Below are 144,179 nucleotides of genomic sequence, written 5' to 3'. Positions count from 1 at the left end.
GTATAATACATTATTGCATAATTAGTACAAAAGTACAATGAGCAATACAATACTCTGCAATACAAGACAATCCAAATCAAAACAGTATAATGCAGTTCGATATGATACAATGCAATACAGTTCAAACAAATAATACAATACAAGGCAATTTAATATGCAATGCAATAATAACATATACACTGTAAAAAACTTACAAAGTACATTGATGCGCTTACATGTATTTATTGTTTTATCAATTACAGATGAAATTATCAAAAAGCTGAAAAATGGAACAGAATTTACTAAAGTCCGTGGAAGGAAAACCTTTGTCCGAACATTTCAATTGGATAATGATATGGTGTATGTTGAATGGAAACCATCCCGGAAATCACCGAATAAAAATAGAGGTATGGAAGTATATGACTTGTTACTTTATCACAATTATGGGAGCTTGCAAACCTACCATGTTGAATGTTGCATCATGGGAAATGTGGTAATAAAATGCTAATCAATTAGTTTTGTAAACAATGTTGATACATTGTGTGTAACCACAAATGATCAATTCATAGTCACCCTGACAATTGTGGGAGGTTTATTTTATCAGTAGTTCCAGATTAGGTATTACGGTAACCACAGATAATCCCATAGTCCTTTGCATCTGAGCATGCTCAGTCTGGATTGCTTGTTGATAGTTTATCTATAATCACACACACACAGTGACCAGCAAGCAATGTAGTTTATTGTATTGTATCATAAATCTCCTGGCATAATCTCTACATGATTTAGACTTCGTCATATTCTTAGTCTTGATTTGACATTGTTAATTTTAATTCACTTTTGATTATATTTTCACAGTTCTGTTGAAGGATATCAAGGAAGTAAGACCAGGAACAGCGACGGACACATTCCGTAAATACAAGAATACAGTACAGGAAAATCGCTGTGTCTCCCTTATCTTTGCTGGTAATAATAAGACACTGGATTTGATTGGTAAACATACAGAAGATGCCATCCTATGGACCAATGGATTGAGAGCTGTCAAGAAGCAGATGGCCCATGTTGATGTCCATTCACTCAGAAATAAATATCCTTTTTATGTTAACATTTCTTCCTTCTCTCTTCAGGACCAACTTGTTTACCGAACAACTATTTTTGTCATCGAAATTTTAATTCCAATCCGATGAATCTTTAAAGTGACCATATGGATGACAAATGGTATTTATTTTGTTTTTTTAATTGAGGAAAGAACGCTACTATGTTTTTTTACTTGAAAAAAATATGAGAAACAACATAGACCAATTCTATGTTTGTGACTGAATAAATTGAAAAAAAGCTACAAAAATGAGTAAAAAGTTTGTTATTGTACGTACACTAACAAACAATTTTACCCTTTTTTTGAATGTTGCAATTTATAAAATTCTGAACACAGACTTTGTATATTTTGTACACATTATTTTTCCAATTATAAAAACATTGTAGAGTTGTTTATCAATTTTGCAAGATCACTATATCTACATCCAAATTTTGATTCCAATCAGACATAAACCTTATAGTTACTACTGACTTAGGATTGACAAGGACAAGATTACAGATCCATGATTCAATCCCAGGTGCTTCCTTTAGTGCTATCTTTTCAGTGGAACCACAATGACTTAATTATTATTCAGGATAACATAATACTCATCATTATAGTAGAAATGCTGCCAATACTACTGCCAACATGTCTGTCTTCTTGATAGTGGTTTGTTATTATAACAATAATTGCACTAATTCATCACAGCTTGTGTAATGTCAACACTTTTGATGTCTTCTCCTTCTGTATGTCTAGCTGTTGAATCTATTCATGTTATGAATGTCTCTATGTCAATCTTTTCCCTCAAGGTCAGTCTTTCCAAGGATGTCTTTGGAGATTTAACAAATTAATAATTAGAAATTGATGTATTTGGCAAGTGATGGATGGTAGTCATGGGGATGTGTCTGGAAAATGGAGATATACTTTCTGGTATATAAGGATGCCAAATGTGGACAATTGTGGGATCAAGACTGTATCTAGCAGTGAAGGCCTAAAACAAACCATTCAATAGTTCAGCTAGCTCCAATGTGTTTTCAAACTGTTTTCTTATAAATAATGACTTACTCATATAAACATCGTACACCCTGAACAGTATTGAGTCACCTATGTATATTGTGTACCTGTATACATAAAATGGTGCAGTAAATCGAAACATATTGATTATTGGGGTTACACCCATAAATTCCCCCCTACCCCATGCCCATGTAATCATGATTTCAACCTGTCACAGTGTACTACTAATGCATACAATCGACCTCTAATTAACTTATACAATGTCCAATTATTTCTATTTTTTAATTTTTTTAGTGAATATATTGTTGGTTCTCTGATCGTAAAAATAATATCTAAGTTACAGTTACAGTTAGTGAAGGTTTAAAGTGCATGAAATGAAGTGTGAGGTTGATACCACTGGCACACGTACCCTTATTGACTATCCATAAATACCTTGTTATAGCTACAAAATTTGTTATTAGTGATAACTCTTAGTCATACAGGATAAGACACTGAAACTTATACTATCGTCACTTTATAGTAACTCAGTTATTCTCAATCTCTGTATCTTCCATTTTCTTGTCGTAAAGTGATATTTCGTCTGATGTCTTGCAGGATGAAAGAAATTAATTAATTATTAAAAATTAATCCTGTTTTGCCCATTAGCAACAAGTAATTTATAGTGTACAGCAATTACACCTTTGGGAGAAATAATTAATGTATATGGGACAAATGACCAATATAGTCCTGGATATGTCTGGAAAATAAAGAGATAAAATGACAATTTGATTAGGATGAGCTCTTAGCTAGGGTAAGAGGAAAGATACCAAAACTTAGCCACACAATCATTCTGTGTTATACGTTGCTTTATCATGTATTTGCTTAGTCCTAAAGTATATGTGATCTCTTAGCTATAAGTCCCTCTTGTTAGCTTCATAATATATAGTACTAAAGTTGTGTAACAGACACTTATATTAAATACGAAGTAATTATAATCTATCCTACTGGACTTGCTGTTGTTTTGACTGGCAACAGTTTCAATCCTGGATGCTTCCTCAGGCTGACTGATGATCTGATGACAGTGAAACTGTTGCCATTCAAACAACAGCAAGTCCAGCAGGATAGATTATAATGATTTCGTTATTAACTTCATATCTGGATGATTGAGAACATTCATAGACTTACATCAATTAAATAAGAACAATAAATGTACGATATGTTGTGAAATTAAGAGATTTCACAATTTTTAAAGCTGATAATATTATAGGTTTATAATTACTTAGATACGTTTATTTCGTAAGTTAATTACGGCGGCTATTCCTAATGTATTCCCATATCTATATCATATTACAAAGTAATTATATTTCCATTGAGATATATTTCATATCCTAGCTGTCATTTAGTTTGATATTAGATAAGGTCTGACTGATTCATTCTATTATTTTCATGTCATGAATATAGTTGGCGTTTACACTATGAACTAAAATTATATTGTTATTATCTCATAGTAATATTTTGATGTAGTGAATATCGTTGGCGTTTACACGGTGATCTAAAATTATATTGTTATTAACTCATAGCAATATTTTGATGTAGTGAATATCGTTGGTGTTTACACTGTGAACTAAAATTATATTGTTATTATCTCATAGTAATATTTTGATGTAGTGAATATCGTTGGCGTTTACACGGTGAACTGAGTTATATTAACTCAATCTAATTTTAGTAAAGTGAACATTTATCAGGGATTTAGATAAGGGCCGACAGTTGGCAAAAACTGACTATTTTCCAATTTTTTGCTGGCTTTTTCTCTTGAATCTTAGTATAGTTTCATGCTGTGGGCAGATTCATGGATCTCATTCATAGATATTAATTACCACTTACCTTACATATTTGACTGGTACACAAGAAACTAAAGTTATATGAACTCATAATGTTATTTTTGTGTAGTTATAAGTATATAATTGACTTTTACGTGATGAACTAAATTTATATTAACTAATGTAATTTTCATAAAGTGAATAATATAGTTTAGTGTTTGTGTTCACTCTGTAAATTCAAGTTATATTTAGTTGATAATGTTATTTTGATGTAGTAAATATAGTTAATGTTTACTCTGTGAATGAAATGTAAATGGACTCACTTAAATATTCATACTGCAAACAAATCGAACTTTTTAATGTCAAAGCAAACCTTACATTTTGTCATTTAATATCCCATTAATCAATTCAACATGTCATTTCAATCAAGTAAATACTACAAAACAGAATTGTCACCATATTGTACATATTATTAGCCTGTCTACTAGTGCAATGAGTGGTTCTGCAACATCATGAAAGCCAAATTGAACATGATCATGCTAAAATATTGAATTTATACGCTGGTCGTTCTGTTGTCATGACAACATGTGTCTATGTCACTTGCTCTATAGTGCTCAAACTATAAGTCAACACGTTCCAAATTGCCATCATTCTTCCCAGTTTTTCACAAATTGTGCTTGCAAAGGTATACTATTAATTATTCCCCAATATTCTTTTTTTATTCCGCCATAAAAAAATTGTGACCTAAGGGTTTTTGTCACCAAGAGTCGATAGAATTTTCTCTGTCAATTTGGAATCCAGGACTCTTGAACGGCCTAGTGAAATCCTGAGGTGATGAGAATTCAAGAATACAGTATGCAAATGTCAAATTTTTGCAATAATGTGTACATCAAACTAAGATAACTTAGTAGTATTTCAAATTCTTGAAAATACTTGACACAAAATTAGTAAAATGAAAATGATATTGTCTGTTGTATAGTGCCTCATAATAATAATCTGTGTTATTTTCTAAAATGAGATGTAATTAGTATGTCAAGGACATCTGAATAAACATATTAATTATCATGATTAGACATAGTCATTAAATATTAACGATATTAACGATTTCTCAATTACCTGTCTACTTTACATGGACACTACATTACCAGGGATACTTAACATGCCAGAAATGAGCAGTTTGATGACTAGTTAGCAGTAAATTTAAAGAAAAATTGATGATTGTAAATAAATACAGTATATTTCAAATGGAAATTTATCTGTGTTGATAAACTATAATGATAGTATTGGAACAAAAGTTTAAATTGAATACTAAATACAGTATACGTGTTCAACCTAATTTGAATTGTAAATAGCTGAGTTTTTAATAATTGCCACAAAATGAGAAACTGTTTTAAACATTCCAGGCACACAGTGTAATGACTATCACTTCAATAAGTAAAAAAAAAAATACTTAAAACAGATGATGGTAATTACATTGTACTTTTTAACCATGCACTAACTTGAATTGCAATCAACATAGGAAAAATAGCTGAGTTTTTAAATTGTCACAAAATGAGAGACTCTTTTACATGTAAATGTGCCAGGTACATCGTGTGATAGCTAGATAGCAGTTAATATGAAAAAACCAGCAATGCTGGATTTGCCATATAAAGTACAGTTACAAAAACTAATGTTATATTTCAACTACTGCCATTTTAATTTTTTTTAATTTTCTGGGACAAGGGAAAATTTTAAAAATCAAAATGTCAGTTAGGATAACTGAACAGTGTTGTAGTTTTAGTCCTTCAAGACTATAGGTATTAAATGCAAAGCATCAGCCCCAGAATAAGTCACAAAATATTGTCTTTCAGAGCTGTATCAAATAAAAGACCATAAAACGACAACATTTTATAGTATAGAAAATTATAAATTTTGAAAGTACAGAATAAGAGAAATTACTATTATGTGTTTAAATCCTTAACTGTTTAGCAAGTATGTTCATGAACACTTCAAGAAAGCTGACAAAGATGGTGATGGTACTGTAGACTTCTTAGAAGCCTGTGATTTATTGAAAGAATTGAATATCAAAGTGGAAAAAGCATGGGTTAAAAGTATGTTTGAGGTAAGTCATCGAAATGTTGAATTAATTATTTTATAAAGAAAGTTGACAAAACAGCAGAGCTGGAAGATCATACTAGATGGATGGATGGATAGATGGAGGGAGGGATGCTGGATGGATGGATAGATGGAGGGAGGGATGCTGGATGGATGGATGGATAGAGGGATGGATGGATGGATAGATGGAGGGAGGGATGCTGGATGGATGGAAGGGGGAGGGAGGGATGGTGGATGGATGGATGGAGGGAGGGAGGGATGCTGGATGGATGGATGGATGGATGGATGGATGGATGGAGGGATGGAGGGAGGGAGGGAGGGAGGGAGAGAAGGAGGGATGCTGGATGGAAGGAGGGAGGGAGGGTCCGAGGAATGCTGGATGGATGGATGGATGGCTGGATGGCTGGGTGGCTGGATGGGTGGCTGGTTCAGTAAATGAGTGGGTAGATGGGTGAAGGGAGGGAGAAAGGGGTGGTTGGATGTTGGATGGATGGATAGATGGCGGCTCAGATATGTATAGGTGTAGGGTGGAGAAATAAAGATATAGATATTTACTTTTAATGAAATAACACAATATGATGTTAAATGTTAACTATGACTAACTATGACTTGCTAAAATTACCATAAAAAGTTTTATATGTATGTCAAACATCTTTTTAAGTTAATCATGATGCCAGGCTTCTCCCCATACCACCCTATCCCTCCCTCCCCCATCCACCCCCATCAACATACCCCGTTATCTGTTTAGCTTAGTGTTGAATGGTATTGTTTGGTTTGTCTACAGCAAGCTATGAAAAAGAAAGGTGAGCAGAAAGAAGATTATGTGATGAATGAGGAAGAATTTGTTACTTTCTATGAAGTATTAACAAGAAGACCAGAGATAAGGGACTTGTTTAAAAGGTATGTTTGTCAGTCTATCTAGTATTTGCTAGTTTATAGTCTAAGTTAAGATAGTTCAATTAAAATCCCAATCCAAAAAGGTTTATCCCAGAGACTGGTCTCTCGGTTTTACAATCTCAAGAAGCTCTCTACATCAAGCCAAAGCATTAGCACTTTAAGCACAGAAATATATTTTGAATTTATAATTACCACCAATATCTCTGCTAAAACCTAAGTGGCTGTTATGTTACCCTGGGCACTTCATTGGTAATATGAGACCACCCTCCTAATTTTAAGACACTGCGACCACAATTACACGATAGGTTCACTTTATTATAAGATCCACTTAGATTTGGCAGAGCTGTTGATGGTAATTCCAAATATAAAAAAGGGGTTAAATGTGTGCTTCAAAGTATAACAGGGAACTTGCAAACCTGCCATGTTGAATGTTGCATCATGGGAAATGTGATAATAAATACTAATGAATTGGTATATTGTAAACAATACTGTTACATTGTCTGCAACCACAAATAATCAATTCATACTCTGACCATTGTGGCAGGTTTTTTTATCGGTAGCTCCAGATTAGGTATTACGATAACCACAGATAATCCCATAGTCCTTTGCATCTGAGCATGCTCAGTCTAGATTGCAAGTTAAATACCTTGGTTTGGTGTAGAGAGCTATAAGTCTATAAACACTGAGACAAGCTAATGTGGCTAAAAGTGTTTAAAAATTTAGCTGACATTTGACAATTAAGCCTTCAAAGAGCCAATAATTTAGAAGTTCCAACTGGGACTGAATCTGTGTGATATACAATAGATAAATCTATGTCTATGTTATGTAAAGCCATATGTCAGACATCACTATGTTAATCCTATACCACAGATGTCAAAGCTGCTGTTGTCACCATTTGTCATTCATCTACCGTCAATACACAGACATCTATGTGTACTCAGTTTCACTTGTGATGTACATCGTAAATAAATGCAGCATAAATTTCCTAAGTATGTACACTGCATGATGGCATGTGTTTGAATGATAAAGTCTTCTGTTTGTTACACCATATGGTACAAATTGACTTGAGAATTTTCTTTCTTTTGAGAATGGCACAATTTTATGACATTAATTTTCCTAATAGTCTGTATTTTACTGTATTTTATTACACCATCCATCATTGTTTAGCATGTGTGTACAATTTTATTGTAATATCATTCTACCATTTGTCATGTCAATGTACTGAATTTGAATAAAAAATGTGACGATCTTAATATTTCTGATACCTATTATTCCTTTATCAGATTTTACTATTATTTTATCATGCCATCCAGTATCAACAGATGAGAATTTAAAAAACAAACAAAAAAACTATGAAAATGTCATTTTGTCACTCTGTTTTGTAATAGTTAGTAATTTTTTCAGGTTGATATTGAGGCAACTTAATTAATTATGATGTACTATTAAGAAATTTATCAATCTGACATTATTGCATTAACTTCATGCAAATTATATGCAAATGAGGATGCAGTCATTTGTTCACCGAAGTGCGTGATCGTACAATATCATTATTATGGAACTTTGCGGTTTCAGACAACATATGTAATAATTACAACCCAATTCTGGATGAGTTCCAGTGTGAATACCCAGGGATATTTGCACTCGTGCTTGCAGTGTTTTCTGCTGCACTTTCACTTGCTACATCGTGAAAGTATGGGTGCAGAGAACACTGCAAACACTCATGCAAATATCCCTAGTATGCCACATATGCACTTGTATGCACTTGTGTATAAAAGTGATAGATTTATTTACTTCCAACAACACTTTGCCCTTTATGTGCCATTCATTGAGTTCACAATGTTGTGACTCATCACCTTTGATCAAAGTGAGGACTTTAAACTTATCAAACTTTCTCTTACCTAGTATTGACAATGGTGCAACTCCATGACAGTTGACATAAGAAAAAACAATACATCTAAGCAGTTAAAAGCAACTTCACGCAGTGCCTCTACACATATGCAAAGTACTTGTGTATGCACTTGCGTATGCACCATGGGGTACTGTCATATAATTTGTATAGTAATATAATGAAATCATGATTAAATTATGGGTGCTGATTTTAGGGTGCGGACCCAAAAATAAATTTGATTGGATTTATATTGCTCCATATTATGCATTACAGCTACGCAATGCATTTACCCACAGGTGATTCAATACTGTACAATATTATGGTTGTCAATTTATATATATCAACAAATTTGTCTAAAAATGTTCCAGTTTAATATCGATAGTGCTGCTTTGGAATTGTTCAAAAGATTTGGTAAACAAAGTAATCTAAATACCATCTTATCTAAAAACACAAATGAGAACTGTATGGTCTCTACAAAACTCAACACAAAGAGTTTCCAAAAGTTCTGACTAGCTTTCATCCTGTTAACAGAACATCAAAAGGTCAGTAAATAACTTAAGAACAAGAGTACTTAACAGTTATTTACCACCTTACATAAACTATTTGTATGTAGATATACATGTTTTAGAGTTGGCCATTCAAAGGTAGCGAACCTAAGGTATTATAATAACGCTATCTCAATTACATCATATTACATAACGTGCACTAAATTATAAATAGCAGGGGAAAAATTTTGGACCCTTTACAAGTTGAAACATATATTTTTTTTAAAGTGAACAATTCAGCAGTTGAGGAATAGAATATAGAATTACAACAAGGTGGGGTGGGGGGGGGGTTGTAAATATGTTATAAGTGGTACTGTTTTGACATTTTTTTCAACTGGTTTTTTTTTTTACATCATTGTTACATTGATTATGAATTATGTAATAATATTCATTTTGTTCCTCAGTGGTCGCCAGTATTTCATATATAACATCAATTTCAGTCTAGCTAAGACATCGTTGTATTTTACGACCTTCTGTAATTAGATATCACATCAGATTGTTTGAATTCAACTTTTTAAAGAGTGTAGTTGTTTATATACAAGGGTCTTTTTTATTGCGTCCACACCCTGAAATCAGTGCCTCTAACATCATCACAATTTCAACCTGTTACTGTACATAATTTATGGATAAAAAACCATCTAAATAACATGAACAATTAATGTCAATCATTGATATTTTAAATACTTTCAGTGAATAAATTTTTGGTTGTCGGATTGAAAAAATAATACTAGTTATAGCTAGTGCACCTTTAAAGCTAGCCTGGCCTTGCAGTAACTGCATACTGCATATACCATATGACAATGCATGTATAATACTTAATTTGCAAGGTTGTATACTCAGTTTAGGTATTGTATGACATACACACCGACAGAATCCTTTCGTTTATTTCATATTATTTCATATTTATTTTAATTTAATGTAATTTAATTTAAATTTATATAACGTAATGTCCAATTTATTCTTTCTGTGTTTGTTATTATGTGTGATGTCTTTGTTGTTTCCAGTTACTCGTAAGTTTTCCTTTCATTTTCATTTATCATTTTGATCAAGATTAGTTTTATTGTAATTGTGTTAACACGGATTTAATATCACACACTGCTGTAATGTCATGCACTATGTAATATGTCACTCACTCCTGTAATGTCATGCATAATTCGATGCACTACCTCTTGTCGGGTACATTTTGGACGGTGCTGTAGAGAGGCCTGTGGTTTATGATGTAGTGTTATATTTATGGAGTCATGCACTTGTGGTGTCACACACTGAAATGTGATGTAGTTTCACATCACATTCTGTTGTGATGTCATACATTGTGGTGTCATTGCACTGTTGTGATCTCATGCACTGTTGTGATGTCATGCACTGTTGTGATGTCATGCACTTGTGTCATGCACTGTTGTGATCTCATGCACTGTTGTGATTTCATGCACTTGTGTCATGCACTGTTGTGATCTCATGCACTGTTGTGATCTCATGCACTAGCTGTTGCAATAAAAAACTATGGTGATGTCACACACTTGTGATGTCACACATGAAAATATGCACAGTGCACTTTTATGATATCACATACTGCCATGATGTCATTCACTGATGTATTAACACAGCAGTGCTGTCACTCTGTTGTGATGTCATACACTTATATTGCTGTGATGTCAGACAGTCCAGTGTTGTGATTCCATACACTTATAATGCTGTGATGTCAGACAGTACTCTGTTGTGATGTCAACACTTATATTGCTGTGATGTCAGACAGTCCAGTGTTGTGATGTTACGCACCTATGTACTGCCATGTGACGTAATCTACATGGCTTTAATATATCAGATTCTATATACCAAACATGATGTTTGATGGTAAGAGATCTTGATCAGTTTAGGGAATCAAGATGGTGGGTGGTACATGTATGCAAACGTTTATTGATTTAATCTTGATGTAAATGGATACTTCGAGTGTCAGCTACTGACCTGGTGGTGATGAAAAATTATGCTGTCAACTATTAACAGGGTGTATTAACAAACCAGATGATGGAAATCATGCCATATTAAGGACGTTTTAACAAGGAGATGGATTCGAGTTGAACTAAACAAACTAACAAAATCGGTGTACATTAACAGAATTTGTTAACACTGGATTTAAAATGGCACAAGTTGAGTTTATAATCTACCACATCGAACGAATAACAAAAATAGTTTTAGTTTGTGTTTACCTTAATTTATTGATAGCGTGATTTCAGAAATCCTGTGGTATTGATTAACAGCTAGGAGAAGATATTAAATTGTAACACACATGAAGATCACTGAAGACCCTTACTACTATGTTACATATGTGATGACAATTTGACTCTTGATATCAAAACCCCTAACAATTATTTTATCAAGTTTAGACTATAAACAACACCAACCCAATTATAAATTGTCAACAACATTTTGTTTTGATCACAAGATAGTGTAAACTGTCAAATATGTTGTAATCACACCACCCTCAACAATCTTGATCTCTCCAATGGAGTTGGCCAATGTGTGAGGGCGCCCTAACATGGTGTACCTTACAGACTAAAAGTGAAGCAGGGTAACCGGTACACAAAATATAAACTGGGACCAGTGATCTTCAGAGTTGCCAAGTTTTACTTTATCTACTACAAAGTGTATTATAGAAATGAAGGGAGAACTATTGAAAAAGTTGGGCCATGTCCCATGTAATCCTCATTATAAAGCAACATTGAATGGATTGAGACATTAATGTGAACTTGAGGATTGGAGTAATATGTGGATATGTACATTAAATGTCTGTGTTTCAATCCCAAGTCATCACATTATCTGATCAATAGCCACAAAGATTGCATGGGACCATTCTTTCTTTCTGGACCAACTTTCTCTATAGTTCTGCCAGACTTCTATTTTTCACATGTGAAGCTTAATCCTAATTCAAAGTTGATCTTTACCACAGTTTTTGGTGAAATTTGACTCTTACCCTTTTTACCACGATGACAAAAACACAGAACTCATAGATTAGTCTAATATCAAATAACAATTTTGTTCAAGACTTTGAATTCATCCATTATTGTTGTACAGGTATGACTTTGGTAATGATGAAGTCTTTTGGACTTTGGATGAATTTAAAAACTTCATGCAGACAGAACAAAAAGTGAGTAAATAACTATTTTGTGTTCACCTTATATACTAAAGAAATGGATGTGTTCTTTGTCTTCAAATAATTTCCCACAATGCACCCTGGCATAGCATCGATGATCATGCAAGTGAGTATCTGTTGTTTGTGGAATCATACACACTTAGTTGAGGGAAAAAGTTTGGTAGATCATGGTATTCGGCTCATCGATCTGTCCTGTTTGATGTTACACAGGTGAAGATTTGCATGTAATTATGTGACAAATATACATAATCTTCCACAATATTAATATTTCATATTTCAGATGACTGACGTTGATGATGAATTTTTGGATAAAATGATTGACAAGTATGAACCTACACCTGCTTTGAAAGAAGCCACTTTACTCAGTTGTGAAGGTAGGAATTGACTAAAAAGTGTTGCCATAGTTACTACATGTAACAGTGATTAACACATATGAACTTTTAACAGTGTCTGTTTTTACAGTCTATCCCTGAAGAAAGATGACAGGTTTGAGAGCAAAACGTGATTTCTGCAAAAAAAAATTGAATAAAAATTCTTGGTTTATTGTAATTTTTGTCACTTTTCAATTTTATTTTAGACTAAAAATGTAGTATTATTCTATATTAATGAATTGATACCAAAATTGTGTTGTTTTCCCACCAAAAGTATTGAACGAAAATTTGTGATTTATTGTAATTTTTATCACTGAGTCTTTTCAATTTTGTTTTACACTGAAAATGTAGTATTATTCTGTATAATGAATTGATACCAAAATTGTGTTGTTTTCCCGCCAAATGTTTTGAACGAAAATTCTTGTCTGTCAGTAAATTTTTGTTCATTTTTTAGGTTCAGTGAAGTTTAAAGAAAGAAATAGTTTTCAGAAACAAGTTCTTGTTTTTTTTTAAACCGTAGGGATTCCTTTAAGATCTGCTTCCATTCATAACAACTGGTAGCATTCTAATACTGTTGTTGGACTGATACTTGTAATATCTTACAAACTCTTCCCATATTTGTAGGGTTCCAGAGACTTGGCTATCTGAATTGAAGATGTTGTTCATGAGTCAGTATATGTTGAGTCAGATAGCCAATTCTCTAGGCAGTATGTCCCAGCGATGTCTACAGAACGGTACCAATCTTACCAATCTATCCATACTTATGGTTTCATGTTGATGTTACTTGGTAAAGAAAGTTAATGAATTCAGAGCAGTTCTATTGTCTACCAGATTCATAACATCTACACCATGTCAATATATTTTGTAGGATTCAAGTTGATGTTACTTGGTACAGAGAGTTCATTAATGAATCCACTGCATACTAGTATCTACCAGGATATGACTAAACCACTGAGTGATTACTTTATTGCATCATCTCATAACACGTAAGTATCAATATAGATCTCCATCATTCTTATCCAAACTTAATTCACCTTTAAAGGCCAACTTCAGATTAGGATTAAAATCTAGATAATGCAAACTGGTTGTCTGGCAGAGCTAGAAAAAGTCAGACCAGAACAGAAGAAAGATCCTAATGTAATCCTTATGGCTCCATTGATAAGATATATAACACTAATCATAATGTGAGAACCGAGGATTGAAACATAGTCCCTTAAAGGCCTGGCAAGCAATCCCAGGTTCTCACTGTAATATTATCTCATCAGTGGAGTGATAAGGATTGCATAGGGTCATTCATTTGTTCTGAACCAACTTTTTCTATATTTCAAGATCTGCCAAAAAACAATAGTTTTAAACACCTAAAGCAAATCTGATCTGAGCCTTGAAAATGGAGAGTCAGAAACCATAGGATGAATTAAGTTCCTAGCAAAGTGGCTCCAGACATTAATGCCTGAGACTAGTATAAAATGTACCTACATAAGACTCACAAAAATTTTATATATAGAAGACAATTGGAATAGAACACAACAAGTGACTTACATACCAGCACTATATTTCTGTCATTGTACTATATTATGATTAAAACTAATGTTGAGTTCATTTTTGTCCATAGATACTTACTACAAGATCAACTTCGTGGTCCTAGTAGCACAGAAGCCTATGTCAGAGCTTTGAGACTTGGATGCAAATGTGTAGAATGTAAGATGTATACCCATCAGTTATTTTGATGCAATGCATAAGCTTTTACAGAATTCTACTGCAAAATTAAATGTCTCCAAGAATCAGGCACACTAAATAATTGTCTGACTATCGGCCTATGTGTATTTGTTCTGTGCATGTTTGTGTCTCTGTGCATGTGTTTGCATATGTATTTCATGTGTGTGTATGTGAGGTTGTAGCATGTGTGGGTGTGTACTCGTGTGTGTGTGTGTGTGTGTGTGTGTGTTTGTCTGTCTGTGTGTGTGTGTGTGTGTGTGTGTGTGTGTGTGTGTGTGTGTGTGTGTGTGGTTATATGTTTCTGTGTCTGATTGAAACATACTTGCTTTCAAAATAATATGATATTAGATACTTTCAATACAATCAGTTCTGTTTCATTTCCCTGAGTATCTTCTCAAGTTAACTTTGATTCCACAAATACCTCACAATCTGTGTAATTCATATGCCATGCAAATTACTAGTAACAGACAATGAGATAACAGATTTGTAATTCATAAACATTATAGAACACACAGTTAACAAACATGACAATAGCAGTGAAGCGATTCCTACCAGCTATATAGTTTATATACGTAAAAACCCCAAATATGAGTAAAGATAACATAACCCTATGGATGTTGATTTTGATTTGTTTACCAACACAGTGGACTGCTGGGATGGTTCTGATGGTGATCCTATTATCTACCATGGACATACTTTGACATCTAAAATCAAGTTTAAAGATGTCATTGAGGTTATCAACCAATACGCATTTATTGTGTCTGAGTAAGTTAACAAGAATTATTTTCACCTCGGTTGTTCTTCTCATCAGTGATATATCTTTATTATTAAGCAAAGGAGAAAATGTGTATTTTTGTAAAACTAAGAAAGTGAACACTTCTATAGAAAAAAATAAGTCAATCAGGCCACAAAGACATCAATAAAACCAAGGACATTTAAGGAATTTACCAGCAGAAACCTTACGGACAAATATTCTACAAACAAATCTTGTTGCTACCAGATACCAAACTGTAATACGAACATTCTTCCCACGAACAAGATACCTTCAAAGCATCCATCCAGCTTGACTATGTTCTCTCTGTGTTGAAATACCAGTTATCTTGTCATTTGACATATTTATACAGATAAGTCCAAAATATTCATGTTTTATTATTTATTCCTTTGCAGTTACCCATTGATATTGTCTATTGAGAATCACTGCAGTGTTGAACAACAGAAAGTCATGGCCAAGTACATGGTAGATATATTTGGAGGTATCCTTTGTTCAGTTATTTCATCTGTTTGTTGCTTTTAAAATCTATCAATCAATCAATCAATCAATCAATAAATCAATCAAAATATAAAATACCAGTAGAACATAAAATTCAGATGGTGAACACTGTACAGTTCACATCAAGGACATGGTGCAGAAAGGGTCAGTAACTAAATACATGAAAGCTATATGATCTGGTTGCTATGGTGTATGTTCTAGTTGCTATGGTCTGTCCCAAATATATATGGTGTACTAGTATGTACTTGTTGCTATGGGTATATCCTTGTTGCTGTGGTCCTTCCTGGTTGCTATGGTGTATGTCCTTGGTGCTATTGTCTATGTCCTAGTTACACATCAGTCTGTGTCCCAGTTGCTATGGTCTATAGCCTGGTTGCTGTGATCTATATTATGGTCTATGGCCTGGTTGCTGTAGTCTATATTCTAGTTGCTATAAGCTATGGCATGGTTGCCACCTGGTCCATATCCTGGTTGCCATGGTACTATTTATCCTTAACAAACCTAATTCAGATCAGTTGTATACAACACCAGTTACACCAGAGATGAAAGCTTTACCATCACCAACAAATCTCAAGAAGAAAATTCTAGTGAAGGTAAATTGTGGAATTTGTTTGTTAGTTTGGTATTTGTAAAAGTGTTTGATGATTTGGTATTTGTTTAATATGTTTGTTAGTTGATTTGTGAAAGTGTTTGATGATTTGGTATTTGTTTAATATGTTTGTTAGTTTGGTATTTGTGAAAGTGTTTCATCATTTTGTTGTTGTTGACTACTTCTAGTTTGGTATATGTGTTTGATTGTTGGTTTCTGCGGACACTTCACAGGGCAAGAAGTTGAAAGACGTGAAGACGGATGGAGATGATGGAGGAGAAGTAAGTGATGAAGATGAGGCCGCAGAGATGCAGGATGACGAAGTGAAAAAAGAAGTTGAAAAGAAACAATCAGTAAGTGTGTGTGTTAGTATTAAGTCTGTCAATTCTTACTTTGAAATGTGTATTAGTCAGTAACGCGGGCCTGTCAGATTATAAATATTTATCCCCAGTTGAGAAGTGCATCAAATTGCATGTGCAAATGCGGATTACTAAATCTGTCAAATCATATATATGTAATCATAAGTCTGTCAAGTCATACTAGATAAATATTCCCCTTTAGTGTTGTCATGGTGACAGATACCCAAACAGCGACTATGATATTGTCATGTATCTTAGCAATTATATAATTCCAAGTCCCATTCAGACACATTTGTATGTTATAGCAGATATACACAACAATTATTTTGTTGCTTGCATGTTTTTTCTTGTAGCTACTTGTGAGAAATTCAGTGTGTACCTCAACTGCAGTTTTTTCACAATTTTTTTTAATTTCTATTCTTTGAATTCATTTTGAACTGGTATACTATTGTATGGCTGCACACATATGGTTTATTAGAGGTTGACGAATTAATGAAATCACTAAGTTTTTGATGTTTTTGTCTGCACAACTTTTTTTCTAGCACTTTACCTTTTTGCATTCAGGCAAGGCAAGTTTATTGAGTTATAGTTTTCTATTTGTTCGTGTAGCATGTGCCACAGAAATAAAAATCACAAACTTTTGCTGTTTCTTTGTTCAAAAATCTCAAATAATAGTAATAAAGTAGACATATAAAATGCCTAATCTCTGCAAACAGAGCACGAAGCAAACACATTATATGTTTAAACCAAGGAAAAGTTTAGGGGTAGCTGTAAACATTTGTTAATAGAAGTCAAAATGATATTAAATTTTGTTGCCATTTTAGAATCCAATATGGCCGCCGAATCCAATATGGCCACCAAAACCTAAAAGTTTGTCAATAACCATGTAAAGAAGAGGGTGAACCCTAAAATTCCATTGTATTATTTCAAAAGAACCAAAACAAATTTTCATCTGGCAAAGTTTAGAAAGATTTGAAGAACTCTCATTTTTAGGGAAAGGGAAATTGTCCCAATTGTAAACAAGCATTGACTTAAAATTTTTGAATCATGAGGAAAAGAATACAGAAATCCCTTTCTCATGCATTCTGAAAGTCCATGGACTGATAAAATCCAATATGGCTGTGCTAATGTCTCCATTTGTGGGATGCAGAACAGAATTGGTACATATATATGGGACCTTCCATGCAAACATGTGAACTTATTAATTCACTTGCGAACAACGTGAAGATGATGAAGAAAATGCATGTTGCACTTTCCTTTGAGAAATCAGGAATAATAGTACCGATAGTTGAAGGAAACTGGCAGATTACGCAAAGTATAAAAAACTTGTTGAGATATAAAATACAGGCCAATAAAGTTAAAACTAGCTGACATTTTGTTACTAAACTCCAAGTTGATTGATATAACTACATTAAGCTGTAGGCAAACCAAGATAGCCACAATTTATCAGGTAATATACTATTATTGCTATATTAAGCTATCAATAAACTCACAGTTGGTGGTGGTTTTCCTCAAGTGTCATCAATTTAACCTCGTTCAATGATAACACTATCTTGATTACAGGATTATTAGATGCACGTAACCAAGGCACCACTATCAAACACTTGAATTTGTAATCTATCACATACAACAAAAATAGCTATGGTGTACAGCCATCTTAGTTTGCCCACAACTTGAATTCCATATTGTAGAATGTTTAAATGCAAAACATTCCAAAGTCACACGTTTGTGATATGGAAATTTGTAACTTGGGTTTGTGTTCAATCCAGTCATGTGATTAATAATAATTGTATGCTGTCATTTGATTGGTTAATGTAGTTGAGAGTGTGTATTAATTAGTATGTGGAGACTTCTCACTGAATGAGTTTAGAGTGTATACTGTATTTTAATCTCATAGAAATGTACATTCTTTATTTTACTACTGTGTGCATTTGTTTTATTTGAAAAAAAATGTCAGCTATTTTTTTATTTATGTTTGTTAGGTAGTTGTGTTCATTTGTTTGTTGAAATATTTTACACTGTTTCTTGGTCCTGTCTGTAAAGTACATTGTATGTGTTGGGGCGCCCTCAAACATCAGCCAACCAGACCATTGAGGGTAGAATAACGTATTACATATCTTACAATCTACCACAATGTCTGATAATTTTGTTTGTTTGGTTTGATTTTACAGAAGAAATTAAAGTTAGCCAAGGAGTTGTCTGACTTGGTTGTGTTGTGCAAGAGTGTGCACTTCTCTAGTTTTGAGCATACCAAGGAGAATTGTAAGTTGGCATAAACAACTCCTACACATTGATACTTGTAACTATAGTAACCACTTTCAGTAGCAGCCATATTTGATTTCTGTACATTGATGAAAACATCAAACTTGTTGTACCTGACCTATGCATTCTACTCATAAAAATATATCGCTGCCATCTGTACTAAGTAGCATATTTGATTTCTGTACATTGACATAAACGTTGAGTTTGTCATACCTGGCCTATGCATTGACACATCAGTAGCAGTCATATCTGATTTCTGATTGGTTGACTCAGAAATGAGGAACCACTTGTACCAGTGTGTGTACAGATGGATTGTAAAAATGAAAAAAAAAAAAGTCTTTGTTGTACATGTACCTGCAATGTGTGCTCATAGCCGCTATAGATATTACCTAAAATCATTTCTGTGAAAAGTTGGCATTTTGTGAAAGTAAAATGAAACTTTGTTCTTCCTTTGTCTGTAAATAACTTTTATGAAATGCCGTATTTTTTTTTTTTTTTTTTTTTTTTTTTTTTTTTTTTTTTTTTTTTTTTTTGTATATGTAGTGCAATTGCGAACAATAGCCACTTCAGGAATAAATGACAAAGAGATCTCCTAATTGGCCAAGCAAATTGGTTCGCTGCTGCTCAGAATAACAAAACAAAAAAATAATAAAAATTTGGTGAAAGGTAAACTAAATTTTGTTCTCCCTTCGTCTCTAGATCAATTCTATGAAATGTCATCATTTGGTGAGGGTAAAGCATTGGGTCTAGCTAAGGACAGTGCTAAAGAATACATTAAACACAACCAGTGGCAACTAAGTCGTACTTATCCAAGTGGCATTAGAACCAATTCCAGTAACTATCACCCTCAGACACTATGGAATGCAGGTTGTCAAATTGGTAAGTACTTATCATCTACACACACATGGAATGTAGGTTGTCAAATTGGTAAGTATTTATCATCTACACACTATGGAATGCAGGTTGTCAAATTGATAAGTACTTATCATCTACACACATGGAACGCAGGTTGTCAAATTGGTAAGTACTTATGATCTACATACACATGAAATGCAGGTCGTCAAATTGGCAAGTACTTATCATCTACACACATGGAATGCACACCCAAATTACTGTTTATCACTGGTATACAATGTTAATGAATGCTTGATCTTTGCTATCATTTAACTCTTAACTTGAATACTGTGAAATAGTGACTTCAGACAAACCAACATCGCAATGAATGAACTTTGAATTGCATATAGTTTCACTATGGATACATCTACAAGTTTCCAGTCATTTTATTGGTAAAACACACTTTTCTCCTAAGTTCCTGTCACGAGAAGACTTGACCTTTACTATTGACCTGTAACCTTTATATGTCTATACATGTGCAAAAGTTTGCCTTGCGCAATTAATTGCTTCGTGTATGCACTCTGTCATAGTTGATAACTTTGTCGCATATGAGGACTTACTTCATGAATCACCCCATGCAACATGGCTTTAACAGTTGATGTTCTATATTATTATAACAACACTCACTGTCATACCATCCAAGTACAATTTTATAGCATTTATGCCTGATCTCTTTCCATTTATAAATAGTTGCACTGAATTATCAAACCCCTGGTGATGAAATGGATATGTATCGTGGTAAATTTCAACAGAATGGCAATTGTGGTTACATCCTAAAACCTGCCTTCCTAACATCTCGTAAGTATATATTCAAGTTTTGACATTTAAAAGATAATAAAATATAAACTTTATTAAATTAACCCAAATTCAAAATTCAACAAAATACTGCTGTCAATGTCGTACAGCGACTCTGTGTTCTAGTTAAACAGGAGGAAACTGCACTGGAGTACCAGGATAAAACCTGAGAGTGTGTTATTTGTGTTTTTTGTGTTATTTGATATCGCCAAACTATGCATCACCCTTCTTACATACAGATCGGGTTTGTTTAACCAATCTAGGGAGTGCTGGGTTGGTTTGAGCACAAACTTCAGTGGCTTAAGGGCCTCAGTGGTCAAAAATCCATACAAGTTGCTTATAAGAATAACTGGAGTTTTGTTTGGTTGTCATTAAGAGGGCAAATGTGTATACCCTTAGCTCACATTCAGTGACAGTTTTCATTGGAATAAGAACATTATAAAGGATATGAAATTAACTGTAAATGTGAAGTCTACATACACATTTACAGATATCTACATTGTTGTTATCATTTGACTTGTGCCTGATTTTTTTTGTTTTCTCTTCCAGCCAAGACAGAATTTGATCCTGAAAATCCTGGCAATGAATCAAGGTGTCTTCTGAAAATCCAGGTATGGTATTCATAAATATGTCAAAATCAAATTAAAGAAATAATAATACTGCAAAGCCAAGTTGTACTTGCGTGAACAGAAAATATGGAGTTTTTGTATGTTTTTCAGGTCACTATTTCTGTCAGAACAACATGTGTCTGCCTGTGCTCAGAATGAATCAAAATGTTGAAAATCAGCATTATTTTCCCAAGATTTCTATAAAATCATTGTTTCAGTATAAATTTAATGCTGTATAAAGTTTTCATTAAGTTGTGTATGATGAGAAATTTACTATAATCATTGTTACGGTGTTATTTTCCTTTACCAGGTGATCAGTGGTCAACAGTTTCCTAAGATTAGCAGTGAAATTATTGACCCCTATGTCAAAGTTTATATCGTTGGTGCTCCTTGTGATTGGAATGAAGCCAAGACAGCAGTTGTTAAAGACAATGGTAGGTTAATCGACCAGTGATTTTAGGGAAAAATTGAAGTTAGGACATTGGGGAATAATATTCCTGAAGCTAAGACATGTCATTTGTTAAAGACAGTGGTGAGTTCATCTACCATGGAGAGTAAGGAAAAGAAGTTCTGTTAATATGTGACTTACTTACAGCTTACAATGGAATTACTGGTATATATCAACTAAAGTTTGAGAGCAGCTAGGATACCCCAGAAAGTGACAAAAAGGTGTTATGGGGGAAAGTTAGGGGTTTATCAAAACCTTTTGTGCATTCATGTCGCTAGTGAAAGTGCAGTGAAAAACACTGCAAAGTCTCCTAGCCAATATACTGAGTACATTGGCACTCACACAGCATTGGGTTTTGTCAATCCATATGTTTGTGATGGCATTTTTTCTTATTGATTAGGTAATAAAAGATATCGTATCGTGTCATATCATATTGTATCATATTGTATCGTATCGTATCATATTGTATTGTATCATAATGTATCGTATCATATCGTATTGTATCGTATCGTATCGTATCATATTGTATCATATATATTTATCCAAAATGCCAGTAGGATAAAAACCCTTTAAATTTTCCAAATATTAAAAGTTGAGACCACAACCAGACACTTTGAGTTGAGAACATTAAACCAATTTAATCAGTGCACTCCGTCGATTGACATACAACAACAGAGCTGTACAGCAAGCAGGAGAAGAGAACAGAGCATGTGCAGAAAGAACTACAAGTAAACACTACTACCTCAGTGTGAGGGCATACTAACTGTGACACAACTAACAACATTAACAGAATGGCATAGTTACTTTTTTCTGTCTTCTTTTCAAAAGGCGAGTGGTGACTAATCAAAAACTCATCTAAAAACTACTATATAATTGTGTTCACAGGAGTTTGAGAACATCAAACAATTATATACTCGTTCACAGGAGTTTGTGAACATGAAATGATTATGTGCTCATTTGCATACATGCTCATTTGCATACATGTATACAGTAATGTTTTCGATATTGCAGTGTGGTGTAATACCAATTTGCATGTCTACTGATGCAAGTTATTTCATTTATTCCTGTGTAAGTTTGATACCACAGTCTAGGATTCACATAATATTGATAAACTTTGCAAGAATGCCATATTTTGATAAATGGATTCATATTTTCTTCTCCTACCAGGATTCAACCCAACTTGGAATGAAACATTAGAGTTTGACATCAAGGTACCAGAATTAGCAATGGTCAGATTCCTGGTACGTGACTATGAGAAGATTGGAACCAATGAATTCATTGGTCAATACAGTATTCCAATGACCAGTATGCAGCAGGGTAAGTCAATAACAATCTTTATAGCCTGATGATTTGTGAATTCATTGGTCAATACAGTATTCCAATGTCCAGTATGCAGCAGGGTAAGTCAATAACAATCTTTATAGCCTGATGATTTGTGAGTTGATTGGTCAATACAGTATTCCAATGACCAGTATGCAGCAGGGTAAGTGAATAACAATCTTTATAGCCTGATGGTTTGGGAATTCATTCGGTCAATACAGTATTCCAACGACCAGTATGCAGCAGGGTAAGTTAATAACAATCTTTATAGCCTGATGGTTTGGGAATTCATTCGGTCATTACAGTATTCCAATGACCAGTATGCAGCAGGGTAAGTCAATAACAATCTTTATAGCCTGATGGTTTGTGAGTTCATTGGTCAATACAGTATTCCAATGACCAGTATGCAGCAGGGTAAGTCAATAACAATCTTTATAGCCTGATGGTTTGTGAAATCATTGGTCAATACAGTATTCCAATGACCAGTATGCAGCAGGGTAAGTTGATAATGAACTTTATTGCTGGTACATCATTGTCACATTATATTTTATGTTCTTTCTCATATTATTATAAATTTTATATTTTACATTATATGTTACATTACTTTTGATGTTATTGTTACACTATTTTATATGATATATTACATTTCATTTGTTATTTTCCCTTTGTTTCATTATGTATTCACTTTATTTTTACAATATTACATTATTTTTCATAATAAGCTTCATTATACTTTACAGTATTTTTACGTTATATTTCTCGTTTTTTTTCATTTTATATTTTTACTTTATACATCAGTATATTTTACATTATTTTGCAGTATATTTTACATTTCTTAATATATATATTACTATTATTTTTTCATTCTACATTATTTTGTACTTTACAGGATACCACCATCTACCTTTGCTTTCTAAAGTTGGAGAGAAGCAAATCCCTGCATGTTTGTTTGTTAATGTCAGCATTACTCCAGTGAAGACAGCTTAGTGTCACCTTCAACTTCAAGTAATGATGGATGGATTAAAACAAAGTTAGTGACTAGGGGATTAAAAAGAAGACTCTATTGATGGTGGATTAAAATGAAGTTTAACAACTAGTGGATTAAGTAAAGTCTATCTACTGATACTTAGCATCCATCAGTAGGTTAAATAGACTTTATACATGCAGGTTCTATTTCAAAATAGACCATATATACATGCAGGTTCTATTCTAAATAGACTATATACATGCAGGTTCTATTCCAAAGAATACCATGCATATATTATGCAATACAATATGATACTGCCAAGCCAATAACTTGAGAGAGTATGTTGGCAAAATCCCTGTCTTACATTACACTACATTCCAAATTTATAGAATCATGTAGTTATGAAATAATATAATTGATTTTAAACTTCGGAGTTTTCAAAATGAAATGAAATTTTAACTTTAGTAGTGTGACACGTTTTATGAGTGCAAGTTAAATAAAATTGAAATCCTGCAATGAAATCCTTTCTGTATAATTAAATGCAAATTTATTCCGAAAATCATGAAAAAAAGCCTTTTTTTCCTCCTGACCCCTGTGCTGTGTTGCCTGAAGCATTTTCCAATGCAAGATATCATACCTCAGACCACTTTTAGTGGTGTCAGATTATACTATAGCTCAGGGGTGGATACAAAAAATCTGTGAGGGTGAGTTTGCTTTTTTGTCACCGGTTATTTGATCTAAAGAGATTGTTGTAATTAAAACACCACAATTATTCATTAATTCAAGTGATCTTAAGTCTAATGAATAAAACATGAAATTCAACTCATTATCATTGTAGGGATTTTTAATGAGGAAAATTAAAATATAATATTTCTAATCTTCCTATTTTTAGAATTGTAAGTATTTTTCTAACTTTCAAATCACATTAATCCAATCTTCCCTTTTTTTAGTATTGTGTGTATTTTTACAGTAGAATATGCAATTGTACTACAGGAATTAGAGAAAGTGAATTTTTTTGTCTTCCTTCTCTCAGTGTGATAAGCAGTTTTAACTTTTTAGAGTAACTTTAGAGGATAATGTACACATGGTTGTAGATGAAATCCATACAAATTATGAATTTATGATTGTACTGCATTAAGAGTATGAATGATTTTAACTGCTTCCTTATTTGCACATAATGTGTATTTCTAACTCTAGGAAATATTTGTCACATAGCTATAATGTATGCATTAGTCTAGCTGCTAGACTCTTTGGGAATTGTTCAGCAACCATAAGTCACATACACCACTGTTCAGGGATTGCCCACGAGGACTGACATCCTTGGCTTTTGCTTGGCAATCTTCCAAGCACAGATCTAAGATCTTGTTACATGGTTACGTACATGAGAAGTATTATGCACATGTTTGCAGATGCAATCCTATAATGTTATATATTTATGATACTACGACAAGAAAGTGAACGATATTTAGCTTCCTACTCTTTCACATTCTCACAAACCAGACACGAAATAACGAGCCTCTGGACGGTGTGTTTTGGACAGTGCCGTAAAAGTGGCCGTGGTTTGTCACAATTCTCTTTCAGTGTGATATGTATTTCATACTTTAGAATCATGTATAAGGACAATTTATCACATACACGTAGCTATGTAAGTAAAGGAAACACAACGAGGTATATTACGGTAGTACCAAGTTATATATCCTACCAATACCACATCTTCCTTTGTGGTGATGACTTGATGATGTTCATTCTACAACTGTATCCCCATCCCTTTATTTTCACATACACATTCAAACCGGGTCATCATGGCTGGTTGTCAGGGGCAACATGGTATTAGTAATGTTCTAAACAGGAGACATCCCGATATAGTAATGTGTATGGTTCTTGGTGTAATATGTTATAAATTTTAATTAGATAAGAAGAAACGATTTTATCCTTTTTAACCTTCCTTCGTTGATAAATTTGTCAATGATATCCAAGAATGATTTTCAAAAAGATTAAAGTACTTAAGTCACAGCGTCATTTACATTAATCACTAATATAGCTAGATAAATGAGTAACGTAGTAATGTACGTAGGTCACACAATTATGACTCTGGTAATCCAGGCTTTGGTTTACTAGATAGAAGTAAGGTAAAACATGTTGTTGAGTGTGGTAGCAAATACACAAGTGAGCAATAGTGGTGCCTCTGTTGTGCAAATCTATCACCCTGAAATCAAGATAGTGCAAACATTAGAAATACTAAAACAGTAAACTGCACGTTTATGGAGCTATATAGCTTTCAGAGTCACCCTACTGAGACTATAATTAAACGAACATCCATTCAATAGCTTTTCACCATAATATCAACATGTTGTAACAATAGTTTTAGTTTGTGTCTATCTTAATTAACCAAATCCTGATTACCAGAGTAATATTAGTTCATCAAAAAGTATTATGAGTCAGTATTACTATAGTAACTTTATATACTAGTGTCACAGTAGTAGTAGGTCATATCAGTATGTTAACCTCACACAGTAATTTTCCTGAGCTATGTAAACGTGCAAACTAAGGCACACAAAGTCATTTGTATCTGGTATTTATATGCAAGAGTCAGTTTATGCACACACATCACACATGCATAGATAAAGGACATAGCAACAGATAAAAGTGACATAGCAATGAATATAAGTGACATAGCAACATATATGAGTTAGGCAAGTATGTTCAAAGATCACAAATTATGGAAATGGGTCACTGGCTAAGTTCAACTGACAAACATGACAATGTGAATGTATTTTATATATACATGGTCTATTATGTGTCTTTTTATGGCAGCATTTTATTTGCAAGTATCATTAACAATTTTGTTTTCCAATCCCCCCCCCCCCCCAAATATGAAAGTTTATTATCTTAGAATATATTGTTATGGCTAATCTCTGTAATCAGGAGGAATTAAAATGAATTTTTTAGTAAAACAACTGAAATATGACAGCAGATACTGCCTAATGAACATGTAAATACATGTAGTGTGTTGGGATTCTAGTACAATGGGGGTAAAATTGATTGATTGATTGATTGATTGATTTATAGATGGTGGATGGATGGATTGATTGATTGATTGATTGATTGATTTATAGATGATGGATTGATTGATTGATTGATTGATTGATTGATTGATTGATTGACACATTGATGACTGATTGCTGATATATTGATTGATTGATTGATTGGTTGATCAATCACTTTAGTTTATAGGGTTACAGATATTTCAAGCAGAAACACTTAAAATTAAAATGACATCAGATTTTTATTAATATATCTGTTAAATTTTGATGAATCAAAAGATATTGAATTTTTGTATTTCCAATAGTTAGTTTAATATCAAAATCTTTGCAAAAAAATATGATGGAGGCACAGTTTTTAAAGTGTTTGAATACATTATCTGTAATATTTCGGATTTATAGTTCAATCTATTTCTATATTTCCATCATTAATATTGAATAATACAAATTTGAATATTAACATATTGAAAATGACAGCATTGCAATGCTATTTCAGATCAATTTGTGAGAGTTTTAATGTCACTAGAAAGTGAGTTAATTTGGTAGTTATAACAGTGTATATGATATTTGATATGACTGTATCAAAACAGTTGATCGTTAGCGTTTGGTTGTCAATACACCATGTAGTATATGTGGCATTTAAATGCTGAAAAGTCTGAGTATCAAACATGTAACACTTGATAGTTATAGAGTTTGGTAGTTACAAGTATCTGTAACACTTAGATACTGAAAAGAGATATCAGAACACTTGGTAGAGTTTGGTTGCATAATACAACACTTGATGGTGAGATATCAAATACACATAACACTTGATAGTTGTACAGTTTGGTAGTTAACATGTCACTGAATGCTACAAAAACATGTAAAACACTTGATAGGTAGAGTTTGATTAACATCAATAATACTAATTTAGTATCAAACATTAAATACTTGATAGTTATCAAGTTTTGAAGTTAACAGTATTATGAAACACTTGAATCCTGATACAATTTTGTACCAAACATGTGTAACTCCAATCTTAATGCTCAGATGATTTGGTATAAAAAGTAATGTAATTCTTAATATTTGCAGATAGATAGTCAATAGTAAAATGTAACACTTGATGTTTGCTGATATAGTCAACAGTAAAATGTAACACTTGATGTTTGCAGAGATATAGTCAACAGTAAAATGTAACACTTGATGTTTGCTGATATAGTCAATAGTAAAATGTAACACTTGATGTTTGCTGATATAGTCAACAGTAAAATGTAACACTTGATGTTTGCAGAGATATAGTCAACAGTAAAATGTAACACTTGATGTTTGCAGATTGATAGTCAACAGTAAAATGTAACACTTGATGTTTGCAGATAGATATAGTTAAGAGTAAAATGTAACACTTGAAGTTTGCAGACCGATAGTCATATCAAATACTGATAGCAACATTTTTTGTAGTACTTCATGTTAGTAAGTTTTATAGTGTTAAGCAACTCTTTATTGATATTGATATAACTCAGCCTGTAGCTAAACTCACAAGTCCAGATATGCAAATGACTGAGATAGCATAGAGCTGACAGTAGAGGCCAGAGATGTCTAAAATCAGAATTTATGAGACATGTCTTGGTGTTACTATCTCGACAGGCTCTTGGTGTACAGAACTTCTTGAGATAGTAATAACACTAAGAAGTCTCTGGGCTAGAGATTCGTACAAGCTAGTAACCGTGTACAAAAAACGAATTGGCAACATGTGTCAGAGCTATTTACATATTGTGTTTTATGTATAGTGTCTTAAGCTTAAAGTGGCCCTATGGATGAGAAATTCATGTAGTGTGGATTTTTGAGATGTCACCATGTATAAGTATATAGGAAATATCAGTTGTATTGCTAACTGGACAGTAATATAACTATTTCATTTACTCAATTTATTCACACAAACCCTTCACACATTTTTTTTTCTAATTTATTGAATTACAAACATGAACGTGATTTAGGTTGTTTCACTGTTTTTTTCAAGTAGAAATCATAGTAAAGTTCTTCAATAAATAAAATTTATGAATTGAAACGTTAAAATAGGCCCCAAAAAAGGAATTGTTTCACTTAAATAGCCCTGCTTCAATTTTTTTATTTTCATATTTGTCCATCCCATGCAGTCTGCAGATATGTGGGGGAAAACACTAACATAACCCTCCCTACATTAATTGCTACTTCAGTGAAGACAACTGCAGACCCAATCATGAACAAGCAAATGACATCTGTCCCACATACACACTTTGCTCTAAAGTAGTAAATAAAAAGAACAGTAACTGCCATAAATAGTAGACTGCGTGACAGGTTTGTTGCGAATTACAACAAAAATTCACATCGTTGCACCACTTTTGACAAAATTTCCTGACCAGAAACAATTCTTTTCTTTCTTTCTTTCTTTTTTTTTTTGGGGGGGGGGCATAAATATGTATTTCTCATCCATATTGCAACTTTAACTTACATTTTAAATTTACATTTTTTAAATTGATGATTTAGTATAGTTCAAGATTTTATTCTAGAAGTCACCACAACCTCCAATATCCAAGTACTATTATAATAAGTTTTTACTGTATAAACTTTGGTTTTATTGATGATTTTAATGTAATTTGTAATTTGTAATGTAATGATTTTTACATTAGTCACATATCCACAATTTGAATTTATGAGTTGATTATCAGTAAATTTTGGAAATTGTAATATTTTCAAATCCATGTTATATATACTATTAGTAGAGTGCAAAATGAAATTGTGATGTAGAATGCTAGCAAAGCCACACATAACACAGTGGCTATTTGTAGTACAGTGCAAAATGAACTGGTAGTGTTGTAGAATGCTAGCAAATGAATGTTTCTGGTACTTTAGATGACTTGTGTACTGAGCACAATCACACACAATGGCTACTAATAGTGGAAAACTATTGGATTTCTTTTTTGTTAGTGTTTAATGCAATAAAGTGTATGCTGCAATCTTAAATCAGGCACCTAGTCATTGTGTATGGAAAATCAATGTTTGTGCTTTGATCTATCACAGGTTACATTTTTCTATGAGTTTGGTAAATAATGTGTCAGTGTGTCACTGTACTTGTATGTATGTATATATGTATGTATGTATGTATGTATGTATGTATGTATGTATGTATGTATGTATATATGTATGTATGTATGCATGTATGTATGTATGTGTGTATGCATGTATGTATGTATGTATGTATGTACATATGTATGTGCGTGTGTTTGTGTGTGTGTACGTGTGTAAGTGGACACAAGTGTGTGAGCTTACATGCATACATGTGTACAGAATGGGTAATTGGTGTCCAGTGGACTGCTCTTAGGCCATGCTATGAAAAGAACTATTTCCAAAATGGAACAGAACCACCTAGGTGACACAGAATGGTAAGGTTTTCCAGTGAGAAACAATAACTCACAAAGTCATTGTAATTACGAAAGACTTTCTTAAAACCATGACTAACACTGCTAATGAGTGAGAATTGCTTAAAATGTATAAAGTCTTGTTTATGATATGATTAAAGAAAAGATTAGCCAAACAGGGTTTGATGAGTGAGGATTGCTTAATATGTATTAATCCCACAGGGTCTTATTTACATAAGGCAAACAGAGTGTGTTGATGAGGATCGCTTAATATGTATTAATCCCACATGGTCTTATTTACATAAGGCAAACGGTCTGCTGTGTTGATGAGCGAGGATTGCTTAATGTGTATTAATCCCACAGGGTCTACTGTGTTGATTCAAGAAATGGACAAGTACAACAATAAACAATAGTTTATGATTCACAGTCTAATATTTTATTGAAATTTATCATGATCGGTATGTGAAAAGATTACAACTGTATATATATACAACAATATCCTGGTCTTATGGAATTAATAAAATCATTCTAACAGAGATGTGAATAAAGTCCTTGTCACAAAGTATACTCTTGACACACTAAAGGAGAGATCGATAGCTCAAAGTAGGATAAAAACTAAATTCTTATAATAGTTAGACCTCAGGACCCCCCCCCCCCAAAAAAAAAAACCAAACAAAAAAAACAAAACAACAACAACAAAACATTAAATTAAAAAAACAATTGGCCAAAATTGAATAGTTTCTGACAGCACAATTTATTTCAAATCAGTATGTTGTAGTATATAGTGCTATGAATACAAAGCCAGTATGTAGTGAGAAAAATACTCTTTTATTGACACTTCAATTTATTTTAGTGCCATGCAATGATTAAACATTCTTCCATTTCTTGTTCTGACATTTTTTTACAAATATTTGCATTACGGGGTGCAAATCGACTCAACTGCAAGTAAAATCGTTTTTGTCAGATAAGAATTAAAATGGTTCAAACCGCCCCCTTCCACTAAAAGAACTATATTTTTTATACTACATTGAATTATTGATCTCATTCCTAACAGACATGAATTTGTTATTACACGTAGAAAACATTAAACTTCGCACTTCGTATAACTATAAGTTATTTCTCAACATGAATTTTCTTAAATTGAGAATTATTTCACTTAATCAACATGAAAGATATAAGTTTTTTAATTTCTTGACACAACAAACCTGATTTAGTTTGTACAAGGGATCTAGCACATATCCAGCTTATTTGACAAATACTATCTAGTCTTTATGATTAGGCTCAGTAGAAATTCTCTCTATATTGTCTAAGAAGTTTTCACATTCACACAGACACATGCATGCATACACACACACATACATACATACACACACACACACACATACATACATACATACATACATACACACAGATAACATCAAATCTAGTTTTACACGATCCTTCTTCCAAAAGATTGCACACAGATAGACACAATATAATAATTAATATAGTCCCCACATCATTAAAGAATATATGTGATCTTGTGAGTTGATACAGTTATCATTTTATCTGAAGTCTTCTGCTGTAAACATTCCCTGTACAAACAAGAAAAGAAAAACATTGTTACTGTTTCAAGTATTCTCATATTACTTTTCCCACAATACACCATTCAAGATGCCTATTAATATCTTATCTTGGCTCTTCTCAATACAGAATCTAAATGGAATTTTAATTTTCCCACAATACACCATTCAATATGGCAGATTTATGCAAATGACCTATTCCTAACTTACCTTGGCTCTCCTAAGAATAGAATCTCTACTGGGGTCATATGGACTATCCTTTGATGGGATCTCTAGCACAGCTGGGATTGGTTCTGTGTGATTATCAATTAGATGACGAATTAATTCAGCTATATTCTGATTGATAAGAACTATAGCAACGTCATTTCTGTTCATGAATGCCTTGAAACACTCTTCTATGTCATTGATGCTGGTATCTGGAGAAACCAAAAAGTAGAAATAAAATAACAAACCACGGCCCATATCAAGTTTGTTGTGAAAACTACAGCCAGTCCAACTACAAGGAAGAGACGTTATACTTACAGCAAATCATTCTTATTAATTACAGTTTGCATTGAACATTGCCAGAAGTGTGTCCAAAATATTGTTAATTGCTTCATACATACCTTTCTCTACAACCATAAAGTTAGGTTGTCTACTTTTGTTGAGTTCACCTATACCACCTAACAGAAAACCAGTACAAGTATCCTGAAATACAAAAACGGGTATTTATTTACACCTGTAGATATTGTAAACATTTTATCTAGACTACCAAATTTATACAGTGCACTGCAGACTGTATGATAAGGGCAGCTCATTTTTAATGTTTCTCATTATAACACCTTAAAAAGGATGGCTTGGTCGATTGGTTAAAAATTGTATTTAAAAAAAGTAAGAGTGTACATGTGTGTACATATTGGTGATACTTCACAACTGTACTTTTTATTTGGTACCTTCGAAATAACAATTACAGTAAAGTCATAAGGGTACTACAATTTGTTTTATTAAGGTCTTGCATTTTAGCAATTAATGATAATTTTCACCCAGATACACACTTGTGGGCTTGCCATTTTACCATCAATGACTATACTTTTTGTCTAATCATGCCGTAGTGGGTGTCGATTTTTTAAAACTATTTTGCAGGATTGAAGTAATACAGACAGTCAGGTCACTGGATAAATGCAGATTAAAGGGCTGCACTACATGTAATATCAAACACAGTGTCACACTGCTTTAGTTATTGCATCTAGGTTCTTTACAAAATACATTTGTAACTGTAAACATGTCTTATTTTGGTGACTAAATTATTTCATTACATCATACAATATAACTTCATTGTTTATAATATTTCAATTATGATGTTTAATTATCACTATTATATTGTCTATGAAAATAAACTATATACTTATCTATGGCACCTTTATAATGGGACGTGCAGCTCATTAATACTATTTATAGTTTATTTTTTCCAATAGCTGCTGGGTGATATGGTTTTTTACGTCACGTTTGTGACCCTTCACTTATTAACTCCCTGTACATAAACTGCACCCATATACTATGTACAGTACATGGTCGATATTTTACACAAATATTACAATATAGATTTTATATCATTCAGAAATATGTGGTTGGTGACTTTTACTATATATCATAAAAAGACTCGTTTGGATCTGAATCAGATTTGCTTTCACCAGGCACATATGTTTCATTAATTTACAATACATAAATACAGTACATGCACTGATCGAATCATATGATCATGACGAACACCGGAACGATTCAACTTGTCTGTACGTCTGGGGTCAATTACGACGCAGTATCGACATAACAACTACGTACAGTAAATAAAACTATATGTGAATCACGAAAAAAACATAGTAGTACACATCCAATGAGTTATTCTACACTTCTACGTACCTCGTCGCCAATAACGGCGATAAGTCGTCCACGGGATGCAGCCTTACCAGAAATGCCAGCCATTTTGGAATTAAATGAGTCAATGTATAACAAACAAACAACCACTTCCCGTACGCGACGCGGGCGCGCCAGCAGCAGGAGCAGCGCACAGCTTCACGCAAATGTCACAAGCTATTTAAATACTCCGCTGAAACCATATCTCTCTCGCAAGATGCAAAAATATTGGGGGGGAGGGTATCAAGTGACAATAATTATTGAGACAGTAATGTGCAAAAATCTCTATCAAAAAGAGAGAGATAGAGCAAAAAAAAGAAAGACAGAAAACAAGTACATTTAATAGTTTTCCTTAGCGACTTTCATACGCTTTTAAAGAAAGATGGTTATTTAAAAGTTACAGACGTCAAAAATCAAGTTCATTTCGATAATTATTAATATTTGTCGCCCTCTAGTGGTAGTATTTTTTTTAACCTACACTCATTTGTTTTGATTGCGTTTTTCCCACCGACCTTCGAGCATTGTCAAGACATTCATGAACAAATAAATCACACCAAGGACTTTTTATTTTTCGTGTTGTACCTCATTTACCATCGCCTTAAACATAAACGCGTGTAGCTTACAGTTTTTATAGAGTTGGGATCTGGAAAAGGTGACGACATAATTTCACATCCGTGGACTTGAACCGTGTAACTTGTCATATCTACACAGTACCGGTACGCGGTACAACTAATTGTGAGAATTTGTTGCAAAGTTCTTTTTGAAAATCAGGCTTGTGGGGTTTCACACTAGGGGTGTCTAGCAAAAGAAAGGGGTTTTGCATGATTGGCATGTTGTTTTATCATTTTATTTTTTAAAAATTGTTTGTCAGGTCTTTTTCGAGTTCAAGTTGATATCTAGATTATCTGGTCTGTACATATTCGGCTCTTTAGACTATCTCTTCGCTTTCATGGTCTTTCACTGATACTGGTATGAACTTTGTGCGAGCAATTCTTGGGCCCTTCAATTTGATAGGTCGGGAGTTCGGACATATTAAACTGAATCAGATGAAGAATTTTACAAACAAATCAAACTAAATCGGTATAAAATAGAACAGAACATCTTCGAGGTAAAATTAAGAACAGGATTATCATAGTACATGTAGTAAGTAAATGTGATGAATTTATTTCTGGTACTTCTTTTGTCTGTTTTTTCCCCTGTCTTCGTAGTCACGGTCATTTTCAAGTTCAAAATTTAAATACAATACCACATAAAATAATTTTGGAAGGTATTTAAAAATTATTTAGAAACATTTTTTCGGTTGAGGATGTCTTAAAGAATTCCCCGGTCCGAATAATGACAGAACTGGCCCCTTCCTCTATATAGCACGGTGGTATAAAACTTTATCTTCGGAAGCACTGTTATCTGTCATTGGGGAATTTGAACTATGAGTCATTCCACTCCTTGAGGTCAGGTCATACAACAAAATTCAGAAATAGGGCCACATTTACATTGACATTCTGATAAATTATTTATAATAACCATAAAAAACGGGAGAGTGTAATATTTTCGAAAAAGAAATTGTGAACATTGAGCGTCTTGGCTAAGGTTAGGCGGAGTACGAGGTTGAATAAATCACGTGACCTAGGTGGGGACTAAATATTCAATATGGCGAATGCGTAAAACTTCCTCTCCGTTTCCCTCAGTTGTTAATAGATTTTTGGGAGTCACACCCAAATTTGACTATAATGACCGATCGATCAGTAAGTGTTGCATCTTTGCCACCAGAGATTAAGGTGAAGTTGGTGGAGCTTGATCAGGAACTAGCAGAAGGTAGGTTTTTTTTGAGACGGGAAGCTAAAGATGAATGCATATTGTCAATATTTATAACGTGTGATAACGGTTTGTTTATTGTATGTAGCCTTGTAGGGCTAGATAAGGCTCAACAGATACACTTGGAGTATAGATATACTCTCAAATTTAACGAATAGTTTTCGTGTGATATCATACCTTTGAAAATAGTAAAACGATCGCGCTGCAGATCAGTTTCGAAGGATCACAGTGAAATCAATCTGGTATACTACTGAGTCATAATCATAATAATATGTCCCGTTATATGTAGACCTATCTATGATCGTTGGCACATAAGATGTATATCACTAACCCTGCTATAAATAGACGTGAACTTGTATACAGGTACACTTCATCACGTTAAACGTAAAATGAGCATGTATGTGTATGTATGTGTGAATGAATGTATGCATATATGTACATGTGTGTATGTGTGTACAGTACATGTGTCTATAAAGCAGAGACTGTATGAATTCATAGCAGCAGAATATTATGTATGTATATTTATATCTGTTTATATGTATGTATGTATGTATGTATGTATGTATGTATGTATGTATGTATGTATGTATGTATGTATATATGTATAATGTATGTATGTATGTAGGCACGCACACACATGTGTGTGTATGTATGTATGTATGTATGTATGTATGTATGTCTGTAGGTGGGTAGGTAGGCAGGCATGCTTGTCTGTCTGTCTGTCTGTCTGTCTGTCTGTCTGTCTGTCTGTCTGTCTGTCTGTCTGTGTTAATGTTCTGATACACAATCACTTGGTCTAGTACATGTATTCTTTAAGATTGAAGGGGAACAAAGGCGAGGTCATCCTGACTGCTTTAGTTGTTGATGTCAAATAATGACAAATAAAGTGACCTCTGTATTGCTTGACTTCTCCAAAAATTAAGAGAGCAATATTCAAACTTGATTCAAATTAGCCATGAACCAACTACTGTACACAGGGGTAAGGAATTCTGGGTATGCAAACAATGGAGGTGCCAAATTACCTATTTTTATCTATCTTATCTTCATGTCTTACTGCCAAGCATAGACCCTATGGAGGGTCTATGTGCCAAGTAATCTTTTAATTCTCATTTCCAGACAGATTAGGTAGAAACCATAGACAGTGTGATAGATACTGAAGCAGCTAGGATAAAGTCAGCCTCGCCTTTGTTTAAAGTCAACCACAATAATTCTTCTTGGTTGAATAATAATAATAATATTATTAGTCTTTAACTTTAGTTAACATTAACTTTAGTTTATGTTTTCATGGAGAGACACTGGAAGTAGTGATTTTTTCAACCACGAATTCAGTACTTTGATAAACTTTAAGACCTGCTATTCTGCATGATTTTCACCACAACTGAACTACATGTAATTACTAGGTTCAGTGTGTGTGTGTGTGTGTGTGTGTGTGTGTGTGTGTGTGTGTGTGTGTGTGTGTGTGTGCATGCTTGTGCATGTGTGTGTGTGTGTGTGTGTGTGTGTGTGTTTGTTTTACACATGATTGGGTACTGTACGTGTGTGTGAGGGGTGGCTTGGTTGGTGTAACAAGTGTGTGTATGTGTGTGTGTGTGTGTGTGTGTGTGTGTGTGTGCATGCATGTATGTGCACGTGTGTGTGTGTTTGTTTCACACTACATGATTGGGTACTGTACATGTACGTGTGTGTGAGGGGTGGCTTGGTTGGTGTGTATGTCTAGTGTGTGTGTGTGTGTGTGTATGTATGTATGTATGTATGTGTGTGTGCAACTCATCATATGGTAAAGTTAAACACCTATGGTAATGTTGGATGTTAATTTTGGTGTCAAGTTATTAGATTGTTAACTCATACAAGGTGTAGTCAGTCACATCTATTGTCATTAGTTGACCACATACATGTATGACACACTGACTCATACATGTACAATGGTAGTCACTATGGGTATGGACTATGTTTGTACTTGTTTCAAATCTCAACACAGTATATAATAGAAATAATTTTTCACAATATGTTATTTGGATATAGCAACATATTGACCTCTATATGGTGTAATGAGATGTTGTTGAAACTGAATTAATAATATTAATATTCCAAAATTACTTTGATAATTGTCAAATTAAAATATGATTACATATAGGTTTTGTGAAATTATTATAATTTTGAAGATTTAGACGTAATTAGTGGAGCTGGTAATGGTATTCAATCTCATGTTATCTGAAGGCTTGTCTGTTGAATATTGATAAACTACATAATATGCATCATGAATGTCATTTACCGTGAATGTCATTTACTGTGAATGTCATTTACCAGCACAAAATACAATAATATCAATATGTATTGGTGTTTGGTTCCATTTTTACACAAAAAAGGTAGCCAAATACAAATTTTTTGCTAAAGTGTAGTCGGTATAGAGCCGATCTGATTAAAATCCAATGTAGAGATATTTCCAGATCTCTTGTAGTTAGGTTTATTTCCTTTGTATATTGTCGTCTGTTTTACATTTTGTTGTGCTGAGTATTGATCACCTCTTCCTGTGACGTAGGAAGTGGCAGTCAACTCTCAGAACAATGACAATTGATAGTGTATGAAGGAACTAAAGGTAAATACAGGAGATCTAGTCATATTGGTACATCTGATCTTAATCAGACAGGTGTAGAGTGTCAATTAGGTCTCACAGTGTATTTGCATATTCCATGATATGCGCATCAATGTCTGCAGTGACATGACATATAAATAATCTATAGACACTGATAGCATACAGATATGTCAAATGATACATTGTAACTGAATATGAACATATATCAACATCAGTGTCACTTATCAAAATCAGATCAGACTGGACAAGTTCAAATTATTCACAGGAAGATACAGCCCATTTTATGTGAGTGTTCACTAGTCTGTTTATACATTCATGCAGAAACCAATTCAGAACTGCAATTAGACAGTGTAAGATACATTGTGCCGCTTCGCCCTAGCCAGCCTCCTCTCACCCGATGTGTGAGGGCGCCCGTCACGGCATACCTTACAGACTAGAACTGCACTCTACTGTTTTGAGATAATAAGATAACAAATGAAGTAGACTATTTAAACATACTGCCACTGAAAATGGGCACAATGTCTGCATTTGATGTGTACATGATGGTAAGTTATTTCATTTCATTCAGACAAGATGTAGCAAGAAACTGTATTCATTCAATCTTGCTATCTTAAAGTGTGGTTTCTTACTGGTTTGTGTGTGGATGTACCAAACAGATTTCAAATTTTCAATGGGCTGTTCATCATTTCTCTGTATCAATGCTACCAGTGTTCATAGTTTATCATAGGCTAGTTCCATAACAGACAGTATACGCACTTTTACCGTCTAGTCAATTGCACATGCAATGTAATTCTGTGCTCCCTCCCACAGGGTTCATATAAACATGATGACATCCTCACGTTCCCACACATCTTAGTTTAAACATACTGGAGGACGAGTTGGACATTTGCATATCATTATTACATGCTAAATTCCCACGAGTCAAAACATGGTCAAAACAGCTGTATCAAATGTATTAATGAGCGATGACAACAGCCTGTCAATTTGTGATGGATTACTACTGACATGCACCATTCTTCTTCACTCACTATGACGTTCAAACACACTTGACACCTTCCATTGGGACCTTGACTAGACGGTAAAAGTGTGTATACTGTCCGTCAGACCTTGACTAGCCGGTAAAAGTGTGTATACTGTCCGTCAGACCTTGACTAGACGGTATAAGTGTGTATACTGTCTGTCATGGAACTAGACTAAGTTTATTACTGACAGTCAATGAAAACAATGCAGTAAAAGACACATTAAGATTTTATTATGATATGATAATAGCCTTCCTAATAACTAGACTTTTGTTGTAGTTTCACTTTATCTGTTCTTAGTTCTTCTTTGATATTAGATCATCCTAAAAAAAAAATAAAAAAATTCAGAGTTGACGTATAGAGTATCAGTTTACAGAGATGACACCAGAACAACACCCTAGACAGCATCAGTTGATTTACAGTTAGGAATGAACTCATAAAGAATAATCAATAGAAATGTCATCACACACTGAGATTAAATGTCTATAGTGCTATTTATATCATATATAAGTCATTTTGATGTAGGTGGTAAAAGTTTTATTACAAGTGTCATGTTATCACATGTTTCAGGATAAACAATGAAATGTGCTACATCAGTCCTGTAAACTAATCTAAATTTATATTTATTACAAATCAATGCCAGTAATTTGAAACAGAAAATTTAGTTAAGGGAAGTATTTGTTGAAATAGTATATATAGTGATAATGGGAAGTCAGTCCTTGAATATATGGAGCTGAATTAAAAGATTTTCACTTGCTGTGTCCCTCCCTCCCCCTAATCTCTCCACCTCCCCCCCCCCCCAAAAAAAAATAATGGAGTCCTATGGACATTTACATAACAAAAGAATATTGTTTAATTTATTAATGTTTTCAGAAATCATAGGTTGGAACATATAGTCTATAATAGTGCAGGGGAGAATCCCGACTTCTCATGATGGCTGTCTCATCTTACTTATTTGTAAACCAAATTCCACAATTTCTTTAGGCATGTACATTGTATGTGCTCCCCAGAGAGTTAAGGGAGTATAAAGAGCTGTTGTGTCACCATTAATTTAGATCTATAATGATTGTTAATGTCTGGAGCTCTCTGGAGGACAGGCGTATTATACACTTCTGTTTACAACATATGTTATGTAAGCCCAGAGGTGGAAACAAGGGGGGGGGAGGGGGGGGGGTTATAAATAGATGCTATACATGTACATCAGCAAAAACAACTAGTAAAAATATACCTATATTACAAATTAGATTTGGTGGCTTATAAACAAGGAGGAGATTATACATACACAGGTGATATCAGCAGGGGTGAACAAATCATTTTGCGAAATGGTGGTCCCTGGACCAGTGCCTTAAAAAATTCAGTGGTCCTGCTGAAAGAATTAGTGGTCCAAGATCCCACTGATGTAAAACATTAAATCTTACCTATGAATCTGTGTATTCAGACGACTTTTTAGCATAGTTATTAACAGTAAGGTACTGGTCCAAAAAAATAGCTAGTCCCGGACCCAGGACCAGTGGATTTGTTCACCCCTGATCAGTATACGAGTAGAACCTTCTAGTTATTTAGTCCCTGGTGGAATGATTTTGGTGGGAAAGATTACTACAATACTAGTACAAGAGGTACATGTATCAAATGAAAACTTCTTCTCACAGTCAAATCATTTCTGGAATAGAAATTTTTATTTGATACTATGAACCTAGAGACCATGAATATTCATTCTTGTAAGATACATGTACATGTAATTATATGGTTTGTTAGAAACAGTGGTCAATTAATTCATATAATATGATAAGTAATTTTATTTTAATTCTATGTATTCTTCCATTCTAGGTGATATCACTCGCAAAGGATATGAAAAGAAAAAAGCCAAATTGTTGGCACCATATATAGTGCAGCAGCAACAACAGCAGAAACAACAGCAGCAGCAACAACAACAGCAACAACAACAACAACAACAACAACAACAACAAAAACATGAAAAACAACAACAGCCGCAGCCACAAAAACAAACACAACAATCTTCTAGTTGTAAGTATAGCTTGTTTGTATGTCATATTTATTAGCTGTACAATATTTCTTTCTTTCTTTATTATTTATTAAATCATGTAAAGAGGGTAGTCTTTTCAAAAGTGAGGCTGGAACCCTCTACAGAAACTTGGAGATTCTGTGTCTGTTAAACCCGTCTGTGACAATAAAAATTTTGCCCCATGCAATATAGGATCCTCCCCAGTCTCAAAGAAGTACTGGTCAGTCATGAATGTTATTTCAGTGTTTGTTGATAAAGCCAGTAAGTAGTTAAAATCTACCCTGGGTTCCACAGGTATTTTATAAGGGTTCCTCACAAAACGGTAGTTGTGTAAATGTTAAATTAAAAAGTTAAAGAATCTCCAAATTTATCATACCCAATGACATCAAATATAAAAAATATTGCTAAATTTAAATAATATTAATAAAAATTAGTCTAAATTATCAGTCCAGAAGGTCCAAATTTAAAATTGTATGTTCCATTTATATTTTTCTAAAAACTGATGTTAATGAGATAATATTATGATGTGGGGTTTTGTTCCTTGGAATAACCTTGAATATTATCACAAAAAATATGTTTAAATTTGTGTGAAAAATTCAAATTTGAAACATAAGTACAAACATTAAATTAATGAACTTTGACCTGAATTGATGAACTTTGACCCAAATTGGAAAAAAATGTATAATATATAAATTATTATAAAAAAGTATTTGACCTATGTTATGAAAGGTGAACTTTGTGGTAAGAATTCTCAGCTTGAAGATCTAGTTACAAAATCAAGCCATTTCTTGCATATCACAGCTGAAGTATCAGTGATCAATGAGTAATAGATACTATTTGTAACAGGGTTAAATGTGATGGCGTTGAGTTTGACCTAGGACAGATTATCAATTATCAATGCAATCTAGTGGAGTTTGATAAAGGTTTGTCATCTGATGATCTGATGATCGCAACAGCGTGAAACACTGTCTAATGACTCCCTAGTAGTACTAATATCTTGTTTGTTATTGTGTTATATAGCATTATAGACTAAATCCAAAGAATAAGGATTTTATAAGTTGTTACTCAGAGTTTCACGCTTCCTCAGCAATCATCAGGTGACTGATAATATTGAAATTGTTAAGGTCGATACGTACAAATCAATGTTTTGTTGGTATGTTTAGAACCACAGTTGGCATACAAACTATATAGACCCACAGAATTTGTCTTTTACTAGATGGCACATTATTTATAAATGTGTGTATGTGTGTGTGTGTATGTGTGCAGTGTGTGTGTAGTGTGTAGTGTGTAGTGTGTGGTGGGGGACTTTCACATACTAAGTTCATTGTTCACCCAAGCCTATGTGCTTTAGTGTTACTGAACAGAACATTGCCCTAGAGATTGGTGCTGGAGAAGTTTGGGTATTAATTAAAAGTTTTGTTGATATTTATAGCTGGTCCAGGTGGAAGAATAACAACTAGTGGCATCCAGGTACCATATCATCGTGATCGTGAACATAATCGTGGACAACATAGACGTAGACGAGATAGACCATCACATCGTGACAATGCCGATAGATATAGATCAGGTAAGACTACTGGTAGATAGACCATCACATCGTGACAATGCCGATAGATATAGATCAGGTAAGACTACTGGTAGATAGACCATCACATTGTGACAATGCCGATAGATATAGATCAGGTAAGACGAGATAGACCATCACATCGTGACAATGCCGATAGATATAGATCAGGTAAGACTACCGGTAGATAGACCATCACATCGTGACAATGCCGATAGATATAGATCAGGTAAGACTAGATAGACCATCACATCGTCAAATGTACGGCTATTGCCACCACCCATGATACCCCGGGCCATAATATATCTCATCGCTGAATAGAACTCTTCAAATACTTCCATTTTCCAAAATGGAAACCTGTTATTTCAGTTTTCCATTGAGGAACGGCTAGTGCCACTGCAGTGGTACTAGACACTCTGATAATGAATACACTGTCAGTTACTCCCCATTTCAAGAATCCATATTCATACAGAGAGAATTCATTGTGACAAATGAAAACTCTACTCAGAGTCCATACTGTTTACACATTGCGCAGTATTGTTTACCTTTGTGAAAGTATTATAATCTGCGAAATTCATTTCTCTAAGGGCTAAAAGTGTCTAGCTTTGCAATGCAAAGTTTAGGGGTGATGTTCACACTTTGGTGTCAACATATTTTGGTGTTCAACAATGAGAGAATTTTGACATAAAGCATTTATTACCTTTGTTAGTTGTGTGTCAATGGGGCTAGTTCAAGTTCACACCCAATTAGATGACATTGTCTTTGTAATTCAGTCTGTATGATAAACTGTTGTTACTCAGACTTGACTGGTCAAAGTGATCCAACTTTGATGTTCATACATTTGGTGCTAAAAGTATTTCAGTTAAAAAAGCTAGAATAACTAGAACCATAAATTCAAAAGTTAACTGTATTTATAAAGTTGTCATTTCCATGCATAAATAAAAGGAAATTACATATTTTTTTGACTTCTGTGGCGATGTTATGGTGTCCTGCTAACATATTCATTCATAATAGAAAGTGTAATACTTACACTGTTAAAGTATTTGCATACATCTTTGTTGTTTTTCAATAGATGTGCGAGAAGAAGCTGTCAGGGAGGCATTGGCCAGACAGAAACAGATCCAGCCATCAGTCCCAATGCCATCCAAGAGGACATCACTGATGGCAAATAAAACAGCTATAGAAACACCACCAGGTAAGTGTAAAAATAGCTTTAGTTGGCAGATAAAATAGTCATTCAAGAATACCTTGAGTGATAGTATTTTATACAGATGTTAGATTACTACAGCTAAAGTGGACCAAGCATCCAAGTTAGCCTGTCTTAGCAATGCTAAACAGTGCTAAACTACCTATAAGCAAGGAGTTTCTCTATTTATTATAGAGTTATCTATCCTTCACTCCCTGGTGTTTTATTTGCAAACAAATTGTTGATAGACCAAGACTGTCTAGTCTATTGTACATACTCCACTACACATACACCATACAGTAAACTAACAACTTTACTGAAAACTATGAACTCAGTGAATGTATGGTGTTGAGAGTTATATAACAAACCATGTGTGTGTGTGTGTGTGTGTATGTGTGTGTGTGTGTGTGTGTGTGTGTGTGTGTGTGTGTGTGTGTGTGTGTGTGTGTGTGAGAGAGAGAGTGTACATGTATAGTGGTAGCCTGATTTGTTTTATTAACAGGCTGTGTTTGTAAACTTTATTGGTATAAAATGAGGAACTTGTCACAAGTGGGCAGTTTTAGCCTGTAAAAGGCAAACTGAGATGGTTGAAAGAATTATGGTGTAGTATTTCCTTGTTGTTGACACATTTATTACGACAGTGACAGCTCACTGAGACAATGTTGAAGTTACAAAAACCAGAGAGATGATATCAGTTACACACAACATTTAGGGTGTACACAATAAATAGCTGTTATGTATGTGGTAATATCTGCTAGAATAACATGCACAATTAAACCAGGGTGTCCCAGTCATTTTACCAGGGACCAGTGTATTGATAAGACGGGAAGTAGGTAAAATCTATATGTGTACTGTAGTCATTTCACTATGGTTCCCTACCAGTATTTTTGTCCAGGACTATAAAGTTAATGAAATGTGCCTGGATTCATTTATCATATTAACAGGGTTCTCAAACAAAGCTAAGGTAAACTCCATGCGATAATACTGTACATTGATTGTTAGTACACACGGTACAAACATGTCATTTGATATTGTCTAGTGTTGATATACTTCTTTTCAACGACACTCTACAGTTCATTGGTATCTTGGAATTTGCCCTTTTCTTGAACCAAGACACAACCTTTTTGGTTCAGATAGAAATTAACAGTACATTATATTGTATGATATGTGTCATGGTTTTCATCTGATAGACTGAATTGACAATTAGATATATTATTCTCAGATATTTGTCTTTGTTCAGCCAAGAAAAATATGAGTGGCCTAGGGGGCCTTGTCACTACGAGTCAAAAGACAAGTATTTTTGCAGCTGAATGAAGGAAAATATTAGGGAATGATATAATTATACCTCTACAAGCGTAATTTATGAAAACATGGAGAAGGAATGGTGATTTGAACATTTTGACTTCAAGTTGTATTTTGAGCACCACAGATTCTGAACCAGTGACTTGCCTTGTCATGAGATAGAATGACCAGGTAATAGATTCCTTTTTTTAGTTCAAACATGTTCAACTTGGCTTGCCTTAGGTATAATTCATTACACCACATGATACATGTTTTGGTGATTTTTTCTTCAGATTCATCATCAGATGAGGATAGCCAATCTAGTGGTCATCCAGCTGGTGGATCCCAAGCCTTCCAAGAGTACTCACCTTCCCTGGCTAGCAATCATAGCACCTCATCAAGTTCTGCTAGTCTAGGTGGAGCAGCATCAGCTGGTCCCTCACCAAGTCATGCTCCACGACATCAATCACCAAAAGATGGCCGTAGACATCCCAATGGTACTCCTGGTGTTTACGTCTTACCACCACGAATGACAACAAATAGTTTAGCAGAGAATACCTCTCCCATGTCAAGTCCAAGCAGTAAGTATATATCAGATAAGATAAAATAAAATCAGATTCACATTCACATTCAGATTCACATTCACATTCACATTCAGATACTTTATTGTCATGTGTATAAAATATTGGAATGTGATTTCATGAGTGCTCCTTAGCAAAGTTATAGATAAAAAGACAATAAAATGAGGACAAAAAGACACATAAAGACAACTAATATAAAAGTGAAAATCAGAACTCATTTAAATCATATTGCAGAAGGGTAAAGCTTTTCCTAAAACATTCAGAGGATGTCTTTATACTATGTTAGCACCAACCAGAGCATAAAAGATTAAAAAGACCATGAACGGATGAATTCAGTCTTGTGTAATTGATGTTGCCTGCGCCAGACAGTCCTCGAGTGATACATGGAGTCAATCTCCCATATCTGAGATGTCAAGTCTGACTTTCCATTTCATACTGATTTCAAAAGTGTGAGGACTCTAGCTTTGGTAAAAGGGTCATTGCTGAAAAATCCGCTTTACATTTAATTTCTGTTGTTGACCAAGGACATTTTACCAAGTGTCAATAGTAGTGTGACTATGCTATGACTTGTGTCTCTAGTGGTGTTTACTGAGCCATGTTTGTTAAATTTGTACCTTGTAGGGCAAGTTCAACCAGAACCTCAACACCCACCACCTGATGTGACTACAAACACAGGTGGACATAGTGGTGACAGAACACATGCACCTAGTGTTAGAAACCGTGTACCAATGAGTCAGCAACATTCATCAGATACACGTAAGTCATGGAATTTGTTGATGTAGTTGTCTTGTAAACAGCGCCCTCGTGGTACATAAGAAGGGTCTTGCAACCAAGATTGCAACACCCTTCTTACAACTGACCTTGCTAATTACCAAGCCAACACTTGGCAAGTTTGAAACAAGGCTTCAGTGATAAGGGCATACCAGCTAACTGCTCTGCCACCAGTGCCCCCCCCCAAAAAAAACAAAACAAAACAACAACAACAAAACAACAACAACAACAACAAGCAAACAAACAAACAAACAAAAACAACAACAACACGCAAACAAAAATAAAAAATAAAATAGAATAACAAAAACAAACTAATAAAAATGCATTATCTGTGTAACCAGATTAATCAATGATATATTTGTCCACAGCAAGTTACCTACATTTATAGGTCACGGATGACACTTACCTTAACTATCACTGACCACACAGGTTTTATCTTACAAAGTTAGCCGTACACCAGATTGAAAGTGAAGGGTTGGCTGAAACATCTCAACAACATACTAACACACTAAGATACACCAACACAGTGAAGTCATTATGATAGGTTTGCAATGAAAAATGTCATCATCTTTCTTAATAAAATGATTAATTAATGATTGGTATGTGTTTGTATTACAGCGGTAACCAATAGTAAAGTGTCAGCCAAAATACAACAATTACTAAATACGCTGAAGAGACCCAAGAGAAAACCACTCAAAGAATTCTTTGTTGATGAAGATGAAGAGTTAGAAAGTAAGATATTTATAGAGTTTAAATAATGTAAAATTGATTTAAAAGAATTTCAAATAATACAAACTAGAAAAATTTAATCAATTATTATTTTGTCTTGGATGTGGAATTATGAATAATTATTGTGTGCGTGTTATTTGTACATGTTTGTATGCTATATTTCAATTGACAACATTTTAAAGACAACTGAACAAAAAGAGCATTTGCTAGCTGTGAAGAGTCCTTTATAATAAAAAATATTTCCTATTAAGGAAGTCAATTACATAAATTGTATTATTTTTGTTTCAGTTAAAGCAAACCAAGTGGATCCCAATGCACCCAAACCAGAAGGCAATCTCATTACACCAGCCATTGGTGAACAGTTAGCAGTAAGTAGAGAGATTTAATTCTCAAATTAAGAATCCAAACAACAATTAATAATAATGAAAATATTTACACTAATTATGAAGTGTTATCGTAAATTATGCATTTATTCACAGTGCCAAAACTATTTACAATAAGTTTGCAAATGTTGATACTTATTATGCAAGAAGAATCACTAATTATGCAAGACTTTCCTCTAGTCATGTGATACTTTGTATTATATATGTATATGTCAACATTAACACATGTATACTTAGGGATGATCCCACAATGTCGTACAAGCTCAATAAATGAACTTCATTGGTTTAGGACAAGACCCCCTAACCTCCCCCATAATGAATGTTCATTGACACGTTTATATACAACGTAAACCATGATGAAAAATGTATCGGCCATATGATTATGATTGATCAATGTAAAAACTTGATAGTAAACACATGAAATACTACCAGAAACCCAGCACTGTATCTCATGCTAGAAGTAATTTTTTATCAACTCATCATCAACATCTCAGTAGTAAATACAGAACCCGTTATCATTGAAGGCATGAAAGTTTTTGAAATTTGGTCAGAAGTGTGAAAATGAAGTTCAGCAATCACATTGATGTCAGACCCCCTCCCCCTAAAAGAATGAAGTTCATTTTGTGTGACATCATGTGATCATCCCTTAATCACCCAGTTTGGATTAGAATTAAAAACTTGGTATGAAAAACAGTTGTCTGGTAGAGCTATAGAAAAAGATGGTCTACAACAATTAATTAGCTATAATCCTATAGGTTTCATCGATAAGACATTAATGTGAGAATCTGGGATTGAATTATTGGTCTTTAAGCCCAAAATAATATGTAATGAGATTCCTGAGTGTCAAGAATGATTAATCTTGCATGTCTTGTTTTCAGATACCATCTGGTTTACCTAGAAACCTGGAAGCATCTGTACAAAGGTATGGATCAGCTACATACAAAGCACCTGCTGTCACCTCACTTGATGCCAATGGAAAACCCACATTTACATTAACCTATGGTAAGTTATTCTTGATGTTGTCCAGAGAGAATACAGAAATTTCAAGACAGCTCAGTGTCCCTGTTAACTTGTACAGAGAAAACACAGAAATTACAAGAGGGCTCAGTACCCCTGTTACCTTGTTCAGAGAGAACACAGAAATTACAAGAGGACTCAGTGTCCCTGTTAACTTGTACAGAGAAAACACAGAAATTACAAGAGGGCTCAGTACCCCTGTTAACTTGTACAGAGAAAACACAGAAATTACAAGAGGGCTCAGTACCCCTGTTACCTTGTTCAGAGAGAATACAGAAATTACAAGAGGGTTCTGTGTCCCTGTTACCTTGTTCAGAGAGAACACAGAAATTACAAGAGGGCTCAGTACATTCCTCTTACCTAGTGGAAAAGACTTAAATTCCATGAGAGCTCAGTCCATATGTTCATCTTATCTTGTTTATAGAAAGCATTGCTTTGAATTGATTGTAATTTTTTATTTATTTCAGGTAAACTACTCAGTAGAACCCAGAAAATAGCATATTCATTATTGAATAAAATAGGTAACAAAGGAGAAGCCAGTGTTAAACCAGGAGATAGGGTAAGTACTGAGTCAGTATCTTGACATAGACAAACCAGATATGTATTGTGACTATAACATTGTTATCAATGAAATAATGCTCAAATAAAAGCTATTCGCAGTGTTTTTGCCAAGATATAAGGACCCTGGTGACAGACAGGGTAACCCTGTTAACACACAGTAACCCTTGGAACAGACAGTAACCCTGGGAACAGACAGTAACCCTGGGAACAGACAGGGGTAACCTTTGTAACAGACAGGGATTTTCTGGTTAAAGACAGAGTAACCTTGGTAATAGATAGGGTAGCTGTAGGAACAGAGTAACCCTGGTATGAGACAGTAACACTGGTGTTAAACAGAGTACCTAAATCAGGTAAACCTTGTATAGGATTTTGTACATTTTACTTTCTACTATAATTTTGTTATTTAGAACAGAAAAAATAAAGGAGCAACGATAGCTTTTACCAACTTCAATAACAAAACCACTGTATTCCATATATTTGTTTCTCTATTTAGGTTGCATTGGTGTTCCCCAATTCAGATCCTGTTGGATTTATTTGTGCATTTTATGGTTGTCTGACAGCAGGCATTGTACCTGTACCTATAGAAGTACCAGTTACTAGAAAGGTGGGTTAAAATTACATCATTTACTTTGAGTTCTGCATTTAGTGTTGGATAGTGTAATCTGAAAGGTAATGTTTGGTGGTTATTGTCACACATAGTGTTTATTATAAAATGCCACAAACTGGAAAAAATGGGTGACATTTGCAAATAATCAGAGACATGAGTCAAAAAGTAAAATTTAAAATTCATACTAATTGATATATCATAGTAGTCACCCAGTATATATGATTACGATATACTTCCCTATTCAACATCTTCTGTATAACTGGGGACCTGGTAGGATAGAAGTTGTAGTGTGAATGCTGTAATCCTATGGTGCTCACATAGACTGCAATGGATTGTATGCTTTCCAGGGAATTCAAGTGTAAATGGCCATTATGTCATTATGGGTCCTTGCCAAGGTAATACATGTAACTGTACAGTGCTTTGAGAACAGTGTGATAAACACCAAATGAAAATTATTTTTATTATTATTATTACGTGTAGGATGCTGGTAGTCAACAGATTGGTTTTCTACTTGGTAGCTGTGGTGTAACAGTAGCATTGACCAGTGAATCCTGCTTGAAAATACTGGCCAAGACACAGACTGGTGAAGTTGTTACGTACAAAGGTGAAGATTTTATATTAACTCTGGGTTTTCACTACAATGTAGTTATGGTGAGAAAATAGGACCATACAAGGAGAGCATAGATGGGTTCTCTCAGCCTCATGGAAATAGTTACTACAAAACAGTCAGTAGGATGGTAGTGGATGTTTTATACAACAGCCGACATCAGACCATGGATGAACGGAACATGTTACAACTAGGGAAAGTAAAAAAAAATTGGATTAATAACATTTGGCTCAGCATGTTGGAACAGCAGAGACTTGTATTACACACCATGGTTTGATAACAGTTTGTGGCTTCTTTATGTGTACATGAAATGCCAGGGGAACTGGAAATATGTGAATGTCAACTGTATCCATAAAATTGTTCGTATCAAATGATGGAATGTAATACAAGTCTCTGTACTTTTACTTATTTGGGAATCTCACAATTAGACTATTGAATGTACATGTGTAGTAACTTTCTTTGTAGGCCATTCTTCAGAAAGACAAAAGATTACATTGTTTGGCCACTAGGGGTGCTGTTCAGTTTTTAACAGATACCAGTTCAGTACTTTAACCCTTGGAAAGTTTATATTGTTGTGTTGCAATAGTCAATAGCATTGTCATGTAAGATAATTTCATCTTCAGAAGTCTTGTGATTTTTTTTGACACATGTTCTTGACAGCTTTATGTACTGTCAGATGACTAATATCCATAAACAGATTTTATAGTCATCATTTCATTACTGTGGGGCATTCCATGCAAACTAACTTTGAAGATGGCTGCAAAATAGGTAACTCAAATATTGCAGTTACCACGATCATCCTACACTCAAATATGCCCTGATAATAGCAAAAACCAATATCATACTTAGTTCAATAGACAATATCACCATAATTTACACTGTCTTACATGGTGATTTACACTGTATTACACCATAATTTAAACTGTGTATTACACCATGATTGACAGGCTGGCCAAGACTGACATGGTTCATAACAGAGCATCTAACTAAGCCACCTAGGGATTGGTTACCACCACCACGCCTATCAGAAGAAACACCAGCATACATTGAAGTAAGTTTAGACAATATTAATTTTTATGTTTATTTGGCATAACTTGACTACAACACCAATATCTTTAATTTCAGAATTGTGTACAGAAGGGTATTAGTTTTTGACTTTGTGGAAGATGATTGCAAATTGAAGCAAGTATGAGACTAGGCAATGGAGAAATTCAAAGTAGTCAGTGACCAGTGACTAGTCTAGAAGTGGGTGGTTATTTGTTTCAGCTGCTTACTCTATCTACATTGCTGATATCAAATATACAGGTAGTCGGTATGGCTTGAAAGTTTTTAGAGTTCAAGCTTTGTTTACTAGTACTATAGACCACGGTATACTTCATTAAATTGATTCACTACTAATGACATCTTACCCCTTCACTTTGTTTATTCCAGTATACAACAGGTAAAGATGGCAGTGTGATGGGAGTAACAGTGACTAGGGCAGCAATGCTGTGTCATTGTAGAACTTTAACTGCAGCCTGTAATTACACAGAAGGTGAAATAATGGTTAATGTGTTAGACTTTAAACGAGATATTGGACTATGGCATGGTATATTGACTGTAAGTACTAAATTAAGTACTAAATTATGACTCAAAGGTGTGTGTGTGTGTGTGTGTGTGTGTGTGTGTGTGTGTGTGTGTGTGTGTGTGTGTGTGTGTGTGTACATATATGTGTGTATGTGTGAATGTATGTATGTATGTATGTATGTATGTATGTATGTATCTATGTATGTAAGTGTGTATGTGTTTGTGTGTGGGGGGTGTGTGGCTAGGATTCAAAAACTGTTTGGAAATTCACCTGATAAAATTTATCATTTCATATTTTTTACTTTTCTTGTACAGGCTGTCTTCAATGGTATGCATGTAGTATTTGTACCCTATTCCCTGATGAAGATCAACCCAGCCTCATGGATGCACATGGTCACAAAGTTCAAAGGTAACAATTTAGTCACCCACCTAGACTGATAGATTCATCATTGTTGGCACTCCTATAAACTATTCACCAATTATGATTACAGGAATGTACAGAAAAATGAACCTCTGAGCCACCATGTGTTATTATAGTGTTTGGTAAATAAACAGATCCATCTTTTTCTTGTCTTCTTACTTATTTTCAACAATTATCGACAGAAAACAACCCTGACAATATGTACACTGCCTTCAGTCTGATCAATACCTGACATAGGAGGAAGTTAGTGTTGTTTCCATTCACCATATTTCACATCAACTGTGTGTGAGATTTGGAATCAGATTTAAATGGCTGGCTCTCCAGATCAAAGGAGGAGGCTAATATTGAATGTATATATGAAAAAAGAGGACACAGTGAATAAACACAGCTGATATGAAATCTGACGAATATAACAAACTTACCTATATTCCTCCTTGATCAGACTTTATGAGCTTGACTTTAGCCTATGACATGAAGTTCATTGCTGTACTGATTTATACTACTTCCAAGTGTGTATAGAGAGTACATTGAAGAGAATACACTGTAATAATGCACTGTTCTCTACTTTTTATTCCATAGCCTCTGTAGCAGTTGTTAAGTCACGTGACATGCACTGGGGATTAGTGGCCCAGAAAGAACACAAAGATGTCAACTTGTCTTCACTTAGAATGTTACTAGTTGCAGATGGTGCCAATCCATGTAAGTAACACTAATGTGTGTGTGTGGGGGGGGGGGGGGGGGGGGGAAACAGGTGTGTGTGTGTGTGTGTGTGTGTGTGTGTGTGTGTGTGTGTGTGTGTGTCTGCCTGTCTTCCTTTGCTTAGAATGTTACTAGTTACAGATGGTGCCAAACCATGTATGCATCAACCTGACTTTATGTGTCTGTCAGTCTGTATTCGTGTGTGTGTGTATGTATGTATGTATGTATGTATGTATGTATGTATGTATGTATGTATGTATGTATGTATGTATGTATGTATGTATGTATGTATGTATGTGTGTGTGTGTGTGTGTGTGTGTATGTATGTATGTATGTATGTATGTATGTATGTATGTATGTATGTATGTATGTATGCATGTATGTATGTATGATGTATGTGTGTGTGTGTGTATGTATGTATGTATGTATGTATGCGTGCGTGCGTGTGTGTGCGTGCTGTTTTTTTCAGTCTGTCTGTCTGTCTGTCTGGCAGTCTGTCTGTCTTAACAGTGTATATATGAATTTCCATCTTTATCTTTGTACTTTTGTATATTTTTGTGATGGATATCAGACAACAGATTGTTAATTATTTGACTTGTTTGTTTAATTTCTATGTCACTACAGGGTCTCTGTCTTCCTGTGATGCCTTTTTGAACACATTCCAAAGTAAAGGCTTGAAACCAGAAACAATATGTCCATGTGCGGGCTCTACAGAGGCCTTGACGATAGCTGTAAGAAGGTATGTCATATTGTATCAATCTACTCACAATCATGTCTTCTCAATATTGTTATGATTTTACCTCGCCTGTTGAATTGTACACTTCACGAATACGTCACTCAAAGACATGGGCGTGTGGTCGACAACAACGGATGAAGGAACCAGTGTTTTAGAATGACAAAAGTGTTCCCAAGATTTATCCAAACACTTTCCAAGTCAGTGTGGGTTAAGGATCTGTCAGATAAGTTCACATGAAGTGATCTGTTTCAGGAGACATTTCTAACAGCTAACTGTGTGTGTTCTTAAAGGCCAGGTAAAATGAATAATTATGTACTGTGTATGTGTTTTACAGGCCAGGTAAAATGAATAATTATGTACTGCTTATGTGTTGTTACAGGCCAGGTAAAATAAATAATTATATACTGTGTATGTGTTGTTACAGGCCAGGTAAAATGAATAATTATGTACTGTGTATGTGTTCTTTCAGGCCAGGTAAAATGAATAATTTTGTACTGTGTATGTGTTGTTATAGGCCAGGTAAAATAGGAAATACAGCAACAGGACGTGGTGTATTATCAATGTCTGGATTGAGTTATGGTGTTGTCAGAGTAGATACAGATGATAAACTGACATCACTTACCTTACAAGATGTTGGCGTTGTCATGCCTGGAGGTAGGAACATTATTTGAACTATGTCATGGCATTTCTGATACAGTGCAGTTGTATATTATTCCCCAACATTGTGACCACCAATGAAAAAATGTTCTCTTTTGTGGGTTATTGAGATAGAAGTACCCCCTCAACTTTGTAAAATGGAGATTTATATATTCCCATGTTTGTATTACAGCAATGGTGGTAGTCATAGAGATAGAAGTACCCCCTCAACTTTGTAAAACGGAGATTAATATAGTCCCATGTTTGTATTACAGCAATGGTGGTAGTCATAAAGATAGACGGACCTCCACAACTGTGTAAAACAGATGAAGTCGGAGAGTTGTGTGTGCATTCTGGTGCTATTGGTTCTTCATACTGGGGCCTACCAGGTATCTCCAACGCGATATTCAAGGTAATCTCACCAATGTTATTTACTAATAGTTATCATACAGCTCCATGCCTGTTTTGTGGATTTAACAGGATGCTTTTGTGGGCATACCTGTCATTTTGTCCGAGACAAAACAGTGTCTACCAGGTATCTCCAATGCCATATTCAAATATGTACTTGTGATCATTTACAGACCACATCCTTTGGATGTAGCATAACTTAGCTGATGCATGATTGATACAAAGGGTAACAGTTGCCATGGTATTTTGTATTTGTACTCAATTCTATAATAACATATCTTACAGATTGAGCCTTTGACGGATGAAGTTAAAAAAGTCAATGACAAGATATTTGTCAGAACTGGTCTTCTTGGATTCCTAGGTCCTGTAAGTATTACATCTCATTGTTACAATATCATATTGGGTATTAGTATTCCACTCCACATGCTACATAGCATTACTAGAGGTGATGCATGAGAATAGGCTGACCTTTTTGTTCTATTTTGACCCTTTAGTGTGCAGTAAAATGGTATTACAGGTATCAATCAATCAGTCAATCAAAAACACAGTACACAGTATTGGTCAAAGTCCCTGAACAAGTAATGTAGTCGAGATGTTAAAAAATGCCCATTGCAAAATCTTAGTCTTAATGTCTTCCCTGACTTTCTCAAGAGTAGGTGAATGGTGTAGTTCAACAGGTAGAGTGTTCAAAAACAGTGTGGTGGGGTTGGGGTGGGAGGTGGGGGTACTGACAATTGACACATCCATCAATTTTTAGCATTTTGACTACATTAATTTCAAGCATTGCAGAATGCATAGAATTTGTTATGATGTAGGAAGACTAGGGTGTAAATCCTGTATTTCAGGTTTCAATGGCTACAACTTAGTTTGCCCATGGAGAGCTGTTTCAATGCTATTTCTTGTTTTGTAATGACAGGGTGGACTTGTCTTTGTGTGTGGTAAGACAGAAGGTTTGATGCAGGTTAGTGGTAGACGGCATAACACAGATGATATCATTGCTACAGTACTGGCGGTTGAACCAATGAAATTTATTTACAGAGGAAGGTAAGTACTCACAGTGTGTCAGATGATCAATATTTATAACTGAAATATCGGTTTAGTAAACTGAAGTAGAATGGAATCATCTGAACATTGAAGATGTGTGAGTTGTATAATGCATAACATTTTATTCTGGGTTTTTAGTATAACATTTTCATTTCATATTATGAACCCAGTAGTATAGCGCTATCTTTCATTGAATCTTTCCGATCTCTCTTTCACTGAGACATCCAGATTATAAACACAGAATCTATGACCATTCATCTTTGAATAACTTTGAGTGTATACCAGACAGTGGTTACAATTAGTTACAATTTCACATGTATTTTGATTTTATTTGGAATGAGGTGGTATTTCTTAAAACTATTTTTTTATCTCCTACCCATATTGTAGTATCAAATGTAAAAATATTTGTGCAACACACAGTTTCAGCAATGTCTTGTAAAATTGACTGAACATTAAACATTACAGAGTTTGTTTTAACTTTATTTGATATGTTTGTAAATCACAGAATTGCAGTATTCTCCCATAAAGTGTTAAGAGATGAAAGAATTGTGGTTATAGCAGAACAAAGACCTGATTCATCAGAGGAAGAGGTAAATAGTCGTTCTGATTCACTTTGTCATTCTCATGGTTTCGAACACTAGTATGGTACTGTAGCAAAGTGTCTTGTCTTCTGTTGTGTTATGTGTCGCTATGTCTCTACTTGTTGATATCATTTGATTTATAAATATAAATTTTGAGTTTTTATATTCTGTACAGATTTATGTATTTGACAGTGCTGTGTTGTGTTGTGTTGTTGTGCTGTGCTGTGTTGTGCTGTGCTGTGCTGTGCTGTGTTGTGCTGTGTTGTGTTGTGTTGTGCTGTGATGTGCTGTGTTATATTGTTGTGTTGCATTGCGTTGCACTGTGCTGTGCTGGGTTGTGTTGTGTTGTGTTGTGCTGTGTTGTGTTGTGTTGTGTTGTGTTGTGTTGTGTTGTGTTGTGTTGTGTTGTGTTGTGTTGTGTTGTACTGTGCTGTGTTATGTTGTGCTGTGCTGTGCTGTGCTGTGTTGTGTTGTGTTGTGTTGTGCTGTGCTGTACTGTGTTGTACATTATTATACAGTATTGTGTTATGTTATGCCATGCATTGTGTTTTCATTTCCTGTAATGGTTAAATTTATAGGTGATGTCATTTACAAAGACTTGTCTGATAACTCTCTCTATATCTAGCTATCATTTGACATACAATGCATTCTGTGTTTTGATTTCCAGTGTTTCCAATGGATGAGTAGAGTACTCCAAGCCATAGATAGTATACATCAAGTAGGAGTTTACTGTCTTATCCTAGTGCCTCCTAATACACTTCCAAAGGTTAGTGGTCTCTACAAATTGTTCATATCAAATACAAAAAACAAATAACTGAATTAGACATTGCCTACAAAACTGTTTCTGTGTTTTGGGTTAGTGTATACATTGTGAACAGAGGTATAATATTACTTGTACAAGTTACAGACAACATTTTTTAGCACTGTTGAGAACTCTTGTAATGGCGAAGAGTGGACAGTTTTAGCAAAGTTTTCAACAGTGAAATATAGAAGAAATATAGTAGAAGGAAGTATGATGAAATTTGGTACTTGTATACTTTGTTATAAATTAATGTGGAAAGTTGAATAAATACATGACAAATGTTTCAATTTATTTTATCAACTTACTCCATTCAGTGTACAGCTACATACTGATCTCAAAGTTGTCATCAAATGAAACGTATAAATGATTAAATGACATTATTTTGCAATGAAAAAATTTATATCATTGCTTTGACTGAATTCCATTTTTGATGATGGGTGAATGTTATATAATTATATTAACTGTCATGTAAATAGAATGATTTTAGGAGAATTTCCATGCAAAAATGAAAGGAATCCAAGTTTGAGAACTGTCCCTTTTCAAGTTATTCTTCATTATCTACAGACCCCACTTGGTGGTATCCATATAAGTGAGACAAAGAATAAATACTTAGAGGGAACACTCCACCCAACTAATGTACTCATGTGTCCACACACGTAAGTATACATAGATTGTATTTGAGTGGCATTGAGAAATGTCTGTTTGGCTGTCTGTCTGTGTGTCTGTTTTTAAGTAAGTAAGTAAGTAAGTAAGTAAGTAAGTAAGTAAGTAAGTAAGTAAGTAAGTAAGTAAGTAAGTAAGTAAGTAAGTAAGTAAGTACATTGTGTGTCTGTCTGTCTGTGTGTGTCTATGTCTGTGTCTGTGACTGTCTATGTGTCTGTCTGTCTGTCTCTGTATGTAGATGTGTGTGTGTGTGTGTGTGTGTGTGTGTGCGTGTGTGCACATGCAGATGTACATGTATGTGTATGTGAGTGTGTGTATCTGAACATGTCGATGGTTAGAAAGATGAAGTACAATGTACTCTAGCTGGTAGGAAATACTGTTGATGTTAGGTAAGACAGAAACAGACTAAATTAATAATTATATTTGTGATAATGTAGACATTAAGCTATCAATGGATGTTGATATAATTACATTCACAGACTAATTCAGTCCATTGATTTCAATCTCCTTACAGCTGTGTAACAAATCTTCCTAAACCAAGAATCAAACCAGCAGAAGTAGGTCCAGCCTCAGTGTTGATGGGGAACCTTGTTAGTGGAAGTAGAATAGCTGGGGCCTCAGGTCGTGAAATTGGTTTGATAGATGAAGACAGTGACACTGCTAGAAAGGTTGGTAGAATGGAGTTTATATGTTTGTTGGAGTAATGCTGACTGCATATTAAAAGTTCCTTATACTAAAGCATACTAAACCATCATCAAGTCAAATCTGGTATTTATGTATGATATTTATATATGATTTGATCATTCAAAATTTATACTCACAAAGTCAAAAAATTCTTTGGAAGCAAATGCTAAATTTTTTGCTGGCGTCTTGTCAGGGTTGTGTACTACAATGACTTAGGTTCCTAAATTCTGCTTGATATGTTGAGTAAGATTCATCTATAATATTTCTACCATTTGTATGCCTATCACATTTCCAAATGAAATATATAGTTATTTGTGAATATATTTTGTTTATGATATGTCTGTTAATTCCAGATGTCAAATCTTATCTTTAGTTCAAGTTGACAATTTTTTGATAAATTCATTCTATTTCAGTACCAATTCTTGTCTGAAGTTCTTCGATGGCGAGCTCAGACCACACCAGATCATGTCTTGTTTAACTTATTAAATGCCAAGGTAAGAAACATAGTTTATTCAACTTTTTTCTTTTCAAAATATTGGTTAGCATCAGAATTTGTCATAGGAAAAGTCTCATCAAACTTATTTCTGCCATAGTATACTTATATTAATTACAGTTATCAATTGACATATGATTTGGGATGATAAAATAGTACTTTGGTAACATCTTCAACTTTGAAATCTTGTAAAGTCGTACTGCACTTGACTTGTGTTCAGCCATTTTGAGGATTTCCTGCAAGGGGTTATGGGAAAAATTCTGGTGATGACATCATTCCTGCAAGGGTTTATGGGAAAAGCTCTGGTGATGACATAATCATTCCACAATCCCATTGTCTTGACACTGTGTATTTCTGTTTGACTTTAGGGTCACATAGCAAGTACACTAACATGTCTTCAACTTCACAAGAAATCTGAAAGAGTGGGTGCAATATTACATGACAAAATAAAGATCAATACTGGAGAACATGTAGCGTTGATTTATCCTCCTGGTATTGACCTGATAGTAGCATTCTATGGTTGTTTATATATTGGTAAGTTGGGTTTACTTTTTATATATTGGTAAGTTGGGTTTACTTTTTATATATTAGTAAGTTGGGTTTACTTTTTATATATTCAGTAAGTTGGGTTTACTTTTTATATATTCAGTAAGTTGGGTTTACTTTTTATATATTGGTAAGTTGGGTTTACTTTTTATATATTGGTAAGTTGGGTTTACTTTTTATATATTGGTAAGTTGGGTTTACTTTCTCCTTGTGTGATAGTTAAATGTCAGCCATGGAATGAAACAATGCATTTGTGTCTATTATTATATATGTACTGCAGTGCAATGCATATGTACCAGAGATTACTTACATTGGTGTGTGTGTATACTAGTGGTATTTTGACTGCAGTGCAATACTGAAATCACGATTGCATACCTGTATGCAAATGAGTGTGTGATCGTTCCATGTACAACAAATCAGGGGAACACACACTTGCATATTTTGTGAAGTTTGAATATAACGTAGTCATACATTGATTATATCTAAAGGTGCTGTTCCAGTTGCTATCAGGCCTCCCCATGGACAGAATATCCTGACTACACTTCCAACTGTGAGAATGATTGTAGAAGTTAGTAAATCTAGAGCAGTACTATCAACATCAGCTGTTATCAAATTACTCAAATCTAAGGTAGGCCATTATCAAACATTATCAATGTACTCGGGTCTAAGGTAGGCCAATATCAAACATTATCAATGTACTCAGGTCTAAGGTAGGCCATTATCAAACATTATCAAATTATACATATCTAAGATAATGATATTGTCAAAGACTATCAAATTACATGTACCGGAATATACTTATTATCAACGCATATGGAATTACAGAGATTTAAGATACGTTATAATCTAAGGTATAATCTAAGATAGAGTATATAGGAAATGATATTTCCAGTGAACTATCAGTTAGTTTTGAAGTATAATATTTGGTACAAGTTGGAGTGTTTTATCCACTCTGTACACCAACATTGGATTGTTTCAATTTATTTTTAACAGGAAGCTGCTGGAGCTGTTGATGTCAAGTCATGGCCAACAATAGTTGATACCGATGATGTACCCAAGAAAAAACTTAGCAACCATTACAGAGCACCAACTCCAGAACTTCTAGCATATCTAGACTTCAGTGTATCAACAACAGGAATGCTTGCAGGAATCAAGGTAAGAATTCCAGTCTGAATGAAGATGAATTTATTTGTACAAACTAAAAAAAATTGTGTTTATGTGATAAAAATGTATCACTGGCAATGTTATGAGAACACTCAAAGTATAAACGATCAAGGATTTTGAGTTCATAGCTAACTTCTTTTCAGACAGGTTATATAACCATGTTTGACAAATAATGATAGCAACAAATCACATTGCTTGCATAGGAAGTATCGGCAATGAAATACAGTACTGTAAATATACCATGGAAAGTATGTGCAAAATTCAGCAAAACTAAACCCTCCAATATTATGACAATTGTTTCAAATATGAGCCGTTCAAAATACAGAAAGTTTTTCTAATTTGTGATGTCAATTTTATTTTGTATTTTAGATGTCACATGCTGCAGCGACAGCGCTATGTCGATCTCAGAAGTTACAGTGTGAGTTGTATCCATCACGGATTGTAGCATTGTGCTTAGATCCCTACAGTGGTCTTGGTTTTGTACTATGGGTGCTAAGCAGGTAAGATTTACCTAACATCAAAATGTAAATATTTCCAAAGATAAAATGTTGTCGTGTCAGTGCAATAAGGTTGTATCTGCTATGCAATTGTATAAGCAGATACAACCTTACTGCAGTCACAACGAAATACAATTTCCACAGTTCTTGAAAAATGGATGTTTCATCCTTTCTTTTAACCCCAAATTTGAATACAATCTCCACCAAAGTTGGGATTAACCTTCTTTACTTCTTAGACGTCTCCTATTTTAGAAATTTCTCCTTTAAAGAGGAACATCATTCCAGGAAATACAGATGTCTTTTGCCGAACTTAGGTTTTGGAATGTTATTTCCTGATTTTACATCAGTTATAATATTACATGCAAATTTCAAGAAAAAACAAGTTGAAACTTGTTCCTCAGTCATTGTTCTAGATAGCTCCTTGACATTGACAATATCTACTGAAGACACCAGTCTATACTGATATAATATTTTAGAAATGAATTAGGGAGTTTGTCTTCAATGAAGACTTGTTAACTGTACCTTTTCATTTTCTTACAGTATCTATTCTGGACACCAGTCCATACTGATACCACCATTTGAAGTAGAAATCAATCCAGCTCTCTGGTTGACAGCCTTGAGTCAGTTTAAAGGTATGTCAGTAGCAGTGTGCCCTCTAATGATAGCCAAATTTTGTTGTGGGTCAGTATGATAGAAAGTGACATTTCTTGTGTGTCACCACATAGTAAGAGATAGAGGAACTCCAAATTTTGGTGCGTCTATAGAAATTGTGTGTATCATTGGTGCATCAAATTGGTCATTAGACCGTGAGAAATTTACAGTTTTACATTCGATTTTTGATATTGTATCAACAAATTGACAAAAAATTCATTTACATTTAATCTTATTTGTTTTCAGTGAGAGATACTTTCTGTTCATATTCTGTAATGGAATTATGCAGTAAAGGATTGGGTACATCAACTTTACAACTCAAGGTAAGTGCATAACATCATAAAATGTTGTATACATGTATGTGCAGTGTAGTTTATATCACATTACACCATGCACGAGTCAAAAAATAAAAAAATATGGAATATATACTCTGGTTGTTGTATGTCATGACAATGCATATCTATGTCATTGGTTCTGCCTTTGGTGGAAGATCTGATCCTTTTCTCACGCCTGTCAGCCTTACATCATGAAACAATCTTCCTTTCAATCTCCGCCAATCGACTCCGTGTCTCTGATATCCTTCCATTACTCTCTCAAGACCTTTCTATTAAACACTAGCCTTGACGTCCTCTGTTTGCCTGATATCCACTGGACCAGTGTCCATGTTGTAACTGTTCCTTCTTTCCATGCTACAAAACATCCCTTTGTGTTTTATATATAATACAATATGTATAATGTTTATGTATTGACAGACCAAGGGTGTAGACCTTACATGTGTGCGTACCTGTATTGCATTGGCAGAAGAAAGACCTCGTATTCAACTTTGTACCTCATTTAGCAAGTTGTTTCGTTGCATTGGCCTCTCACCAAGAGCTGTCAGTACATCATTTGGCTGCCGAGTTAATGTAGCCATTTGTCTACAGGTATGTAGCCACATAGATTTACAGTTTGGTTGTTGACTTAATGTAGCTATTTGTCTACAGGTATGTAGTCACATAGATTTACAGTTACTGTAGTTACCAATGTAAAGGACAAGTTGAATTCAACATCCAAACACAGGAAAGAGGAATCTGCAATGGTAATGATGATGGTGACTTAAGTATGCCTTATATGGACCATCAAACACTGCTTGAAGTATAGGTTGTGTGTGATGAACTCTGAAAAATAAAGTTTCTGTAGTAGAGAGTGGGAGCTTCGTTACTGACAAGTGTTCTTCCGTTTTTGATGACAGGGTGCATCCAGTCCAGATCCAACTACTGTGTATGTAGACACCAGGGCATTACGTAATGACAGGGTCACTTTAGTAGAGAAAGGAAGTCCTCATAGTCTCTGTCTGATGGAGTCTGGAAAGGTGAGATAAAATTTTAAAACTAAACCAGCACTATATGTGTATCTGTGGTCTTATCGTCCATGTATAAACACAATTTACATATATGCAAATGTTGTTTACATCTATTTACTAACTAGTGAAATGTGAACTTTATGTATTTAATTTGTACATTGACACATACTGTAGAAGTGTACCAGCTATCAAATTCACTGTTCTTCTGTGTGGTAAGGTCAGTGGACATTGAGTTGGGTATTATGGGTGATAGTGTCTCCATCTGGGGATGAGATCGAGTTTCTTCTCAACTACATGTATGTGTGCACTTATCAGTTACATGTATTTATCATTTTGACATTGATATTTTGACATATCTAATTATAGAGCAATGTATATTATATTTTCAATGATGTATGTTACGTTTATTTTTGGTGGTAGATTTTACCAGGAGTAAAGGTTGTTATAGCTAATCCAGAAACCAAAGGACAATGTGCTGATTCTCACCTTGGAGAGGTAGGTGTATGAACTCTTAACAAGTCTTCAATAAGTTGTGTGTGTGTGTGTGTGTGTGGGGGGGGGGGGGGGTTATATTTTATAGATTGGCTCCCGAGAGGGTCATATTTAAAAAATAACATTTGGTTTTCTCACCTAGATTTTAATCCTACAATCTAAAGTGGGCTTACAACAATTCATGTTACAATTTTGAAATGACTATCTGACTCCTTTCACAATTTATAATAATCTTGTTCACATCAGACAAGGTAAAAAAACTTATGTAGAGCTTTCACCCTGAATTGGTACGTGGATACAGTAACAGATATATGAATAGGATAACAAATTAAAGATATTGAAAATATTAAACATATGGTCAAAAACAAACAAAATATGGTGAGTCTGTATGGATGGTTACTCGGTATGACTTACCATAGTAATACAGTTATGTACTCTATGTATAGTAGGACCTTCTAAAAGTCTTGGAAGTTTGGTTAGGTTGGACAAATGAAGAAACTGACCATGTGATATAAAGGAATTCATTGGTCTCAATAAAATTCAACTCAAGGTTTCAAAACCTCAGACTGACCTTGTGCATAAAGATTACGAGGTCAATATTATAAATATTTATCTGTATTAGGAAAACAGGCAAGGTCATGAACCACAGCTGTTAAAACGTTTAGTTTACAGTTATATTCATTTATTCAATGAAGCCTTATTTGATGACATTAATATAGTACTAATGGTTGATTATAAAGTCTAATGAGAATAGTAATGTGTATAATTAGACTGTGTGGTTGTAAAGGACATTGACAGCTGTGCAGTAATGGTGAATTAATTTGATACATCAATTCACATTGTCTACAATTATTGCTGTCAAAATAGACAGGTAATGTAGAACAGTGGATTTAGGGTACGATAGATACACAATTGTATTCAAGCTAGGGAGTCTGAGAGATAGACATTTGTATGCAAGCTAGGGAGGCTGACTGACAGATTAGTATGCAAGCTAGTCAGACTGAGACATTTGTATTCAAGCTAGGGAGACTGAGAGAGACATTTGTATTCAAGCTAGGGAGACAGAGAGACATTTGTATTCAAGCTAGTCAGACTGAGAGAGACATTTGTATTCAAGCTAGGGAGACTGAGTTGACACATTGTATATTCAAGCTAAGGAGACTGAGTTGACACTGTTCTTCATATACCCATGTTGTACTGGTCAAAACATTTACTGCATTTGTATATGTGTTTGTATAATTATTATGTGTTTTATTTCCACATAGATTTGGGTTAGCAGTCCTCATAATGCGTGTGGTTACTACACCATCTATGGTGATGATTCACTCCATGCTGATCATTTTGACTCCAAACCCACTACTGGTGATATTGACACTTCCTATGCAAGGACTGGTTATCTAGGATTTATTAAAAGAACTGAACTCACACAGGCCGATGGAGGTAAGACAGCAGACAGGAGATGAAAATAGGATTATTTTTAAAGATAAATTTATTAAATAAATTTATTATTGTTGGAAAATTTGTCAAAATTTGGAAACACTTGTCAAACATTAACATTGCTGTGCAGTTGCACTATTACAAATGTAACACACTAGGTGTAGTTTCCTTGGAAGTTGTACACACCCAAACATAAAATATTGGAGTTATACCCTGGTTGGTTTATGTCACATGACTACATCATTGGTTTTTATTGCTCAAAATATGAGTCGAAACATAACTTGATGTTCGTGTCCAATATTTTTATTATTCATATTTATGTCATACAGGTTTTGTCTTCAGATGTATTTGACTCATAGTAACAGAGCACACCTGCCACTAGTTTTTTGCTCACGCAAATAATGAAAAGTATTTTAAAGTAAAAGCAATTTGTACGTAGAAGACAGTTTTTAATATGATGGTAGCAACACTTGGTGAATGAAGGTATTCGTCTTCAGATAAAATACAGTAAAAGGCAACAATCCATGAGTTGTCTTTATGGGTTGCCGTGACACCTTGTTTGTTGTTTACAGGTCACCATGATGCATTGTTTTCTCTTGTTGTTTTCAGGTCACCATGATGCATTGTTTGTTGTTTACAGGTCACCATGATGCCTTGTTTTCTCTTGTTGTTTTCAGGTCGCCATGATGCATTATTTGTTGTTGGGTCATTGGATGAAACAATGATACTCCGAGGCATGAGATATCACCCTATTGATATAGAGAATAGTGTACTGAGGTCCCATAAGAGTATATGTGAATGGTATGTATATTGACAATGTAATACACATTTACCTGACTGTACAGTACTGTTTTACAATGACAGTGCTGTGTTTTACATGTACAATACTGTTTTACACCGGCAGTGCTGTGTTTTACATGTACAATACTGTTTTACACTGACAGTGCTGTGTGTTTATATGTACAATACTGTTTTACACCGACAGTGCTGTGTTTTATATGTACAGTATGTTTTACACTGACAGTGCTGTGTTTTACATGTACAGTACTGTTTTACACTGACAGTGTTGTGTTTTACATGTACAATACTGTTTTACACTGACAGTGCTGTGTTTTACATGTACAATACTGTTTTACACTGACAGTGTTGTGTTTTACATGTACAGTACTGTTTTACACTGACAGTGCTGTATTTTATATGTACAGTACTGTTTTACACTGACAGTGCTGTATTTTATATGTACAGTACTGTTTTACACTGACAGTGCTGTATTTTATATGTACAGTACTGTTTTACACTGACAGTGCTGTATTTTATATGTACAGTACTGTTTTACACTGACAGTGCTGTGTTTTACATGTACAATACTGTTTTACACTGACAGTGCTGTGTTTTACATGTACAGTACTGTTTTACACTGACATTGCTGTATTTTACATTTACAGAGCTTTTTTACATAGACAATACTGAGTTTTACTATACAGTACTTGTTTACATTGACAAACCTGTTTTACACTGACAGTGCTGTTTTACATTTGCAGTACTGTGTTTACATTTACAGTGCTATTTTACACAGACTGCTGTATTTTACAATGACGATACTGTGCTTTACATTAACAGCACTGTGTTTTACACTGACAATATTTTGTTTTACAGTGCTGTTTTACACTGATGGTACTGTATTTCACAATGACAATATTGTGTTTTACAATCACAGTACTGTGTTTTACACCAACAATATTTTGTTTTACATTTACAGTGCTGTTTTTACATGGACCAACTTGTTGGTGGTAGTTGTTGAGTTAGAAGGTACAGAGAATGAGGCACTAGACTTGGTACCACTTGTCACTAATGCTGTCTTGGAGGAACACTACCTGATAGTTGGTGTGGTGGTGGTTGTTGATCCCGGTGTGGTTCCCATCAATTCAAGAGGAGAGAAACAGAGAATGCATCTCAGAGATGGCTTCCTAGCTGACCAGCTTGATCCCATCTATGTTGCCTACAATATGTAAACTAAGTTACAAGAAAAACAATATTTGAGGAACTTGTCAATCAATCTGTAATTATGTGTCATGGTTTGCTCCGAGTAATCATGTTTTGTGTCACAACTGTAACATTTATGCATCATCTCATACTCATTACTATGGTTTCACGTGACACACAAGACATGATCATGCTAAGTTACATAATTTTCAGGTATGTTTCATGTGACACATATAGCGGCTGTAGTAATGTTTTGTGTTACTTTGTGTATAATTTTGCTATAATGTCATGGTCAGTGTGGTTATGTATAACATTGCGCAAGTCATGTTGTCAAGTGTCGTACATTACATGTACACTCAATTTCATCATGTTATGCCAAATCATTATGTTTCATGCTGCCTAATTGATTATGTATAACATTACACAAACCATGTAATTATGTTTCATACACTACTATCAAGTCAACATTTCTCACATTAGATGGAGAGTTATTATATTTTATGTTGCCCACAGTGATTATGTATCACATTATGCAAGCCATGTAATTATGTTTCATACATTATTCTCAAAGTTCATGATACACTGCAGGCATTATGTTTCATGTTGTTGTCATTTTGAGTATATTTCACTTTATGCAGGCCATGTAATTATGTTTCAAACATTACTCTGAAGTTCATATTACTCGGTAAACATAATGTTTGTGATTATGTTTCACATTACACATACGATGCTAGTAAAAAAAGTATGTTTCTTACATTGCTCTAAATTCAATGTTTCATGTTGCAGTATAAGTATGTATCACATTACACCAGACATGTTACTACCAGTATGTGTCGCATTGGATTTGAGAAAAAAATTTGATGTCATTCAGTATCTCAACAGTGTCTATGTGTAAGATCAAATATAAGTCATGAAACAAGAACTTTTAAGTCTGTGTTATGTACAAGATTATCACTGCAAAGAACATGATTCTTAATATACACATAGCACCGGGTTGTGTGTTTCTTTGATTTATCATTTCTACAGCAAGTTTCATGTTAGCGTCCACTGGTTATGTTTGATACAACCACACAGAAAGCCATATATGAAACTGCACATTGTACATTTTAAAATAAAACTGCACATTGTACATTTTAAAATAACAAGATGGCAATTTCTTGCTACATTTTGTCTAAAATGAAATTATAATCACTCATATGTAGTGTTACTAGATGCAGACATGCTGACACCAATGTTTTGATGTCTGCATTTTAATTCATTTCATTTAGACATTTTGTGTCACAAGAAACTGTATATTCATTCCATCTTGCTATCTTAAAGTGTAGAATGTGCAGTTTCTTATTAGTTAGTGCATGGTTGTATCAAACCAAGTCAGTGAACACTAACATGAAAAGGGTTGTATAAACATCATGTACATACAATGTGACACTTCAGAGTCAAAGCTGTCTACATGAAATCACCCATGCATGCAGAAAGTACTGCCATACCAAACAAAATGGTGGAATTATTATTTCAGAAAGAGTGTTGCCCTGCAAAGTGATTGCCTTTATCCAATATTTACTTAGTCAGTATTATTTTGAACACCAAGTGTTTAGCGTTGCTAAGTATGTTTAGTTGTCAATGTAATTCTGTAACCAAGTACTTGTATGTATAGATATGATCAGATGTCTGGATAATATTTGATATGTTGCCCACATAGTCTAGTATATACAGATTTGTATCTGTATTGTATTCTTAGTGAGCTAACAGTGCACAGTTCTGTTGTAAATGATGGTAGACTCTCTGAAAGTCCAGGCAACAAAGAAAATAACAATCTGTATTCAGTGTTTTATAAAAGCTAATGTTTGCTCTTGAGATATAATGTGAAAATATAAAAGATTGTTTGGCATGAATCTTGGTGCTAATCACACATAACCGACAATCAAGTTGAGCTCCATGATTTCTCTAACAACTGTTGCCATAGCAACAGCCACATTGGTTGCCATAGTGCATTACTAGTTACCATGATAACAATTACCTTAAATACTATATTGTTTTGACAATTGTTGCCACAGTGACATCCAACTTATTTGTATAGTTTGTATACTGATAGTTACCATGGCAACAATTTAGTCAGTCTCCAAGCTTACTATTCAAATACTTGTTATGACAGCAATTAAGTCTGTCCTGTTGTTTACTATTCAGGTAGTTGCCATGGTGATAATCAAGTTGGGTATCAGTGGTTTTGTCACTACGGTAATAGTCGTTATGGCAACATTGAAATTGTTCCAATTTGTTACTGTACAGGTAGCTGCCATGGATAAAAGTTTGTTTTCGATAATTTTTGACGACATTTTTGTATTTACAATATTTCAGTACCTTTTGTTGAAATTTTATGTTACCTAAAAGTTTATTTAAAAAGAATTGAATAACATTATAATTGTTAAGACCTTCACAGTACACGGTAGTTATATTATTAGAATGGTACTGTTTGTGAAAGTCTCTTTATGTATAATTTTCTTTTGTTTTGCCATAGTTTATATTGTATTATCAACTACAAAAACTTTATGCACTAGTTGAAATTATGACTGCCCACCATAAGTTGAGTAGAAAGAGGGTATTAGACACTCATTTAGAAAGGATCAGGGGGTGACTGTCACCATGGGTTTCTTTATTTGAAAAGAACAGAAAGACAAATATACAGGGGGTGCTCACTTTGAAATGAAGGGAAAAGCTATGATAATTTGATAGGCACTCAGCGTTTAATGTTTTCAGGGGGTATCCACTTTGATGTGAACGGGGAGAAGCAATGTATACAGTACACATAAGATGTCACTTTGAAAAGAACTCAAATGTGTACAGGGGGTGTTCACCATGAAGTGAACGGGGAGAAGCAATGTATGCAGTACACATAGCATGTCACTTTGAAAAGAACTCAGATGTGTACAGGGGGTGTTCACCATGAAGTGAACGGGGAGAAGCAATGTATGCAATACACGCAAAATGTCACTTTGAAAAGAACTGTGTGTAATGTGTCCAGGGGGAGGCTCACTTTGAAGGGAACTTGATGGTTCATATCATGTACAAGGTACTTACTTTGAAGTGAAGGGAAATTGATGTGTGCAGTAGATTGTCATTTTGAAAGAAACCCCTGATTTGATATGTACAGGTATGTACAGGGGGTGCTCACTTTGAAAGGAACAAGGGCAAATATCAACTGCAATGTTCAATTTTGAAAGAAGTTAGATAAATGAAATTACAGATTAATCAGATTTGAGAAAAGTATATCATAAAAAAAGTGTGCATACTTAACTTTGTATTCAGTCAGTAATGATAGCCATTTTCTTTAAAAAAAAGTCAAGTTTTATTAAGTCGTGTGTCTGGTAATTTTAAAGTCTTTTAACAAACAAGGGAAATTATTTACACTCAAGTTTGATTTCATAGTTTTGTATTTCTGGTACTAAGTAGTTATTGTGTGTGTGTGTTGATTGGCCAGACTTGGCTGCCTTCCTCCTGTAAAGAACTATAGAGGGCAGTATTTGAAAACCTCATTTTACGTAAGCAAACTTGCCCCAAGCTATACCTTCCCAGACTAAATGAAATGTCACTCTTTCAGAAGAAAATTTTAAGTGTTGCCTTATGAGAAGAATTCCATTGTATATATGCTGTATTATTAAGTGCAAGAAATACATGCTGTACATCGTAGTGAGAGTTGTACGATGACAAAAGTAGTACGAAAAATATGCACTTTCTTTCCAAGCGTTAGATTAGTTCTGATTTCTCTGTGAATGGGTAAAGACTCTTTGAAATATTGATGTCAAGATGTTTTTAATAGGACTGTGTGTCTGAAATGTGATAAACAGAAAAATATCAAAACATCGGACAGTTTAGGTAGTTGTCTTTTGATACTTCTGTCTAAAATCCAAATTGACAGATTGTAGCATAGACCCCTTAGGGGAGTGTTTCTTAATAATGAAAGACCCCTTAGGGGAATGCTCCTTAGTCAATCAATGATGAAAGTCCCTTAGGCCAGTGCTCCTTTGTCAGTGATGAAGACTTTATAGGACAATGCTGTTTGTTTTATGATGAAAGTCCCCATAGGGCAGTGCTCTTTTGTCAATAATGAAGACCCCTTAGGACAATGCTGTTTTGTTGATGATGAAAGCCCCTTAGGGCAGTGGTTTTTTGTCAATGATGAAGACACCTTAAGGCAATGATGTTTCATTAATGATAAAAGATACTTGTAATTCCATGTGATAATTTACACACTATCCCAGATCTCACCTTTATTGATAAACATTGACGTTACGGATTAAATCCTTTGGGATACAATTATTACTATTACGCAGAATATTAATTAGCAAAAATTAACTTGATAATTGTCTTGTATCTGTTGTTGAGTGTCTCAATCAATTTTATAACGTATGTTTTTTTTGCATTTTTTTAATATAACAATAATGTGTATGATATTACAATGCTCTCTTCAAAGTAGAAAGTACTGTTCAATCAGGAATATATTAGATTGATGGCTTTTGAGGACTGCCATATCTTGAAATTACATCAAATAAGGATACAGATTCAGAGTTGGAAATTGATTCTATCTACTTGAATCTGAACTTCACAAATTGGTGAGGTTAAAGTTGAAATGATTATGAGAATTAAAAAGAGCAAAAAAAAAATCAGGTGCATAAGATGAGATATATTGAAAGTATACATCTTATTTTAATGAAAGTCAAACATGTTCATGAACCTAGGGAGTACATTTTTGCATATTACACCATATGTTCATGAACCTAGGGAGTGCATTGTGGCAAAGGGCATCATGTTTTCTTAACCTAGGGAGAGCATTGTATTCTGTGTATAATCAGGCATTGTTGTATTGTGATATTCTATAATCAGATCCCCTAGCATAAAGGAAATTTGTAATGAGGGTAGTGTACTACCATGTGGTACACACATTAGTAGCCATGCACAGAATATTTAGTATTTCTCTGTCATTACTTCATTCATGTACAATACTCCGCTGTTTTGTACTCATTAACTGCAGCAGAAAGATTGTCAAATATGCAACACACAACCAGATTATAGTCAAAATGTATGATTCTTACATGGTTTATATCAACTCACATAGTTTAGAGTTATTTACTAGAACCACTTATCAAGATGTTTGACAGCAGGCCTTTATTTTCACAGATATCATTGATCACCATATCGTGTATGTTTGTTTGTTTGTTTGTTTGGGTAGGAAATGCATTTGTGTGTAGACATATATCGGTGTGTGTTATTTTCTGTGTGCTGGAGAAAAAAGGAGGCATGTGAATGTGTATGTGTGTGTATGAAAGTATGTGTGTTTGAGAATTTGTATATGTATGTGTATTCATATGTTTGTCAATGTGTGCATAGTGAGATGTGGAATTCATTAGTATCTCCATATACTTTTATTATGGACAAGGTAATGATATATGCTGGCTTCAACTCATAAAAATGCCAAATCCGAAACAAGATGTAGTCATAGCCACTAATATGTAGATGTTTCCCCCATATATTATAATGTTGTTATTTCAGATTAGCGTTCAGGTAAATCACATTATTTCAATTGCCCAGTGATTACAAGATTGGTGCCCAGTATTCTGAGATAGACCGTGGAATTAAAATGATAAAACAGCTAGGTACTGGTGAGAGGAATTGTCGTTGTACCTGTGTGTTTGAATATGGTGTAATAATTGAAAGCAGAGGAACAATCTTCTTGTAAACCCAGACTATTGGTGTGAATCATATTCATAAACACAAAGAGTTCATTTTAACAAACCTGGGGAGTGCTGTGTAACAATGTTGATGAAGCTAGGGAGTGCATTGTTAAAATGAATCATATTCATGAAGCTAGGGAATGCATTGTTGCAAAGTTAATGACATTCATAAACTGAGGGAATGGATCTTAGCAAAGTGCCTCCTATCTTTATGAACATAAGGAGTTCAATGTGATGTTCATGAAGCTAGGGAGTACAGTGTTGTAAAGTGAATTCATAACCTAAGTAAGAAGTGCGTTGTTGCAATATGCACGCTTCAGGTATATTTGTATCTTCATGACATTTGTGATTCATGAAGGTGAACTATTCATTTAGGAATGTGGGATATGCATTGTAACAACGGAGTGCATTGTAATTTGAGTGAATTATCTGCTCAGGAACCAAAAACAGGAATACTTTGTAGCAAAACACATCATAGATTCATGACTCTACAGAGGACATGTAGTAAAGAGTGTCATTTGTTCATGAACCTAAGGAGTGCATTGTAGCAAAGTACATAACATTTTTATGTATCTAGGGAATGTATTGTGATATAAGGGACTTGCCTGTTCAGGAACCTAGGGAGTGCTAGATAGCTTAATGCACCATATGTTCTTGAGCCTAGGGAGTATATTGTAGCAAAATCCAGTGTGTAATTTCATAAACCTAAGGGGTACATCATATATTCATTGACTTGAGGAGTGCACTTTTTGCAAACATCATCTTTCATAATTATTGTTAAACAGTGTTTCATTTGCAATACTCCATGTGTACAGATTAATTTTCTTTTAATTGCCTATGCATATGCAATAATTATAATTTTACAGGAAATATACACAACCAGTTTTTAGTAATACCGTAACTAGACTAATATGAAATGTGAGAACATTGCAATTCCTTTAGCTAAATAGAGAAATTTTATATGAATTTATACGTTGAAATGTTATTTTGATTATTATCCATGTAGCATGTTAACTTGATGGAAGTGTCAAGTTCCTTCAATCTAATAAACAAATAACTGTACTGCATTGTGTGCCTGTGTCTGCCTTCTTTTTACAGTGACCGAGTGAGTGTTACTTTTATGAATGCTATTTTCTTGTAAGAGGGTTGTTTAACCCGGGTGTTATACATGTATTACAGTGCGTTTCTTGTAAGCGAGTTATCTGGTCCGGATGTTATATTGCAAAGTGTTATTTATATGAATGTTATTTGGGCAGGATGTTATATTGCAAAGTGTTATTTATATGAATGTTATTTGGGCAGGATGTTATATTGCAAAGTGTTATTTATATGAATGTTATTTGGGCAGGATGTTATATTGCAAAGTGTTATTTATATGAATGTTATTTGGGCAGGATGTTATATTGCAAAATGTTTCTTGAGGAAGCTGTTTAGTCAAGATGTTATATTGCAAAGTGTTATTTATATGAATGTTATTTGGGCAGGATATTACTAGTATATTGCCAAGTGTTTCTTGAGGAAGTTGTTTGGTCAGGATGTTATATTGCAAAAAGTTTCTTGAAGCTATTTGGTCAGGATGTTATATTGCAAAATGTTTCTTGAGGAAGCTATTTGGTCAAGATGTTATATTACAAATTGTTATTTATATGAATGTTATTGGTCGGGATGTTACATTACAGGGACATGTATGTTTCTTGAAAGAGAGTTATTTGGTCCGAGTATTAAGTTGTAAAGTGTTATTTATATGAATGTTATTTGGTCCGGATGTTACATTACAGGGACATGTATGTTTCTTGAAAGTGAGTTATTTGGTCCGAGTGTTATGTTGTAAAGTGTTATTTATATGAATGTTATTTGGTCCGGATGTTACATAACAGGGACATGTATGTTTCTTGAAAGTGAGTTATTTGGTCCGAGTATTATGTTGTAAAGTGTTATTTTTATGGATGTTATTTGGTGAGAATGTTAATTGTTTGTATGAGTGTTAAGCCTTATTTGGTCCGATGTTGCATTGTCAAGATGTTATATTACAAAGAATTATTTGTACGAGTGTTATTTTGTCAGGATATATATTAAAAAACAGTTATTTGTATGAAAGTTATTATGGCCGATGTTATATTTACAAAAAGTTATTTGTACGAGTGTTATTTTGTCAGGATATATATTACAAAACAGCTATTTAATTGTATGAAAGTTATTTGGGCCGATGTTATATTTACAAAGCAGTTATTTGCACGAGTGTTATTTGGGCCGATCATGGTATGAGTTATTTGTACAAATGTTATTTGGTCGTATGTTATATTACAAAAAGTTATTTGCATGCATGTTCTTTGGTCTCTGCTTTGGTCTGGTGTTGTATTACAAAGAGTTAATTGTACGAGTGTTACTTGGTCAGCATGTTACATTATGTACAAATGTTTTTACTTTTCCTGCAGATCAACGACAAACAATCATGCAATTTATTTTCACATCGCATCCACTAATTTTATAACTGAAGACTCTGTGTGTTATCCTTCAAGTTGTAGGCTTTGGACAAGGGGTGACCATGTAAATGAATTACATTCAATACTCAAGCTACAGACTGCGGTCAATATCAATTAATACCAGTAGCCATCCAATTAATCGCAGGGCAGTTGAAGTAATAAAGAATCGGGAAAAATATGCAACTTCATTTAATATGTATGATTATTTTGTTGTAATAAATCGTACATATTTAGCTTATATACAACTTGAGTACTAGATGTCACTGAAAATAAAATGAACATCTCCAAGGCAATAGAGTTGAAACTTCTAGAACAAAGTTTGTTTTAATTTGTCACGTGATCATATCGACAATCTCTTCGTATTTATTTTGTTTGTTTATTCGTTTATTTAAAAAAATTATAACTTTGACACGTCTGAAGTAAATTGTGGTTCTCGGTGATAAGAATGTAAGTTAACTAATCTGACGAGAACAGCAAAAGTATCACATATACTATTTGTAACAATCTTAGAATGGTAAATACATAAATACACATTTTTATACTTTATCACTTGTTATTCGAATATTGTCATAACATTAATATTTAATGATGACATAAATAATATATGTGACATAAATATGTATTGTTATTGGTATGCACATCACTTTTATAAAACATACTGAGTCGACAGACGTAATACCGGTGGCAGTGCTTTAAAAAATGATTAGGTATTCTTTGGAAAAATTCGCAAATCTTAAATTTATTAAACAGTTTGATCGATGTAGCCAATTCATTAAAAAAATAAGCACGTTTTGTTATTCACCCTGATTTAGTTAATAATTAACTATCTGATTTGTTAAGTTTAATTGTAAAAAAAGAAATAATTGCATTATAGTCGTGAAATATTAATTCATTATTGATTCCGTCAAATTCATTCAAACTTGTGAAGTCAGATTATATAAACTGATAACTATCTATAGTTTAGCGACGTTCCTCATTGCATAACCCGCTACGTGGACGTACATACATACGTACATACATACATACATACATACATACATACATACATACATACATACATACATACATACGCGTGCATACATTGAAATGTTTATTACGTACGTGTTAGTAAATTATCTTTGTAAGTTAACATATACATATATATATATATATATATATATATATATATATATATATATATATATATATATATATATATATATATATATATATATATATATGCATGTATATCCGCTTTTAACAAACAGTTACTCCCGACCCTCTGAAATACTGAAAACTTGAGTGCATATCGATAAAATACACACAACCTCGTATTTTCGTTTGGTTTTGTAATTTTCGTACTGTCGTTGTAGTGTTTTTATTGTCCCAGATTCTATAGTGTAATGAGTCAGACATTTGTGGTACAAAAACGGTGTAGTTCGTCGTTTCATATTGTATTATGCGTTGCAAAGGTTTTCTTAAAATAGATAATATACGCAAGTATAGAGATGCTGGTGTATCTGGGGTCCATGTCGAGAGAGCTGTGCTCAGATCGAAACCATAATAACACATGGCGGTGTTTCAAAATTGTACCCTGTACTTTTACTACCTGGAAGTGACAATGTGACTAGTTTCTTCTTTTTTGGATTTGTCACTGAATGCCGATTCAAGGCCATGTGTTGTTCACTGTATAGTACTGGGTATTTTTACGTGCCGGGTTGCCTTTCACTGATAAAAAAGTCCGGTTGACTGTCACGATCCGTCTTCTGTAATTGTACCCTCCCATACACAATATGGTATCGTCCGCTCTTTTATGCAAATTTTCGCATCTTGGGCGGGGAACCAACACTACTCGTGGAAAGCACAACTTTGCTGGCGGGGCCATTGACTTGGGCAAGCACGATCGACAAGGAGCCTGAAATCTGAAGTAATAATTCACGATCACCGATATGGCCGAAAATAACGAGGGGGCGACAGGTTGGTAACGTACATGAAAACTTTTTATGGTGTAATGTTGATACAATTGCGTGACCTTAGATACTAAGTCGTTTTTAAAGAAACAATCGGAATGGTTAAAAGTTTGAGTCGACAACTTTCTCACGCTGTGAATGTCACCTACATCCAAGTTATGTGATGATATTGATAGTGACTGGACTTACTGAGTGTTAATAGCAATTTAAGTGGTGTACCTATGTATGCATTGTTTACACAGACATGTTAATTAGGGTGTTCAAAGTTATGTTTTATAAGTAAAACAGGTGTTACGTTTATGCACGTCGGTCATTATTGTTATTGGTCAAAGATCATGCATTTGTCATGACCGTGTTTTGTTGATGTGTACCGTGTGTGACAATGCCGTCGGTATGTGTGTGTACAGTCGAATATCAAACCGTGTTCACCATACTATTTAACTAATTCTAACCTTATGAATTTCCGTCAGGGGCGTTTATTGTAAACAAGACGGTATTACATGTAAAATGTTACTTGTTGTGTTATGTAAGTCACCCCACCCCGTCTTTTCAGTCACACACAACCGGTACTTCATGGCAGGATAAGGTCAGGTATTATTTTGAGAGGTCACGTCCCGGGTCATTCACGCTGTCCTCAAATTTTGTTAAAAAACAATTGTAACCCTGTATGAGGATTAACTTGTTCATAGTGGAGGTACCGTTGTTTACAACCAGTTATTTTCTAAACATGGTTAGTGAAATCTATTTTTAGAATGTAAACTGCACAGCCTTGCATAGTCACATCTGCAACAGACTGACTTTTACTTTTGGAACAAAAAGATACAAGCCTGTTCAGTTCTTTTGTTTATGCAGATTTAAATTTAGAATAATATTTCAGTTAGTCCTGACTAAATTAAAAAGAGAAATTAAATAAAGAGCGTTGTTTTCTTTTGAATATTATTTAGAAGGTTATTTTGTTCCAGTCTGGTTCACCTGTTAATGCTGTCATGTGAAGTGTAATTAAAGTGTATTCCAGTATTTCTGAAACCCCTGGAGGCTAGTGAAAAGTTACATAATAAAATGAATGAACTGTTGACAAGGCATTACAGTTATGTTTGACATGACATTAAAAAGAACATCAAAAAACACTGTTTTTAATTTTTTTTTATCCAAAATGGAGAGGAAAAGTAGAAAAAAATGTTTTTCAGTTTGTATTATAGACAATGGTCCTCCATTGTGTACAGTTATATTTATATATGCAGATATAACTGTCATTGTCAACCACTTATTGAGGGTCTGAACCCTTCATAGTAATGGTATAGTGAAGGTCATAGGGGTCAAACAATTAAGCAAGTCATGTAGTTACAGTTACTCTGTTCCCAAATATATTTGTAGTCTGAATGCCAACATGGTATCAAAGGAGAGACCTTAGATTTGATGAAGGCTACCACCAGACTAGTATTTCTCTTACTTTCTCTAGTTGATAGACAATGTCACAACACACAATTGATAATCAAATTGAAACCTTTGTCCACATCTATCAACTTCTGGTGAACAAGTTCACAAGTTTGGATGAAAGCTTTGCTTTCACTTTCACATTGAGTCATTTTGTTTGAGTCATTGAAATATTTTATTCTAAAAGATTATGCAGTGACAGGAAATTTGAAAACATCGAAAAACATTTTGGCAAAAAGAAATCAACAAAATGAAAATAGAGGAGTGCAAAATATTCTTGCTGAAAAAGATGTATACGAGAGAAAAGAAAACTTAACTATGAGGACCAAAGAACTTTTGACGTGAAAATATTAAAGTGTTAAAATTGTAAAATATTGGATGAAAAAGTATGATGATGATGTCAGTATCAAGTAATTTAGATGGTACTCAAACCCCCACCCCCCACTACCCCACCCTTACCCCCACCCCCACCATAACCCAGAGGCACATAATTGGTTTTATCCCAATCCCAGGAGTAATGTCTTATTTGAACACAACATTATGTGCTGCAGGACCACAAGATTTGAAAGCCAACAAGTCTCAGCTGTGAAAACCCATTTATACGTAACATATACCAATGTCTGTAGCTTAGAATCCAGACATGTAAGGATTTTATACATGTATGGTCTTACCATTCTTTCTCCTACATAGTGAGAGCAAAAATCCCCATGGCTGAAGTGTAGGCTATAATTACATAAACTGAATAATGTACAGGTTTCAGTGCTACTTTAATAAGTTGCACTGCTGTCTGTGCTGAACTCCTTGACATGTACATATTTATAAACTTTTATCTACTTACAATTATGTATTTTATTCTATAACAACATTCCAGAGTACATTTTACAATACAAAAACTAACTGTTCCAACTTTGGACATTTTCTGTTAGGGTATAGCAGGGAAATCTAATGTTAGGTTTGAATAAAAGACCACTAGCGAAAGACCGGGCATGGTAGGGGAATGAGGAGGGCAAAATCCCCACATGATTCTAGGCTACTCAGGGAGGTTTAGACACCAAGCTAATAACAATTTATCAAAACTTGACAAACTTGTGAATGCATGTACATGTTGTGTAAATCATGCCTACACTATGTTAGATCAATGTTTTGGTCTGCATCTACTGGTAACCAAAATATGCTGTAACTATTTCATAATTGCAAACTGTGAATTGAATAGTTAAGATTTTTAAGATTAGAACACCCTTCCTCTACAAGTGAAGGGCTAGGCACTGATGTGGAATTAATTATTATCACCCCATATACTGACCCACATAATTTATGTAATGGTACAATGACCATCTTTTCATGTTCAACTCTCTGTAACTCCATTTGTAGAGCTGGGGTGACTGCACTGAGGGAGCAATTCCTGTAACTTTGTCCCCCCATTTGTAGAGCTGGGGTGACTGCACTGGGGGAGCAATTCCTGTAACCACATCCCCCATTTGTAGAGCTGGGGTGACTGCACTGGGGGAGCAATTCCTGTAACCACGTCCCCATTTGTAGAGGTGGGGTGACTGCACTGAGGGAGCAATTCCTGTAACTATGTCCCCCATTTGTAGAGCTGGGGTGACTGCACTAGGGGAGCAATTCCTGTAACTATGTCCCCCATTTGTAGAGTTGGGGTGACTGCACTGGGGGAGCAATTCCTGTAACCATGTCCCCCATTTGTAGAGCTGGGGTGACTGCACTGGGGGAGCAATTCCTGTAACTTTGTCCCCCATTTGTAGAGGTGGGGTGACTGCGCTGGGGGAGCAATTCCTGTAACTATGTCCCCCATTTGTAGAGCTGGGGTGACTGCACTGGGGGAGCAATTCCTGTAACCTTGTCTCCCATTTGTAGAGCTGGGTGACTGCACTGGGGGAGCAATTCCTGTAACCTTGTCTCCCATTTGTAGAGCTGGGTGACTGCACTGGGGGAGCAATTCCTGTAACTATGTCCCCCATTTGTAGAGTTGGGGTGACTGCACTGGGGGAGCAATTCCTGTAACTATGTCCCCCATTTGTAGAGCTGGGGTGACTGCACTGGGGGAGCAATTCCTGTAACTATGTCCCCCATTTGTAGAGCTGGGGTGACTGCACTGAGGGAGCAATTCCTGTAACTTTGTCCCCCCATTTGTAGAGCTGGGGTGACTGCACTGAGGGAGCAATTCCTGTAACTTTGTCCCCCCATTTGTAGAGCTGGGGTGACTGCACTGGGGGAGCAATTCCTGTAACTATGTCCCCCATTTGTAGAGCTGGGGTGACTGCACTGGGGGAGCAATTCCTGTAACTTTGTCCCCCATTTGTAGAGCTGGGGTGACTGCACTGGGGGAGCAATTCCTGTAACTTTGTCCCCCCATTTGTAGAGCTGGGGTGACTGCACTGAGGGAGCAATTCCTGTAACCATGTCCCCCATTTGTAGAGCTGGGGTGACTGCACTGGAGAAATAGAATAAACATGCCTTCCAGTTAGGCCTAAAAAAAATTGTTTGATTCTGATAAACTCAATTTGTAAAAAAAAAATTTAAAATTTTTTTCCCCTCAAATACGTAAAAAAAAAGAAAGAAAGAGTTTAGGGTCAGCAGTGAAAGCACTAGGTGGGGTTGGGTAACCGAAACCAAACAGTTTTTTTTAGGCCTTAGTATGATTTGTAGGTTCTATAGTAACTTTATGAATATACCCTATTGTTAAATTGTAATGTATATGATACCATAAATATTGCTAGCACTGTCATGAATAAGGAGAGGTTAACAAGTTGTAGATGCTGTAATACAGTTCCTAAACATTATACAGTAACCAAAGACAGGTAATTTGTACTTTAGACTCTAGTACTACCCAGAACTTTGTCACTTGTTTTCTTGTGTATGATTACCAATAGTCTGGATTCCAACATGGTCTCTAACTAAACCACGTGGAGGTGTAAATCGTAATTTATTTATTTATTTTATTTATTCATCTTTGACATATAAAGTCAGGATGAGTCACACAGGTGACTAACACCTATAGAAAGTGACCCGCCTCAATGTTCAGTGTTAATGCAGGAGGAAACCGGAGTACCTGGGGAAAACCTGCATTGTTCGGTAGAACGACACTCTTCTTACTTAAAGCGTGGTAAATTTAATCGAACCCTGAATTGGGTTCGAACCCTGACCCGCAGTGGTAAGAGGCAAGTGGTTTAACCACTCGGCCACCGACAACCCAATGATAGCCATATACTAGACTAGATTAATATCATATGGATCCAGTCTGCTATGTTATACATTAACTTCATCAAATCAAATGCCTCCAAATTCAGTACAGTTATGCAGCATGGATTGTGCTTCACAATAGCATTCTGTACATTCTATGTGTATTTGAATCAAGTCATACCACTCCAAAAGTTGTTTTTTACTGTGAAGTACATATACATATTATCAATGATCAAAATAATTTTGCTGTTTACTTTTCATCAACATATGGAATGTGTAACCATGGTTACAGTGATATGTAATATATTATTTATAATATGAGGTTTTATTGATTTTTAGACATTTCTATTGAATTTTTGTCAACAAGTAATGTTTGCTAGGCACTTGAAATATTTGAACTGAAAAAACACCTTTGTTATTGAAATACCTGTGTACACAAGTATTTTGTACCTTTGCAGACAGTTTTCTCGTGATTTCCTCTGATTGGTCAATGTTGTCATTAATAACTGTCAGTTGAAATGTAACGCTGATGCCAAGGCACAAATATAGATATGCTACATGCAAGTCATGAAATATGACACATAGTATGTGTACTACTCCTCCCTTAATATACATGTACAATTATTTTAGACTGAGAGATAGTCTTTGTTGTTTGTGGCTTAATTCTGTCACTACAAGCTAAACCTTGTAACAAGTGATGGCAGTAGTGTACATAGCAATGACAAATCTTGCAGGCAACTATTATTTCAGAAGTGCGTGAAAAGTGTCACAGTGAACTAGTGTTCTTCTTGGTGGTTATGCAGTTTGTTTGAAAATCAAACTCGCTTAAATCACATAAAAAACTTAAACTGCAATGACGTCATCAATCCAGGACTTATCAGCCCGAGTTGGAGAAAGGAAGAGTAGACTGTGCCCACAACTGAGCTGATCTGTCAGTTTTTGGAAAGGGAGATTAGTCTGCAAAAAGAACGACTGGTCCATAGGCATGCAAATCAATTTTGTATGATTTAAGAAAAAAAGTAAAGTAAATATGAATGTAAAATTTAGATTCTTATCTCATACATGTATTTACTGTACATTTTTAAAAATAAAATCATACAAATTGATTTGAGTGCCTGTGGACTGATCTGTCAGTTTGGAGAAAGTGAGATTAGACCGCACAAACAATGGCTGATCTGTAAATCTACTAAAACTTTGCCATATAAATGTTGTGATGTTGTTTGCTTTTCACTGAAAAATATACTGGTGAATGGGTTGATGTTTTCTTGAATAAAGTAACACCAAAATTGAAAGATATTTATTTCTGAGACACATACGTAAATTGACTATTTACAAACAAACTTTTATACTGCATGGAAATTGACAAATAAATCCTAGCTTTCAACCTCCGACCCGTCTACATGTTGTCTTGTAATATGAAGATTTATTCAAGTATTTTGTTACATTACAAAGTTTTAATTGATTTTGTAATTGTATTACATGCTCAGGTGAGTCATTATCTTAAATTGAATATATTAATAAAAAAATATATCCTCATCAAGGCCAAATAAGACAATTTAAAATTTAGATTCTTCGTTCTGACAAGATAGCCTGTCTCAAGCTGTGCTGAAACTACCTACTAGCAGCAAGTTTCTCTATTGGTCACACTGTAATCTTATGTTTCTTGATGTTTAGTTGTAAACAAATTATTGATAAGATCAAGGTTGGCTAGTCACTACACAGATAATATGACACACATACACTCACTCACTTCACTCAGATGGTAAACAAACAACGCCAACATTTCATGTTGAATTAGCAACTAGAACACAATACAACTTTACAATAGATATCCCACAGTGCCCCTATCTGGAAGACTCTACTTAAAACACCACTGGTGAAATGTACACTAATTAAACATCAGGGAGTGAAAGATTACACTGTGATCAATAGAGAAACTTGCTACTAGCTAGTATACAACCCATAACACCAAAGTAAAGCATTTTCTGTATGTACCACAATTGTTTATAGCATCCATATCAAGTGTAAAAGTATACTGTTTCATTTGCTAATAGAAACAGTATACTTTACACTTGATATGAATGCTATAAACAAGTGTAGCACACAGAGAAAGTGCTTTACTTCAGTGTTACTAGTTGTAGTTGTAGTTGTAGCACAGCTTAAAGACAGGCTAAGAGATACAGTTGGTTGAACATTGTTGTACATGTACTGGCGTGACTGTTTTAGCAAACAACATACAATCAAGCCAGTTAGCCAAGTCTCTGTGCTAATTTGATATGTTCTTGCTAAACTTGGTATATGTATATAAACTCAAAGGAGAAAAATGCCCTATTAACAAATTTGTTTATCACTAATTTTAGATTAATTGATAAATAAATACATTTTTCTGTTTGCCATAGAAATGTTGAATTGGCGTTTGCATAATTGTCCAGAGGCAAACTTAGGTGGTAGATATCCTTCATGGTATCAGGGAACATTTTTCAGTCCTGAATTGATTTCTTTTTCTTTTCGATTGTTATTTGAACTGACAACCATTAATGTTATGATAAGAAACAATATTAAAAAGAGTCACTTCAATGTGCTCATTTCAGTGGGTACCTTAGTAAGGGAGGGAAGGGGGGGGGGGAGGGGGAGATTTGTAAGACTTGCATAGATTTTTAGAATTCCGAGATAAATACCAGGGAAGTCAAGTGTATTTTATGTACCTGTCCTAAACAAAAACCTTGTACTATCAGAGTTGGCAGGGTAAGCTTCAGTAAACAATAACTTTACAACTTTGTAAATTAAGATGCGGTATTATTGTTGTATAGCCTGGAATCATGTAGCCTTGGGCCATAATGCATATCATGACAATACCAGAGTACCCTCTAATGATAGCCAAATTTTGTTGTTGTGAGTCAAAATGAGAAAAAATGGCATGTCTTGAGAGTCGACACCATGTAGTAAGAGATAGGGAACACCAAATTTTGATGCATCACTAGAAATTGTGTGGGTCAGTGGGACGTCAAATTGGCTTAGAGGGCCCACTGGTCACCACATAGTAAGAGATAGGAGCTGTCAGTGGTAACTATTTGTAGTATCATATCAGTTGTGAAGTGCATGCTTATTATCATGTCTAACCCAGATTCTGTCTATGTCACTGATATGTGACTATGCTAGCCCTTTGTTTTATCCTCTAAGAATGAATGCTAGCATATTCACAGACCAGTGATGTAGACAGTGAAGGCTACATTGATCTTATATACTTAATATATATACATATCAAGCTATCAAAACTATCATGGAACGCTTGAGATAGGAGGATTATGACAATTGGCTATGATGCCAAGTATAAACATAATCTATGGTGTTTTTGGGGAATGTATGATTCCAAACATATTAACGTTATTAGCAACTACATAACAACAGCCATAGCAACGTCATAACAGTCATAGCAACTGCATAACAGTCATAGCAACTGCATAACAGTCATAGCAACTGCCTAACAGTCATAGCAACTGCATAACAGTCACAGCAACTACATAACAGTAATAGCAACTGTATAACAGTCATAGCAACTGCATAACAGTCATAGCAACTGCATAGAAATAGCAACTGCATAACAGTAATATAAACTGTATAACAATAGTAGCAACTGCATAACAGTAATAGCAACTGTATAACAAGTCATAGCAACTGCATAATAGTCATAGCAACTGCATAACAGTAGTAGAAACTGTATAGCAATAGTAGCAACTGCATAACATTAATAGCAACTGTATAACAGTCATAGCAACTGTATAACAGTCATAGCAACTTCATAACAGTCATAGCAACTTCATAACAGTCATAGCAACTTCTTAACACTTAACAGTCATAGCAACTGTATAACAGTAATAGCAACTGTATAACAGTAATAGAAACTGCCTAACAGTAATAGAAACTGCATAACAGTCATAACAACTGCATAACAGTCATAGCAACTTCATAACAGTCATATCAACTGCATAACACTTAACAGTCATAGCAACTGCGTATTTGAAATGTATGACATCATGATTGCCAATATGTTGTTTGCAAGAGTAATTGTATTCTCTGTAGAGCCAACTTTCACAAACATTTAGCAAATGAAACACAGCAGAAAACTACAAGCATGATTGCACATACCAAATGAGATGTTCCTCATGGTATACAATGTGTATAAAATATGCATGTCATTGAGCCATGCCTGTAACCTTTACTGTACTGCACTGTGCATGTTTCATCTATCATCTCATGACAGCATGACGTGCATATACGACATTTATTGTGTATGTGGGTGTATACCTTGATAACTCTAGAAATACTTGTAGGTTAACATTATGCAGGTACTCAGGACTCCTATTATGCTAATTGAACAAAAGGATGTTATCAGTAACACTGTAATTGAATCTGACTAGAATCCATTGAGTTTTTTGTCCGTCTATCCATCCCTCCAACTCGCCATTGTATGTTCACAGCTGTATCTTAGACATGCTCATACCTCTTTGGCACGTTTACCTTTACTTTAGGGATATATATGTCAAAAAATATAGATTTGGTGTCAATAATCACATCATGTCAGTTTTTAGCACCTCTGGACTAAGTGTAGAGAGTCAGATATGATATTTAAAGCGTGGCTGATATTTATCAAGTTGTTAAGTTGTGCAAAGCGACGTCCTCTCATGCAATGCATCTTGGAACTGGAAAATCAACTATTTGGGAAAACTTCACTGCACTAGCTCATATAGCACTGTGCACCTTCAAAGAGAATATATTGGAACAGAACATTTGAGATTGAAGTGAGGAAATCAATTAAAACTCATTTAATAATACCCTGATGGCATTATATAAATACTCTTAACACAAGATAAATGTGTTTGTACTGGTACGTCATTTTGTGTCATTTCCATATGTTTCCACTAGTTATATAGTTTTCCAGACAGTATTTACACTTCAGTTTTTGTGCAGTCACTCTGCTCGGATGCTACTCTGCTCAGATGCTATGTCACAGAAGATAAATGAAAGCACACACATTGAACTATTTCATATTGAAAACAAAATCGAGAGGAATCTCAATTTTAAGATGTTTTTTGCTTTTTAAGTCAGAGAGAGAGAGAGAGAGAGACAGACAGACAGACAGACAGACAGACAGACAGACAGACAGACAGACAGACAGACAGACAGGAGAGACAGTCAGAGAGAGAAAGACAGAGAGAAAGACAGAGAGCCATAGAGACAGACAGAGAGAGAGGGAGGGAGGGAGAGACAGACAGAGACAGAGAGGAGGGGGAGGGAGGGAGAGGAGGAGGAGTGTGTTTATCAAGGTGCTCTTATCCAATTAAAACAAAATGTACATTTGCCTGATATCTGTCTGGTATTTAAACCATTCTTTGTATGATGTGTTCATTTTCATAGATGATCGCTTGCTGCGTCCTCTGCACAAGGGAACAAGATTTATAAAAGTGAAATCCAGCAAGAAATATCGCCGAATATATAGATTGGATAAAAACAATGACCATATTGCGTATCTCCCGTCTAAGAAGAAACCCAGTGAAAGTAGAGGTAAGCCTGGTTGCCATGGCAATATAATTTAATGATAAACATCTTGGAAATGTTTATTTAAATAGTACATTGTTGTATCAAATATTTCGGGTTCTTTACCTGCACTTGGCACTGAAATGGTGGCTGTGTACATGGAGACAATTGATCATGGTAACCAGCTTTTGAATGTAAATGCATGTGTACATGTGAACATGACAAATGAGGATGCCAGGGATATAGGTAAGGGTCGATAACTGACAAAAACAACAAGCTACATGTACTCTGCATTCAGTGTTTGGTTAAAATTCTTTATTTCAATCAGTATATTTCTGCTATTTGGCAAATTTATGAGTCTCGTTTTAGATATTCCTGCCTATGTTTCACATTTTATCGGCTATATTTAAAACTAGCTACCAGTACATCCCTGGATGCAGAGGTGTAATGAATGTACTCCGTGTAAAGTCATGACATCAGTATACAGGGGGCTGTGGTATTAGTAGGAAATATAACTCAGCACCAATGTACCTTGGTCTACTTGTATTTCTTTTACAAACACAGTGTACAGTTTCCTCGGTATTTCATGGTGATATTGTGTGCAGTTTTATATTGTTGTACTGTGTCTGGAAAAAAAAGTGTCATCACACCATTTAGACAAACTGTCCTGACCAGAAACAATTCTCTCATTTTTTTGCTTAAATTTTTAAAAAAAATATTCTTGATTTTGCACTTGTACAAATGTAGCTTTTAAAAGCCCAATTCTGGTAAGTATCATAATCGAGTTGTGAAATACAGTTGTTTGGTAGAGATACATGTATAGAACAAGTTTGCCCTGACACAAGAATTTGTATACTTATACTATAGTTCCACTGATAAATTAATGGGAGAACCTTGAGAAAATGGGATTGAAACCCTGGTTTTCAGCATCTATGCCAGCATGGATCCTACATGCATCTGATGCTTATAGCTCCACTGATATTGTGTTAAGATATTAAACACTAATAGGAAAACATGGGATTGGATTATGGGCCTTTAAACATTCTTTAAATTTTCTACTTTTGTAGTTTCCATTGTCACTTTATGTGAGACATAAAGTTTAAAATAAATGGTCCCCGGTATGAAATAAATGGTGCCTGGTATATTGTATGGTTCATATGGTAGTACAGAGTTCAAGGATACATTCTGTTTTGATCATTGTTGTAATTAGAGTTCACTCAGCATGTATCACTGACCCATATACAAATCTACAATATACTTGACACAGTTATACGTTTAGGGTGTACTAACAATTATGGTGCATGTGGTACTAGTTAGCCTTATTATACATGGCTTGAAATTAACTTTTTCTATGGTAGTCTCAGTGGGCTACCAATTTCTGATTGGTAGCCCAAGGATGGTGACAAGTAGTTCCTGAACTGAAAACAAGTTACTCTATTGGAAATATGTTTGTTATTAAAATACTTTCATGTCTGTAAGTCTTCCATCGTTTAAGTCAATAGTACATACATTGTAGACTGAGTGGGCTACACGCTGTAATTCGTGGTAGCACCATGACAAGAATTGGTAGTCTTTGGACACGGGACTATTGTTAATTTTCAGCCCTGTTATAACACATAACCTTACAGTTGATATCAGCAACACATGAACGATCATTACCCTTAGGAAAATATGGGATGGGATGGGAGGATGTTTGTTCCCATTAGTTAGGGTTGGTACATATGATACATAAAAACAACACATTACAGTAGTATAAGATCCCAACTAAATGAAAACTACATGGGGTGGGGGGTAGGATGGGGGTTAAGGGGTGGTGTGGGGGAATGGGGTGTTGAAGGTTACTCCCATGTAGTGTTGGTACATATATTCATGTACCACAATATCACTGTGACAGTTTTGATCCACATTTTCAACAGATGTAGACTTTTGACTTTGACTTTTTTTAGCACAGTGGATGGGAAATAGGCGGTCTTTTATATATTAATTTTTGAAACAGCATCATTTTGTCTTTGTACATACCTGAAAAAATTATGAAACAACATAGACCAAATCCATCTTTCTAACTCATCAATACAAAAACTTTAAAATGTGTAAACACTTATTTTATTTTAAGTACAGGAAGTGATTCATAAATAAATTCTTTACACATTTCAAAATTGTTTTCAGGCAATTATTCAATTGAGTTACAATTTTTTTTCAAGTAGAAAAACACAGTAAAGTAGTTTGAATATGAAATTAAAAATCCAAAAAAAATACCCATTTCTTATCCATGGCAATGTATAAAACTGATTACTGTAGCATAACTGTTATTCTGCTGGGATATCCTAATTGTACATTTGGGAAATAATTCAAACAGTTTTTAAATTTAAAAAAATGTTTTAGTATAAATCCCCTGAGTACATCTGGGATGATAAATTAATAAATTTATAAATTAATTAACCTACCTCATAAAAAACTAAATTCGTTAATTAACCATTATGACATAAGTCCCATTGCACCTGTTCTCATCATGCTAATTTTATGTAAATTACTATGCAAATTGTTATACAAATTACCTACACAAGTGTTCTGGTTATGCTAATTTTATGTAAATTGATTATGCAAATCATTGTATAGATTAACCAAAAATGATCTTTTCTGGTCATTAAATTTTATATAAATACGTAAATGAAACAAATCAACCATTTTATATGTTCTGATCATGTTAATTCAATATGTAAATTAGTATGCAAATTATTATGTAAATATTAAGAACACCAGTCCTTGTAATGAGCATGTATTCAAGGATAAAACAAATGCATCAGTACAGTAATACTAATGTAGATGTACATTTGTAAAATATCTCCCTGCATTGATCTGCCTTATCTTATACAAAGGAAACAGAATGTTGCTAACTATCAAATGATTTTATTCACTCTAACTAATTGTGATTCAACAGACATCCGTTTAGTCTGATATAGAATATGAACAATTCAAATATATGCATTTCCTGGATTTTTTCCAAGGCTTTCCTGAATTACAGGATGACATGGATTCCAGATTTGATTCATTATACTTTCCTTTTTGGAATGAAAGAAGTTTAAATCCAATGCTGCCAATGGTAGCGTAGCATATATGATAACAAAGCAGCGTCTAGGGCTTCAAAACTATTAAATAGACATTGGTTTAACCTTTTCATTCCTAGAGATGACATTGGAATAAATAGAAACTTGATTGTAAGAACATTTTCTAAAATTTAAGAATATTACTTCATTGGGAAGTAATATTTCTTGAATTCTGGTCTAAAATAAAGTTGCTCTTTTTCCAAAAATTACAGAGAAACAAGAATTTTTGTTCAAAAATTTTGGCGGGAAAGTTTCTAGTCCTGAAAGGGTTAATCATAGACAGTGGATTGTGATTATGAAGTGGATTGATTGACCACTGTCTATTGTTTAATTATAGTCTCAGTAGAGCAGCACTCTGAAAGCTAGTTTATTTAGAATTCCATGAACTTGCAGTGTTGTTTTGGGACTTTCAATGTTTACACTATCTTGATCACAGGGTGATTGGAATCGCACAACATAGGAACTGCATTAATCATCCACTTGTGTAATTTATCACATTGATTAAAGAACAATAGAGTTAGTTTGCATCTATTTTAGGACATACACAGGGACGAGAAACAACAATCTCTCATTTTGGCTTGATAAATAATTTATATGTGCATGGAGGTGTGACTGTATTCAAATTTATAGATACAGAATAATACAGTGTGCAATTATGCATTGTTATGTGATACAGCGTACATGACCGAATTTTTAGCAACTAAATGTACCAGCCTTTACCATTTTTTGAAAGTCATTAATGACATTAATTGATGATCACTTGGTTGGATCACAATTGTGATATGATGATAAAGTATAACTGTATTAGTAAAATAAACCACGTGTCTGTCTGTCTGTCTGTCTGTCTGTCTGTCTGTCTGTCTGTCTGTCTGCCTGTCTGCCTCTGTCTGTCTGTCTGTCTGCCTCTCTGTTTGTCTGTCTGTGTTCCTCTCTGTCTGTCTGCCTCTGTCTGTCTGTTTGTCTGTCTCTGTCTGCCTGTCTGTCTGTTTGTCTGTCTGTTTGTCTGTCTGTCTGTTTGACTGCCTGTCTGTCTCTGTCTGTCTGTCTGTCTGTCTATCTGTCTGTCTGTGAGTCTGAATCAGTAATATCTCAAGAAACTGGCTCATCTGAAGTGAAATTTGGTATTGAGATTCGGTGAGACAATGTGGGGAACTGGTTAGGTTTTCCTAAACATCCTGTATGATTAGTAATTGTGCATTTGCATAAATAATGATTTTGGTAATTAGGCAATATCTTCAGAATGGTAATTAGGCAATATCTTCAGAATGGTAATTAGGCAATATCTTCAGAATGGTAATTAGGCAATATCTTCAGAATGGTAAGTTCAAATTTCAAATAATTAGGTGTATACACTGATGATAGCAAAACTCAAATAGCCAACAAAGTTTGTTGATGTAGCTAATGATTTTAATGGTTTATTTGCATAATTAAATTGCATTTTGGGTAATTCATTATCGAAAGAATACAAGCTTCAAATTTCATATAATTTATTTGCATATTAATGTACATAGGTCTCAATTCAGCCTAATATTGCAAAACTAACCCAAAGGAACACTTTTAGTTCATAGCTGTTATCTAATATCAGTGGGAGCTGTCACTGCAAGCCATACATATGTCTGTACTCAGCTGATGTTAGTTCAAATTTCAGTCCTTCAAAAATGGTACAGTTTTGCTTACCAGCAATTTGCCCACCTAAATGAGACTCTATATTCTCATTAGTTTAGTAGTATATATTATATGATTGATATGTTGGATAATATCTAATGAAAATAAAATTATATAAAAATGATTAAAACTAATATTTCTAAATTAAAATTTGGTGTGTGTTTAATCTCATGATGGTTCCTTTTACGAAATATCAATGTTTAGAAATGTCCCATCAAGTTCTGTGTATTATGATCGATGTTGTGAATAATTCATCGGGGACCAGCCAGCAGGTTTTCACCACATGAGCGAAATTAACTTATAAATATACTCTAATTAGAATAGGTTTATGCTAATCTTTATTTAAGCCCAGATACTCCAAATAGCCCAGCAAAACACCTGATTATGTGACATATTTATTATTGCTCTATTTTTACTGATAGTTGAAATTTCAACAGGGATTTTTGGTTAAACAGATGCACACTAATTTATCTAAGGATTATTGCTAATTTTAGTATTTAATATTTTCGACATGTGTTCTCAAACTGGGAAAATTTTAAGGCCATGTGTGTACATTGCTTATTTAGGTGCCTGGTTATTTGCAAGGATAAATTATGCTAATTTTACATTGTTATTTCTACCTCCTGTCTCTCAGAAATAATTATGGAGGAATCTTTTGAAAATATGTAGGAAGTCAAATAATGGTTACACCTATTAAATGGAACCGTTGAGGGAGGAAATTGATCAGTGTGTATGCCCATCTGTGTGTCTGATGTGGCCAGCCATGTTTATGACACGCATAAATTAATAATTTCTTTCAAATGTGGCACAAAGATGATGTACTATGGAAGACATGCATTAACTGATTTCTTTAAAACTTGGTACAAAGGTGGCATACTGTGATTGGTATATGCATATGATCATTGATATGGTAGTTTCAGATTGTCAAGAGAGGGCGCTGTATGCATTCCTTCATGCTTCAATTTCGATGAGCATATTTGTATTGCTCTCTCTGTAGTCATACTTGCACGAGCATAGTGAGTGAAAATCCAGCAGGAAACACTGCAAGCACTGGCACTCATGTGGCATGGGATTGTGTTGTTATTACATGTTTATCCAAAATTGCAAATTTCCATAAAATTCATAGTGTGTGATCACATGATTTTGTGTGCAAGGAACGAGCGTAGCCTCATTTGCATATCACTTGCACGCAGGTATGTGATAATGTTTCCTGTATTGCACTGCAGTGCAAATACCACTAGTATGCGTGCGCCCTGGTGCAAGTAATCTCTGGTACATATGTAATAATGATAAGCCCACCGACACATTCACCAAATCCATTGAACTCACTCTCACATTTCATTTGTCTTTTATCTTTTATCTTTTATTATTGCAGTCAATATTGAGGACATCAAAGAAGTACGTACTGGTAAGTCCACTGATACATTCAGGTCAGCGAGTGTCAAGAAGTTTGGAGATGCTCAGTGTTTTTCTTTGATAGTTGGTGTTAACAATGAAACAGTTGATCTAGTGGCGAACAGCGAAGAAGACGCCTTACAATGGGTGAATGGAATACGCCATCTAAAGAAACAGCATGCCCATATTGATGTCATGGCCAACAGAAATAAATATCCTTAAGATTTTATACTGGAATTATACTTATTAATTCAATTAATTTGGAAATTTTATATTTTTGTTACTTGTAGCAAAAACAGATTTGGACATAAACTAAGAATTATTGATTGTGAACATTCGGACTTAATCTCTACCAGGACAGCCTTACTCAGGATTAGATTCATTTTGTTGAGGTCTTCCTTGTCTGTAAACCATAGACTTTAAACATGTAGGGTGTAGGGTTGATTTGTAAACAGTCTATGAAGTACATGGGTGCTTGGTTTAAAAGTGAACTACGGCACATGTCAGTGTTTTTGTGAAAGGTTGTAAGTAGGTAAAATCTACCTGAGTTCCCAGTCATTTTACCAGGCTTCCCTACCAATGTTTTTGTTAAGGGCAGTTAGCAGGTAAAATCTACCTGAGTTCCCAGTCATTTTACCATGGTTCTCCTACCAGTGTTTTTGTTAAGGGCAGTAAGCAGGTAAAGTCTACCTGAGTTCCCAAGTCATTTCACCAGGGTTCCCTACAAGCGTTTTTGTTAAGGGTGGTAAGTGGGTAAAATCTACCTGAGTTCCCCAGTCATTTTACCAGGGTTGAACCCTACCAATGTTTTTGTTAAGGGCAGTAAGTACATGTAGATAAAATCTACCTTAGTTCATTAATTTTACCAGGGTTACCTCCCAGTGTTTATGTTAAGGCCAGTAAGTAGGTAAAGTATACTTGAGTTTACCAGTCATTTTATCAGGTTCCCTACAGTGTTTTTGTTAAGGGTGATAAGTAGGTAAAATCTACCTGAGTTTCCCAATCATTTTACTAGGGTTCCCTACTTAATTTCCTTAATGCTATTGTATGTGGATCAGAGATTTCTTTCAGAAAGCTGACAGAAACAATGATGGCTGCATAGATTTTGAAGAAGTATGTAAATTATTGAAAGCCATGAATCTGAAAATTGATAAAAGACACATCAGGAAATGTTTTGAGGTAAGAGAACTACATTTACAGAGACATCTGTCTGTTTCTGTCAGGCTATCTGTCCATCTGTTTGTCAGGCTGTCTGTCTATCTGTCTCTCTGTCTGTCAGACTGTCTGACTGTCCATCTGTGTGTCTGTCTGTCTACAGATATATCTGTCCATCGATTTGTCTATATATCTACCCTTGTCTGCCTGTTTGTCTTAATATGTTTGTATATCTGTGTCTGCATGTCTGTATATCTGTTTATCTGTCTGTCTGTATAGATCTGTGTGTATCTGTATATTTATACAATGTATATCTGTTTGTCTGCTTTCTATGTGTTTATGTTTCTTTGTCTGTCTCTGTCTGTCTGTCTGTCTGTCTGTCTGTCTGTTTGTCTGTTTTTGTATGACTGTGTATAATTGTGATGACAGTATGACTTTGTTGTCTGTCTGTCTGTCTCTCTCTCTGTCTGTCTGTCTCTCTGTCAGTCTCTCTGTCTCTCTGTCTATGTTAACAATTAACAGTCGATCAGAATGGATGCAAATATCTACAGTTGTAGTGCATGTCCTGAAATGGATATATTAATTTTACTAATTTTTTAATAACACCCATATTTGCATGTGATTTATTAATGAAGACCTAATTATAGAAAGAAAAATAGAGCAGCACACACTAATCATAGATGTATGTACATGAATAATTAATGTAGCCTTTACTTTGTTCTTTTATCATCTCATGCTTAATTGCCTTCAGTTATGCTCTATCAGATAGTCACGTATGAATGATTAATTATAGCGCCACCTAGTGGTCAGATATAAGTGGATGTGACAGTGGGCATGTTAGGGATAATGAGTTCACCATTTGCAATCAATTAGCTAGACTTTGCACAGTACTGGATCTGTAACTGTGCTCAAGCTCTTGTCTTATGAGAGTAAGTGCCATGGACAGTGTAGGATTGCAAACAGTGAACATGCCCAGTAATTACTGAGGATGACTTTAGATAATTTTGTACTGTAATAATTGATGCACGGCTGATTATAGCGCCACCTAGTGGTCAGATATAACTAGATGTTGTAGTAAAAATTGGAATCATTGTATATGGGACAAAATCTACATACATGTATCTTTTTATTATAATTGATGACTGCATGTTGAGAATTACCTATGGGAAATAACTATGTTATACCCATAAAACCAAAAAAGTTGAATGTTTCTTTGCTCTGGAATCATATTTTGTATTGGTTCCAAACTCGTGATAGTTAGTATGTTTCAACTGAATCACTCAGCCTAGCATCTTCAGCTGTTAATATTGACCTGTATGCCAGAAATTTACAGCTATCATTTAAAGATTAAAATTGTAGTTTTATTATGACAAGGAGAAAACCCATATTTCTTGCATTGATATAATGAGAACAAATAATAATTAAAGATGACAGTATTCAACATCTATCAAATTAGGAGAGAACTGACAGAATCTTTCATTACAGGAAGCAGATACTAGGAAGAGTAAGAAAACAACTGGTGAGATAGTAGAGAATGAATTAGATGCAGATGAGTTTGTACAATTCTATACACTAATCACAAGAAGAGAAGAAATCACTACCTTGTTTTATAAGTAAGTATTGTCATTTTGGTTCTCTCTATACCGGTTTGAACTGGTTAGTACCAGTTTGTATACAAGTCAGAACTGGTTGGTGTAACCAGACTCCCTGTGTGTAAGAACTGGTTGGTACCAGTTGCATGCAAGTTAGAACTGGTTGATACCAGTTGGATACAGGTCAGAACTGGTTGGTACCAGTCGCATGCAAACTGGTTTGTACCAGGCACATACAAGTCAGAACCAGTTGGTACCAGTCAAGTGCAGTCAAAGTGGTTGATACCAGTCACACGCATGTCAGAATTGGTTGGTATTATCATATATAGTCAAGCAAGGTATGAAAAGGACCAGCAGCTTTAATATGAGTTGTCAGTTCTTAAGATCAGCAGTGATTTTTGCTTAATTTCACACACTGCCATCAACGTCATCATGCAATCGTAACCAGCACTTATAATTGATATGTTTTAAAGGACAGTTATAATCAATTATGATGAAAAAATCACAATCCTGTAACAGTAATGTTAACAATTGTCCTACTTCTCACTGTCATGCAGGTATTCAGGTGATGATGATTACTGGACTGCTGATGAATTTCTGACTTTTATGCAAACAGAACAAAAGGTAAGATCTGATACCATACATTGTTGACATGAGTTTCTCAATATCTTGCAACCCAAAATGAAAAAATGATAAAATTATGATTTTAATCATCTTGGTTATAAACATATATTTATAAATTTACAGATATTACAGGGACAATAAAGATACACTCATAGTTATCTTATGATTAATACAAAATAAACAGATTTTGAATGAAAATTTAGCTGTGTTTGTAAACTTGCATGGTGTCGAATTAAACTTTTGTTACAAACACAACTTTGAAAATTGTCACCCGAAATTTTTGACTGCATATACTTCAGTCTTTGTCAACAGATTGAACCACTATTCAGTACATGTGATCATATGGACATGTGAGCCTTATAAAGCACTTCAACTATCATTTGAAGAGAGACAGAGGGTGATCCACACTTCCTGGTATTGGGCCTGTGTTCCATAAGGTCTTGTGTTCTGAATTGTTGGTTAATCTGTTAACAATAAAGACTGTAGTATGCAGTTGAAAATATCAGGGTTTTTCAAGTTCTTGTTTAGAATAACAGTTTACTTTGATACAAAGATAAACAATTTGCTGTATGTTTTAGATTTGAAATGAAAGAATCTGATATGTTAATCAAAATGATTTTGTATTTATGTGAAAAATAATTTATATGTTACTATGAATGATATTGTTTGATAATTTGACGTGGATGATTTGATGATCTAGGAAAATTTGGAATCTTCATTTGTAGGATAATAAGGCAGGTGCTGGGTTTTAATTTAGATATTTGTCTGCAGTGTGCCCTCTAAGCCAATTTGTCGTCCTACTGACATACACAATTTCTATTGATGCACCGAAATTTGGTGTTCCCCTACCTCTTACTATGTGGTGACTCACAAGAAATGCCAGTTCTTCTCATTTTGACTCTCAACAACAAAATTTGGCTATCACTAGAGGGCGCACTGTTTGTCTGTATTATTTGTGCTGTGTTTCTAACTGTCCTTTTATTGTTATCTGTCTTCTTTCCACAACATAGACACCTGAGGACCAGGTATAAATTGATACTATTATACATGTATATATGTTTTAGAATATTTTGATTCAATATCATGATTTGGAAACTGCTGTAAGTTTTCTCTATGAAACTGTAGTTTATGTCCAACCTAGGGCAGTATGTTGTAATCTGCCATGATCTTGTCAACATAATATTACAATTTATGACTTACCTAGGTGGAAAATATGTTGTAATTCGGCCATTTTGTTGACATTTTTTTAAATTTAAGACTCACCTAGGTGGTGTGTTGTAATTCGGTCATCTTGTTGATATTATTTCTACAAATTATGACTCACCTAGGTGGTAAACATGTTATCTGCCATCTTGTTCACAGTGAGCAAAAGTCCAACTAAAAACTATGGTTTCAATGAGAAATTTATAGTGAAAGGGAACTGTATGTTCTGCTACTCAGTATACATTATGCATGGATAAAATTTACATTATGTCTTTTCTAAATTATGACACCTTTCTGTCATCATATCTGAAATAAAAAATCAAATGAATATTCAACGTAGATTTACCATCTCACTAAAATTTGTTACTTGAAAGAGTTCTGTAATAACTTAAATGTTAATTAAAAATTGTACTCAAAGTGTTCTATGGAAAACTGAGGTTTTGGTTTACTAAGATAGACACAAGCAAAAACTATTGTTGTTCAATGTGGTAGATTACATAAGTGGGTGATAGCGGTTCCTCTGTTCTATGAATCTTATCACCCTGTGATCAAGATAGTGTAAACATTGGAAGTACTAAAACGGTACACTGCAAGTTCATGGAAGTAGTTTTCAGAGACACCTCCCTACTGAGACTGTAATTAAACCAACGTCCATTCAATAGCTTATCACTGTTGTATCAACATGTTACGACAACAGCTTTAGTTTGTGTCTATCGTAGTGAACGGAAACAATATTCTTCAAAATTCTTGTGAAAAACCTTCTATTTCATTACATTAGCAAACCTCCCTTCTTGAAAAAAAAAACATTTTGTGTAAGTTTCCTTCAACTGATACATTTTTAAGCTTTATCTGCAGTAACCAAGTCCAAAAATATATATACAGACACAGCCATCGTCAAAAGCATCACTTTGTTTCAATACATTCTGAGGACATGCTAGACTGTAAAATACATTATGTTGCACAACGCCCTCAATAGTTTTGCTCCTTCTACTAGACTAAGGTTTGGCTGGTGTGTGAGGGTGCCCTATCATGATGTACTTCTCAGACTGGATATAATGGGCAAAGAAAAGAACTATAACAAGTAACAAATTTTAGTGACTTAAACTCATTAGTTTCATTTTTGTATCATTTTTTAAAACAATTTTTCCGTTTATTTCATCAATTGTTACGTTATCTACTTTCTGATTTGTTAGTCATTTTTTTCATGTTTGTTCAACAATAGTTTTTTACACTGTTTTTTTATCAGTTAGTTTACTTTGTCTATCACATCTATAGAACTCATTGTAACTGTGTCCTATTTCATGGTACTAGACACTGGTTATAACTAATTTGATAACTATGACTACATACGAAATCAGTGTTTAGTAAAACTCAGTATGGCTCATGAAATGGGGACACAGTTCTACAATGAGTTGCAATGAAATGTGTATATATCGACATATTGTCTTGTTCCATGAATGTTTACTTGATCAGTGGTGATTTCCCGATCCATAACACATTATTTTTAAATACACACTCCAACCTTTGGTGATTTACTCTATCACACGTATAGTGTAGAGCGCCACCAGTGGTCAGAATGTGCTTATATAATTAGTGTTTTCCAACTACATTGCACTTTTCTTGTTCCATAAATCTTTCCTTTACCAATGGTTATTTCTTGATCCACCATGCCCTACTTTTGCATACACATTCCAACCATTGGTGCTTTATTGTGTGAAAAAGTGAAGAGCATAAGGTGTATAGTAAAGTGCGCCACCAGTGGTCAAAGTATGCTTATTAATATTAGTGATGTTGTACAGGTATAGAGTACTTTTCTTGTTCCGTAATTCTTCATTTGACCAATAGTGACTTCTTTGCTAGTTTCACATTCCACACTATCATAAACCTAACTAATACACACTCCAACCATGGGTGCCCTACCGTCAGATGCACATAGTAAAGAGCGCCACCAGTGGTCAAAGTGTGCTTAGTAATGGTGTTGTACACATATAGAGCAATTTCTTCATTTGCCTAACATATCTTCTTAGCATTACTATGAATACACTACTGTCGTGAGTCACATTTTGTTTTCATTTCCATTTTTTAGCGTAAGGAGTTGCACAAGAAATGGGCTGAGGCCGTAATTGGTAAATATGAAACTAACCCAGAGTGTCAGGCTAACAAAGTACTGAGTTTGGATGGTAAGTAACATTTAGACCTGCATTAACTGTACTCTGAATCCCGTGACTTCTTGGGAGACAAGTTTTTAAAAACTTAATGGCCTAATTCAGATTAGGATTAAAATCTTAGTGTGAAAGCCGATTGTTTTGTTTGGCAATAACAAAAATGTCAGTCCAGAACAAAAGAATGATCCCATAATAATCCGTATTAAGATAACAATAATGTGATTTCCCAGGATTGAAACATGGCCCTTTAAGGAACTATCCACTGTAGGTAGAGATTACTACTATTAATGTGTAAAGTTTAAATGAAAATTTTGCACTATGTGAAAACTGTATCTGCCTTTGTTTGATTGATATCTATCTCTCATTGAGATTGTTATCTTTTTTATTTCTTTGGTTGTTTTCTTGACAGGTTTTTCTTTGTTTATGCTTGGTCCTAATGGATTGTTACTGAATCCATACCATGACAACGTGTACCAGGACATGACACAACCACTGTCTCACTACTTTATTGCGTCATCTCATAACACGTAAGTCTGTATTACTGTTCATCTACTTCATGATTTAGTATCTGTGCTAATGCTAGGTTAGCTATAGCACTTCACCAGCATGTGTTTATAGCAACTGGAAGGGTTAATGTCTGCACCAGCCCTATGTTAACACCAGACTTGCTCAGTGCTAACACTGGGCTGGCACTAATGCTTCACCAGCATGTGTTGGCAACTGGAAGGGTTAATGTCTGCACCAGCCCTATGTTAACACCAGACTTGCTCAGTGCTAACACTGGGCTGGCACTTATAAATGCTTCACCAGCATGTGTTGGCAACTGGAAGGGTTAATGTCTGCACCAGCCCTATGTTAGCACCAGACTTGCTCAGTGCTAACACTGGGCTGGCACTAACGCTTCACCAGCATGTGTTGGCAACTGGAAGGGTTAATGTCAGCACCAGCCCTATGTTAACACCAGACTTGCTCAGTGCTAACACTGGGCTGGCACTAACGCTTCACCAGCATGTTTTGGCAACTGGAAGGGTTTATGTCTGCACCAGCCCTGTGTTAACACCAGACTAGCTCAGTGCTAAGTTCTAGGCTAGCACTAATACTTCACCAGCATGTGTTAGAATCTGGAAGGGAGCCTGCATATATCAGCCCAATGTTGACTGATATTTAGCTATCAAATTGAGAAGGGATTTATAAGTTGTGCAATAATTGTGGTAGTCTTAATTAATTCAACAAAACATATATATATACCATTTAATTCTGGTTGCAGATATTTATTAGAAGATCAATTGAAAGGGCCAAGTAGTACGGAGGCATACATCAGTGCCCTACAAAAAGGATGTCGATGTGTGGAATGTAAGTAAAATGAGTTCTACTGGACATGTGTTCAGCCATTTTGAAAATTTCCTGCAAGGGTTTATGGGAAAATTCTCTTGAGTGATCACATCACATATAGTATCTCTTTGTATATAGAAACTTTCTTATGTAAGTTTCCAGAGTAATCTGAAAGGTATCTGTACAGTGGGACAAAGTACTCCTTTATTTTACTTATTTAATCAGAGCTTTGTAACCTTTAGTAATTTCTCTAGGATTTATTATGCGTTTGAATAAATTCAACATCAAGACCTTGGGAGTATCTGGTTGATAGAGGTTCATATTCAAGTTGACATGATTTCTCACTGTGTATCTTGATTTGTTATGATAAATTAACGATCATTTCTTGGTGGTCAAATAAAAATATCTTCATAAAAAAAAGACTTATTATTCTGAATATTTGACCCTGTTTTAATTATGACAGTGGACTGCTGGGATGGTTCTGATGGTGATCCTATTATCTACCATGGACATACTTTGACATCTAAAATCAAGTTTAAAGATGTCATTGAGGTGATTGAAAGATACGCATTTGAAGCATCAGAGTAAGTTATTGTTACTGACATCTTTTTCCCTATGGGTGCAGAAAGAGGATAGGAGTTGGCGGAGGGGGGGCATAATTAATAGGAATGGGTTACATTAATTCATTCAGCCAGCCAGCCATCCACCAACACATCCATCCATCCATCCATTCATCCACCCACCCATCCATCCATCCATCCACTCACCCATCCATCTATCCACCCACCCAACCAACCAACCATCCATCCATTCATCCACCCACCCACCCATCCATCCATCCATCCATCCATCCACTCACCCATCCATCTATCCACCCACACATCCATCCATCCATCCATCCATCCATCCATCTACTCCCCCATCCATCCATCCATCCATCCATCCATCCATCCATCCATCCACCCACCCATCCATCTATCCACCCACCCATCCATCCATTCATTCATCCATCCATCCATCCATCCATCTATCCATCCACCATCTATCCATCCATCCACCCACCCATCCATCCATCCACCCAGCCAGCTGTCCATCTATCCACCCACCCATCCATCCATCCATCTATCCACCCATCCACCCAACCATCTATCCACCCACCCATCCATCCATCCACCCAGCCATCTATGCATCCACCCAACCATCCATCCATCCAACCAACCAACCACCCATCCATCCGCCCACCCACCCACCCATCCATCCACCCACCCATCCATCCATCCACCCACCCACCCACCCATCCATCCATCCACCCACCCATCCATCCATCTACCCACCCATCCATCCATCCATCCATCCACCCATCCATCCACCCACCCATCCAGCCATCCATCCACCCATCCATCCATCCACCCACCCATTCATCCACCCACCCACCCATCCATCCACCCACCCATCCATCCATCCACCCACCCATCCATCCATCTACCCACCCACCCAACCAACCATCCATCCATCCATCTATCCATCAATCGCTAAAAGTGCATTGTTGTGAATTCCTTATTATGTACCGTAATCAAAATACAGGAAATCATTTAGACATCAGTGCTATGACTGGATTTATCTATATTTTAATGTGATGTCGTGATCATTTACCTTGTCATAAATTTGTTATTCTAGGTATCCCTTAATAGTGTCTCTAGAAAATCATTGCACAGTGGACCAACAAGAAATTATGGCAAAGTATATGAATGATATATTTAAAGGTATCCTTTCATATCAGTGGTTATTATAATACAGTGATGAGTGACTTTTATCTAGTATACATTTATTTACATGCATGTATGTATGTATGTTTGTATGTATGTATGTATGTATGTATGTATGTATGTATGTATGTATGTATGTATGTATGTATGTATGTGTGTGTGTGTGTGTGTGTGTGTGTGTGTATGTATGTATGTATGTATGTATGTATGTATGTATGTTTGTATGTATGTATGTATGTATGTATGTATGTATGTATGTATGTATGTATGTGTGTGTGTATGTATGTATGTAGGTATGTGTGTGTGTGTATGTATGTATGTATGTATGTATGTATGTATGTATGTATGTATGTATGTATGTGTGTATGCATATGTGTGTGTGTGTGTGTGTGTGTGTGTGTGTGTGTGTGTGTGTGTGTGTGTGTGTGTTAATGCTATACTGAGTTATTCCATTGTTAAAAGGAATGGCAGAGTGCAATGTTATACCCAATCATGGAATTTTCACAGCAGTGGCTTACTGAGCAACGTACTGCAACAAATGAAATAATGTATGAAGTAACTTTGTTGAAACATGACTATAGGCATAGACTGTGGAGGGTCTATGCTATAGGCCAGAACAACTACTTTGTATACACTATATATTTATGATCTTTAACCAGTGTGATACAGATAAGGTGTACAAAACACCAGTCACATCAGATATGAAAGCACTGCCATCCCCTGAGAAACTAAAGGGAAAAATTTTGATCAAGGTATGTGATGTCGTCTCTCTACTCATTGACTGATCAATGGCATATGTTATTCAGTTACAGCTAGAGGAAATAAATGTACAGGACAGTAATCTTAACTTACATGACACAGTCTAAACTCACAGGACACTAGTCTAAACTCACATGACACTCGTCCACATGTACAGGACAGGACACTGTAGTCTAAACATATGGAACACTAATTGCTAATTTCAAATCCTGTATTGCAGTCTTCAGTTTGAGATTTATATTGTAGTTAGACCACAGGGAGCTATGAGAACCATCACAGTTATAAATCTTGACCACAGGACTGTGATCATATTTGATATGTGCGTAAACCAGAATGATGTTATGGGGTACTATTCAATTGACTAAGATTTAATGTTGTCCCACGAATGAAATACTCTCATCAAATACTGAAAAAAATTACCTTGACACCATGCCCAAATTATGCGGTTATGCTGTTACTCCATTGGCGATATTTTGATATTTGTTTGATAATTGTACTCTGTACTGTTTGAGTTCTACAATGGTCATTTTCTTTGTTCAATTAACAGCAGAAAACTGTAGCTTTTTTGGTTTGTTTTGTCATTTATAACGTTCTTTTGTGTACAGTGTAATGGACTTGAACCACAAAATGCTGTTGCCAAACCAAAGATCAAACGGAATAAACAATATTTCTCTGACTCCGAAAATGAAACCATGGTAACTATGCCATCATCACCCATGGCATCAATATCATATGTAGTCATGCAGTCACTGCCAAAACAATGGTAACTATACCAATATCACCCATGGCAACAATATCATACATTGTCATGCAGTCACTGCCAAAACAATCATAACTTTGCCATGGCAACAAAAATATACATTGTCATCTAAGCTTATGAAAAAAATAGACATTATGTAAGCTTTCACTATGAACAGTTGTCATCAGATTTGGTAAAATCATACAAATCATACCGTCAAATATTTAGAACAAAGAATGTTTAGGGATTAAAAAGAGATGTGCATAGTGATCTAGTAGTAGATAATATCTACAGATAAAATTTAGATACATGCTTGGAAACTAAGATAAACAGGAAATATGAATTCACATGAAACTGATCACTGAGGTGATATATCACTAGATATATATATTCTGAACATGATATTTGGATGTTTGCTATGAAAATACCTCAAAATCATTTATTTTTGATAACAATGGAAATATGACCTTCAGGGTTAGTAAGTTCTCTTATTCAATTTGACATTACTAATGATACACAGAATTGGCTTACAGTACACTAACATGTGGTGTTACCCTATTCCTTAATACAACGCTATCCAACCAGGTCCCCAGTGAATTAGCTGGGTTGACTGAGGTACACCTTTTCCAATCAGGTCCCCATTTATTAAAACAGCTGGGTTGACTGACGCACAGTCACCGACGGACTTTAGCCATTCAGAAACAAACTCTGGTGTGGCGTGGTGGCAAGGCTCAAACTTGCAACTACAGATTCCTAGTCAGCCACTTTCACCATTCATTATGACTCAATAATATTAAGATTAAAGATTCATGAAGTATGAATGAACTTTCCTTTTACAATTTAATGTATTTATTTATTTATTTATTTATTTATATTTATCGTTTGTTTGTTTGTTTATTTATTTGTTTGTTTGTTTGTTTGTTTGTTTTCTTCCAGTTTTGTTTTTTCTTTACAGAGTGTGTGAGTTACTCATTGTAAAATGCCAGAGAGCATTACTAGGCACTTTATCAATATTATATTTCTCACATCACATCATATCATATATTTGATTTTATATTTTATATATTTATTAAGTTTTTTTCATGTAAACTATTTTTTTTCCCAGCGAGTATCTATCATCTGTTAATTGTATCAGAGAGCATTTCTAATGGATGCTAGACATGTCAACAATATATCTCATATATCATGTAATATTTGTGTAATTTCTGCATGCTTGTTTGTTTATTTGTTCATTTATTTATTTGTAGGGTAAAAAGTTAAAAGACAACAATATTGATGGAGATGTCAGTGATGAGGATGAGGCTGCCGACATTGACTCTGAAGAGGTGAAGAAAGAAACTAAGAAAGTAAGTATTAAAATATGAGAGAATGAACCCTCATGATGCTAGAATTACTGGCATATGTGGTATTCTTGGGATTAGACTGTAAGATACGCCGTGACGGGGCGCCCTCACTGGCCTCCTCTCTGATGTGTGAGGGCGCCCGGTCAGACTATTATACTTAGGGTATCATCACCTAACTTTTTTTTTACTTTTCTTTTTTCAGAAAAAAAAGCAGAAGTTATCCCAAGAATTATCAGATTTGGTTGTTTTGTGTAAAAGTGTGCATTTTTCTAGCTTTGAACACACAAAAAACAACTGTAAGTATTAATATAGTCACCATAACATTCAAGGGTTAACTGAATATTAATTGTGTTATATTGAGATGTGTTATATACCGGGTACTGCCCAGTGACTTACTCAAGTCTCTGGTCTTTTTTCATTCTTATTAAACACTCACTCACTCTCTCACTCACTCACTCACTTCCATATTTTGTTTTCTTTATAGATACTTTCTATGAGATGTCCTCCTTTGGTGAGGGTAAAGCCATGTCACTAGCCAAGGACCAGGCCAAACAATACATCAATCATAATAAATTCCAGTTGAGTAGAACATATCCAGGTGGTATGCGAACCAATTCCAGTAATTATAACCCAGTACCGCTATGGAATGCTGGCTGTCAGATAGGTCAGTATATCTCTCGTCTGGAATAGTCTTTGTTTTACTGTGTAGCTCTTTCAGTACTAGCAATTGCTTTCTCAAGAAGTCAAGTCAGGACCACCACAGTCTTGTAACAAGATCTTGGATCTGCACTCCAAAGGTTGTTGAGGATGACAGCATCGCTGGGGTGCAACAAGCCTTGATAGCACACTGTGCCACCAATGGTCACTGCTAAAGTTGACAGAATTGCCCGGGGGTGTAGCACCTAGCCTAGGGAAGTATATGAGGAGCAGGTTTAACAGAGATCAGATCCGATATTTTTATTTTTTACATTTTTTAAAATTTATTTATTTGCCAGAGGTCGAAAAGAAAAGAAAATGTACATATCAAGTGAGGAAAATGAACTAGTTATAGTACACACATCGGCAATGAAAATGATATTTATCAAGGCACAGTACTGTTAAGTGCCTTGTATGTGATTATAGGAGTACTTTATACTGTTTTCTATTGTGAACTGGTAACCAAGCAACCATATTAGATTGGAATAAATAACTATTATCGTGACATGGTATTATTACCTGTCAAGTTGGCCTCAGTTGTTACACTGCCATTAGCTGCATTTGTGTTTTTATTTGCCTTGTATTACATGTATCTTTAAGTTTTGTCTTCTTTTTTCCATAGTTGCATTGAATTATCAGACTTCTGGTGAAGAAATGGACGTCTACCTTGGTAGATTTAAACAGAATGCTAACACTGGTTATATTCTCAAACCATCGTATATGAGGAAAGGTAAATCAAACACTTAAACGCTGTGAACTAACCCATGACATGTGTAAATGCAAGTGTGGCGTACTTGGGGTATTTGCACTTGCAGTGGCACTGTTGTCTGTGGTACGTTCACGAGCTGTACATCACGCGTCTAGGTCATGACAATGCGTGTCTATGCCACTGGTTCTGCTGTGTTCAAAATATGAGTCAAAACTTTCAAAATTTTCATTACTTTCCTTAATTTTCTTTGATATTATACTGGCACTGATATAATTATGTTATTCTCCAATATTTGTCTTCATTCAGCCGGAAAATACTCATGACCTAAGGGTTGTCACTACTCATCTAGCGACTTATCACTCGTATTTCCCTTTGTAGAACGAAGAAAAATATTGGGGAATAACATCTAATTATCGCATTTAACATCCAAGTTTTTATTTATTTATGTAAATATTCACAAGATAGCCTTTCCCTCTAAAATATCAAGTAATTATAATTCATTATTAATATTACAGGTTCATTTGATCCAGACAAGCCTCCAGAGAAGATGAGACAAAAGTTATCTATAACTGTAAGATAAAGTTGACTTTTAGTTTTAAATCTTTGCTTTGTTGTGTGGAAGTTCTTAAAAAATATGATTGCCTAGACTAGCTAGCTTTGATTTTGCCAAAGTATTATTATTGTACAGTGTATAGAATGTAGATTCACAAGGTAATAACAGATAAGAACAGTTAATGGTGCGAGTTTACTCTGTGTGTACATGTGTACGTGTACGTATGTGTGTGTGTATTTATGTATGTATTTGTGTGTGTGTATTTATGTATGTATGTATGTATGTGTGTGTGTATTTATGTATGTATGTGTATGTGTGTGTGTGTATTTATGTATGTATGTGTGTATGTGTGTAGGTTTGGATGTATGTGTGTGTGTATTTATGTATGTATGTATGTATGTATGTATGTGTGTATTTATGTATGTGTGTGTATTTATGTGTGTGTGTGTATGTATGTGTAGGTTTGGATGTATGTGTGTGTGTGTGTATTTATGCATGTATGTTTGTATGTATGTATGTGTAGGTTTGGATGTGTGTGTGTGTGTGTGTATTTATGTGTGTGTGTGTGTGTGTGTATGTGTGTATGTGCAAAGCTTTAGTTCTGAGTTAATAATAGCAATATTTGGTATCCTATTCATATTAATTTTTCATGTAGGTGATCAGTGCACAACAGTTGCCAAAACCAGCAGGAAGTAAGGAGATAATAGATCCCTATGTCAAGATACAAATCTATGGTGTAGCTGCTGACTGTAAAGATGCCAAGACTAGAGTTATTGACGATAATGGTAAGATAATTGTATTAATCAGCTAGGGTCTTATCAAATCTGCTGACTGTAAAGCTGCCAAGATTAGAATTATTATGGCAATCCTAAACCAATTGTATTAATTAGTTAGGTCTTTTTAAATCTTTGGTGTCCCAGCTGATTGCAAAGACACCAAGACATTTTGTATTAATTAGCTAGGGTCTATGCTATGGGTTAAGAACCCTGGTAATACAGAAAATATTTTGAAATTTGGGAATAAATACACAAATAATTGTATATACATTCATTGTTTTTGCCAATGCAGGTTTTGGCTTTTAGAAGCCAAAAATATAGTAAATTTGACAGTTTCCTAATACATTTTGATAAAATAGATTAACTCAATATCATTTAATTTTTTGTAGGTTTTGATCCCAAATGGAATGAAACAAAGGAATTTGACATCAGAGTGCCAGATTTATGTCTGGTACGTTTCGTCGTCAAGGACTTTGATGTGGCTAGTGCTCATGATTTTATTGGACAATACTGTTTACCACTGACCAGTATGCAGCAAGGTAATGTAACAAATTTTAGTTACAACATATCGCACGTTACTGTTCACTGGCTCTGTTTGATAAAGAGCGCCACCAATGGCCAAATTGTGTTCATATGATAGGAGTTTGAGCTACTAACAAGCTATATTCAGTATATTTGATAAAGTTCTGTGTAGTTGTAACAGCGCATTGTATGTTACTGTTCACTGGCTCTGTTTGGTCCAGCCATGCAGAAATCAATAAGAAAATACACAGATAGCACAATTGAATGAGTACAGTTTCTTTTGTCCAACATTTTGTCTAAATGAAATGAACTTGTCACCATGTAGACATCAAAACATTAGCATCTGTGTCTAGTTGCTGTCTGTCTGTCTGTCTGTCTGTCTGTCTGTCTGTCTGTCTGTCTGTCTGTCTCTATTAAAACAGTTTTTGTCAAATCATTAAATTTCTTGTTTATTTTGTTTCATTTTAGGTTATCACCATGTGCCATTACTGTCCAAGGCTGGAGATACACTTGGTCCCGCCACAATCTATATACATGTTAGTATAACCACTGACAGGAAATAACCATGTATAGACACACAAAGGTATTGCATGTGGCAATCATGTGACACAAAAGGTATTGCATGTGGTAATCATGTGACACAAAAGGTATTGCATGTGGTAATCATGTGACTGCCATGTGACTATCATGAGGCAGCTATTGAAAATTGAAGAAACTAAAGAAGTGATATGCAATTTTGGTATCAAGTCCAATTTTAACAATCTATCTATGCAGTTGAATATTTTATCTTTCCACTTTATCGAAAAAAGTGGTCAAACTTTTTATTGGGAAATTTGTCTTAAATCTGTCGGTATATGTTTGTCAATTTTTATTGAAACTTTTAATCCTCCAGTAAGAATTATTAATGTGTATAATTAAGGTTAAATTGAAATCTATTTTATTTTCACTTGATACTAAAAATGATATTATTTTAATTTTATTGACAAAATTTACAAACTAATACAATCGTTTTATTTTAATTTTTGGGATGTAATATTTAAAGCAAGTTTTATTCTTCGTTATTGAAATGGTATAATGACAAATTTTAATATGAGAGATTAATTAACGCAATTTGGTTTTTCTTATAGCTAAGTTTTGTTTTTGACAGCATTGATCTGGTCAAATTATCAAATTAATTTAAGTTTACTGCAGCAATTATCTTACTTCAATATCATGTTTAAATTTTAATATGTCTTAAGTAATTTGAGTAATATTTGGTATTGTGCTCTCTCCAAAGGCTGTGTGAATTTCACTCAATGTGTATGGTCACTCGCATAAATTTACATCATGAATTGCCAGGATGTTGTAATCACATTTTTATGCCATACAAACCCTTGAAAATACTTACATGAAGTCTGTGTATGTAGTGCACCCTCACTTGGCCAAAAAATGCCAGTGCCCTGCAAGTTATTGACCAATTAGAAAGGTCCTAGCAACCACTTTGGAGGTCATAGCTTTACATACATATATGGGAGTGCAGCCATCATTAAATGGAAGTCTACACTGATATGTAACAAACCATCAGATTGGATAATATGTTGTTGACTGCCACCATTCAAATGAGCCATATGGCATCATGCCAAATACATGAAAGCCATACTAATGTCTCCAAGGGTTTGTATGGTATCATTTTGGAGTTTATAACTCTTAAGTCAATATGACAGTATAGAACACATTCACACAGGTCAATATTTAAGATATGTTCACACCAGGTCAATATCTAGATTACATTCACACCAGGTCAATATCTAGATTACATTCACACAGGTCAATATCTAGATTACATTCACACCAGGTCAATATTTAGATACATTCACACTGGGTCAATATCTAGATTACAGTCACACCAGGTCAATATTTAGATACATTCACACTGGGTCAATATCTAGATTACAGTCACATTATTTGAAATATGTTCACACCAGGTTAATATTCAAAATATGTTCACAACAGGTCAATATCTAGATTACATTCACACCAGGTCAATATTTAGATATGTTCACAATGGGTCAATATCTAGATTACAGTCACATTATTTAAAATATGTTCACACCAGGTCAATATTCAAAATATATTCACAACAGGTCAATATCTAGAATATTTTCACATCAGGTAAATATTTTTCTATATCAAGTCTTGGCATACACTGTCTTAGTACTACTATACAGAACATCATATTCCTCACAAAATACCCATCCACAGTGTGATGACATTTTGAGACTTACAGCCCTATTTGATCATTCATACGTTGAATTTGTCTAAACTTCCATTTAAAAAAATTAGATGTAAAATATTCTCAGCATGTATTTGATGCCCTCATACAGTAGTTGATAAAAACTTTTAGTTGAGGCATACCTTCTAGACATCGGCGATACAGTGCGTTTGTGTGCAACAATATTGAACAGTATTTCAAAGTTACATAAACTGAGTTTACAAGCTGTTTACAAATGCACCTTGAATGAAAATACTGATTTGAAATCATAATTAAACTCTACCATACTGTTAATGTCAATACATGCCTTCAATGGCACTGAAATTAATTGGGAACTTGCAAACCCACCATGTTGAATGTTGCATCATGGGAAATGTGATAATAAATACTAATCAATTAGCATTGTAAACAATGTTGATACATTGTTTGTAACCACAAATACTAGTAATCAATTGATAGTTACATTGACCATTGTGGGAGGTTTATTTTATCGGTAGCTCCCGATTAGGTATTACGATAACCACAGATAATCCCATAGTCCTTTGCATCTGAGCATGCTCAGTCTGGATTGCAAGTTCCCTATTCTGGTGTTGTTAGCACACTTTATACCATAATAGCTGTTTCCTTGATATTTTAGTGTATGAATGATAGATTACATCATCGGGTCGTTTTCATATTATTCCAAAGTACAAGATTTAAGTTCTGCCGATAAGCAAGTGATGGTTTAATATACTTCAGTAAGTAGAATACAAAAGGTAATTTTTAATCCACAACAAAATTATGTCCCAAAAATGTATAAACTCAGCATGTGTCCCTTTAAACCTATTATCAAGCTTTCTAGATAAGTATCTTATACTATGACAGAACCCTATGATGCATGAGTGTAAGTGTGGCTTACAAGCGCTTGCAGTGTTCTCTGCACCCATACATTCATGGACGTAGTGAGTGAAAGTGCAGCAGAGAACACTGCAAACACAAATGCAAATACCCCGGAGTACACCACACTTGCACTCACATGTCAAGAGCTTCTGTTATTATTACATAAGTTTATCCAAAACAACAAATTTCTGTAAAAATGTCACTGTCCAATCACATGCTTTCATGTAGAATGAACGATCGCATCCTCATTTGCATATCATTTGCATACAGGTATGCAATAATGTTTTCAGCATTGCACTGCTGTGCAAATACCACTAGTATCCACATGCACTGGTGCAAATAATAATAAATGATTTCTTTTCATTAGTAATACGAGTTATAGAGGAAGTAAGAGCTATGGAAAAACTTGTGTATAGAGTTTAGGTAAGATAACATAGTGTTTTTTTTCCAAAGTCAGCTTCAATTCTTTCCACTATTTGTAGTAAATATTCATCGTTATGATAGGACATGAAACATATGCAGGTGAATGGGCTATGTTTGATGTATTTTTCCATTTCCAGAGTCTTTATTTTCTGTTTAAAAACCAAATTAAGTGTTATTGACAGTTCCATGTCAAAGTATATGAAGATGTAGCATTAGAGTTTATGTGTAATTATTAGTCCTGGATAATTCTCAATATCACCCTGTAACATTCTATCACCTTGTAACATTCTGTGTATCTCCCTGTAACATTCTGTGTATCTCCCTGTAACATTCTATCACCCTGTAACATTCTATCACCCTGTAACATTCTGTGTATCTCCCGCTGTAACATTCTGTGTATCTCCCTGTGACATTCTATGTATAACCCTGTGACATTGTTTATCACCCTGTGACATTCTATATCACCCTATAATGTATCAATAACCTGTGACACTGTTTATCACCCTGTGACATTCTATATATCTCCCTGTGATTCCTATCTGTTATTACCTTTATATATTTCCTGGTTAAAATAAAATATCCTGGACATTACCTTAATTAATCTCAGTATAAAATGTTATAATGTTTTTTATCTGTATATATTCCTGTGATATTCCCTGTGCAATATATATCATTTATTTTTCTACTTACATTTTTATTACCTTCCTTTATTATTCCACTGTGTATAATCTTCAGTGTTTTAAACTTTTTTACTCTGTGCAGTACTGTTTAATTTCACTATTTCTACTTAGATCCGTCATGTTGGAATGATAAATGCTGAATATGATATCAACTATTCTTCCTCATGACAGTCATGTTTCGAGTGTTGGGGAAAAAAAGAATTGTTTCTGGTCAGGACAGTTTGTCTAAAATTCTCAACAAACATGTCACTCAATCTACTATTTATGGCAGTTATAACTGTTCTTTTTATTTAGTACTTTAGAGCAAATGTGTATGTGGGGCAGATGTCATTTGTTTGTTAATGAGTTGCTCTGCAGTTGTCTTCACTGAAGTAGGGAGGGTTATTTTATGTTTCCCCATGGATCTGCAGACTGCATGGGCTGGACAAACACAAAAAAAAAAAGACCGACGCAGGGTTTTTTAAGTTCTGTGCGTGCTGACCAGAAACAATTTTTTTTTGGCCTTGTATGCATTCATGTTCTCTATTGATTCAGTGGTGTGCAACACCACTCCAACAAGTACTCATCAATTCTCGTTACCTTAAATACCATTTTACACCAAGTCTTGTCATAAAAATAGCACAATCATTTGATTCACTTCTACTACAAGTGAGAATACATCATTCCTATTCATCTATTTTGACATTCTAGGATGAGGTAAAATGCTATCATAGGTACTATCAACAGATTTTTTGCAGTCACTGTATTCGTGTATGTATGTATGTGTTTTGTGCGCAAATCACTTAATTCTAAAAGTCTTCTAAATCTTCCTGATATGATATTTGTTGCTATGGCAACTCCTATGTACATAGAATGTAACTTCCGAATGAAAACAAATTAATGCATTAAATATGTACCTTCAGTACTTCCCTTTCGATGACAACCGAATACTTTTTAAAAAAAACATCTTTTTATATCTTTGTCCAGTTGTGCTAAGATGTTAATGACTTGTGTCTCATTTCTTAAAAAATTGTGTAAACAATTTATCAGAATTGATATATATATATATATATATCGGGTTATAGAATATTCCATGTGTAGGTATAACTTAGCTTCTTAAATCCAATCAAAGATGATGAAATGTAATCCAAGTTTAACTCATTAATAAAAAGTATCTTATTTTAACAAAAAAAATGGTGGTGATTTGTTTCTGTATTATTCATGTTTCACTGAAACATAGTAGTGTGCCTGGCCAGTTGTTGTATGTGTTTCTGTCTGTCTGTCTGTCGTGTGTGTGTGTGTTTGTCTGTCTGTCTGTCTGCATAGCTGTTGTGTCTGTACTCAATATATGTTTGTCTGTCACATGTCTACCCATCTGTATGTATATGTGTGTGTGTGTGTGTGTGTGTGTGTGTGTGTGTGTGTGTGTGTGTGTTGTTTTAGATCAAGTTAAAGTCAAACCTGTTTGGCTGATTCCAGTGGGAAGAGGTAGAGATGTTATGGAGACCTCATTGAAATATTATTCAAGGTAAGTGGTCAGTCTAGTGAAAAGTGAGTTTGGTCAAAAGACTTAAACTTCAGACTGTTGTACTGAAGGGTCTCATATTTGGCAAGGCTTTGTCTAGATCTAGAATGTATAGATGAAGAATTAATCAATGCAAGATGAGCCAATTTCTAACAATGAGTTAAGTATGCTATTGGAATGGTGGTGGTGGTGGTGTGTGTGTGTATGTGTGTATGTATGTGTGTGTGTGTGTGTGTGCCTGTGCCCTACAAACACATTATTAGCAACTGTATAAAACCCCACACACATATCAACAGCCACATGACATTGTATTGCAGTGACAAAATTAATTGGTTGTCAAGTGAATTACCTACTTTCAGGAAATAAACATACCAAGCAACAATGGCTTCTACCATAGTAACAACCAAAGAACACTGTCTTTTGGAAAAGATACAATAATGATTGTTGCCAATCAACCCATCTAAACTGAATTACACCCCACCAAAAATGACGTTTATCACCTCGAATCCTTAAAATTATGTAGTTGGATAAAGGATGTAGTTGCTGCCGTGTCGTTGGTGGCATGTTTGCTAGGCTAGGCAAATTAGTTTAAAACAGAATAATTTGTGATCAACAAAATTAAAGTCATGAACTGCTTGGCTTTATTTTGATTTCTTAAAAAAACACCTAATTCTGGTTTTCGTTAACCTTGACTGAGAATTGAATTGATACGTCATATATACATTGTCGACGTCTTTACGCTTCACTAAACTATCCCCACAGAGCCAATCTGACAGTTGTCAATGGGTCAAAGCAATTGTCATAAATTAGAAGAAAAACTTCGACTTACCTACCGCACGTTATGAAAGCTTCAGTGGAAGCACATTTTTTTATTTCCTGAATAAAGTTACGATATCAATGTAAGTTTACTATTCGCATAATATTGAGATCAGTGCGGTATTACTGACCCAAAACCCCGGGGAATTATCTGACAGCATAACGAAGCAACCCAGAGATATTATTTATATGAAGTTTACACCTCGAAATGTCGAGATGAGAAGCCGCAAATTTGACAGAACTTGACTATAGACTTGGAGCTGCTATACATGCACAAAAAATTATAGACAAAATTCTTAGACCAAGCCTTGAGTCTAGGCGGTACTAGGATACCCCAGTCAACAAATTCCGGACGAATCTAAACCTTATTTTTTTAATATTATATATAATATTAAAATATCTTTCTCTGTAAGTTTTGTGTTTGTGCTCTGGCCCACAAGGACAATACAGTGAATTCATCCCAAACAACTATATTACATAAAACGTAAAATTCCTAGCAAGAATATTACATATCAACCAATTTGAATTTCAATTGTAAAATATAATTTATAATTAGTGTTTTTAGTGAAAATAATTATACCAAGTTTATATGTACTAACATGAGATAGATCGATGTAAAAGGTTTTTGTAAAGGACACCGGTCCAAAATATAGGTGTTACTCTACAAAAACAAAGTAAACCAATACCTTAAAACTTTCAATGTGGTGGCAGCAATGTTATTAGGCGTTTTAACAATTGATTCTGGGACTAGCGTCCTTTTCTATATCTGACATGATTTAAGTCATGTTTTAAAAATATTTTAACGGGGGGGGGGGTCATATTTTAGAAGGAAATTGAGGGAGGGAAATCACTTTTTTATTTTAGCACGACGGTATGGGGGTCATATTTTACGCAACATCCCCCGACCCTCCCCCTCGTGTATTTACTGAGGGTTCGGATAGACCCTCGACCCTCGACCCTCGACCAGGGTCTACATGTATGTATATTTGGGATAGACAAGATATCACGTACAGTCGGCGTCTGCCGCTTCTGTAGCAATTTCTCTGTGTTTTTGTGTACACAACTCCACGTGTGGTTAGTCCGCCCTCAACGTTCGTTCAGATGTAAACATTAATTTTGATCAAGATGGCGTATTTGCTGCGGGCTGCTGTCAATTTACGAATGTGAAAAAATAATTGTGAGCGTTTCTCCTCAAATGAAGTGCATGGAGTTCTTAAGATGTATGTAACAAAGGTTAACTATAAAGCGATCTGTCGGGTGAGTTTTTGTTCTTATTCTTTCGTAATCAATTGAACAGCTAGTGCTCTTTCACCTGTTCCATTGGCCCCATTGAAAATCTGACAAAAGATATACGGGGACATGTCAAAATCGAGGTCGTACGCTGTGAGATTATCGCTCACTGTCATAGTTCACTTTTACCGCATGTGCTGACAAGAAATACGTATTCTAAACTTCGTATCCTACGGGACGCAATTAATACACAGTTAAAAAGCTGGAGATGGCGTGTGAATGCACATACACAATAAAATATTGCGCAAACAGGGCCTTTCCGGAGCTGTGCGTTCACTGTCAGGTTCAGATAGCCGTGCTTTCATCCATTTTATCCATTTGCAAGAAAATTAAATTATGCGATGAAAAATCACCTCGCTTTTATGCGCAAATTTTCAGTGAAAATCTTACGCTAGAAGAGTCTTTTTTTCAAAACTTCAAATGTTACTTCTTTACGTAGTGTAAACTTCAAAATATCGAGGCCTCTCGGCCAGGTCAAATCATAAATAAATACCGGCTTGAAAAATATTTGAAATTCTTTCGAATTTACACTTATGTGATATAAGTGCTGGAGTTCAACGTAGACATGGGCGGGTATGCGGTGATGGCCAGATATTATATTAAATATTTCAAAAAAATAGGGTGAAATTAAAACATGTATTGAATTATTTAGCTGTTCCAAATTTAAGCAGGTTGAAATTAAACCGTGAATGTTGGCCCTAACCAGGTTGGAAAGATAAATCAAATCAAATATACGGAGCTGCTGTAACGTCTCTGAAATGAGGTCATTCGGTAATGATGGCCTCAAAATACAAGCACTCTCTGAACCATGTAGGTTTTCCTAGATATTTTATCCCAGATACACATGGATGAAATTTAGACCATAATTAATTACATTTTATTGAATATTTCTCAAATTTATGCACTTGGAAAGTGATGAAATATGTTTTTTTTAATTCAAGGTTATTTTTATAGAATATTTGAATTTGAACATGGACTGTTTAAAGAGCTTTCAAGAAGGATGGCTGCATCAATAAATTATGTCCTGTGGAAATTCATTATTTAAATTTCAATTTCAACATATTTCATTCAAAATTTTCCAATTAGTGTGTGTGAATATCATGCTGTATTATTTCAAAGTATTGCAAAGTCATAATTTTCTATCATATTGTGTGTATAATCTAAAAAATATAGATTTAAAATCATTTTTTTGAGGTTTTGTTAATTCCAAATAAAAATACCTTGTAGTTTTAAAAGCCTTATAGTGTCTAGTTTTTGCATGTGAAGCCTTGTTATGATAATATAATATATAATATTATGAAAAAAAGTAAGGCAATCAGAAATTTAAAAAAAGGTGCTTAAAATTAATGAAAATGGGGTTATCATAATACCCAAAAATAAGATAATGCATGATAAAATAAATATTTCAGTGGCAAATCTATCAATTTTTGAAAAGTGTGTACTATTACAAATTCATTTTATTTTGCTGAGAAATATAAACATCTTTATATAAATGAAATGAACAAAAATGTTGAATATTAATTTTAAAAAATAATTAAACACTGTACAAATTACAAGTTGCTTAGTAATAGATGAGTATTTTGAACATTAAATCAATATGATTTTCATAGTGTAGAATTTGTTTTAATTAAGTAATTTTTGAAATTACAACAGGACTGATAAAAAACTCCCTGTGGACTTCTCCATATAATTATATTAACGCCATGGTGTCTACCTTTGATACTTTAAGTAGTAGAGAACATTTTCGTTCTGATCACAAATTGGGACACTTATGATATGTTATTCCACAATAGTTTGCTTCATTCAGCTAGGGAAAATACTTGTGACCTAAGGGGCCTTGTCACTACGAGTTGAAAAACGAGTACAGTACTATAGTGACAAAAGCCTCAGGTCACAAGTTTTTTTCTGGCTGAATGAAGACTAATATTGAGGAATAATATAATTATACACCATAATTATGTAAACTCAGGAAAAATAATGGCATTTGGACCATTTTGACTGATTTTGAGCACCACAGCATATCCATGTTGTCATGATGTAGAATGACCAGAGTATAATTTTATATTTTTTTGTTGAAACGTGTTCAGCTTGGCTTGCATGAGGTAATATGCGTTGTCTTGTAATATTTCATAACATGGAGTCAGTTTCCCCTCTCAGTACGTATTATTCAAGTTAAAGGGGCCTATAATTTTGTGGTTTTTGTGGTTATTTTTGTTTATATAACGAAATAAACTATTTCAACTACTAAACATATTGAATCAGTAAAAGTTACATCTATATCCAGGAATTCCTCTTATAACATAACGACTTGATCGTATCTGTATATTCTCATTCCTTGTGTGTTTTTTAAGTATGGGCCAAACAATAAATAAATAAATAAATAAATAAATAACTGTCATTATAGTGATGTACTTGGCGAGTAACAATAAAAAAAAAACACGCCACAGTATCAGCTTCCAAAACTATTTGAACATTTAAAGGCCAAGGTTTCAGTCCCAGGTTTTCATATTAGTATAATTTTATAAGTGGAGCCATAAAGATTAAATAGGAGCATTCTTTTGTTGAGAATCAATTTTTTCTACAGCTCTGCCAGACAAGAGTTTTAACACTTGAGGTTCAAGCCCCATCAATGCTGTTTGTTTCTGATTGGCTAAAGTCTTTGGGCAAGATTTGAAACACGACTATGCCTCAAGAAGTTCTCATAGCCCGGAAAGAAGCTCGCTACATCAAGCCAAGGCATGAGCTGTGACTTAGAAGCACAGAAATGTGTCTTACTTTAAATTATAATTACTCCTATTAAACTCTAACTGGATCTTAAATTTGACTGAGGCACTTTGGCTACCCTGCTAATTTAAGTCAAAGTGGAGTTGTGATTACATCATAGTTTACTGTAAGATATGAAATGAGTTTGAAGTTGCTATGTGGATGAGGATTTGGTGTTTATTTTGGATTTTTAATTTATAAACAATTTTATCATGGCTTCCTACTTGAAAAATCAATAGGAAACAACATATACCAAGTCTTTGTAACTCAATACATTGCAAAAGGTATATAAAGTTTGTTATTGTACATACAATAACAAACATTTAACACATTTGTTAATCTTTTGTCATGTATTGAGTTACAAACAGAGACTTGGTATATGTTGTTTCACATTGATTTTTCAAGTAGGACGCCATGATAAAATTGTTTTAAAAATTAAAAATCTGAAATAAACACCAAATCCTCCTCATTCACATAGCCACTTTAACTGCAACAGTTTATAATCAATAAAGAAGAAAATAAAACAAAAAAAAAACGGGAAAATGTAGTAAGTGACAGTTAAGATACATACGCATAAGTGTAGTATTTCACTATCAGTTTACAGTTTATAGGAGGCAATGGTGAAAGGTGGTAGCGTGACATTAATTTGTATAGCTGCTACTTTAGGAGTGTCTAGTTCTCGGTATCTCTCAGCTTTTTTGTATCCTTAGGTCAGTTTATCGCAGTTTTTCTGGTTTTGTCAATCATTCACAGTTATGCATAAATAAAAAAAATGTTTGTTTTTGATAAGATGACTTCAGGTCAGTTGGAATTATTTTACTTTATTTTTTTTAAAGTGTTGCTTCGACATGGTTAAGAAGACCCAGTTACACGGGCAACTTGATGAGTAGTGCTCTAGGCAATTTGTCGCATGTGATGAATTACATCATATACGCACAGTGACATAATCGCAGGGCTTTGTGATGTCGCTAGGTGCATCGCAAGGAATCTAACATGTCAGATTTTCTGCAACTCGTCACAAGTTGCTTCTCGAGTTGCTTGATGAATTGTCTCATGTAGTCAACTAGTCACTTCACAAACAGTAACCTTTGACATATGTCCATGTGTAAATGATGTTCAATGGTATAAGATCGACATATTTTTTAGTATAAATATTCTATTTTGGCAAGTGTTTTTCTGCATAATTTTGATTTATCACCACAGTTATACTGCTTAGCTCTGGTATAATACATTTATGAATGTTTGCTCTCCACTGCATATCATTTTATTCCTAACATGAATACAAATAGTGGAATTTGTCAGAAAATCAATAGCGCCGTGAAGGAACATCGAACTGCGTAGAGTTTTACTATACGTCGTCTACAAGTTTGGTAAAACATCAATTTTAAAATTTGTTCATCTAAGTTCCTGCCACTAAGAAGACTTGACTTTACTAATGACCTGCAACCTATATATATGTGTGACAATTGGGCCTTGTGACTCACCAAGCAATTAATTGCTTCTGGATGTATGCCATCATAGTTACTAGGGTAGCCTTGTTGCATGTAACAAATTGCTTCATGCATCGCCATGTGTAATTGGACCTTTAGACTATGTAGATTATATACTTGTTGGTCACAATATTTCTGTGATAGTTTAATGAGGTGTAAAAGTCCTTTGGCAAGATATGAACCATGATTGTGCCTCAGTCAACCCAGCTGTATAATTGGGGACCTGGTAGGATAGAGGTTGCAGTGTGAATGCTTTAATCCTATGCACTTATAGAGGCTGCCATGGATTGTACGCTCCCCAGGGAGTTGAGAAAGTGCAATGGGTCGTTGTGCCGCCATTGATCTATGCCAGGGGTAATAATTGCGAGTGCCTTGAGCTCTCAGGAGGAACAGAAAGCTGCATTTAAAATTCACAATTTATTAATCATTATTATTAAAAGAAGGAAAGAAAAACCTTTACATGTGAAGTATGCAAACACAATTAATGTACAAGACTAGTTTCTAATTTTGTCTCGTGGTGGATCTCATGAGATCCTGCATGAGCCATTGCATCCATAGCAACCACGTGGGGGTGGGTGGGGGGTCAAGCTGAAAGTGTCAAACGCTTAGCAACACTATTGTTTTCAACATCATTACATATGGCTACGGCAAAAGCTTGACTGCGATCACATGTTTGACAACTGTTGTTGCTAGGCATATTTGCATATCTTGCAAGATCTGCAACGAGACGTACCAGTAAATTCCCTTTGATATTCAACTTGCAGTCTTTTGGCAGCAATTTCATGACAACATCTTCAAAAAAAACAACACTATCAGACATTTAGTAATATTATTTTTGGTTTATTGCATTTTCATGTGGTTACACAAAAGCATTTTTTTACTGTCTACAAAGAAATGCTGAAGATGGCACAATTAATTTATAAAATGTACACATTAATTGTTCAGTATTCCTACAGTTTATAGAATGGTGTCGTACATGTGCAAACGTAACAGCACGGTTTGCATACATGTAAGCATGTGTGTTAGTATGTTATCGATGGGGGGTTCATTCCTGAGGTTTTGTGTTCATGGGAATTAATATTATTTCACTGTCACTTTACAGTTGATACAATGATAGGAAGCAATGGGTTTGCGTGTCCCAAGTTTTGACAAGAATGCCGTACTTCTTTGTGTTACAGCTGACATGTTCCAATTGTTGCACATACGTACATGTGGAACAATATGAAATGAAATGAGTATAAAAACAATTATATCTGTAACATCACATACAAAGAGATGGTGGTGGGGATTTGGACAGTGGGTGCCATCACTGTCAAGACAAAGAGATTAAGGTAATTGTGATGTCATTTCCTGCAATTTTTTTCCCACAACTCCTTGCAGGAATCCCCACCTGGTTGAACACATAATTAAGTATAGTTGTACTTGAATACAAGATTCCAAAGTTGAATAAGTTACCAAGGTGCTATTTTAGCACTCAAAATAATATGTAAGTTAATAGCCAGAAGACAGAAATAAGCCTGACTGGACTTTTCATTTAAGTGTCATTTTGAGAGAATCGACAATGATTAAAAGGACATCCATAGGATATATTATCTTCTAATATCTTGTGTCAATTTTTTGGTTGAAAAATAAGCGTTCCATGTATTTAAAGTTCTACTACTAGTCCACTAGGGAAAATACAACTAAAAAACTCCCAAAAGCATTTTACAATCTCACAAAATTATTGTACTTATACGTGTAAGTAAAAAGGACTATGCCTGCAAGCTACTAGATGTCGTATCTGGGGAAGGAGCTCTCTTAAATTCACAGTTCTTTAAATCTCTCCAAACTTTGCCATTTGAAAGCTTGCTCGTGACCCTTTTTGAAATATAGAAATTTGGGGTTCACTGCCTTGTTTTCAAAGAATCGACAATCTGTTATTTCCCCATAGAAATTTAATGTATAGCTGAAAGTATTTGTGATACAGAATATGCTATATTCTAATAGCTATGACAGAGAGTCTACTATTAATACTATAAACATTTCACTTTCATCATGTTCATGGAGGAGAGAAGTCTTTCTAAATATGAAGCTATTATTTGTGTCTTTTGTAACTGTTTTATTTAAACATTATTCCCATTATTTTTCTTCATTCAGCGAAGGAAAATATGAGTGACTTAATTGGGGCTTTTGCACTGTGAGTCGCTAGATAAGTAGTGACAAACCTTAGGTGATGAGTATTTTTCCGGCTCAGTGAATGAGGAAAAATATTGAAGAACAACATAACTATACCCAGCGCCAGTAACATTAAAGAAATATCGGGGAAAGTAATGAAAATTTTGAAAGTTTTGACTCATGTTTTGAACACAGCAATACTGTTTAAAATCAGCGATGTGGATACATGTTGTGACGTAGAACGAAGGTATAAATTCCATATTTTTAAGCTTCTTCATGGTTAATACATGTCATGTAGGTGTACCATTCTGAGTATATTGATACTGCTATAAATGTTATACTTGGATAAATACATTTTTTATAGCTACATCAAGGCTATGCATGTAAATCGGTGTATTAATTTCAGTTGTATAAAATGAATGTAATCTGTAACTAGTCTTTGCCTCCCATGTATTATCACCTGTTCAGATCACTTGGTTTAATTCCAGATTTTAGATTTCTCTAAAAAGTGTATTAGATACACTCAATTGTTGTCTCTAGATCTTGATATAAATATTTTGAATTGTTGATCAAAATTTGCATTGTGAATTTAGAGGCATGAAAAAAATGAGAGAGAAATAAATTAGAAATGAAGAATACAATTTATGAAGCAGAAACTTAGATAGCTGAAAAAAAACGAAATTTACAATGAATTAGTGTTATGTAAATTTAAGGAAAAACCATTGATAGGAAAAGTATGTACAAAGCAGAAAGATTAATAATTGATTTGAGATAAAATATTTTGAGAGGAAGTAAAGTTTTTTAGATTGAAAGTTGGTTGTATGAAAGTACTAGCTTTGAATAGTACTGAGAATAAAAGCGTGTTTGTATGTACGATGTATAGTATATATAATTATTGCCAAATGTGTGACTGGCAAAATCAAGGCATGTGTAATTCACCAGTTTGCCCCTGCCTTCAATGAAGGGAAAAATATCAAATTTGTGAGAAAGCGTTCCTAATTAGGCTGAAAATTGGTCTTTTCAAATTGGCTTTTCACAGTGGATTAGTGGGCTGACGTCGATGGTGATATTTAAGAAATCAGTTCCATTGTGTGAGTGTTGTTGTGGAAAATCATATTTTAGTTGTCTGTCCCTCCTCCACTGTTCATTGGCTGCTGGCGTGATCAAATATTCCTTAATAATCTTTCAATTTCCTTTAATGCTTTCAACCAATTTCAATATCTGGAATCCTTAATTTCATAATGGAAAAAGCTATTAAATTTAATATAGAATTTCATCTTTCTTTCCAAATGCAATTTAATTCCTTCCTTTCTCCGTAAATTTAATAATTGGCTTTTTGTTATGAAATTTATTTGGCCATGAAATTTTATTGAAAGTCGAAATGCAAGTAAGGGAGATGTGTAATATAATATGATGGTTTTTTATTGCACCTCATATTGGCCAGTTGAAAGACTGCAAGCTATTTCTTTGGCATAATTCAAGAGATCCATTGGTCGAGTACAGCTGCTGTGCTACTCGTTGAGAAGAGAGGTAATTTCACTTTCCTTTGCTTTGGTGCGATTCCACTTTACTGATGTGTGTATGTTATACTGGAAGGCCTAATACGTTCACATTTATTGCTAGTTGTATGGGGGCTCAGTATGGAACACTATGATCTTTAAACATGTGTTTACATTCAGTCATGATAATGTATAGAAAGCCTGACTTTAGTTACATCTGTGCGGTAACATAAGAATTATTTTATTCAGTTTTGTTTAACTTACTGAGTTACTCTTGTGATGTTGTACATCCCAAATTATAAATAATCGTCCATTAGTAAATTTGTATGGATAACTGCGTACACTATACGGAGGCATAAACATGATGAAAATTAATTTTGTGTTCGAACACAGTATTCTATTTACTTTTAGTTTATACAGTCATATAATGTGTATAGTGATACACACAAGTTTACCTCTAGATCATCTTTTGGTGTATGGTATTTTGGTAAAATATGTTTTCACTTAGTGTTCCATTTCAAAGGCTTATATTGTTTAATACTACTGTGCAACAGACAATGTTTCAAGTATTTTCCTCCAGATTTAGACTGTTTTTACCAGAGTTTTGATGTCAAGTTATGAAATGATGTCATTTTGTGATTCTTTATATTGATATTGTTGGGTATTACTATTAGGGGTTTGATTATTATGGAATTTTTATCAAACTTTAGAATTTTTAGCACAACTGAACTGAGATTTAGTAGGTGCTGTGTGTTTTTTTTTTTTGTGTGTGTGTGTGTGTGTGTGTGTGTGTGTGTGTGTGTGTGTGCAGGTGTGCACGCACGCATGTACATGTGTGTGTATACATGTGTATATGCATGTGTATCTGTTTGTATCTGTATGTCTATGTACCAGAAGTAGTAGTAGTAGTTTAGTGACTTGTGACATTTTACAATAGGAATACATACAGAAAAGCACTTTTAACCCAGCCCTTTTGGGGCTCACAAGTCACTCTGACTCAAAAATATGTAAAAAAACCCACAAAAAACCAAACTATATGTAGGTGTCTGTGGAGGTATGTATGGATGTGTACATGTACCGGGGTATATGTACATAGGTATGTTATTGAGTGTGTTGTCGCATGGCTGCTACATGTATATATGCATAGCTGTGTGTATGTATGTGCATATAAGTATATTCTCTCGATCAAACCTCCAAAAATGTCATCATCGTGAATCATTGCCAACTCCATTAGTATATTTAGGTTTTTATAATTATTTATTTTATCTCCAGTAGCCGCACAATTGATATTTTGTAATGCATTGGTTGGGAAATACTTGTTGGGACACCTGTTAATGTGGCTATCTTTGATAATGATTTAATTTGTATTGTGGGCTACACTTCGATCAAACTTTTGCTTTAGTGCTGATTAGTTTGTCTGAAATCAGTAACTTAAATTTGTTTAGCTCCCAGTGGCAAATTTAGGGGGTGGGGGTGGGGGGGGTGGGGTGATGATGATACAGAATAATACCTTTATTTAATAGTTGTACTCCCTGATTGACTCATCAATTTTGATTTTTTTGCAACAGTTGCAATGCGATGAGAAAGACAAAGACCAAAAGGTCACCCTAATTTGGGTTATGACACATATAAAGATTGATCACTTATAGTTACCTGTAATATCAATGTATCATATATTTTATGGGTCATGTAGATGAGGTGTTCTAATAAATTAAGTTGATTGACTGACTCATCTTTAGTTCAGATATGTTTTCGTGTAATAAAAGACATCATGTTAGTGTAAGATGTATAATTTTGGTAGAATGACCTAATGTGCATGTACAGTAATTACTGTATGTATCATTCTCACTAGCTGGAGCACATTTTCAACTGACGCATCTGCCGGGGGGTGGGGGTGGGGTGTGGGGGATGGGGTGGCATCGGTTTAAAGCACTGCCGGTTAATATGACAATGACACAGCATGTATGTCCCATTCTCCTTTTAGTATTTATAATAATGGTACACATATTTAATGTGCAAATTTCTACAATGAACAACGTCATATTATTTTACAATTGTATACTCATTTTGCACAGTAGTAGCAAAATAAATGTACTTGTGTATAACTTCCTGAACTCCATGGGGAGCATACAATCCATTGCACCATTGTGATTACACATAGTAACATTTATCCTGCCTGGTCCTCATTTGTACAACGGGGTTGACTGGAGCACAGTGGGATTACTTGCTCAAACATACGGCTTACAGACTCCACGTCAGGTATATATCCATTCTAACCACTCAGCTGTCATGACTTCACACAATATTGTGTCAGTTATTACAACCACAAGATCATTTGTATAGTAGTGTTCAGTGATGCTGCAGTGTCATTGGCATAATTAACTGTCACTGACGCAACTAGTAGATCAGTGTGCCCTCTAATGATAGCCAAATTTTGTTGTGGCATAAGTCAAAATGAGAAAAACTGGCATTTCTTGTGAGTCACCACATAGTAAGAAATAGGGGAATGTCAGATGTTAGTGCATCACTAGAAATTGTGTACATTAGTGGCACATGAAACTGGTTTTGAGGGCATACTGTGTTATTATTTAATAGTATGTAGCTGAGTTTGTGAGGTTAGTGTACTATACATTGTACATGTGAGTTTAAACCAAAGGTCGCTAGTACTTTACTTATATCATACTCTAGCTAATAGTCAATGTGCTTTTTAGTCCAACTGAACTGGAGTCTGTGTGTGTGTGTGTGTGTGTGTGTGTGTGTGTGTGTGTGTGTGTGTGTGTGTGTGTGTGTGTGTGTGTGTGTGTGTGATGTAAACAACTTAACATAAAAAACTAACAGACCAATTCCTGTTGATACTTGGAGGACATTACTTTGTGTTTATCAATTTTGACAGTCAAGTTTAGAATTTTGATGTTTTATTATTAATGATATCATTAAATCTTTATTTTTCAGTTTCCTATATTTTCTTATATATGAAAATTTCAAAACTTAAGTTATACATTGCAGTGTTAAGTATGTCAAGGTCTAGTTGACATTCAAAAGGTTGTGTACAAAATTTCAAAAACACTATTTCACAAGTTTAGGTACAAAAAGATACACAGTTTGTCTGACTAGCTTTGTATGTTGAAACTTATTTAAAACTACAAAATTATGATAGCACATACAGTGAATTAGTGTATCTGGGAGGGGATCGATGGGGAATGGGTAGGTGAAAGTAAATCTTATTTGAACTGTTTTAATTTAACGTAGTAGATACGCCAAACCAAGTTGAGTAGCTTTGTTTACCTATGGCTGACTCTGTGTTCTTGAATCCTGACCTTGAGATCGTATTCTGCTGTGGATTAACGTACTAGGATTTATCTCTCAAAATTTGAGTAATCTGATCATTCTATTGTTCAATATGTGTATGTATGTCAGTATTCTGACATTTGCCTAGATTCGAGTGTCGTGTATATTCACTCATGGTGTCCACCGTGATTGGCTGTGGTTTCTCAGCCATGCCATAGCCGATTTTGTTCCAACTTTGCACCAATATGTTCTTATGTGGTACATACATGCTCATTACTTTGATTTTGTCTTGTCAAATTTAGGTGAAAGACAACCATTTTTCGACAAGCTTGTACAACATAGAGACAGTATAAATTAGACTACTTTGTGTGGTAGATAGAAATACTTGACTTAATATCAGCCAGGATTTAGGTTTGAGTGAACTGGGGAATGTACATTGTATAACAATACGGCATTGTCATAAACGCCAGCCTCTTTTACGGTACCGTCCAAGAAACGTGATTTTGTTATTTCGCAGTGTCGCGGAAGAAATAACAGCTCTGGATTACGAGAATAAAATGCACCTCGGGGACTACTTTCACTGAAAATCAAAGTTATTTAAATCTGTCTAAACTTTGCGATATGATAGCTTGTTCCTGATCCTTTTAATATAATAAAAGTAATCTATCAAATAACAGTAATAGTAAAGAGGATCAAGATCTGTGTTTGGGTAAACTGGTGTATATGCTAAAGTACAAAAAATGCACCTAGGGACCAGTTTCACTGAACTTTTCACTAATATCAAAGTCAGTGTGCCCTCTAAGCCAATTTGACGCGCCACTGACGCACACAATTTTTAGTGACGCACAAAAATTTGGTGTTCCCCTATCTCTTACTATGTGGTGACTCACAAGAAATCCCAGTTTTCCTCATTTTGACTCACAAAAACAAAATATTGCTATCGTTAGAGGGCACACTGATCAAAGTCATTAAAATATCTCTAAACTTTGCCAAATGAAAGGGTTGTACATGGACATTGGTTCTTTTATTATAGATATTATAATTAATAAAGCAATATGTGGTAAATATTGAATAATATAATGATCTGGTTTGAGTGAAATGTACTGATAAATCTTGTACATGATATTATTAACTCAGAATCTGGGTTTGTATGAACTGGTGAACTGGTATAATTTAGATTATACTGTATTAAATATTAATATGTTATATATGAATGATGCTAAGATATCTGTATTAAGTAAGTATAACTAAATGTAGGATGAGTCACTGCACTTTATTTCAACGTTTTTAGTAATAGTACATTAATAGTACAGTTAACTGTAATTGCGATAATCTGTAGATTTGTGTTTGCGCTATAAAAGGCCTGACTGAGAATTAAAGTGCAATTGAAAATTCATGCTTGGGTATTTACAGTATAATTACACTAAATTCTAAATTAAGGTGTACTGTGCTGTGCAGTGTCATGTAGTATATTCCATTTTATTTCTTTGTTATCTTGTATAGGCAAAAATATAAAAAAATTGTCTGTTTCCAATAACATGACTTTAGAAAATATTGTCGGTAGGTCAGAGTTATTCATTATCCTTGTATATAGATTTTTCTTGAGAACTTGTTTTGACCTAAGGACAAGGTAGTTGTTAATCACAATACTTCTGTGATAGTTTTTTTTTCTTTCTTTGTCGTTTGTTTTTGTGATAGTTTAACGACAGGCAAAGGAGGCAAATGTAGACAATATGTGAAGTATATACACTCTGTACCTGTATATATATATATATTTAAAGACCAAATAACTGGTATATTATGTTAGACAAACACAATATGCAGACTGTACTTCATAATTTCAAATTATAGTCTAAAAAAAAAACCTGGTTGAAACTTTCTTTAGAGTGAGATCTTTGAAAAAAAAATCACCAAATATACTCTGGCACGGAAATTTTATGTACATGAATAGAAATAAATTCTGACTGTTTTACATTTTTGAACGTAAAAAAAATGAGTTATTTATTATGGCAAACTGAGTTTGTAGATTTATTTACTCAGATGAATATACTTACACAAACCTTGATTAACCTTTCTACAGTATGATGTTGATTTACTGTAGATGTACCACATGATGATGCTTGAATGTCTACCAGTAGTAAGTGATGATTGTAGGTAAGCTTCAGTGCAACTAGTCCTTGTTACCCAGACTTTCACCACTGCGCTGGGGAATACTTCACGTTCAGCTTTGTAGGCTGAATGAGAGTGGTGAGAGTCTGGGTAACCAAGACTTCAGTGTAACATAATCATAATGCTAGTTTTATACTGAAATGAGAATTACTCCAAAAATATGTATAAGCTTAGCTACCTAGTGGTAAAGCAAACGGACAATTTAACAATTTTGAAAGCCTGTTGACCTGAACAGGCAAAACATTACTCATTATAGAAATAAGAAACCTTGGTTGTAATACAAGAACGTATTTATTACTATATTTTACCAATCTGATGAACACGTTTAAGAATGTATAAGCTCAGTTTTATATTGCTTTGAAATTACTTTAAACAAAAAAACTGACAGGATTTTGAAATAAGGAGGGCACGGAAATACAAGTGCAGTTTTAAATATTAAACATATAATGATGAAATGGTTGTCAGTGTGAATAAATCAACAAAATGAAAGTACACACTGTCCAGTTTTTAAGTATTTTTATTAAAAATCTGAAAATAATACGTTGGTAGACGATAATAACATATATGCATATAGAGTTTCTCGAATACCAGATTTCTTTTATTCACCAAACCAGCTTAATTTGATTTTGAAATAATTAAATTATCATGCAAATATTTGAAAGTAGGAATGTGTTATTACATTTATATATATAGAATTGAGGTCTTTTGTCTCTCAGAATATTGATTGCCTGTATTGAGTGTATCTCATCTCATGGACTTAAATGTACTTCTTTGTCTTTCCAAATATTGATATCCTTGGTTGTTGTTTCTTTCGTAGCCTTTTTTGACCTTTTAGTATGCTGTGATTTGTCTATACATTGAGATGAAATGATTTGGTATGTTTATAGCTGTGATTGTGTATTCATACGGACCAACTGCGCAATTGCTCTAGATTTTCATTTTGTACTAAAATATTACAACCATTGTCCATATTTCAATTTTGTGAGGCTTTGTAGGTTGCGATAACACAAAAAAATCATTGTGTATTTTAATGCGAATGCATTTTTCCGTAGGCAAAATTAGGAATAGCAGTGTTAAAAATGGTGCTGAGTGGCTGATTGGGTAATTACTTCTTTCGAAAATACTACAACTTCTGGTTCCTTTAGTACAATTTGTGTATTTTTACTATAGGTGGCGGATTAAACACAGCTCTCCAAAGTTTATACTCGAACATTTAAGAGTTTTTTTGTTTTCATAATTCAGGGATCGAAATTAACGTTTTTCTTTGGTAGTCCTATGGAGTACCAATTTCAGAAAGTGGTAGCCCAAAGATAGTGACCAGTAGTCCTATATTCCTGAACTGAAAACAGAGCTCCTCTTTTGGAAATATGTGCGTTATTAAAATACTTTTATGTCCATGAATCTTCCATCCTTTAAACATCGCATAATTAGTGGTAGCCTGAGAAGGCTACCCGCTGAAAATTCTGGTAGCCCCATGACAAGAATTGGTAGTCTGTGGACACAGGACTACTGTTAATGTCAAGCCCTGTGATTTATCTATTATTAAAGTAATAGTAAGCCTTGTTGACTGGTCTTTAACTTTAGTAGTCTATATCAAGATTGTGATGGTCAATATTTCATTCATTTTATCTGTGGTTTTCCTGTCTTCTACTTATTTTTTACATATTAAATAATCTCCAGCATTTCTGAACTACAATTTCCTGCTAGCTATTTCTAAATGTAGAGACCGATAATTTAAAATCTAATTAATGTACACATAATCAATGAATATTTATAATGCATATATTGTGATCATAAATTAAGAATACACATATTTCGTATTTTTTTCAAATTAGAGCTTAATTCTGTTATACTTTGAAAATAATAAAGTGGGCCATGCTTGAAATGCTACAAATTGAATTTGTGGACCAACTTGAAATTTTAGTGGTCCTTGGACTCAAGACCACTGCTAAATTTTGAACCCTGTTACTGTTACTATAGTTGTCACAGGTTGTGTGTATATATCAGGTATAGTCATTTGATTACTAGTATGAAAACTATGATGAATTATGAAAAATGTGGAAATTAAGAATTCAAAATTGATAAAATTCAACATCTGCTTGTTGTCCAATGATGTCTAATCTCACTGTGACATCACAAGACACAGGAAAAACTGACCAATGACATAATTCCAGTAATTGACAGTAAAAGAATATGCCAGTGACCTGATAGACAGTAAAAAGGTGTGTCAATGGCATGATTGACAGCAAAGGGTGGTGGCCAGTAAAATGATTGACAGCAAACAGGTGTACCAGTAACATGATTGACAGCAAAGGGATGTGGCCAGTAACATGATTGACAGCAAAGGGATGTGGCCAGTAACATGATTGACAGCAAAGGGGTGTTAAGGACACGATTGACAATAAAAGAATGTGCTAGTAATATGATCAGCAGTGAAGGGGTGTGTGAATGGCATGGTTGACAGTAAAGTCACTTTTAAGTGGTGTGCCAGTAACATGATTGACAGCAAAAGGGTGTGCCAGTAACATGATTGACAATAAAGGGGGGGGGGGGTGTCAGTGGTATTGTTGACAGTAAAGAATATGATAGTATGTCTAATATTTAGTTGTTTGCAGGCTCAGTAAATTTGTAACTGTATTTTATATCAAGTTATTCAAATATAAGTTTGGTGCTTAAAATGTTAGAATATGGCTTATAAGGAAAGCTATAAAATGACGAATTTCCAAGGAAATCAGAGAGAGTTATAAATAAAATATTGTACTGAAATTTCTGGCCTGTTGCTTTAGTAGATGGTTACATGTGAATATTATTGGTTGAAAATGTCACATGCCACATTATCTGTTTTCTCCATTCAAAATTTGTGAATAAAATCTGATTAAGTCTAACATGTTCGTTGTTTTTTTGTATTTTTCCAATCAGATCTTGCCAGCCTGCCTGTTCTTAATTCTCTTCAATCAGAAGTACAAGATCTGAGGAACTGTCACCATGGAGACAAACACTGGCAGTCAGCGAGGTAATAACTTGGTAGGTGAGGAGAGGAAAATTAGTGTTGGAAGGGACGACTTGAAGCAGACTGTATGTTTGTTGGCATGTAGTCTTGGAGAAAGTGAAGTGAATAAGAAGGATGAGGCTATCTTAGATGCTATTCACAGACTCAATCGTATAATTACTCAGGGAGACAAGGTTGTTACGTTTGTGTCACCAGCATCACAGCCAGTACAGTCTACATCACCAGTACAGTCTACAAATGAGGGCCAGAAACCAGAACCGGATGCTCCTGCTGATAGTCCTGGCAGTGATGATGTCACAGCTGATGAACTACCACCGGGTCAGCTGCAAAATCCAGCACGGCCTGGCGTTACCATGGTAGCAAGAAATGGAGAAATCAATGAGGAGATGCTATTAGAATGTTATAATGGATCAGATGATACAGATCTAGAAGACTATTATGGGATACAAGCAGAAAGCAAAGACAGTTTACAAACAGCTGCAGCTGCAGTAGCAAATAGAATATCCCATAGCATCAACCTGCCACCCACTGTCAATAATGGTTTGGGCCGGGCAGTGAGCAGTAGTATGGTCCATCCCTTGAAGATCTCCAGCTTATCAAGACGTAAGCATGAAAGACAGACGTTTACATGTTATAAATGTAAAGAAAGAATTGTCTGTGTGACAAACTTTGAAAAACATATGATGGAAGCTCACAGTATCGGAAAGCCGTGGGAATGTCGTTTTTGTCCCGGCAGACGCTTCCATCGCCTCATTCTCCTGGAGCACCATTATAACACCATGCATAAGAACAATGGTGAGGGCCGACGTAAATACACACAGAGGCAGTTCATTTGTGATATTTGTCATGATGTTATTACGTATGTCTCCAAGTTTGAAGCTCACATGTTGGAGAAACATGGTGTTCGGAAACCATGGCGATGTGATCAGTGTGTGAATTATGCTGCTGCTACTTATCACTTGTATATGTGGCATGTACAACAGTATCATCCTAATATCACCAAACATCATCTGGAAATCAGCACGGTTGTCAATAACAATCAAAATATCAACAGTCCTGGACTCCCTCCATCAGCTGCTACCACCCTACCTCATCAAAATCAAGCCATATCTACAGCAGCTATCAATCAACTCAAAGCTGCTGATGTGGCTGGTCGTTTAGATCTCATCAAAAAACCTAATGGCCAGACACAAATTATAAGTGGGTTGACTGAAAGCAACAAAGATATCAAAGATAAGATAGAGAGCCAAGAGGATGAAAAAGAGATCGATCCCATAGATACAATTGATGATGATGATGATGATGGAGTAGAAGAAGGAGGAGAACCTATAGATATGATGGGTGAAGAAGATGGAGATGAAGATATGGTGCAGACAGCTTCGACCTCAACCCATCATGTTGTCGAAATGGAAGGAGAAAAGTATGATGATGGAGAAGAAGAGATGGTACAAGAACATGCAGTACAAGTGGCATCAACCTCAACCCAACATGTTGTGAAAATGGAAGAAGAAAAGGAGGAAGGGGTTGAAATAAAAGAGAAACCGCCATTAGATCGAGATAGAGCTGATCTTCACTTAGAACCAGTAGATACTGATGTTCCACTAGATGAATGTGAAGGAAAGTTGGAGATTGATGAATCAAGCCAACACATACCAGACGTGGTTGTTAAAAGAGAACCCAATTGGGAAGATGAAGCCAGTGAAGATTCTGGTTGCCAAGGTGAGGAAATAAATCAAGGTGATGGTGTCCATGGCAACTTACTGTTAGAGAGAAGAAGCTCCGCAGAAATGGATGACAGTCAAGATCAAGATGAAAACAGAATGGCATTTCTTCAAAGTTATCCCAGGAAGTACACCATCCGTAAATTTATGTGTGAACTATGTGGGATTGAAATACGGCATACTGCCAAATACGAGAGACATATGTTTGAAATGCATAATGTCACCATGCCCTACAAGTGTAACAAATGCTCAGGGAGACGCTTCATGAGACTCATCCAGCTCCAAGTACATGAAGACAAAATGCACAGTCGTAAATCCATGGAGACAAGACGCAAATGGACCCAGAGGCAGTTCCAGTGTCCTATCTGCCAAGACAAGATCACGTATGTAGCAAAGTACCAACAACACATGATTCTAGAACACGGTGTGATGCGTATGTTTGATTGCCGCGTGTGTGGACATGCGATGGGTCATTATCATCAGTATCAAGATCACATGAGAACATATCACCCCAACGCCAGCGTACGCCATTACTCGGAAACAGAATCTCTCACTAATAGTGGAAGCGTCAATAGTCAGCAATCATATCAACCAAACACCAGCGTACGCAATTACTCGGAAACAGAATCACTCGCAAACAGTGAAAGTGTCGTTAGCCAACAAACCGTAGAAACTTCATCAATTGACAAGCTACCAGTCAGAGTAAAAGATCAAGAATCTGTCAACCTTTCCCCTCCATAAACCTAGTAACACCCTAACTGCACAATGAGATGATCTAGTTTATAGACAGTGTCAAAGTTCATAGGTTAAAGGTCAACCTAATGCATACCTCCTGCAGGGAAAATAGGATGTTATTTGAACAGTCCAAAATCAAAACATCATGTTTGTTTAAATGATTTCGTAAGTAACTGAAAACATAAAAGGAAATATGATTGTGGTAAAAATAAAAGTTTATAAATTACAAACAAGTGAAACAAGTTAGATTAAAGTGAGTTAGAACAACATATTAGTCGTTCTAATATTCGGTTCACAATCATGGTAAGAATGACTTGTTTTGCACAGATGTATCTTCTGTGGCTTAGGCCTAAAAAAATGATTGTTTGTTTCTGGTTATCCAACCCCCCACCTAGCTTTTCACTGCCGACCCTAAACTTTTTTGTATGTATTTGAGAAAAAAATAATAAAATCACAAAAATTGTGAGGTCTCAGAAGAAATAGTGGATGCGGAAACTGACATCAACTTAAAAAGACAAAATAAAACTGTTCTTCCAATCTATAATGGCTGTACATCTGATAGGAAAAAATAAACAACACAGAGACCATTTGAAAAACAATGGAAAACCTGAACTAGACACTCACACAGAAAAAAATATAATAAAATAAAAAAAAAAATCTACCTACCCCACCTATTCTAAAATTGAACATAATCAGAACCATACAATTTTGTTTATTAGGCCTAAGAATAATTTAAACAACATAAGAAGTAAGATAAGGTTGTCATCTCAAGAAGAGGTGAAATAAGTTGACAATAGATGTTAGATGTAGTATACACCATCACACAGGAAATATTTGGCAGGTATTACAAGGAATGTATGAGTTTAACTTTCTTGTGACAGTGGAAAATATTTGACAAACATTAGAAGAGAAGTGTGAGTTGTAACTTTCTTGCATTATACAAGTAAGAACTTTTACAAGATTCTAATCAGTAGCCTTCCAAAATTACTTCCACAAATCACAACGTAACGTTATGAAAAAAAATTAGTTTTGTTTGCATTACTTATGCTATGAAAGTTGGTATGATAAAAAAGTCAGTCAGGGCTGAAAGAAAGGCTACCCCTTTTGCTTAGGCTGTTGTAAATATATTTTTTTTTATTTTTAATTTTGTAGAATTTTTTTTCAGTTTATTAGGTTTATTCTGACAAAACCGTTACGGAGTCCTTCTTAATATTTTATTGTGTGTAACCTTCTGATGACAACATTTAGGGTAGTTTCCAGGCCAACAGCTTAATTTGTATGTAAACGTTAGATGACACTTCTATGGGTTTCCTGGTCAAAAATTAACAGTAGCCCCAAAATTTCACTCTCAAGGAATTCATATTAAACCCTAAAGTTTCAATGTTGACCCAAGTTTAGAAGTTTCCACATTTTAGTTGAAATATAACTCTTCCAACGTGAAAATATAGGGTTATACAAAGTATTGACATCCGAGCTTCATTATTCATGCCAAAATTTCAATATGAGAATTTTTTGTCAGAATGAATGTTCATGGACTCTGAGTTGAAAATTTTCAACTCACAGAGTCAAAAATACTTTGGAAGTGATATTTTTGTCTTTTGTAGCGTACAATTACTTTTGCGGTCTGGTCTAATTATATTATTTCTGTGATGTCACTCTTGTAAAAAATTAATCTCCTCAGATAAATGAAAGATTAGATGAGTAAAAATAATTTTCCAGGTTTTCAGACATAGTATAGGATTTTTTATTGTGAAAGGTTTTGATTTTCATTGAAAAAATTAATCACCATTATATTTGGAATTTAATATAACTACTAAGCATACGTCTGTCTCATGTATATCCGTACAGTGGAAATGGGATGTCAGCAAACAAAATTAAAAATATTGAATGTCAAACTAACGAAAAAGATACTCCATAGTACGTACCATTGTTAGATGAATTAAACCATTTTTTTTGTCGAGATTTGAAAGGAGATGAATTCTTCTCGAGTTGCTCAATTTTCAATGGATAGTGTTTCCCTCCAAATTTGTAGTATGATCGACATTTGTGAAACTATATATTTTTTGTAACTGGGGGCGGGGATGAAGAGGTGGAATGTTCTAAGTCCTTCTCACTAATCTGTTTTTGTCGGGATATAAAGATAATTCCTACCTTAGTTGCTCAGTTTGTTGTGGATAGTGTTTCCCTCCAAAATTCTAGTACGATCAACATTTGAGAAATTGTAGTCTGATCAACATTTGAGAAACTATAAATTTTATCATATTTGTCCTTTACCAACTGGGGTAGAGTGTTGGGTCTAAAACAGTCTCAGGAGAACTGTTCAACTCATTTGATACATCTCAAGAAAAAAAACTAGTAAATATTTAAATAGTGCTTCCCATTTTTGTCACCAAAAAAATGAACCATCGGCACAATCATATTATTAATTACATTATAAATGAAACAAATCCATTCCCTATTTTTAGTGAGGTCTCTTTCCCATTGATATAAAATACCACTGAAAAAATAATCGTTCAGCCCAAAATTTATAAATCTGCTGTAAATCGGGGAAAAAATATATATGAACAAATAGAAGAAGAATTAACTTCTGTTTTCAGAGAACAATAATCACTCGGAAAACTGCCACACAATCCTGGAAATCACGTTCTAGTGAGACCATGTGAAATATTTAACCCAAAACTAGGAAAAGACTGAGATCATTTCAGAATTTGTGGTGAAATATATGTTTGTTTCCTAGGCTGTCTGTAGTGTATAGAACTACCACACTAATCAGATTATTGATTGCACTATGTTGTCACCAGAGGGCGCACTAACAATAAAATCTATACTGACCTATAATTTACCGAGTCTTGTAAGAGGCCATGGTTATGATTAGCAAGGAGTGAACATGATGTTTTACTTCGATTAAAATGTTTTATATGCTGCTTTCTAAGGGGTTTCATGAGTTTTGTGAATTCTGAATTCATCCCAAACATACAAACTTTGTTAATGTTTATTTTGAGTAGAACCATAACAGAATATGGACAAAATGTTAACTATATCAAATCTCTGATTTCATATTATTAATGTCCCAGTAGATACAACCATATACTGTATTTGTACAAATAAATGAAAACTTTGCACTGCACCAAAATGTTTGACATACTCCTAGGTGTCAAGACAGACCTTCTCTGTGCTGCTAGTCTAGATCAGGTCAAGGTTACCCTGACCCTTACAGGATGGCCTTCCAATCGTTCCAGATTAGGTATGACCACAACTACAAATAATCCCATGAGCCTTTGCATCTGAGCATGCTCAGTCTAGATTACAAGGTCCCTACTAGATGGAATGAACTGTTCCAGTGAGGGTTGCTGCATTCACTCAAGTCAAGACAAAACATATTTTTCCCAAATAATACATCTTCACAGTGCGTCTCAAACAGTGCCATAACGAGACCTGTGGTTTTTATGACAAAAAGTAATGAAAAATAGCAAAAACTTACATCTACTGGGGCATTAAAGTTGAAGCAAAGAGACAGAAAGTAACAGAAACATAAAATTATGAAGTTTTGTTCATACAGAGTAATGTTACTTTCATTTCAAAAATGCTGCATATTTATATTCCATTTTAAGTTAATTTCTTCCAAGAGTAATTTTAAAAAGTATATTAGTTGTTGAAAATGATAGCTATAAATGTAGTCGTGATGTTTGAATTGTTCTAAGTGTTTTTTAGATAGAAAGGACATTAGATGTTGTATCTGTATGTCTTGTAGACAGTATTAGCAGTTAAGGATAGGATGGAATGATATTGTTAGATTCGTGTCACAACTTGAAAAAAGTGAATTTTAGTCAACAGTGTCCGTGTTTAGTACTATGTATTCTGATGTGTACTTTGTGGATTATCTGTTTGTAGTCAAGAACGTTGTAGTTGGAAGTATTATTGATGTGTTGATAGCAGGATTTGTTTGAGGTGGTGGGGGTGCGGGTTGGGGGAGGGGGTGTACATATAACATACAGGCACTTCAATTTAGTAAATAGCATTGAACTGCTTGTGTGTTATAACTTTATATGCAATGCATTTGATCTACCAAGCTGATTAACATTTTTGTATCTGATATAAACATGCCCTTAGATTTTACAAAAGCAACTCTCGTACAAATTTTAACTACAAATTCTAACCTCATTCAAACTGTTTATGGTTTACCAGTATAACAGAGTCATTTTTCAAAACGTATGACCTGCAATTTTGATGATATATCAGAGTGCTAAATTGTACACTTCATGGAAAATTTCAGATGTTTAACAAATAGCATATAACAGACTACAATTGCCCCCCCCCCCCCCTGACCACCACCACCACCCCTCCAGTTAAGAGTGATTTGTGAAATGTAGTATGCTTGTTTTGTGTGTCCTCATAGTTGATTGGTTGATATCAGTCATCTTATTTTGTGTCCTCACAGTTGATTGGTTGATATCAGTCAAATTATAATAAGTAACATAAACTTTGTATATTTATGACCCAACCTAATCTAATACATTAATAGTGGGATTGTTTCAATTCTTAATTTCTATTGGACAGAAAGTGATCATGTTATGAAACCTACAATGTGATAGGTTAGTTATGATAACAATCTTAGTATCTGATAGGTTGAAAAAAAAAAGATATTTCTATTGGACATTAAGTGGTCATGTTTTGAAACCAACATGGTGATTGGTTAGTTGTGATCACAATCTTAGCTTCTGATTGGTTGAAACTGAGCCTCCTGTTTCTATTGGACAGAACGTGATCATATTGTAAAACCTACACTGTGATTGGTTAGTTGTGATCACAGTCCGCATCTGATTGGTTGATAATAAGATAGACAGGTGTGTGAGTGGCCTAGATGTAAATTTTTTATATAAGTAGGAGTTGATGTAATATGTGGATACTCCAATACCATTTACCTCATCAAAATATTGGACTTTCTTCATCAATATATTTATAACTGTGTCCAAGATATTTTAGATGTTTTATTCCTATAGTCTTTGAAAAATGTTTAAACTTTTGTGACTTTTCCATATTGTAAGTGTTTCTATAAGTACTGACTCTACGTACAGTAGTTTAAAAGATAGTTTTTATCGATGCCAGTTAAACCTTAACTTACAACCTACCTGTATACCTCTTAAGGAGTGTGACACTCCTGTCACTCAATTTATACAATCATTGTTATTTTGACAAAAGCTGATTGGTCAGACTGTAACTGCCCAGGTGCACAGAGTATGATTTTAATCCAGGTGTACCAACAAACTCAGAGCTACAGCGATTGGTTGGGCTGTATCCTCCCACATGCGCAATATACTCATTGTAAACCAGATGTACTGACAACTTCATTTCTAGTGATAACTTGGTATACTGTGCTGCTGATTGGGATGGACTCTGAGTACATGCCTTGTAAACCAGGTGTATGGACAAACTTAGATGATTTTGTACTCAGTGCTAATTGGTTGGACTCTGACCTCACAAGTGCACAATGTATATCATTATAAACCAGATGTTTAATTTAGTTTCTGATGATAACTCAGTGCTGATTGGATGGACTCTGACCTCCCAGGTGCACAGATTACACACCAGGTGCACTGACATATCAATTTTTACAGTCAAAATGTGTTTTCATGTGATTTAAAGGCTATTCTCTTTAATTTCTCTCAGATTTACACTCTCATTTTAAGATTTTCAAAGTATGGGAGCAAACTTCCAACAAAATATGACCATATGAGCCTAATAATTTTTATGTTTTTGTCATCATCAAACACAGCACATAATGTTAACTGAGAGATGATACCAGGCTATCTGCATAATATTTGCAGACAATACAACGCTAAGTGCTAATTTTTGTTGGAAAAATTTGAATCAAAATATAGTAGCCAGGATGTACTTGTAACATATTCAATGTACTATTTATTTATTTGTTTGTGTATTTATTTATTTATTTATTTATTTATTGTTATATTTATTCTTTATGTTAGAAGTTATAGAGGACAGACCTTTAAATCAGCTACCTTTAAAAAAAAACAAGTTTGATTTTTGTACTGGCTTTGAGTTCAAATGTGTGTGTAGACATAAAGTACTAAAGCCCAGATATGAGCTGTTAGACTGTAAGATATGTCGTGCCGTTCCGCCCTCACTGGTTGGGTTGACCAGTGTGTGAGGGCGCCCTGTCATGGTGTACCTTTATACAGACTATGAATACTTCTAACCAATATCAAATCTATGAGTTCTTTACTAATATAGTTGTCCAAAGTGACACAGTCAAGTTGAGTTTATATCAACTTTTTAACTCAGGTGGATTACAAAACATTACTTGCATAAAACAATGAAACTGATGTAGTGCAATGCTTATGTTAAATGCATGTCTTCTATATTATTAACAATTCACTTCTGGCATTATAGAATGTTATAGAACCCCCCCCCCCCCCCTTTCATAGAACGATTGATGACATAATATGGGTTTTCTCAACTTTTAGGGTATGCGTACTAAATAATGTCATCCTATCATTCATGTAGTATACCTGGATACCATGTATAAGTTCTAGCAATAGGGAACTTGCAAACCTGCCATATTGAATGTTGCATCATGGGAAATGTGATAATAAATACTAATCAATTAGTATTGTAAACAATAATGTTACATTGTTTTTAACCACAAATGATAAATTCATAGTTACCCTGACCATTGTGGGAGCTTTATTTTATCGGTAGCTCCTGATTAGGTATTATGATAACCACAGATAATCCCATAGTCCTTTGCATCTGAGCATGCTCAGTCTGGATTGCAAGTTCCCTATTGCAAGTGGTGGTTAATATGCTTTAGTACTTAGACTACTACAAGTACATTTATACCCCCTCCTCCCAGCGCTGCTTCATAGTATACATGGCAATCCAAACATTCATCTTACATATACACAAGGCAATTTGGTACACAAGAATTTATTTCATTTCCAAAGACATAACATATACCTGAAATAGACATATCAAATACACATATTGACATTAGTATATTCCATTATCAAATTAATCTCTGGATATTAATCACTGCTTCATTTATTCCTAGTGGTATAGAGTTGTTCAGACATAGCTATACTAACAATGTATATGCTGAGATTTCATTTCAAGAATCATAGATTTGATGTTGTGCTTGAAGTCATGTGACAAAAAAATCTGTGGCTGTGGGCGACTAGTATTTTGTTAAGAATAATGGAGCCATGGCAGAATAGTCACTGGTTGTTATTAATGGAGATGTCATGTTCTGGTGGATCCTTAAACAAGAGACAGAATATGGAATACTATTGACGATACAAACTTAGACAAAAAAAGTGTGTGGTCACTGTGTATGTAAAAAAAACAGACAAAAGTAACATACAGCATTTATTTCATATGAATTACTCGAACAGGAGACATGTGAATAATCTGTGAGTTTAATTTACCTGCAAACTGACTGAAATCATGGCTTTGATCTGGGCATGACTATAAGAAAAGGCAGGTATACCATACTATTCAGAGGTCAGGTTCCAAGGTCTATCGAAAACAGTACTGAGTAATGTCTCACACACATTTGAATTTTACTTATAATATATTACAGAAT

At 34.6% G+C, this 144,179-nt stretch overlaps 4 protein-coding genes across 5 annotated transcripts in view; 3 read left to right on the top strand and 1 right to left on the bottom strand.

Moving 5' to 3' along the window:
* The window catches only part of LOC144450694 (1-phosphatidylinositol 4,5-bisphosphate phosphodiesterase delta-1-like), a 35,235-nt gene extending 11,005 nt beyond the window's left edge, over nt 1–24,230 (top strand). Inside the window, exons 2-20 of the mRNA XM_078141352.1 lie at nt 243–386; nt 835–1,076; nt 5,837–5,965; nt 6,743–6,858; nt 12,358–12,430; nt 12,717–12,810; nt 13,676–13,793; nt 14,420–14,505; nt 15,168–15,288; nt 15,691–15,776; nt 16,304–16,386; nt 16,616–16,735; nt 18,913–19,003; nt 19,703–19,882; nt 20,588–20,695; nt 21,242–21,303; nt 21,611–21,734; nt 22,916–23,065; nt 23,958–24,230. Coding sequence (XP_077997478.1) covers nt 243–386; nt 835–1,076; nt 5,837–5,965; nt 6,743–6,858; nt 12,358–12,430; nt 12,717–12,810; nt 13,676–13,793; nt 14,420–14,505; nt 15,168–15,288; nt 15,691–15,776; nt 16,304–16,386; nt 16,616–16,735; nt 18,913–19,003; nt 19,703–19,882; nt 20,588–20,695; nt 21,242–21,303; nt 21,611–21,734; nt 22,916–23,065; nt 23,958–24,055 — 2,225 coding nt within the window. The 3' untranslated portion in view covers nt 24,056–24,230. The remainder of the gene's footprint in view (nt 1–242; nt 387–834; nt 1,077–5,836; nt 5,966–6,742; nt 6,859–12,357; nt 12,431–12,716; nt 12,811–13,675; nt 13,794–14,419; nt 14,506–15,167; nt 15,289–15,690; nt 15,777–16,303; nt 16,387–16,615; nt 16,736–18,912; nt 19,004–19,702; nt 19,883–20,587; nt 20,696–21,241; nt 21,304–21,610; nt 21,735–22,915; nt 23,066–23,957) is intronic.
* A 6,647-nt stretch (nt 24,231–30,877) lies between these two features.
* Nucleotides 30,878–33,971, bottom strand: LOC144450719 (V-type proton ATPase subunit F-like). Its single transcript, XM_078141388.1, has 4 exons — nt 33,909–33,971; nt 32,618–32,699; nt 32,223–32,428; nt 30,878–32,024 (listed from the first exon to the last, which is right to left on the bottom strand). The coding sequence occupies exons 1-4, from the start codon at nt 33,969–33,971 to the stop codon at nt 31,995–31,997; spliced, it is 381 nt and encodes a 126-aa protein (XP_077997514.1). The 3' UTR covers nt 30,878–31,994.
* A 1,588-nt stretch (nt 33,972–35,559) lies between these two features.
* On the top strand, nt 35,560–74,257 carry LOC144450801 (disco-interacting protein 2 homolog C-like). Its single transcript, XM_078141528.1, has 38 exons — nt 35,560–35,714; nt 41,154–41,360; nt 42,782–42,916; nt 43,986–44,108; nt 45,674–45,961; nt 46,583–46,717; nt 47,351–47,464; nt 47,750–47,829; nt 48,723–48,846; nt 49,329–49,420; nt 49,916–50,026; nt 50,510–50,633; nt 51,584–51,687; nt 52,068–52,235; nt 52,518–52,611; nt 53,203–53,322; nt 53,947–54,061; nt 54,573–54,712; nt 54,970–55,106; nt 55,388–55,468; nt 56,019–56,146; nt 56,652–56,736; nt 57,395–57,493; nt 58,094–58,185; nt 58,707–58,860; nt 59,290–59,370; nt 59,738–59,903; nt 60,404–60,543; nt 60,909–61,070; nt 61,449–61,579; nt 62,117–62,208; nt 62,474–62,550; nt 62,980–63,150; nt 63,459–63,578; nt 63,990–64,064; nt 65,327–65,501; nt 66,176–66,299; nt 67,258–74,257. The coding sequence occupies exons 1-38, from the start codon at nt 35,630–35,632 to the stop codon at nt 67,508–67,510; spliced, it is 4,902 nt and encodes a 1,633-aa protein (XP_077997654.1). The 5' UTR covers nt 35,560–35,629; the 3' UTR covers nt 67,511–74,257.
* Nucleotides 74,258–77,506: 3,249 nt separating this feature from the next.
* Nucleotides 77,507–110,931, top strand: LOC144450714 (1-phosphatidylinositol 4,5-bisphosphate phosphodiesterase delta-4-like). Of its 2 annotated transcripts, XM_078141381.1 has the most exons (21): nt 77,507–77,646; nt 87,690–87,836; nt 93,954–94,185; nt 95,023–95,152; nt 96,614–96,741; nt 97,278–97,344; nt 98,355–98,369; nt 100,634–100,727; nt 101,122–101,239; nt 101,980–102,065; nt 102,508–102,628; nt 103,722–103,807; nt 104,480–104,562; nt 106,556–106,654; nt 106,854–106,947; nt 107,136–107,315; nt 107,970–108,077; nt 108,572–108,627; nt 109,265–109,394; nt 109,775–109,924; nt 110,376–110,931. In XM_078141381.1, the coding sequence occupies exons 1-21, from the start codon at nt 77,619–77,621 to the stop codon at nt 110,468–110,470; spliced, it is 2,247 nt and encodes a 748-aa protein (XP_077997507.1). In that variant the 5' UTR covers nt 77,507–77,618; the 3' UTR covers nt 110,471–110,931. The 2 variants fall into 2 exon arrangements, with proteins under 2 accessions (XP_077997507.1, XP_077997508.1); XM_078141382.1 differs by lacking the exon at nt 98,355–98,369.
* The last annotated feature ends 33,248 nt before the right edge of the window (nt 110,932–144,179 follow it).

The sequence above is a fragment of the Glandiceps talaboti genome, chromosome 20, assembly GCF_964340395.1.
Source record: "Glandiceps talaboti chromosome 20, keGlaTala1.1, whole genome shotgun sequence".
Lineage (NCBI taxonomy): Eukaryota > Metazoa > Hemichordata > Enteropneusta > Spengelidae > Glandiceps > Glandiceps talaboti.
This window is presented reverse-complemented; position numbering and strand designations above follow the sequence as displayed.

Excerpts from the sequence above, each read along its gene's own strand:
- LOC144450801 (XM_078141528.1), top strand. The coding sequence starts at position 35,630 with ATGACCGATCGATCAGTAAGTGTTGCATCTTTGCCACCAGAGATTAAG. Across the intron at positions 56,147-56,651 it reads AAATTTATTTACAGAGGAAG|AATTGCAGTATTCTCCCATA; the intron begins GTAAGTACTCAC and ends TGTAAATCACAG. Across the intron at positions 56,737-57,394 it reads CTGATTCATCAGAGGAAGAG|TGTTTCCAATGGATGAGTAG; the intron begins GTAAATAGTCGT and ends TTTGATTTCCAG.
- LOC144450719 (XM_078141388.1), bottom strand. The coding sequence starts at position 33,971 with ATGGCTGGCATTTCTGGTAAGGCTGCATCCCGTGGACGACTTATCGCC. Across the intron at positions 32,429-32,617 it reads CTTTATGGTTGTAGAGAAAG|ATACCAGCATCAATGACATA; the intron begins GTATGTATGAAG and ends TGGTTTCTCCAG. Across the intron at positions 32,025-32,222 it reads CTATTCTTAGGAGAGCCAAG|GGAATGTTTACAGCAGAAGA; the intron begins GTAAGTTAGGAA and ends TTGTTTGTACAG.
- LOC144450714 (XM_078141381.1), top strand. The coding sequence starts at position 77,619 with ATGGCCGAAAATAACGAGGGGGCGACAG. Across the intron at positions 103,808-104,479 it reads TATGAATGATATATTTAAAG|ATAAGGTGTACAAAACACCA; the intron begins GTATCCTTTCAT and ends AGTGTGATACAG. Across the intron at positions 104,563-106,555 it reads AGGGAAAAATTTTGATCAAG|GGTAAAAAGTTAAAAGACAA; the intron begins GTATGTGATGTC and ends ATTTATTTGTAG.